Here is a 144,179-nt window from a genome sequence, read left to right on the forward strand (position 1 = left end):
GAAATCCTGGATAATACTGTACGGCCTACTATCATAGTGCATGCTTACTCTCAAGCATTTATTGATTGTATTATGGCGTGGGAAGGAGAATTTTACAGGCTGGGTTATGAGTGCACATTTGAATATATTGCCCTAACACTAGATCGGCAAACAGAGGAATGTATACTCAAGCCTCATGAAAACACAGCTAAAGGAAATGATACTAGCACCAGAGGAGAGTCTGGGAATAAACCTAACATTATGCATTACCCCGCTAACCAAAGGAGTAAGACACAAAGCAATCCACACACATTTCTGCCTGTAGCTAATATTCTGATCACTTCTAATAAAAAAGGAGTCAAAACGGTTCACTTTGTAGATGCACAATATAAAACAGAAATGCTGAGGAGAATAATTGGCAGTGGCATTCCTCTTTTTTACCCTCCAAAACGTGGTCGCGATCCTGACCAGAATGTAAGCATTATATCTTGCAACACACAGGGCTTTACTCATTTGCTTGAATACTCTGGCCTAATCCATAATTATGCTTCTATTGGTATTATCGATCTTCAAGTAACATGGCTTACTCATGACATTATTCTAGAAGGCAGAACAACGGTACAGAAAGTAGCAGCAAAAGGGCCCATGGGATGCCTTACGGGAGGCCTACTCATTAGCGCTAAACAATTGATTTAGGTATAGACTTGGAGTCGCTACTTGCATGTTCGTTAAATTGGCTGTCACTGAACGGCAAGAAATATGCCTTTTTAATTGTCAACATTTATGATTCCCTGGGAACTCTATCAACCATGCCCTAGTGAATTTAGTGGGAAAAATCATAGGCGCTTATCACAAGAGCCACATAATTTTTGTCCTTGGAGACTTTAATACAAAGATTCCACCGACACGGCACTCTAATTCGGGGGCATCGGATGCTGTACTATTAATAATCATTACAGACAAAAGAGGCACAGCTTGGGCAAATGTATTCAACTACTGTGGCTGTGTATGCTTAATGGCCGTTGTCCTAGTGATACTCTGTGCAATTATTCCAGGGTAACTTCCTCGTAATAATTTGCATAAATTAACTTTGGGTCTCACCCTAAGTTACCAGGGCGATCCAGACGTGGACCCCATGCTCACTGTTCTTAGAGAGGCACAGCTTCACCTCACTGATGATGGCCAACAAGGCTGAAACACGTGTATGGGGTTGCTGTTGGTACTCTTGTTCAGTGTAGAATTGCCTAGCATTTCGGTGCTGGACTGCCCCTGGGCAGGACAAAGACTGATATGCAAGACATTTCTTCTCTGTGAAAGGGACTGTGAGCTAAATACTTGGTAGAGTCTCTCCCAGGGGCTATTCAGCCAAGAACAGGTCATTGGGCTGTGTTTGTGCTGGTATAGAGATTCCCAGACCCCCCTTTGTTTTGCAAAAATTAACTTTGGGTCTCACCCTAAGTTCCAAGGGTGATCCAGACGTGGACCCCTTGCTCACTGTCCTTAGAGAGGCACAGCTTCACCTCACTGATGATGGCCAACAAGACTGGAGCACATGTATGGGGTTGTTGTTGGTATTCTTGTTCAGAGGAGAATTGCCTAGCATTTTGGTGCTGGACTGCCCCTGGGCAGGACAAAGACTGATATGCAGGACATTTCTTCTCTGTGAAAGGGACAGTGAGCTAAAGACTTGGTAGAGTCTCTCCCAGGGGCTATTCACCCAAGAACAGGTCATTGGGCTGTGTTTGTGCTGGTAGAGAGATTCCCAGACCCCCCCTTTGTTTTCATAAATTAACTTTGGGTCTCACCCTAAGTTCCAAGGGTGATCCAGGCGTGGACCCCTTGCTCACTGTCATTAGAGAGGCACAGCTTCACCTCAATGATGATGCCCACCAAGGCTAAAAAACGTGTATGGGGTTGCTGTTGGTACTCTTGTTCAGAGGAGAATTGCCTAACATTTCGGTGCTGGACTGCCCCTGGGCAGGACAAAGACTGATATGCAGGGAAATTTCTTCTCTGTGAAAGGGACAGTGAGCTAAAGACTTGGTAGAGTCTGTCCCAGGGGCCATTCACCCAAGAACAGGTCATTGGGCTGTGTTCGTGATGGAAGAGAGATTCCCAGACTCCCCCTTGTTTTGCATAAATTAACTTTGGTTCTCACCCTAAGTTACCAGGGCGATCCAGACGTGGACCCCTTGCTCACTGTTCTTAGAGAGGCACAGATTCACCTCACTGATGATGCCCAACAAGACTGGAGCACATGTATGGGGTTGCTGTTGGTACTCTTGTTCAGAGGAGAATTGCCTAGCATTTCGGTGCTGGAATGCCCCTGGGCAGGACAAAGAGATATGCGGGGAAATGTCTTCTCTGTGAAAGGGACAGTGAGCTAAAGACTTGGTAGAGTCTCTCCCAGGGGTTATCCGCCCAAGGATAGGTCATTGAGCTGTGTTTGTGCTGGTAGAGAGATTCCCAGACCCTCCTTTGTTTAACTTCCTCCGGTGCCTCTACAATTCATTATGCGTTTAGACAGGAAGCACTGTTTAATTTACCGATTGATTTGATCATCATGCCCCGGGAGGAGACTGATCACTTCTCCTTGCTCATTACTATTGGAATCCCTGATCCTGAAACATCACATGACAACACTGGGCGAGTAGAATTGAAAGCTGGGAAAGAACTACATTAGTTGGAGAGCTAGAAATTTGAGTAAGGCTAATGATAATGTAAGGAACCTTGACATTTTTGAGACAACTAGCTGGAGGGCCTTTGCCTATCAGGTGACTAGGACCCTAAACAACCTGATAACATCTACTGAAACTAATCGGATTCCAAATGGCCAATGTCCTCTGGATAGTCGAGGCTGGGAAATCATGGCGACTGCCAATGGGAAGCTGTAAATAGATGCAATTAACCTTATCATTAGAGAAATTGTTTTGCAAAGACTCATTCTCTTTGCCCAGGTTCATGTGAATAAAGGCATACACAAATATTCCTTTGACCAAAAAATTCAACAGAAGAAAATGAAAACGAGGAGAGATTTGAGACACCTAAGTGTTCTGTCAATGTCCAGAATTTCAGTCAAGCTATTACATTAGGAAAAAAGAATATACTAATTGGTTAAAAAGACCTCAGAAGGAATTTAGAATAGCATGGTGCAGGATCTAGTCATGACAATTAGATCTAATAATATGCAGTGCTTATGGCAACTGACTAGACCTATGCTCGTTCATCAATTGATGCTGGAGGGGCCCTTTAAAGACACTTGCCAATTATTTATCACTGCCAATATAGGCCGCTCTAGCATCCAAGTTTTTGACTTAACATATGCTAAGTGGGAGTTCAAACTACATGTGACGAGTTAACTGCTGTCATTAAGTTATGAAAAAAGTCCTGTTTCCCCGTGCCCCGATCCCGATGGGGTACATAACAAACGTATTAAATTCAACTCTAACTGGAGGGTCCACAAGCTTTCGGTCTTTTTTCATGCCATTGCCCTCACAAATATCATTCCTCCTTCTTGTTGTGAAAGCACAATTGTTGCAGTGCACAAAAAGGGCCCTAGGGATGACCCTTCTAATTTGAGGATCTTGGCCATGCTTGATGTGTTGGCCAAGATTTTTGCAAGCGTCTTTCTGCTCGAGCTGGAACAATGGGCCACAGAGAATAAAATCATCCCTTTACATCAGACAGTCTTCAGAAAGGACTCCGGATTCATGACTTATATCTTGGCCTTGGTTTCCACTATTGAAGCAGGATGGAGACTTTGTAAACAGATACATGTATTGACTGAAGTGCTGCTTCCGACACAATCCAGAGAGGGCTGCTCTGGCACAAATTACATCATCAAGGCATTCAATTGGGCTTGCTGAGAATGATAATTGCTCTATATTATGAGACTAGTGTGAGAGTTAAATTGACTAGTGACGGAAGAGGTTTCTACTCCCATGAGCACCATGCTTGGGCTAAAGCAGGGGTGCATTTTTGGGTTCCATGTCATTTCATTGCGGGATGTTTTTTCGCAGGTTTTTTTACTGCAATTTTTTTAACGAAAAAACCCATCTAATTTTTTATGTATTATTTTGGGGGGGATTTCTCCCCCAATTCACTTATATTTTTGATGTATTCCAAAACACCCACAGCCCATATTTATAATTTTCTACCACCCCTAAAAAATTGGCAGTAAAAAATTCAATGGTTTTTTTCATTAAAATATTAGTGGTAAAAAAACCACGAAAAAACATCCCACGACGAAAAGATGTTGTACCCATTTTTGCCCCGTATTGTTTAACATGTGTATGTCTGATCTACCTGAAACACTTAGCACAGCAGACACCTCCTCACCGAGGCTTGGAGAGCAGCGCACACAGTGGCTAGGGTATGCGGATGATCTGGCCATTATGGATAGTACCCCATAGGGGCCTTCAATATACACTGAATAAACGTAGCATGTATTCCGCACAAAATTGACTTAAGAACAACTCCAGTAAAACCAAACTAATTATATTCAGCCCAGTAACATCAAAAAGCTGAGGAATTATAGCTGGCAAATTGACCAGAAGCCTATAGACAAAGTGCAACAATTTGAATATTTGGGGGTCATGTTTAATCATAGACTGGCGTGTTTAACTCATTGGAATACGATTGAGGCCAAGGTACATCAACTAGAAACCTTGCAAGCTATTCCATCAATGCCAGCGTACAAGTTTACATTGCTAAAATACTCCCTCTGATGCTATATGTGCAGACATTCGGAGTGGCAAATGAGTTAACAACATGATGAAGCTTAAAATCTGGTGTCTAAAACCTCTTCTAAACTTACCATATCAGCTCCCAGTAGAATATTTGTACCAAGAATGTAAGCTATATAACATGCCTAGCTCACTAAGATTGAGGAAATTGTATTTGTACTGGAAATTGCATAAGTCTGCTCCTGACACTTAGTTGCGCATTATTTGTCAATCCTTCTGCAATAAAGTTTGCAGACTCAGTAGTACCAATTTATATAAATTGGTTTAAGAGTCCTCAAAACGTAGCGCTCACTTAACTTCAAACATCTTTGACACTACCCTGCTAAGGTTTAAAACCCTGACAAAACGAGCGGTACAAGAATTAGAACTAGAAAAATAAGCAAAACGTCCACCACTATACCTAAAGGAATATCCTCACAATTGGATAGCCCAAAAATATATGAAGATTACAGTTAATTTTGTGAGCTCCTTAGAGGTAATAGGCATCCAATGAGGATTACATAGAGAAGAACATACATGCATATTGTGTGGAGGAACGGATATCGAAAGAGTAAAATATCTACAATCTCTGCATGTGACAGCCTGAGCAAGATCTGCAGGCAACACATCCTCAGATATGGTAAATGGCTTAGTGAGGAGGATGTCTCTTCCGGTGAATTATGGAAGACCTTCCTTGGAGGTAATGACTTTAACTTGATTTACCATTGGACTCAATTTTGGTGTGCATTTGAATATTTTATGGATGAAATATAATTGTAAGCAAGATGGCTATGCCACTTAGGTAATGTTTTTATTGATTATTTTATGTTATAATTTATTTATGGAACAACTGATGCAATAATAAATTTAATTTCTGGATTTTTGTACACTCTATTTTGTGTTTTAGAGAATATAAAAAGCCTCATAGGCTATAATATATGAGATAAAAAAAATAAAATATCGTTGGGCCAAGCTCTAGCCCTAATTACGTTTGCTGAGTCAATATTCATCAAAGTTACTTCTGCCTCTGTCCTAACTCTCCATATCAAAATCACCTACAGAGGTTCAACATCTGTCTGCTGACACAGTCATGCACGGCCAGTGTGACGGCATGGTTGTGGTATACCAATCCCCTGCCCACAGGGAGTTGGTCTGAATAGGGCCCACAAGAGGAGCAGTCACTGTAGTCAGGACTACTAAGAACTCTCGCTCCCATCCCCTATTCCATAATGGCTGTGAATACTACATACCTCTGTCCGGTAGGATGGGCCATCTTTGCTTCCATCGATGGTTAGTTTGGCACTGCCACGTGGCACCGCACCACCCTCATTACTCTGTTGCAGTCGGTAAGTGTTTTGCTTGCACGCACAAGGGCTCTGCTGACACACATACATGTGGTGATCCTCCTTTTTATAGAGTTCAATAAACAACATACATCCAGTGGGGCTGGTTCAAACTAGTTCTCACATGGCTCTAGAAAGATATCTTGGCATTATCTTACCAGAGGGTCATTTCAAGCACTATAACATAGCCCTTTACTTTTTGACGAGAAACCAACATTAACTCCAGCAACAACTCTTTTACTCAGTTGCAAATCCTGTAGGCAAGAAAGCAAGTAAGAACTGCAATGCATAATGCATTCATTGTCCTGATAGAACTCTCATGATGAACGCTTTAATCGTTGATTCCTGTGAGGAAGCCAGAAAGCCACCTTCATCTTATGACCCTAGGGGGCCTCTGAGGCTCAGGCTAGCCAGCCTACCAGGGCTTCAGAGCCAGAGCACTTAGCTCCGTGGAGACAGTGCATGGGGATTCTGTAGAACACCCCTCTGTTAAAGAGTCTGCGCCCTCACTTGAGTGATTACTACCCACAGGAATCTGTCATCCCTTTATTATCCGCACTTGGTTTTGATTCCTACATGCAAGTTAAGGATTCTGACCTTCATGAACCTGTTTTTGAATCCCAAATGGTCAGAAAATAAATCCAAAGGGCACTGTTGCCCCAAGAAATGCCACTTCGTGGGAGCAGGGGAGACCTGAGAGAGGAGGTTGTGAGTGGAGACAAGCCTCAACATCTTCACAGGAATGTGCATAACATGTCATGGGACAGATGCCACACCACAATGGATGAGGGAGCTCTGAACAGAGAAAGCATTGTAGCGTGGGATACCAGCAGGGGGACCAGAGGGGACATTAGTCCACACAATCAGTAAGAAGCAATAAGGAAACAAGGCAGAAGCAACAGAGAGTGCAGATGTGGGATACTGAGAGCTGTCAGGGCCCTGATGCAAGAGCCACGTACTGTAATCGGTGACCTGTTACAATTGGAAGAGCGAGTGCTGTCCAGAATCAATGTGCCAAGTAGTGGGAAGGGCACTATATCCCTTATGTGATAGGATGAGTGTCTGACCACAAGTTAGATTGTCCTCTTGGAATGGCAATGGTGAATGTCCGGGGTGTCAGTAGGAGGCAGTTCAAGGCCTGGGTGTAAGCTGTTGTGGTGTGTGGCAAGGGTTGGTGAAATGGTGGTAACGTAATACCGGGAAGGCTATTGTTCAAGATCCAGACAACGAACTAGGACCTTTTGGGATGATGATGCTCAAGCTGGCAGCCTTTCAATATGTGGCAGCCCTCATGACCTCTGCCTGAGGCCACAGTCCCTATTTCAAACTGCTTCATGTGGATATGTGAGAGGTGGGACTGCAGCTGAGCCAGCCTCACACACCAGACCAGAGGATGTCGGGTGTCAGCAGTCGTGGGTGGCATTGCCGATGTCCAATGCCCAGGGGAGAAGGGCTAGGCTTTCTCTAACATTTCTTCTTCTGTGACACAGGGCGGGGACAGCTTTCCAAAGGTAAGTCAGTCGGTTTCCTGATCGTGGGAGAGGTGGTAGATGACAGCGTTATTAAAGGGCGGAAACTGCCTTGATGATGGATGCACCAGAGTTGACAATCACCCTGCCTTTCAGCCTCCTGAAGCAGACTATTCAAAAGGTAAGAGAGCTGCAGTCCTGTCATGCTTATGAAGCAAACGTGCACTAATTCAGAAGGCACATTGATTCTCCTTGTGGGGAAATACATTTTCTTGGGAGCACTTTGTTCTTGTTTACGATCTGAACCTGCGATTCTCAACCCACGTGGGAAGAGCTGGCCGGATGTGCTTTTCATTAAAACAGTGTGAACGAGCTCCTGCGTTTATTTACACGTTTATTGTGTTAATGTTTCTCTAGTGTGAACAGCCGCAACTTCGCATTTTACAAACCTCTGAACCTCATTAGGCTCTATGTACAGACACAAATCATGCGTACAGTGTGGTGAAGGGAACAGTACAGTGTAGTGGTGAATTAAGGGGCTAAGCATGTAACATGTGTGGAACAGTAAGGTCAACTATATATATATTTCTGAGGCTTGTGGAATCTGCTTAGATCACATGCTGTGCATAGGCCGTATTACGGTGAGTAATGTATCCCATATATATATATATATTTATATATACATATATATATATATATATATATTTATATATCCAAAATAAGGAGGAAAGGCGAGCCGCACTCCGGCAGGCACAGCAGCAATTGCAGAAGACTCCAAAACAGGGACAAAAAGCAAGGAAACACTGTGTTGAAAAACGGATATATTTTTTAATGTTTCCATAGAAATAAACGGATTGTACAAAAAAATAATGGTACAATCAGTAACCACACAAAGACACACAGAGGCAGGACGCATGGTACACGACCTGTACACAACGCGTTTCGCGCTCCACTAAGCGCTTCATCACGTATATATATATATATATATGAAAAATCTGAATGCACCCTTCAGAGAAGGGCACAGGAAATCAGGAATGAATGCTGGCTGTCTGAAGCATCACGCTGTGTCTTTGATTTGTAGCAACGCCGATTGAAGAGAATAAAAGATTGAAATCTGCCGGCCCTGCACCACAGGCAAGATGGACGATCAATGTCCCGTGGCTGCGCTGAGGCCTCTAATGGCCGCCGTCTCTCACGCTGGCGTGACCTTATTTCCGCCTCCCTCGGAAACTGAAGTCACGTCTGTGCGCGCGCTGGCCGCGGTGGCGCTGGCGTCCTCCTCGCCTCCGCAGGGGTTGCGGCCGCAGCACATCAGCGTCAGCAGGCAGTGGCGGAACTGTGCGGAAGAAAAGCAGCGCGTTACAGGCAGACACGCCGGGGTCGACGTTAGAATAATTGCGACAGGTCAAATGAGGAGAAAATAGGAATGCAACAGAAACGCATTTCTAAACTTTACACTGAACAGCATATTATCGTTTTTAAAATCGTATTATATGTGTGTGAATTGCTTCAGCGAGACCCACAGGCGTCCCTAACTGCAAGGGGCAAGGTGGGGCAATTGTCCGCCCTAATTGCTGCTTTGGCCCGCGCTCACTGCCGCTCTGCCGCATCTCCATGAACATTCTTTAAGTTGCTCTTTCGACCAGCTGGATAGACAATTAAGCCAGCTATCATCTTTTTACAGTCCATTTGTTCCAGGGGTCCTCGAACTGCCACCTTAGGGGGCGCAACGGGCTCTTCAAAAAGGGAGTACGGTGACAGCTTTCAATAGAAAATATAAGCAGATGGGGCATCTGGGGGCGCCCGGCAACACTTTTTATCCCAGGAGGGCTCGGGTACAATATTGATACTCAAGGGGGGAGCTCTGCATAAAAAAGTATGAATAGACTGTCCTTTCATCTGGCATGAAGCAGGCACCACAGAAATAAATGGGCCAAGAATACCCATGAATATCAGTGTGGTGGGGCCATTTATATTAAAAGCGGGCTTCCTGCATGCTGGGCACACCGTTTTCCAGATGTACTACTTAAAATGTAACATGAAACAACAAAGCGACACTTTTAAAGTGAAACAACTTGCTTAAACTGAAAGCCACTCATTCATTGTTTGTGTGAATTCGCCCACAAAAACCCTTCCACTTCTGTTCCCCTTTTTTGTAGTATTGTATTGTATGGAGTACTTCTAAAGCTGAAATTGGCTTGTCTAGCTGCGGATTCGAAAGTACATGTTTCTACTATTCTGACAGCAGTTGTTTGGCAACTGAACTATGGTGCTTTGGATAACTTTAGATTCTCATTATGGGGGAAGAACACTCACCCTGAACATGAGCAAGCAACCAGCCCAACCCTTCTCCTTCACAGTGCATTTTAAATAACATAAGGAATTGCAGAAGCGAGATAATTCACCTCTGCAACTGAGATACCTGGCCAGTTTTCTGCTTTAGGACGTGTGAAAATCGGATGTGGCGCGCTGGCTGGACTTTTTTGCAATTGTTGAACATAAGTTGCCTCTTCAGGGTGTATATTAACTTGAGGCAAACTTTTATTTTCTTAAACCTACGCAGAATGTGCATAATGTCACATTTTAAATTGGTACAAACAGCTTCTTAAAGTATATTTACTTAAACCAGTATGGCCCGTTGACCCATATGTATGTGTGCCCCCACTCCACCCTCCTTGTTTTATTTGTGCTCCCTGATTTGCTCCCCTCCCCTAATATTGATTCCTAGGGATTACACCGTAGGGGCCCTCTAGGAAACAACACTCCTTTCCCATTACCTGAGTGTGTGGCCACCACCCCAAACCTTACCTAACCTCATATAATCAGCTTTAGAGCTTGTCCTATTTTAGGTTGGCGTTTACCACCATTTTCAGGTGGTGGTAGTCCATTTAACCGCAGCGGTACCTGCTGAAGGGAATATATGCGAAGGGAGCACTTTTCCTTCCACTTATAGACAGGATTTAGTTGCCACTCATAACTAGCAACCACTCGCAACAGAATTCACAGAACCCATTCTCCAATTGAGTTGCGCATTTTCCTTTAAAAAAAATAAATTAAAAAAAGCAAAGTTACGCCAAAAATAACCTTAGCTAATTGAGCTTGAAAGCGTTGCTTTTTTAAGGCCCAGTACCTGTTTGTTCATGAAGACGTAAATAACGGGGTTGTAGACCGTGGCAGTTTTAGAGAAGTAGGAGGGCATTGATGCCAGCGCGGGCTCGATCACTATGTCTTTGTTTGTGGCTACCACTATGGCAAAAGTGGCGTAGGGTAACCAGCAGATCAGGAACGCCATTACCATGGCAACCACCATCCTTGTCACCTCCTTCTCTGCGCGCTGAGTCGTCTCGGATTCCTTTTGTTGTGCGGCAACCTGTGGAAAATAAGAAGACACTGAACTGTTGTCTGCTTTTCCATGACAAGAGGTAGAATAAACTCAGAGCCTGCACTGAAGGAGGCGTCAAAGCACTTTCTGAGTGGATAGTTCAGGAGTAAAGGGGTCGGCTCTAACACGGGACCGCCCGCACTTTGTGATTTCAAATTCTTGGCAGGGCCGACTCAGCTCTTCAGGAGTGTGCTTGAACCAGCGGTGCCTGCAGCTGTTGCCTGAGGACAATCATGGTGCAGCTTGCCACAATTAAATCAGTCTTCATCAATCCCAGGTGCATACATTGAGCACCATTAAATTCTATAATAATGACAGGTGCAGGTGCATGACCAGAAGGCCAACACGGTTGTGTATGTAGGTGCAGGAATCATCAGCCATTAAGCACTATTTAATAACCTAGTTCTGTTACTATTATTATTATTATTATTATTATTATTTCTGTAAAGCACAAATGAGGCATCCTTCAGACTCGTCTGGTTCTAATATGTGCACAGGCCACCTGTGCATGCATGAGGCGCTTTGTAGACACCTGTGACTATTATTATTTTCTCTAAATAGTGCAAATGATGCACCTTTGAGAGTTGGTGGATTTTACTAGACGCATAGAACTCATTCACAGACGTTGTTTGAACATTTAGGACGAAATTGCAGCAAAACTGCTGCACAGCCCAGCCCCTCTGAATAAATGTACTTGTGTATTCCTAGGTTCCCAGAATCCATCTGGTGTTCAAGTAGGGCCTGCTGATGTCTGCACACCCAGACCTCCCAGGCAGGTCCTACGACAAGGGCACCACTACCTGGCAATAAAATGGCAACAGCTGGATTACTGAGAGTACCTGGCCATAACATTTCTGTGCCTGACAAATGCCTATATAAAACCTGTACACAAGCCCAAACGGTTGTCTTTGCCAATGCATGTTTTTAGTAAGAGTGTATGCCAAGAAACAGAGTCAAAGACATGCTTATAAATCCAGTGGGTGAAAGCAGACTTGGTTAAAACATGTTTCTTAGCTCAGTAGCTCATTTGCAGCCACAGTTAGGCTATTAACCATCAGAAGACTGCTTAGAAATAACACTGGTGGCCCTATACAGTACAACGTTTGATTGTACTGCATTATGGAGCAGCACAAAGAGTTCCCATGGGTGTGTGTTTTTCGGGCGGAGAGGGCAGGTAGTGGGTGGGAATGGGCCATAGGATTTAGTGTGGGCATATGCAGTCAATGGTTGGGTAAATAACCAAACAACCCCCACAGGCTATGTGTCCCTCCTCACATTCATCTCCCTCCTAGTTGTACCCCGGTGCAAAGGTTTTGGCTTATAGGTGTCGTTTCAGTATGTTAACACCTGCACCTGAATGCAGTTGATTCTGCTCAGTCCTGCCTGTGCACTATAAATGCATAAACATAAACATAAGAAGAATGTGAGTGGGGGGATGGAGTCACAAGGGGTTGGGTGTCCGGCCCGCTGAGAACAAGATAGGTGCTGCACGGAATGGTGCACTGGCTCTTGATCCAGCATTGCCGCCATGCCAATACACCTGCCACAGGCCTACAGAGCCGTCCTCAGCCCGGCCCAGGCTTGTGACGCCCCCTGGTAGACACCCCACAGCCAGAGGTGGGTGCACCTCCAGATCAATGCTATGGGGAAACCAGGACTAGCAGCCAAGTAAGCCAGCCAGTTCGATGTTTTGGGGGCCCCAGTCGTTTTTATTTCCTATGTCAGTCTTCAGCTGTCCAGGCCATTTCTCATTGTTGACTGGTTCTGGAGTTTTTGGTATATCACGGAGTGAGTGGGGAGAGGCATACAGAAGTCTTCCTCAAACGGGAGCAAAACAAGGGCCCAGACTGTCATGTTATTCGATGAAATGTGGGGTCTGTACTCTTCCTAAACCCTGCTAATAACACTGTCACAATAAATGTAGACTCTTGAGCAGGGCTAAACATGCGCAATCAGCACGAGCAATCTGTTAGTGATCAATGACTCCGGGTGAGTAAAAAAATGGCGTGCTGTGCGTATGTGAAGAATTGAGGTGGCAAGTGATTTACTTATGGCTAGCTAGTAGCTTGCAACTTGAAATATTTAAGCCCTGTTGTGGAAGAATTTGAAAGGGGAGAGTATCTCTTTTACAACACTGGCTCTCTTGATCACTCACCTATAAAGAGTGGGCAGGCCTGCTTTTCACTTCTGCCTGTTGTGTTTTTACCACTTCACAGGATAAAGTTTTATAATAGGAGATACCCTCACAAGGGACAAATGCAGCCCCTGAATACGCTTGGGTTTGAGCAGTTGTGGGCGTGCGATTACCTCGCCAGGCCATCCCTTGACACACCTACAATTTCCCTTGTTTTTCCTCCTTTTGCATGTGACGCCCCTATTTTGGTTTCTGCGTAGGCCCAACCCACACTCTGCGTAGAGTCTGAAGTAAGGCACTCGACTGCACGCAGGGACACGCCGACCCAGCACGATGGTACTGCAGTGTACAGAAAAGTCCGGCAAAGCCGATTCCATGAATTGATGCAGGGGGGTTTTGCATGCAGAAGGGCCCTATTTACCATGCCAATTATTCTATGAATCAGCTCCAATGTATAGTAGCAACTATGACCGGTGTACCTGCAACTGTTTAGGAGCAACAATGCTCGATGCTCGTACCCAGCTCAATGAAGCCTGGAGGGGCAGCACACACACTTACATCATCAAACTCTTGCCCAATATTGGCTGTAGATTCAACTATTAATCCTGAAATCTCATCAATCACGGACAGCAATCCTGGTTGTCATAAATTGTCTCCAGTAGACCAAATAATCATTATAGAAACCGTATCGGATAACAACCATAACAACATAGTCACACCTACCAATACTAATACACTTTTAAATAATGCACCTTTATCACCTATTACACAGAGGATTAACAAACCGTCATCGGAAATTATAGTACATCATATTAGAGAGGAATTATCAAATGAAAACAGCTTAGTGACTCCACAGTCTCCATACTTATATCAACTCTATCTGAAGATGTAGAACCTGCGCACAACAACACTGACTAAAACGCAACTGGAAGGATTAGCTTACCTATTAACATCTCTTGTCAGCCTTTGCGAGGATCTCCACAAAACTACCTCCGATCACACTCTATTATTAAATACAATCATTGAACATCTTAGCCCACGATGCCCGACTATGAATGTGGTACAAATCACACCCGATTGAATCAATATTCTATCAGACTCTTCTGAGCCAGCCTTTTATCCATTGGACCTGGAACAAAATTCGAATTGTCCCGGGAGTAAGCCTGCAACCAATAGACTTGCAGCGTAAACTATCGATGGCAATAGAAGTAATGACCAATCCATTCAGTTGGATGATTACAACATTAGAGAAATGGCCAATGATATCGCGGGACATTCCATGCGAGTGAAACAAAAGGAAAAAAAGAGACAAAAGTACAGAAAGAAAACAAATTAGTCCAAACGGAATAAAACCAACTTTGCTACTTCAGCCTCTGTGACTTCTACGATAATCAATAGATGTCAGTCTGCCAATTACAATCTAATTTCTAATAGAACTGAAATGACTTGTTTGAAAACTTGCAAAAAAGACCACATATGTGTCCCTAGAGATAAAACTATCAATGGAAACAAAAATAACAAAGTGGATGGCAAAACTGATATTTGCTTATACTTATCTACCATTTGTAAGAGTGTCTCTGGTAAAGGACATTAAACAAATAAAACCAAAAAAAACCCGGCATCACCTAATAACAAATGTGATGACACCAATACTGTGTTGAACCGCAAGGAAGATGGATCTGCTCCATCCGTTGCCAAATAATGTGACCATCCTGGCAACCCGAACCATACCATTGACAATTCTATCTCACCCAGAGAGATGGCAAACCTCACAAAAACCTCAGAGCATAATTGTGGAGGGTAATCGTCCAACTAAGACAAGAAAACCAGTATGAACTCTGAATCCAGAGGAAAGAAAGTCCTCAGAATACAGAGCATATTTTCGAACAGTGGTGATTGCTTCCTGAATAGAACGGGTGGGTACCCTGTGTTTGTTTCACCAAATTCTGCTACTACTCATTTTTATTATTATTATGATATTCGTTGAGCGCAGACCTAGGTTCGGGAAGCAACAGAGCACTTTACAGGTTACACAACAATATACATACACAACAGGGGGGCGTGGCTAGGAAGGCCATGTAAAGAGACGTGCTCCGGAGGAGCTCCTTCGATCCTGTATTGATCTTGGGGAAAAAGTGCACGCACGGATGCCTGCCAGCGCAGGGAATTAACATCAGTGACTATGAAGATGGGGGACGTACTTGCTGAACTTTTGGTGCACATGGGATGCACGGACACAAAGTTATACCCATTTGTATAACTGCGGGCCCCGACTCGAAAAATGGAAACAAAATGGCTGCGGGAACAAAGGGATCATCGAGGGTCGTGGGTGCTCTGCAGCGAAGGATCAGACGGTACCAGTAATGGATTTCAGGATCCTGTTTTAAGCAATAGACCCAAAGGGGCCGTGGTGTGGAGAAGCGGAGGAAAGAAGGCGGACTGCCCGGACCGCGCTTATGCTTTGCGAGCCGAGAGACAAGATCGAGACAGCAAGACGCCCGAAGATGCGTGCGCCCGGAGCCCGAATGCGCATAGATGGTAACTGACGAGACCCGCCGCGAACTCGCGGCTGATGCTGGGCCCGCAGTGAAGCCAGACTGAACTTGGAAGGTGCCCATGGAGTAAGGCAGAGACCGGGGTCATGACGCCGAGAGTGTGCAAGTACGTGGGTGGACACAGCCCACTCTAAGGGTGAGGCGAGCGACCAAGACACACATGGGCATAGCCGCCACGGCCCTATACTGCCAAGAGTGGCCTGGTGCCACGCAGACCTTTGTGCACGGGGAGGTGCAGCTGGCTTACGCCCGGACAACACAGCAGGATGTCTAATAAAGTGGTCAGTCCCAGGACCAAACAGCCCATGATAGAGGCTTACACCAAGACGCCCCCAGGTGCAGAGGGAGGCAAAAGCAAGGAGACCCCCACGACAGAGGCGGAGGCACCGGGCACGATCCAGGGGGTGCTAGCAGCAATTGCAGACTTGAAAGTGGCCTGGGAGACTAAACTGGGCCAGGCAATGAGCGAACTGAAGGTGGGCCTGGACCTTAAGATTGGTGCGGTCCAAGAGGAAGTGGACCTGCTGATACTGGACATGCAGACGATTGCGGAGCGCACCGGGAACTTGGAGAAGGAGATGGCTCCGAATACTGCGGCGTGCGCCGCACATGGATCGGAGCTACATGCCCTTGTGCAGCGGGTGGGCAACCTGGAGGACAGAGTGGAGGAGGCGGAAGGGCGGGCCAGACGAAACAACATACGCATTGTCAGTTTGCCGGAAGGAATGGAGGGGCCAAACCCAACAGAATAGGTGGAAACCATGCTCCTGCAGGAGATAACTGGCGGGGTGCTGACCCAGGGGTTCGCGGTTGAAAGGGCGCGCAGGGCCTTGACAAGAAGACCACCCCCGGGAAGCCCCCCGCGACCGCTGATCGCAAAAATTCTGAACTATCGAGACCGGGAGAAGATACTCGAATTTTTTCGGAAGGGAGGAACGATCGAAAGGGGGTCGGAAAAAATCACGGCATATCCGGACTATACTCTGAACTTTGGGTCGGTGAAAAGAAGATTAAAAGAAGCAGGCCATTGTTATATGTTGCTTTACCCAGCCAAGTTGAAAGTGTTCTACAAGAACAAATCCCTGTTCTTTGAGACGCCGAAGGATGCGATGGAATGGCTGGATATGCAGGGCCGCCCTCACGAACCGGATACCCAGATGGGGGCTGCAGGAGATAAGTAGCACGCAGCTGTGTCCTCCTCGGGGACATGGCTCGGACACTGGGACTTGAATATAGAGCTCAATTTATCTTGTGGGGAGGGCGCGGCAAGATAAGCTGGCGGGCTCCACTGGGCGCAACAACCCTAAACAGATAAGTGGGAGCACCTAGGAGGCATCCCTTGAACCCATTAGTAGTATACCTAGTTAGGTCACTGTTAGATCGGTGACGCCCTGCGGGGTCCTAGTCCTCTGACGCTAGATAGGACCAGATGCGGGTGGGCCTGAGATCCAGGGATGGAGCTGGGCATTTGTTGGGGTAGGGTAGGGTGGAGGGAGGGGTTGGGTTGTGTGCAGTGGGGTGGAGTTGGGGTACAGGGGGGTAATTGTTGAGGCTGGGAAGGGTAAGAGTCGGTAAACGGGCCATCACGGGAAGCATCGGAGGGAGGAGTGGATTGGGAGCAGACCGATTAGATGGCATTGGGTAATCTTAGAGTGGTGACCTGGAATGTGCGGGGCCTAAACAGTTACTTAAAACGCAACAAAGTGATGCTGTATCTAAAAAGGATGCATATTGATATAGCCTTGCTACAAGAGACCCACCTCACTAAGGAAAAGCTGGAGGTGGTCAGGAGAAAATGGAGGGGTAGTGTCATGGGGGCCACGTAGTCGACATATGCAAGAGGGGTGGTCACATGGGTGGCACTGCACGTGCCGTTCCAGGTGCTCAGTTCGACAATAGACCCAGAGGGCAGAATGGTGGTGGTAACGGGACTCCTGGAGAACAGAGAGGTGCATATCATCAATTTATACGCCCCTAACCATGATACAGCGGCTTACTTTAGGTCCCTATACAGTAAGATTAGCCCCTTGGCGGTTGGCGCGATAGTGTGGGGAGGGGACTTTAATTGTACCCTGAATCCTAGAATAGACAGGTCAGATGACAAATCAGGGAAGCCAGCGCCAGCGGCTAAAGCGCTGGGGACAATGTTGGAAGACCTAGGCCTAGTGGATGTCTGGAGGAAGCTGCATCCATTGGATAGACAATACTCGCAATACGCAGCACCACATGACTTACACACGAGGCTAGACTATGTGTTTGCAGCGTCCGAGATATTGGGAGAAATGATGGGAGTGGAATATAAGGCTCGGGTATTATCCGATCACGCGCCTCCGGTCGTAGAGTGGCGATATCAACCCCCCCAGGGCACGCATCCCTACATGGAGACTCAGAACAGGTGTTACAAGACGCAGGGTTTCGAGAGGACCTGAGGGAGGCCATCGAGGAATATTTTGAAACTAACACAGGCAGTGTACGCTCTGTGGGTACAGTATGGGAGGTGTTTAAGGTGGTGGTGCGGGGGGTCGCTATATCGAAATCTAAAGGGCTCCAAGGGGGCATTGAACGGGAACTTCAGGAATCAGAAAGAGAGCTGGAGGGTCTCATGCAAAATTAGGAGACAACCCGGGAGAATAGTGCTAAGATAAAAGACTTACAGTTAACCTGCAGTGGACTCTGGGATAGATTATGCAAACTAAATTACAAAAAATACACGGAGAGACTACATGCAGGTGGGATAAGCCGGGTGGATTGCTGGCCTGGCTGTATAAGAGCGAGACCCCTGGCTCAGTGATTAGAGAGATCAGGGATGCAGTAGGCCGAACCCGTAACACCCAGGAGGGGGTAAATGAGGAGTTCCTCAGGTATTATAGACAACTATACGAGGACACAGGGGAGGATATGAACCAAGACATACTGGGAACAATAGAGGATGTAGGGCTGCCCACCCTGGATGACCTAGAATGTGCAGATCTGGATGCCCCTGTTACCTTGGACGAACTGGAAGTGGTGATCCAACATCTGCCCACATGTAAGGCGCCTGGGTCAGATGGGTTGCCTAGCGAGTTTTATAAGACATATAAGCAGGAGCTACTCCAGCCATTGCTTGATATGTTTAATGAAGCCTATGAGCGGGGGGAATTGCTACCGTCCCTCCGCGAGGCAGTGATCATCCCACTTCTGAAACCAGGCAAGCCAGCCATGGAGTGCGGGTCCTATAGACCCTTGTCCATGCTCAATCAGGACAGTAAAATACTCATGGCAATATTCGCAATAGGCTAAAGAGGGTGATTGGTAAGTTGATACACCCAGATCAGACGGGCTATGTCCCTGGTAGGAATATCACAGACAACCACAGGAGGCTGCACCATATCATTGATAACACCGGGGAGGACACGGGTGAGTTGGCTATTGTGTCGCTAGACGCAGTCAAAGTCTTTGACTCGATGCGGTGGCCATGGTTGAAAGCGAGCCTGAAAGGTTACGGAATGGGCCCTGGATACATCAGGTGGGTCCAGATGTTATATAGCACCCCGGTAGCGAGAGTTAAAACGGGATCCACAATTTCAGACAAATGGCAACTCAGCAGAGGGACCAGACAGGGATGCCCCTGGTCACCCATGCTATACATACTGGCACTAGAGCCGCTGGCAATATGCCTGCGACAACAATACGGGGAGGTGGGGATTCGTACGATAAGTGGAATGCACCTGATATCGCTGTATGCAGATGACATGCTCCTCTATTTGCGCTACCCGGAGGAAAACCTGCAATATGTACTGGAGGTGATGGAGTGTTATGCTACCCTCTCGGGCATATCGGTGAACCCCGGGAAGTCTATTTTGTTCCCCTTGGGTAGGTATAGGAGTGTCCCATTGGAGAGGCTGCCTATCCTGCAAATACCCTGGCAACCTGAGACATTTAGGTATCTGGGAGTAAACATTTATCACAGGACGGAAACAGAGAACGAACATAATACAGAGAAAGCGATCAAGGGAGTTAAGAATAGTATGGTGTTCTGGTCTAGATTACCCCTATCTATGATGGGGAGAGCAGGTTTGCTCAAAATGGTGGTTTTGCCCAGATTCTTACATTTATTTGTAAATGTCCCGTATTTGATTCCCAGAAGTTTTTTCAAGAGACTTCATGGTATGTGCAGGAGCTTCATATGGGGCAACTCCAGGAACAGAGTGGCCCTGTGGAAACTACAGAACTTGTGTGACTATTATGAAAAACACTGAGGGTGATAGGAGGGTACCATTAGCAAATAGTTTAGGGGAAGAATGTGACAGAGAGGATGACAGTTGGCACTGACGGCCTTCCTTTATTTGTGCAGAAGATGTGAAGTTATCCTAACATTCCTATCAACTTCATATCTTCGAACACTCGTGGTTACTACCATCTTTTTGGAGAAGGAGGCCTAATTACAGTGACCAATACATTTAACACCATTTTTTTGCAGGAACCTTGTATAGTGTATAACGTAGATATAGATGGGAGAACCACTATACAGAAGCCAGCTGAAAAGCTAATAAAGGATTTCCCATGGGAGGATTATTAATAAGTGTGAAGAACTCACTCCCTAGATTTAAAGGTTCCTTGTAAATATTGATTGGTCGGTAGATTAAGCTGGGGTGATAGCCTTGACAGAGGATCAGTTAATAGCCCGATCTGAATCAGAAATATGTATGATCCCCGGGATGTTCTATTAACTACACCTTGACTACTCAATAAAGGACTTGTTAGAGGAATACACACACACACACACACACTCATTTGCTAATTATAAATGGAGATTTTACTGCTAAATTCCCATCCTCACTTGCCCTACAAAATGGCCACTTTGGCAAACCGCATATGACGCACAGGGAGTTGATTGGGCCACTTTATTGAGTTCTTATGGCATTTGCATGTTAAATGATCACTATCAAAGCGATCTAGTGGGCAATTGTACTAGAGCAGTTGCTTGTAGTGCTACTACTATGGATTGTATCTGTGTCTCCTTCCTATTTTAATTTGACATTGATATGAAAATATTAGTACGCAATGGAAGTGATCATTTTTCAATACTGGCATATATTTGGTTAGGAATGCATATAATTACCTTAGACCATGCTGGCCTTAATGAAACATAAACAAATAGGGTCAGATGGACGCCACATAACATGCATAAGGTGAATACAGCATTAAACACTACTGAAAAAAGGCACCTTGATGTACTCAAGAGCAAATCGCTATATGCAATAGGTGAAGAATATGACTTCTTCACAAAAAGAGCATTAGCTACATCATCTGAAGCTCATTTGCAGGAATATATTGAAATAATTGCCATAATTGTTAATATTATGGATAACAAGAACAGGAATGGGAAAGACAAGACATACTTCAAGTGCAAATTTCAACAAACATTGTTTGAATTGTGAAATAAGAGACACAAACAGATAATTGAGAAGAGACTTAAGACAACTTGTCCAAACTGAATTTACTCCTTTAGAATATACTTGAGGAATAAGAGCAACAAATGCATACTATCACAAATGGCTACGAGGACAACACAAAAAGAGTATAATAACACAATGGCAATCACTTGTGCAGGCTATCAGAAACAAAAATGTCCAGACGTTTTGGCAATTGGTCAAGCCACCTGAGGTTTCTACCATTCCAATTGTAGGTACTTCCAAAGAGGGCTGGGTCCAGCACATCTGTGAGACTATAGGTAGAGTTACCAGCATCACAATTGATGTTAAATTACTGGATTCAAGTTGGCATTATAATTTACAATTTTGGGAGAAAATTACTATTCTCACACAGGGACGGGCGCTCAGCCAATCAGATGGATGGAAGAGCGGGCAAGAATTTACTGTGTACCGCCCAATCTTTCCAGCCACCCGAGGCCCTTCCTCGGGTGGTTCCATCTTGATTGTGGGGAGGCAATAGGGAACCTCTCCCTGTTGCCTCCTCACATCCCTCCCCCAACGACACCTGAACCCTGTACTGTAAGTGATTTCAATCTGGCACTCCAACTAAGTCAATGCCTAGTATGGGATGCCCAATGGGAACCCTTATTTATATATTTTTATGTCAAAGTTCGTTTAATTCTGGATGATGTACCCTTATATAACGCCCCTCTCTTTGAATTCCCCTGATCTCACTGAACCAAGAAATAGGTTTGTTTTGCAAATTAAAAGATTTATTTGAAGAATTGAACAATATATAGATTATACTTTTATGAATATGAATAATATCTGAAGATCACACTTATAAATATGAACAATGATCAGTAATGGGTAATATTACAATATCAACAATCTCTTTAATCAATTATGAGTAGAAATAAGAAGAAGAATGTAACAGAGAATAATTTTGTGTGGTTCAAGGAAATGCAATGATATGAAAGAATGCAACAGAGAAATAAAACTTGGTATGAATTCAACCAAAGACAATGTAATCACTATTTCCCCCTGTTGTTACTCACTCCCCCCACTATGCAATATGAAGATATGGAATGAAGGCACACAGGTATCACTAATACAATCAACAATGCAGTTCAATCCCACTTCCCCCCAGCAAGCAGAGAGAAAAAGGGCTGATTTTAAACAGGTCAAAATGCTTTTAAATGTGGTTTGAATTGAATGGGAAAAACGCTAAAAATGATTTTAATTCTCTAAAGGAGATTCAGCACTAGTGAGAGTGGCTTTGGATTGGTTCAGGTCAACATGGGCAATGATTGTAGAATGATTAGCAGATTGAAAATGGAAATTACGGAAATACGTTTCTAGGACGTGCGGTTCAAAAGTTACAGAGGTTTTTGTGAAGGTAGATTTTTCAGAAACAGAGTCAAGATTTCAAACATGAAAGATGCGCTTTAAAGATTTCAGAACCAAGATGGACGGAAAGTACAAGATACCCAACGGGGCAACCACCAGACCAGGGCGCCTTCCACTCTGATCGTTGTGCGCCAAGACACTTGACTTTCTTCAAAATATCAGCGCATAGATGATTATCGTTACAGTTCTTTTTTTTTAAAGATTTTATTGAATTTTACAAACAATCAAACAATATAAACCAAACAAACAGTGCATGTTCCAACAGTTTCATTACACTTTTCTTAATTTCAAACCACTACTCCCTCTAACCCACCCCCCTTGCGAGTCTATTGCATTGAATCTTCAGTTTCCGCATCCTGTGGTTCGGTCTCCTCCTCTACAGGCTCAGCCGGGTCAGCTAATGACCCAAACAGTTCGGCTATCAGTGATTTCCAGGCCATCAGAGACTCATTCTCCTCCTCCCCCCCAGTGCTACACCCTTCTTGTCATGCCATGGTTTCGGCTTCTGCCCATTTTTGCAAGTCTTTCCACCACACCTCTATCTTTGGCACATGGCATTACTTCCATCCCATGGCAATCCTTCTTTTTGCGAGCACATAAGCAAGGTCCCTCAGCTTACTTACATGCCTGAGCTTCTGTGGTCTGGGGAACCCCCCCAGCAGACAGGCCCACACCGTATCCACTACTATCTTGACCCCTCTTTCTTCCAGTTTCTCTTTCACTCCCCTCCAGAATCTCTCTATGATCGGGCATGACAAGAACATATGCACCATGCCCGCCTTCTCCTCATCACACTTGGGGCATGCTTGCCGTCCTGCATTTTCAAACCTCGATATCCTCCAGGGCATCATATAGGCCCTGTGTGTTATGTACAGCTGTATCTGTTTCAGCCTTGCGTTTCTAGACACCTTCTTATGATACCCTTGCACCCATTCCCACATCCCATCTCCCATTGGGGCCCCAACCTCCTTTTCCCAGTCTAGTCTCAACTGCGTGACCTCCTTCCCTACTTTAGACATCAACATCTCATACAGTCTGGAAATCTCGTGGCCCCCCTCAGCTATGTCATATATCACGTCTATGGTGGCGTCTAATTCTTCCTCCAACACAGTTTCAGGCCATATTCTCTTAATCCTCTGTACCACTCTATGATACGTGATGTACTGGCCTTCGTGCAACCCAGTTTCTTCCCGCAGCCCCTCAAAAGTAATACTTGAGCCCTCCTGCCAAATATCACCCATAGTTGCCACCCCAGCCCGGTTCCTAGTGGGTCCGGAGTATCATTCGCAGCTGAGCATCTGCCCCCGTCAATACAACCGATGGTATCTGCGGTGAGCATGGGGACGGATCCTCCATCATTTGGCATGCCCTGCGCCACTCCCTCCACCCCAGTAGCATAATTTTAGGGCGCCCCACCATTTCTGCCCTGGGTACCCACATCATCTCTTTCAAATAAAAAGGTGCACAATCACGCCATAACAGCCTAAGTTCAGAGGTCTCTTCATCAGAGAGCCATTTGGAAACATACTGCAACTGGCTTGCCACATAGTACGCCTCATAGTTGGGCAACTTTATTCCTCCTTTGTCATGGAAGTTCTGAAGCTTCCATAACGCCACTCTGTTTCGCGTGCCATGCCACAAAAAGTCCCTACACATGCTATTCAGTTTGGTGAAGAACTTCTTAGGAATCAGGTACGATATGTTCCCGAAGTAGTGTAGGAGCCTCGGCAGGACCACCATCTTTAGCATTGCTCCCCGCCCCATCATCGCCAAAGGCAGCTTTGCCCAAAACTGCATGCACTTCTCAATTTTCTTGATGACTACTTCTGTATTACACCTATGCTCTTCCTCCACGGTGTGATATATGTCTATCCCCAGGTACCGAAATGTACTAACCACCCACGGTACCTGCAATACTGGTAACCTCTCCGCTGGAATCCCTATGTACCCCCCCAATGGGAACAAGCTAGACTTCTGGGGGTTCACCGCTATGCCGGACAGCACAGCGTATCTCCCGAGCACTTCCAGAATGTACTGGAGGTTTTCTTCTGGGAATCGCACGTACAGCAGCATGTCATCTGCATATAGGGAGATCAAATGCCGCTCCCCTTTCACCTCAATGTCTATGGTGTCATTTTGCTGCCTCAGATATATTGCCGAGGTTCCAGGGCCAGTATGTAGAGCATAGGAGACCACGGGCATCCCTGTCTAGTACCCCTGCTGAGCTGCCACCTCTCTGATATCACAGATCCTGTCTTAACTCTAGCCAGCGGTTCGCTATATAACATTTTTGCCCACCTTACATATCCAGACCCTAACCCGTAGTGCTTCAGGGCCACAAGCAGCCATGGCCACTTGACGGAGTCGAAGGCCTTGATCGCATCCAAGGACACGATTGCCATTTCCTCATCACTTTCTCTGCCAAACTCAATGATTCTCTGGAGTCGCCTATGATTATTGGTGATGTTTCTATGGGGGACATAGCCCGTTTGATCCGGATGTATTAATTTGCTAATGACCCTCTTCAGTCTATTCGCTAGGACAGCAGTTAATATCTTGCCGTCTTGATTCAGCATTGACACGGGTCTAAAGGAACCACAGCTGCGCCCAGGTTTATTAGGTTCTTCCATCATAGCACGGCTACTTTCCCCATTTCTCTGTATAATACTTTATATTAATCAACAAACGCTTGATTAACTCCCTCCTGGGTGTCCTCTACGCTACCGTCTTCTCTCTCTATAGCTCTGATTGTGTTTCTGGGGGTCTCACTCTTATATAACCACGCCAAATGTCTCCCCGGTTTATCACCTCCTGCATGCTGTCTCTCTATGTATTTTTTATAATTAAGGTTATACAATCTCTCCCAATATTCCGCACATTTTTGCTGTGGCCTAAGTATCAATTCTAGCTTCTCCGCTGTATCGTCTCCAGCCTTTAAGGCCTCTTCTAATTTTACTTCCGTCTCCAGCAGTTCAGCCGAAACCCCACCTTGTAGGCCCTTGGATTTCGCTATGGCCGCACCCCTCATGACAACTTTGAAGGCCTCCCATTGTGTTCCCGCAGAGTCCGCGCTCCCAGTATTCGTTTCAAAATAATTTACGATCTCCTCCCTCAAATCCTCTCTAAAGAAGGGGTCCCGCAACGCCTCCACTCGTAGGTGCCATGTTGGGATCCTCGCTCTCGGGGGGCAGTATTGCCACGCAAGAACCACGGGCGAGTGGTCCGAGAGGACCCTGGCCCTATACTCTATGTGTGCAATCTCCACTATCATTTCAGGTGATGCGAAGACATAATCCAGCCTCGTTGATAACTGCTGTGGGGCAGAATAATGTGAATATTGCCTTTCCTGTGGGTGCCACACTCTCCATGCATCTTCCAACCCAAAGTCATCCAGCAATGTCTGTAGCGCCCTGGCTGCAGGGACCGGTCTATCCAATTTCCCATCCGATCTGTCCACCCTCGGGTTCAATACGCAGTTGAAGTCCTCTCACCAGATCACTGCGCTTCCCACACATGTGCTCAGGTTCGCACTCAATGTCCTAATGTACGCCGATGTGTTCTGGTTCGGGGCATACGTGTTAACAATACTTATCTCCCTGTTCTCCACCAGTCCCCTCAGCATAACCATCCTCCCGTCTGTCTCAGCCACCACTTGCAATCGCTGAAACGGGACATGTGGTGCCACCCATATAAGTACTCCTCTTGCGTAGGCAGAGTATGATGAGCCAACCAACAGCCCCTTCCACTTTCCCGTGATCATGTCCATCCTCTCTCATGTAAGGTGGGTTTCCTGCAGCAATGCAATATCTATTTTCTGCCTGCGCAGGTACAACATAAACTTGTTCCTTTTTAAGTAGCTATTAAGCCCACGCACATTCCATGTAAGTATTTTAGGTCCTCCATGGCCTGTTGTAGTCCCATTCCCTCTCCCCCAGGTGCAGTTTGACTTTGAATTCCAATCCAATCTGTATAGGCTCGCATCCCATTCTAAATTCCCTTTAACCAAAAACACACCAAACTTACTGCTCCCCCTCCCTCCCACCTCCCGTCCCTTCCCCAACATCACACCCCCCAACTGTTGCCCAGCAACATCCCTGGATCTCAGGCTCCCCCGCATCTAGCTCTTTCTAGCTCTCGCCTGTACTTGAAGCTCCGCAGGGTGAGGCCGCCCTAGTGGCCAGCCTACTATAACTACAACTATAATTCGGGGGGTAGGGTGCTTTCGCCCTGCCGCTCCCATAGCACATCGGATAACTACACATTGCTATACAATTTAAATATATGTACCCGCCACTATATTCCAGTCCATCAAGTCCATTACAATCAGCGGTATTTTATCGAATATCAGCCTCCTACAGCCGCGCCCATTGTTCTTAGCCTTCGCCTAGGCGCCCCTGGGATGTTCACACGCCGCCTTAACAGTATGCATACCGTATACCAGTCACTTATCGTGTCCATCTTGGGTCTCTTCCGTGTCTTGTTCCGGGCAGCCCTGCAGATCCAGCCATGTCGTTGCTTCCTCCGGAGTGTCAAACAAATACATTTTGCTCTTTTGCACCACCTTCAATTTAGCAGGGTACAGAAGCATATATTTTATCCCAGCCGCCCGCAGCCTCTTTTTGATGGTTACATAGCTGTACCGTTGCCTCTGGACCAACATAGTATAATCCGGGTACGCCGTGATGGTGCTCGAGGCCTTTTCGATTGTCCCGCCTTTTCGGAAGTACTCCAGTATTTTCTCGCAGTCTTTGTAGTTCAATATTTTGGTGATTATCGCTCGTGGAAGGGCCCCTGGTCTCAGCTTCCTCACAAGGGCTCTGTGTGCGCGCTCCACTGCAAATCACTGCGAGAGTGGGCCAGTCCCAATTCCTTGTAGGAGTAAGTACTCGATGTAGTTAGTCGGGTCCTGGCCCTCTTCACCCTCCGGCAAACCCACCACGCGGATATTGTTTCTCCTCGCTCTCCCTTCCGCTTCTTCTGCACGAGACTCCAAGTTAGCCCCTTTGCTTAAGGACATGGATCTCCTTTGCATTGTTGGTGCTGGTGTCCGTGTTAGTTTTCATCGCACCTTCCAGGCTGCTTGTACGTTCCGCCAGCCCCCTGACATCTTGTCTCAGCAGGGAGACTTCAATGCCCACTGCTTCAATGTTAGCCTCCAGGGAAGTGCGCAGGTCCAACATCGCAACCCCCCAAGAGTCTTTCAGCTCCGTAATGGCCTCTAAAATCTGATGATTATCAGCCGCTGTGGTGCCCTCAGCTGGTGCCATCGGGCCTTTGGCTGCGATGGCCGCAGGAGACTGTTGTGTTTTGTCAAAAATATCCATTGTGGGTTGTTTGTTCTTATTCTTGCCCACGGCCCCTCGCGCCGACATTTTCTGGCCTTTGTTGGGCCTCTCTATCGCGATTCAGCATCTGTGTGTCTCCCCGACCATCTTTTCCTCTCTTATCGGCTGTTGTGGTGATCTTCAAGCAGTCGTGCCATCCGCCACCTCTTGCCGCAGCTTGTTGCTCATCAATGCCGAGCGAGCGCTTCTCGTGCCTGTCGTGGTTCGGCCTATCTTTTCACACCTCCACTGCCCTCGGGCTCCTGCCGTCCGGGTCAGCACCCAAGCCTTCGCGACCCAAGGCTCACCGCCACAGGGGTTTCGCTCCGTCTCCACTTCGCCATCGTCATTCTTTCCCCGTGGCCGCCGCCTCTATTCATCCTCTTCGGGTGCTCTAGTTTCGTTTCCTTTGTTGTCGGCCATCTTGTGTGACAATGGACCGAACAGCCGCCGTCGTTCGCCGAGCAATTCCTCCAGAATCCCACTTACGATTCTCTCAGTCTTTATACAGGGAGCAGAACACACGTTCCCATGCATGTGTGATCAATTCTGGAACCAGCGGCGCGTTTTTAAAGGTAGTTTTCACGGATCATCTGTCGGATCCTCCGGAGCTGCACGGAAAGCGCATCCTACTCCATGGCTGCCCAAGCCACGCCCCCCATCACAGTTATCATACACAATATAATGAGAAGAATTCAGGATGGACACAAGATTCTATAATGCAGTTCTGGATAGGTTGAAATGGATTCAATAGGATTACTTTAAACTAAGAGATGACTATAGACAGTTCTAGACTAAATACTCACTCTTATGGCTTTAGAATGGAGTGGGCCCGTCAAAGATCTGGTCAAGGGTTTGGCTAGGATTCTCTCGCCACCGGACAGAATTCAGGGCACCTGGACTCTGCTCTCAGCAAGGCACTCTGGTCGGCGCAGCCTCTTGGACTGGATCTGACAGGTTCTGGGTTACAGCTCTGCTCTGCGGGTCTAGATCTTGGTTCTAGCATGGGGTTCTTAGCTAGAACAGAAAAACAGCTCAGCCAGGCTGTTGGATTTAGTTAGGCCCTGTGGAAGTTTAGGGGTTAGAATCAGGTTGAAAAAGATTCTGAGGCCTGCTGAAAAAGGGTTCAGCCTCTTGGGTTAGGCTTCTCTGCTTCAAAGTTCTAGAGTTTGGTTCTAGAGTCTGGTCTCTGGATCTATGTCTGGAGCCTGGATCTTCCTGCAGGGTGCTCCGCCAAGAAATCAGTTGAGGAGTGGAAAAAGTGTGCCCCTGCCTGTCCTCAGCAGTCCCTATTTATGTATTTCCAAAGTGGGTGAGGAGGCTGATTCTACTATGCCCAACCCTCTAAGGATCTGATAGGTCAGAGAATTTCCCCTCTCCTGATTTGAGACAGGAGCAGTGTGTCATATGTGTCAGAGTGACACAGTGTTTATGGCCCAAAGGAAATCCCTCCCCTTTGCTTTTTCTTAGGAAATCTATTTTCCCCCAAAAATATTTTTCCAAGATACACAAGTTGTTCATAATACATAATTACATGACAGATTGCCTAAGGTACATTTCTGTTCAACTCCCATCTTCCTGCGAGCTATGGTTCATAAATGACAACTTTTTCACGCTTTTGGTGGGTTCCTCAATGTTAGTTCTGCACCAATTTTTATACATGCATGCACATCCCCTTTGGGCACATTCCTGTAATAAACACCATGGCTACAATATGAATAATTTCCAGGGTTCAGTCTCAGAACATAGTACAGATTCCAGCTTAGTCTTAAACTGTGAGTGAATTTTCCATTTTAACAATCTCTAAGTTTCATATTTTTGTCAGTTCAGTACACTTTGCTATAAGCATTTTTCTAAACATACATTTAATCCAATGTCAAATCAACAATTTCATTCTGGCCTGCCTCCAGAGCTGGGCTGAGTCAGAGGGTCACATGGCCTGCCTTCCTGCCAGAGCAGTTTGTTGTCAGTCACACCCGAATTAGCATTCCTCTTCAGCCCAAGGAACCCATTGTTTCTTTCTCCTGGCAGCAGAGGAAATCTCCTCCTCTCCTGATTAACACGCCAATGCGATATCCTCCTTTTGGTGGGAATGAACAAGGTGTGAGTTTCCCAGGGGAAGAAGGCCTCCTGGAAGTTTTAACTGAATCAGGTTAACTTCTGGTCAATTGTAACATAGTTCCTTGTGAAAGAAAATACATTTATAAATTTAAAATAAGCAAACCCATCTTTACTTCCAGTCCGTTTTCAACATGAAAATCAATGTGTGGTACTCTTATATGGCATTTTGATTGAACTCTCTTCTTTGGCATAGTTTGAGTTCAATGTCCACTTTGCACATAATAGGTTTTAAATCGCCGGCTTCTGATAGAGGTGAGTAACGGTACTACACCCATTTTTGACAGATTTCTTTCAGCAAGCAATCTTTAACAGAGAATTTTGTTCTGATAACATATGATTTTTGCTGATTTTGTATTTATGTGGATTCTTGCAGTAGAATAATGTGGAACACCCAACAAGGAGGTTGGATCTTTTAGGTGATTTGTGAGCCATGATTTTGCACATTTTTGACAATCAAGATAAGGATTTCCAAACAGCTCTGTGTTTCTTTTTGGCAATCAGCATTGCTTTTTCAAGTGATTTCAGGCTACTTTGTGGGTTGCCCAATGGTGGGTTTTGGCAATGGTCTCCTGTGTTACCACTGACATAGGCAAAAGTGGATGGCGGCCTATTTTTCAGATTTTTACTGTGCAATTTTGGGTGATTTTTAGCGAGCAGCATGCTTTCCAGTGGCCATTTCTGAGGTTTCTGCTGCCAGCAATGCACAGTAATGTTGCAGGGCCTGGACCAGTGGGTTGAGACATCATGAGAATATTCATGGAACATTATACAACAGGCCATCTATTTAGCTTATGTAGACTACAGTTAAGCATTTGATACAATTCAGCGAACAACACTTTCACAGAAGTTATCCTCATGGGGAATCCTATTCAAGATGATAATTGCTCTTTACTCCGACACCAGAATTAGAATTAGATTACGGCAAAAGGGGGAACTGACTGAGTCCCAGAACACATATATAGAGCTCATGTAATGAGCTAGACACCAACAAGACCTTTCCTCCCAGATTAGGCATGACCTGTGTCCATTGGCTCTGATGCGCTGATGATTTGGTATTGCTTGACTGCACCCCAAATGGCTCACAAAACCCAATAAACACCCTGCAATCATACCCTACTAAAATGGTTTGTCCATCAACACAAACAAAACCAAGATCATAGTATTTCAACATGGCCAGAAGAAGAACTACAAACATAGCTGTAAGTTGGGAACCCAGACTCTGGAGTTTGTAACTCAATATGTCTATCGCTGTATTACTATCGATAATAAGCTCAATTTGAAGCCACAGATGGAGAAAACTAAAATTAAAATATGGCAACATCTGGGTGGAATAATGCCTTTTGCCAGGAAACATAGTGACTACTTTTTAAAGACTATTATTGATGTCTATAAAGTTAACATTCTATCGGTCATTTGGTATGTGGCAGAAATATCGGGGATAAAGTATAGCAGAGAAATATGGAGGCTGGACGAGTATTGTCTTAGAACTCTTGTTGGGGGTCTAAGTAGGATAGCGATTGAACATCTACAGATGGAATTTGAATTTATTGACATAAACACACTGCTTGAAATGTGTCAGCTTCTCTTATGCTGGAGGTTAAATAACACTAGACTCAGTTCTCTGAAGAAGCATATTGCCGTCTCTTATAATCATGCTTTGAGAAGCTTGCGATTTACATTGCTTGGGATGTTCATGGATGAAGGATGCAGAGAGTGAGAAAGCGTTGACATCAACCCCACCAACCTTGTCTTCACACTTTTTAAAGCAATTACAAAAAGGTTGTTGTATGCTAGGGACGCTGGGCAAGCACAAACTAATTTGGCTGGAAAATGCATAGCTAAATAAAATGTCGGTATCCGAGTCCCCTACATATCTTAAGGAATTTCCATCTAATTGGATTGTAAAAACATGTTTTTCAATTAAATGTAACGCTGTTAAGATGGAAGTGGTGGGAGCTGCAGAGGGGATAAGTCGAGATGCACAATATTGCAGACTTTGTGGGGATAATCAATTAAGATTGTAACATCCTCATTGTAATATGAAAGAAAGCTATGTCTGCTTGTGGGTGCTCATTCTTCAAGTTTAATGATATCTGAGAGACTACCTGGGGACGACTTTTTAGTGGCAATGTGACTTGGTTGATTTGCCATTTCACCAGAGTATGGATTACTATCAAATCTTTACTTGACATAATGTGAGTAATTGAATATTTGAGTAATTTATGTTTGCTATTAATGTTCTAATTTATATTAATGTAGAAAATATAATTGGCTAAATTATACTCAATACATGATTAAGATACACAATTCTCTTTCAAGACTTACATCATGGATCTTTTGGTCTTTTCCAAACACAGGTACACCATCTTGAAAGACTGTCACTTCTTTCTCTATGTGCACAACGGGTACATTATCCTCTGAAAAACAGAACCAGTTAGACTAGCTTAAAGGGCACGTGGATGCCCTGGAACAAGACTTTCAGTCTTAAAAGGACGTCAGTTGCATGGAATAAGGGTGCAGTCAAATTTGATGAAACCTCGACCTGAGATCTAGAGTGGAAAATGGTCTTGCATCTCCTATTGTGGCCAACAACTCACTTGTGTTGGGTCCAGCACAGCATTCTTGTTGTGTGATTTCAAGTCTATACAAGACTTTATGTGCCTTTGTGTTTGAATATGACCACCAAAGGCGATACCAATTCCGCTTCTTCAATTCTTTCTATCACACATTTCTGTTCCCTCCCTTGCAATTCTATCTTGATTTCTTTGAAGAATTGTGATTTGGATGTCTTGTACTCTGTAGCCCTAGAGGCATCAGGGGCTCTCTCTGAATACTCCATTCACATATTAGTCATGTAACAAAATGATTACTTCCACCAAACTGGAATCTAATTTAATGTTCAGTTTCTGTTGGTGCGCGGACACTTAGGAGCGGTGTTCTTCCTTTGCACATGAGGTACACTTTTGCATCTGCAGAGTGGCCTTTCAAGCCTAGTTCTGCATTGAACCAACTCACAGGTTCTATCGGCTTATTTCAGTAGACAACAGGATTAATGTCAGCACAGATTGATCAGTGCAACCTCACTATTTGTCTTATCACAGATCGCCTTGGCAAGAAGTGTGTACTTGGCCCCTGAATTTATCATGATTTTTACCATTGTTCATTACACATGAATCCAGACCTTGGGACCTTTAGCCCCCTTCTTCCCTGTCTTCAATGGAGAATTAAGGTCTTCATACAATTCTTCCACTGTGTTGGTGTTGCTGGATGTATAGAATGTGGCTATGTAGTCCTTTGTTTTGCATCAATGACAAGCCATTCGTATTGCTGGATATTGCTCTCCGCTGGCTATGCCATGTGGATAAACACACCTGGAGCACTTCCTTCTTTCCGTATGATCTATTCTCAGCAGTTTGTCTTGGCTCAGACATCTCTGGTTTATTGTTTTGCCTCTATTTGGTGGACTTCTGTGTTATTTGTGTGCGCTGGTGGCTGGTGTTGTTGCTTATTCTGTTTTTTTCCATGAACCTTTGCAAGCTTATTGATGTGTTTGCTCTCGTTTGCTACCCAAAGTACTGTATTTTGGCTCAGCTCACTCTTTGAACATTATTCTTCTCATACCTTGCTATCTCTGCACTCTAGCATGAACTGGTCCCAGAACCTTTTCTTTTATCTGTCTGTGCTCTGACATTGCATGTGACGCCAAGACCTTTAAGGTAGTTACATAGTCCTCTACTGCTTTGCCTTCTTCTTGTGTTCTTTTGCCAAACAGATTCCTCTATAGGATAATTCTAAGTGTGGTTTGTGAATGGTTGTGTATCGTTTTAAGGCATTTCTCACATTCACTTAGTACTTGCCTCTCTGCTGTCATGCGTGGGGGTAGCTTCTCAAACATATCTTGTGCTGCTCTCCCAAGATAATGTATTAATAAACATGTATTCCTCTCCACTCAATACTTCTTTCCACATGCAGCCTGCACGTAATGCTCAAATCCTTTCTTTCATCGTTTCCATTCTGCTGGTGGCATTCCTGGTGATGCCAGGAATATCTTTGGTGGTGGAACACTCTGCATGGTTTTGTCTTCCTCAAAGCAGTGCCTTTGGCCACTAGCGGTAAACTGCATTATTATTCTTATTTATTTATTTGTATATGTGGCACCGTAAGCCCACAGGCATCTGGGCGCCAGGCAAGATCAACACAACAATATATAAAAAGACGGGACAGCGATCAGGAGAGTTAAATCAGGTCACAGATAGCATTACTTAAAAAGAAAGGTTTTGAGCTCTCGTCAGAATGGTGGTGTGTTTTGTTCTTGTCTCATGGCCTGGGGTAGAGAGTTCCAAAGTTTGTCTGAAAGGACTGGGAAAGATTTTCCCAGTTTGTTAGCCCGCTCGAAGGTTGGGTTGGCAATCAATGCTAGAGTAGATGAGCGAAGAGTTCATCTAGGCTCGTAAGGACTGACCATGTTTTTCAGGTAGACTGGCAGCGTCCCGTGTAGACGTCTATGGATGACCACAGAGTGACTTGAAGTGCACCCTTGCAGGTACCGGGAGCCAGTGTGGGTCTTGTTGACTTCTGGGGATTTGTACCCATTGTGATTTCGTTTTGATAACAGGAACAGCATTATTCTGTGATTTGCATTTTTTGTAGACATTTCTTGTTAGCTCATATCAGTGAAGCATCACAGTAATCGATCCTCTGTAGTATTATGACATGCGCTACTAATGGACAGCTGAGCTCAGAAAGGAAGGGACGGATATTTTTCAACAGTCGGAGGTAATAGGTGCAGTTCTTAACCACCTGATGGACGTGGGTTTCAGAACTAAGTGAAGAATCGAGGTGAACGCCTAATGATTTTACCTTCTCAAATACCAAGATGTCCCAGTCTTGGATTGAAAAAGACAGGTATCTGGGTTTGAGTTTAAGCCTAGCCTAAGGTGACCCAAAAATCAACAGTTCGGTCTTATTTCTGTTTAGAAACATCCAGTTCAAGTTCATCCAGGTTTCAATCTGGAAATAGGTATTTTCCAAGTTTGTATGATCGAGCTCATAACTCCCAGAGAGTTGCAGGTCTAGCTGGGTGTCATCCGTGTAATTGGTAAAAAAGACACCATTCTCCTCCAGGAGGTTACACAGAGGTCTGGTGCACAAGTTGAACAGCAAGAGGGAGAAACAGGCTAACTGTGGGTCACCACAGGTGACAGGGGCCGGAGGGGAGGAGGGTCGCCCCAGCAAATCCTAGAATTCTGGTGCAGGAGAAAGGACTGTATCCAGTCGATAGCTTCCTGGCTGCACAGTCCTATATTCCTCAGAATATGGAGGAGGAGCTCATGTCTAGCAGATCAAAAGCTGCTGACATGTCTAATAGCACCAATAGACAAGCTTTACCACTGTCGAAAACGTAGAGTGGAACACAGAAATTATGTCTGGGCGCACAAAAAAGCACGGTGTGAGTGCGCAAATGAGAGCCAGAACACACTAATTAGCAAAAGTAACAGCAAATAGCGTGCTCATGTGCACCTACGCAGCATTAGTAGGGTTATGTGGTCATTGGGCTCCATAGAGTGGTGCTGTCACTGATTTGTGGTTGCCCTGTGGCGAAGTGGATGTTTGGCTAAAAGCCTGGTTGTGCTGTAGGGTCACTGTCCCGGTAACAGGTTGTGTTAAGTTTGTGGTGACACTTTATGCAGATTTATTGCACTCTTCTTTGCACCTCACTCTCCTTCCAATTCTGGGTGGAGTGTCATATCATTCTATTGTCGTGCTATATATATTTTTTTCCTTTCCCTTAATGTTCGTGTGCACACATTTTTATGCATGTCCCTTCTTTTTTTCTGTGCAGGTGCTGGCCTTTTGAGGGTGCAGTCCCTCAATGCTTGTATCTTATTTCCTTATGAGTGTATTGAGAGCCGTGTTTGTTGTCAGTTGTGCCTTTGGTTGGCATTGCATCTCGAGTTTCCTAGAAACTTTGCTGGACATGTGCATGAGAGCACGTAGGCTGGCATTGAGCTACAGGAGCACAACGCTTGTGCTGGATTGCCACTTGTGCCTTTACTGAACCCGAGAGCTTCTACCCCTCTGCGCCTCTTGATGCTGGCTCACCTTTGTTTTCCGATCACAATACAGTGGACACAATGCATGCGCTGAGCGTGTCGCTCCCCTGCGCCTTGCAGTAAGTGTAGTTCTGTTTGCTCCCTATTTGAACCCTGCACAGGTCCTCCTGGCGATGGGTTCGAACTCTGTACCTCACCAATAGGAAAGTAGCAAAAAACATCCAAGGAGGCTGAGCGGTTACAAAACATTTTATTGTATGTTCACTGAAGCCCCCACTACGCCACCCCCCTCTTTCTGGCAGACCTCCTCATCTGCCTTACGTGGATTCTTTGATCCGAAGATTCCAAGTAATGCAACTGGAATGCCACAGACGCTTTCACTCAGGGTGACTCCCTAGTGGTCCTTAGTAGCCCATCTGCTGCCTCTACCTAATTGGCAGCGCCATAATTTCCTGGCATCTAACCGCGCGGTCTGCTTCCCACTAGGCATCTGTCTTCCCCTCGTTTAGTATCACCTTAGACAAGCTCTAATCCACGTAGACAAGCTCTAACCCAGTAGACAAGCTCTAATCCAGTAGACAAGCTCTAATCCACGTAGACAAGCTCTAATCCACCTAGACAAGCTCTAATCCACCTAGACAAACTGTAATCCATGTAGACAAGCTCTAATCCACCTCGACAAGCTCTAATCCAGTAGACAAGCTCTAACCCAGTAGACAAACTCTAATCCACGTAGACAAGCTCTAATCCACGTAGACAAGCTCTAACCTAGTAGACAAGCTCTAATCCACGTAGACAAGCTCTAACCCAATAGACAAGCTCTAATCCAGTAGACAAGCTCTAACCCAGTAGACAAGCTCTAATCCACCTAGACAAACTCTAATCCACCTAGACAAGCTCTAACCCACGTAGAAAAGCTCTAATCCACGTAGACAAGCTCTAATCCACGTAGACAAACTCTAATCCACGTAGACAAATTGTAATCCATGTAGACAAGCTCTAATCCACCTCGACAAGCTCTAATCCAGTAGACAAGCTCTTACCCAGTAGACAAGCTCTAATCCACGTAGACAAGCTCTAACCCAGTAGACAAGCTCTAATCCACGTAGACAAGCTCTAACCCAGTAGACAAGCTCTAATCCACGTAGACAAGCTCTAATCCACATTTGGATGTGCATCATGGGAGCTTCAGCACAAGACTGGAAATGCTTCCTCCTACTAGGTGGGCGATATGCTTGAAGTGCTTCCTGCCAGCAAAGCCTGAAGATTGGTTGCGCTTCACTTGAGGTGGAGCGAAAGCCTGGAGATATTTTATTTTTAAAAAAGAGCAGCTTTTCTAATGTCTCCTATAATACAAGTCAGAAGGTTAAGTACGCTGGGTGAGCTAGACAAAAAGGTTGGTATTTCCTCTGCAGCCACTCCAAAAGGATTAGCGCTTCATGTAAGTAACGAGGCACTACTATGAGTGTCTCCTAGCCTGAGCTGATGGCTAGCATGTCATATTGGTTCCAGTAGAAAATGGGGGTATTAACAGTTAGGATGGAAAGTCATGAGTGCTTCCTCTTAGCTAGAGCTTTGGGCGAGGGGTGTCTCAAAAACTAAAACAGAAGGCCACTGGGGTTTTCTGTGACCAGCGGTAACTATGCTGGATTGCATCGGTTCTACTTGTGCAATATGTTTGGTGCTCATGATAGCTCTGGTGCGTTTAGGCTGCAGAAATTAAGTCTATACTGGCCTAAAAAAAAAAGGGTGTGCGCGACAAATGCATTCTCAAATGGCAAAAACATTGCATATAAAACGTGGGCTCAACAAAGCATTCTGTAGTGGCTGCAGGTCAACATGTATATTAAACACCAACATATGCTAATCAATAAAGAAAAGCTGAAATCCATGGTCTTTTACTTACTGCTCGTAGCGCCATTAGCAGGCTTGCATAGGAGAAGACGATGGTACTAAGTGGCATAATGAAGCAGGTGATGAACAAGACCATGATATAGCTATTATTGTTGCTGCCCCCCGTGTACCAGTTCGGGCCGCAGGAAGTTCTCAGACCTGTGGTGAAAAGACAGTGTTAATGGTTGGCACATGTGGCCAGGGCGACATTGAATCCACATTTGCCTTACATCTTTTAACATCAGACTCTCCCTAGTGTTGGTTGCCATAGCTGAGCTGCCTTTGCGGCAGCCAAAACAGGACAAAAGGGTTGCAAATATCTAGGTTCATCAGTGCTCAAATACAAAGTTATATAACTCAGTGTAAATACAATGGGCCTCATTCCGAGTAGGGCGGTAAGGGATACCGGGCACCGGTAAGGAGACCGGTGCCGGTAATCCCTTACCGCCCTACTACGAGGTCCCTTAGCGGGTCCCTCCTTTAACGCCCGGTCTGACCAAGCGTTATGGACGGGACCCGTTAAGGGACTTCAGAGCTAATAACGGTACCGCAATGTGCGGTACCGTTATTAGCGCCTTCCCCATTCCCATTGAGCCCTATGGGGGCTCAAATGGGAATGGGGAATGGCTTTTTCAATGGGGATTTACCGGTCCTGCAAAGATCGGACTACACCGGTAAGTCCCCATTGATCCATACCAGTGCCGGTACCGTTATTGGAGGCAGTCATGGCGCAAATAGCGCCATGACTACTTTCAATCTCAGAATGAGGCCCAATGACTCCCAACATAGGTAGTTAAAGAAGATAGAATCCAGGAAGCAAAGGGCCGCTCCCCTATTAGCACAAGGATCCTCCATGTGAGTACTCCCCCACCCCATTTAGTAGGCAATATTATATGCGATCAAAGTGCGGCAGTGGGGCACTATCGTGGTTGTGAATCGAAACAAGTTCTACCGTATGTCGTTGCAAATGTGAGCGTGCTCAGACATTATCCCAAGAAAGTTCTGAAGCCCGGTTGACTACACTTCCAAGACACATTTCAGTATTGAAGAAGAATACGTAGAGTGGCATAAAGGGAGGTAAAATGGGGAAAAAAAGCCAAAAAAAAAGCACAATCTCAAAAGCACCGAAGGCAATTGACACTGTGACGTACAGCGATCTGAGGAGGGGGTGTAAACTAATCAGAACTTTGATGGAAGTGGGAACTGTTCAACTCAAACAACATGTCGTGAAATAGCTGCAATGAAGAGCCAGTGAGATGTGGCCGATAAAAGAGCAGGTGACATTGCCACTCCAAGAATCTACTGGCTGCTCAAACCAATCTAGTTACGCAGCATTGGCATAACCATGTGTAGCAACAAAAGTGAATTATTTCACTTTCTTAATTTATGAATCTCTAGCTCAGAGTGCCCACCTGTAAGTACTTCAATGATCAGTGCATTATTTTCCCTCCTTGTCCAGCTTTCTGTCCATATGTTATGGCCATTCTTGGTTTTGTTGCTGCCATGGATAGCAATTTGGTTGTGCGGTTATGGGCTCTGTTCGCACAACCGACACATTAAGAGGTATAATGGAGGAGATACCTTCGGGCACGTAGCTGCTCCAGCCGAAGAGCGGTGGTGCCGTCCAGAGGAGAGACCACAGCCACGTGAATGCACAGCCCATCACAGCATGCTTCTGCTGGAAGCGAAAGTCCCCCATCGGCTTGCAGATCACAATGTACCTTTCGAAGGCCAAGATGGCCAGGGACCAAAGACCTACGATGCCTGTGGAGAGAGAATATTTGTACAACCATTAAGGTACATGTACAGAACGAGAGGCGGATGGAGAGGAATAAAAGCCAGCGGTTGTACCAGTGAAAATATTGGCTGGCTAGCAACGGTACATTGCCAAGTAGATCATTTTCAACAAATTTAACATTACAGCAGAAACTGCACAATAAAACCTATGAGTAATATTCCACCTAGAACTCCGAAATCGAAAAATTCCAGCTGCATAATGACATTTTTCTAGTTTTTACCATTCTGCAACTGACTATCTCAAAGCCGTTTATTGTGAACTGCCCGGTTAGATCGACAGAAGGCCGCTGAAGCATCTACCAATTGACCTTATAGCCTCCCACCGCAACCTACGCCACATACCGCCACACAACCACAACACTAAAACACTCCATGCTAAACACTCTGGCCACAATCTCAAAGCACATGAAATGCATACATAAACCCAACTGGGCCACCACACAAACTCACACTTCATAGCAAACATACCTTCCAGCCAGGTCTCACCAGAAGCTTAACCCGCCCACAGAGCACGGGTGCTTCTGAGCTGCATGCATCAACACCACAGCACCATGTTCTCATCCCCCTACCTCTACTATCTTCAAATCATAACCAATCCCAAGCCATTTTTTGTAGCTCCATAAGCACCAAGAGTCCTTGAAAATCGTAAACATCATTGGTTGTAATAACCCAGAAACATAATTTAACACAGCACAATATAGAAGAGCATAGCATGACATAAAATGGCATGATAAACCGGGCAATAAACCGGGCAATAATAGAGGCTGAGGACAACCTATGAGACGCCAAAGCAATGGAGGGAGGAGAGGTAACCAAGGCTGTTTTTTATACCAGGCCCAGAATCGAAACTACTGGGACGAAGGGGCAAAGCAGTCTCGGAGCGGGAATCGCTTCTGATTAACCTATTCAACTATACTCTGAAAGATGCAGAACAAAAAAATCTTAATAAAGGACTGGGATATGTAATTACCAAAAAACACGACCCATTTGAATTTCGTATTGAGTTTAATTAACTAATGTGTAAAATTCACTTGAGGGAATTCTTTGCACTTGAGACAGAGTCACCGGGCTTTGGATCCACCAATTGTACTGGCCTACGGAATCCTTCCACCTTTTGTCCACCCACACACAGTTAATCCCCCGAATCCCTTATTTTTGAGAAAAAAGTCAGTGCTGACATTGCAGCTAGTGAGGCCAATCAACGTCGACCTTTTCAAAACCTTACCAAAGAGGAACAAGCACTGAATTCACTTTCTACAAACCCCACAATCATCATTAAGAAAGCTGATAAAGGTGGAGGGATTGTTATCATGAACCGTACCGATTACATCAATGAGTGTGAGAAACAACTCAGTAATACCCATTACTACCGCCAACTCCAAGAGGACCCGACTAAAGAACTACAACAGCTAATTTCAGAGAAAATCTCCAAAGCCAAAGATAGAAAGTGGATTTCGAAACAAGAAGCAGATTTTCTGAATAATAGAAACCCCAGCATTCCTACTTTCTACACTTTGCCCAAAGTACATAAGACCCTTATTAACCCACCCGGACGACCAATAGTAGCTGGTATTAACTCTATACTTGAACCATTATCAATGTTTGCTGATCACTACCTGCAAATTTATGTACAGAAAATGCAATCGTACCTCGAAGATTCCAGGGACGTTATCAACATCTTTGAGAACCTGGAATTCGATCCTGCCAACTCGTTACTTTTAGTATTCAACATCATCTCCCTCTATACTAATATACTGCAACAGGCCTCGCTAGACACGATTGAAGAGATACTACTTACACGTGTAGATCAAGATCCCGTCCCGACTTCCTTCATTATTTGGTGTATGGAGGTGGCCCTCAAACAGAACTATTTTGAATTCAATGGGAACTTTTTCCAACAGATCGAGGGGACCGCCATGGGCGCCATGATGGCCCCTAGTGTGGCCAATTTATACGTAGAAACTTTTGAAAAAACACATATATATAGCATCAACAACCCTTTCACTAGGAACATCAAAAAGTGGAACCGCTTTATAGATGACATTCTAGTGGTCTGGGAGGGCACCCGGACCTCAGCCGACAATTTATTTACATGGCTGAATAGTCTAAACCCCCATCTTCAATTTACTATGACAGCCAGCGAACTATTGACTAATTTTCTGGATATTACAATCTACTTTCATAATGGTTTATTAAAAGTCAAACCCTACCATAAACCCACTGACAAGAACTCATTACTTGACTATTCCAGCAATCATGTGAAGCATTTGCATGAAAACTTGCCCTTTGGCCAATTTCTACGCTTAAAACGCAACAGCTCTGATAAAGATGCATATGAAAAAGAGGCTGGTGATCTAAGTAAAAACTTAAGACAAAGAGGCTATCCAAAACAGCTAGTTAAGAAAGCCGCCAAACGGGCTTTTAATAATAACAGAGATGCACTTTTGGAACCCAAACTGGCAAAGGAAAAAGAAGAACGTATAGTCTGTGTAAGCACATTCACGGACCAGAGCCTTAAGATTACGAACATTATTAAAAAGCATTGGAAAATATTCAGCACATCTTCTCCCCCTCTCCCGCTACCTATTTTCACTTATAAAAAAAGCACTACAGTAGGGAATAGAGTGAGTAACAGCAAATTGAAATGCATCATTGCTCCTGACCCCAAACTAACCACCTTGTGAGGCCTGCCTGAAGCCACGGGTCACTACACTACCCGTGTGGCTCTTGTGGAGTCCGCAAACTTACCACTAGGAGTAAAGAAATTGATATAGGGGGCTCCAAACCCTGCATCCAGAAAAGTCTAACTAATTGTAACACCGAGTTTGTGGTTTATTTGATTACTTGCAAATGTGGTTTACTTTATGTGGGAAAGACCATCCGGTAAGTTAAAACGCGTATAATGGAACACCGTAGTTGCTTAAAAAACAAAACTGAGAATGCACCATTGGTGAAACACTTTTGTGCTGTTAAACATAGTTACGAGGTTTTTACGTGGACTGTCCTTGTGGCTCTGAAAGGGGGCAATTCCTCTTCACTTGAAAAAGAACTGTTTAAATGTGAACAAAGATTGATTTATATGCTGGGTAGTGATGTCACAGGCTTGAACGAGTCCGTTGAATGGCATAAAATCCAGCCATAATCCATTTGGGGTAATTACTTCCCCTCCCAGAGTTTTGGTTCCTGTCCCGCTAGGCTGATCCTAGTATTGTGGGCTCTTCTAACTTTTTTTCCTCTCCTATACTAGGTCCCACTTTGGTACTTTTTTCCACCTCTTGTCTGTAACGAGTTTGGACACTGACACGTCTGCTACCTTTCTTTCCTGGCGTTTGGAGGTAACTTGGATAATTCTGTTTACCCGGTCCGGACTAGTTACTTATTTCTGTGGTTCTGTGGTTCCCGTGGGGACTAGCTTTGGCATAGATTGGCCTGTTTAAATGAAAATTTAGGTAGCTGGAGTGTTATAGCATGTTACTAGTGCATGCCCATTCGTGCCGCTCAAGCGCACTTTTTGTCCTATATGTATTAGTAGCTCTCTGCCCCTTATTCATCCGTGCTCTGGATTTTACTAGCACTGGGTGGAATTGTTTCCTTCTATCTCGGCAAATCTTCCTTGCCGCCACACTGCTTTAGTTAGGGTTCCTTCACTGTCTCCCCGACTTCACTACCAGGGTGCCTCCCTTATCTACCCGAGTGCGCCTGGTTGTTCCAATATGGCCGCCACCTGTCGCCTCACATCCAGCTCTACAGGCGAGGAGCCGACGGACAACTAGACATAGCAAATGGACTTAGCCGTTTCCATGCCAACGCATCCGTTGCTCCTTCTATTGTGACTCTCTTCCCACAGACGCCGCTTACCTTCGCATGACACTGCACTTTTCCCGGACTGGTCCGCCTGACCCAGGTTTGCTGTCACTTGTTACTGCAAATAAACCCACTGACAAGAACTCATTACTTGACTATTCCAGCAATCATGTGAAGCATGTGCATGAAAACTTGCCCTTTGGCCAATTTCTACGCTTAAAACGCAACAGCTCTGATAAAGATACATAGTTTTCCAGCCACTTAGGCACGAACGTTATTGATATTACTGACCTACTCCTTCCCATATTTCTCTGTAGCTGCCGAATCTAGTTTTTGCATTTTTTGCTTAACGGGAACGCACAGAGGGTACCGCATTGTGGACATCTCACCGTAGTCCGTGTGGTGGTTTAGCCCTTTCTGTGCCATGGAAGTGTTCCATTAGAGGTATGTTCTTGGTGCATTTTCTTAGATATATATATTATTTAATCTGCCACTTTGGCATAATCCGTCTGCCTCATACTGGTTTACCTTAGCTACCATGATTGGTTGTATTACACTTTGGTAACATGGGTATTTCTGCAACATTGGTATATTCCGTCTGCTTCATATTGGTTTACCTAAACTATTATGATTGGTTGTAATTACACTTTGGCAACACGGGTGTTCTAATGCACGCTGTATTGGTCGTTTTTTGCTGCTTATGTTCAGATTTTCAGATTTGTTCTACTATCTCTAGCTGCACGTTTCACCAGAGCTTTCCATTTCTTGAAGTGTCCGGAAACCCACTGATATATTCGGGCCAGCGACCGCACACTACCTCTCAACTCAGTGTTTTATGGCTCTCACTTTCTAGGCTTCTATTCTTCACCTGTTCACTAATTAGGTGTGGTTCCGTCTGTGGTATTTTGCCACTGACCCCTACTCACCATTTGTTTTTAGGAATCCATTCGATTTGCTGTAAGGCTGACTCCTCACTTGTTTAGCGCCGCACCCCTGGAGGACTCTGGATACCTGATTCGGATCCTAGTCCAACATGACCTATCTCCTAATTTCTCCGGCAGGTCTGTGTTCTCTATTGACATACTTAAGTGTTAAACTTTAACCAGGTTTTTTTGCGTTCAGTTCCTGTGTTGTGAGCTATGAGATTGCTTTTTTAGTATTAGCTGACTGAGTGGCTTTTCCTATATTTAATATTTTGTAGGACTGATTCTCCTTCCTACGTCCAACTGATCTTTTTTGAAGTTGTGAGCCCCCACGAGCATACCAAAAGGTAATTTACCTGTTTTTTGGTTCTCTAGTTCATTTTCAAACTCTACAATTCAAACTAGCTATTCATCAGCTTAACTTTGTTTTTATGTATTTTTAAACCTACAGGTGCTATGAAATTGACTCATATCAAGTCTGTGACTCTATAAGGACTAGGTTTTTCGTCAAAATCGTTTTCTGCTGATGAATGTTCGTGACTTGTGTTTGTGAACAGAAACATGTCGAGACATCCCTCTGGATTAAAAACAGAGTTGTGATAAAATGGCATAATAATCCAAATGGATTCTGATACACAATAGGTAGTCTGAAGTGTATAGTGTTTTCTTTTGTATTTGTTTTAGCTAGCAACTGTCTGCTTATTACTTATTCCTATGTTCCTTTTGTAAAGTATCGTTATTTTTGTGGACCTCTGAATTTAATCATGTTTTAACTTGTTATTTGATTATTATTAAAATGTGTTTGGTAATTTTTTATATGCGTTAGGTCCTATCTTTAGGTCTTATTCTTTCGTGACCAGCACCTGTACATTTAGTTCTGTCTCCCATTTATATAATGATATACCATATAACATAGGCTGATCACATAAGGTGGTATGGCAGAACATATTGAAAAACAATGTTGCCCTACTACTTTGTGCCCAAAATGCAGCATATGGTCTCTTTGTTTAAATCCAGATACAATACACCTCGGAGCACTTTGAGGAAGCGGGTGTGGCATCCATTGAGTAGGGAAAACAGACAATCAGTTGCAAAGTGCATCTCGCACACATTTTACAAAAACACATGCAGTGTATTTAACTCTTACAAACATATTATTTCGCAAGTATCAGGTAAGAATATTTCCAAAATAGTCACAGCAGTGTTTTATCTTAGCCAGCACGTGTTTCAAGCGGTGCTCTTCATCAGGGATATAACACTGCTATCTGATAAGTGGTGTTCTAATTATGCTAACATACCACGCTTCTTATGCGATGCGCTACGCATGCTGTAGCATATCCCCCACTGCAGGGACTGAAGCTTTTTGGCTATATCACAAGGCAATCAATTTGTCACATGCAGTTGAGCAGTGGTCCATTACCAGTGTTTCACCCTCAATAAGTGTGCCAGGTCTCATTAGAGATCACAATTCCTCCCGTGGTTGCCTGTAGATCCCTTGCTGCCAAATTTCCCACCCTCCCCTGTTGTTAGCTCCTCACTCCCTTGTTTCTCCGCTTCCCTCACCGTGTTCTTCCCCCATGATTGTAAAACACTCCATTGCTTACTGAAGCTCGGCCTGCTCTCAATAAATACAATTATAATAATAAACAATGAAAAGGTCATTTGGATCTGCTAACCGAGGAGTAGTAGATTTTACATTGGTAGATGTACATCACTTCCCCAATCAATTTCATTTTTTGTAGGAGAATCATTTTTGGAATAACAGGTCTACCCATCAATGGCACTGGTAATTGTTTTCAATGTTTTCATTGTCACTGTGATGACCCCTAGTCATTTATTAGTGTTTAGTTCATAGAATAAAACTTTGTCATGAATACCCAGGTGTCCGATCCCATGTGGTGACCATATACTGTACGCCCTCTCTAGACACCTGCACCGTTGGTACACTCTCGGATTTGAAGCCGTTTACTTCCAGTTCTGCTGGGGCCTCACTGACTGTATGGAATCAAGTACTCTTAAGATAGCTAGCCTGGCATCAGTGGCTACCGTTAGCAGGGCACGATCGGCATTTCATACAAACGAGCTGGTCACTGTAGCAGATCTTATTCTGTATTGCACATGCCACTGGCCCGTGAAGGTCTTGATCTTCACTGTAAGAGTAGTTTAAAGGGCACCGTCTTCAGCCAGCCCCATTCCTGATCTTACCTTATTAACTGTATTCCTGATTAAGGCAACGGTCCGGGAGGCCGGGGGTTGGGGGTGCTGTGTAGTAGTTCTGTTGGGTTCACTATCCCCTTTCGAATCCCATCCTCACCAGTACCTCCTTCAGCCATATCCAGCTCAGGAAATGCAGTGGGCCTAATTCACAGAGGTGTTTTATAACAGCAAAACTCCATTGGAAAACACTCTGTGAATTAGGCCCATTGAGTTTACAGCTTCTGATGTCACCTTTGCTTTTCCGAGGTCCTTTTGGATTGCCCAGATCTACATGCAATCAGTGTAGCTTGTGCATTGCATTCAGGGCAAGGGTAAATCACGATTGGCCAGGCATCAATTTATCTATCCTGTCTGCTTGGACTTTTACAAGTATTTTTCTGACATTGTAAAATAAGAATATGGCCCTCTGAAATGAGCATTACTGTAAACCCTTTAAAGGCCCAGACCATTAAAAGCAAGGATATTGTCATTAACCATTGCATCTTGGCGGTGGTTTGCTAGGCCCAAGACCCTGAGGAACTAAATTATGGTTACATTTCTGTGGTGAGGCATGGATCCAGGGAGATTTACATCAGTCCATGTTCGGGATGGCACATTGGATGTATTTCTATAAAAGTCTAGGTTGGCAGGGTCTACCACTGATTGCTCAGTGAGATTGCCCTTCTACCACTCTGTAAGTGCTCCGAGTAGATCCACATTGCCTGTCTGTATACTACTCACCTCCTTTACATCACACATTTGTGCCTGAGTAGTTGAGCTTGGAGCTGCCAGTGCCCACCTGAGTGTTTCTACATAGGAACCTTATGTACAATGCCTGGCACACCGTCCATGGCCTACTTGCTAGCCTGAAACCGTGGAAGAATTTTACCCTCTTCTGCATTAGAACAGAATAGACGTTACAAAGCAAATGGCATACAAGCCCTTGCATGCTTTTCATTCACACTATCTTGACATCTCACCTACGTACACGCACGCACGCACCCACACACACACACACACACACACACTTCTATTTCAGTGTGTTTGAAGCTTCCCAATCTTACTGGAAAATGAAGCCTGGCACAAAATTCCATATACTTTCACACTCCTGTGTGGAGTAAAAGGTCTGTCTTGTGGGTGGAGACTTTTGGGAGTTAAAAGGCCTTCAGCATACATGTAAGGAGGACAGAGAGACGTGTTCTTATTTCACCAACTGTAATCATACTACCTGTTCCCTGTCACCAACTCCTCCTCTTCCTCTCAGGTGTGATGTTCCCTCACAACACCTCCGCCACATTTCCCCCTACTTCCGTCTCACATTTCTTCAATGAGCCTGTTGAGTCTTTTGATGTTCCTCTTTGGCCGATCACATCCTCCAGATTGTGCCTCCTGGGCTCTCCTTGTGTTGCGTCTTCTTTTCCTTCGTCTGTCGCTTCCTGTATGTCTTGCGCCCCATAGTGCTTTTTGTGCGTGTCACTTTCTCTGACAGACATAAGATGCTTGAAGAATGACGAGTTTCTTTTTATTTCCTTCTTGCCATACGTCGCAGTGACCATTGTCTCTTTTACGTCCGTCACCCACAGTGGTGTGCTCTCATATCTCGAATCTGTCTTTCTCTGTGTCTGTTGCTTCACTAAAACGTCATCCCCTTCATTGAAGACCTTCATCTTCGCGTTTCTTGCCCAGGCGGTTCACTCCTTGGATAATTCCTTGTCTCAGGCATCTTTCTCTCGCATCATAAATCCGACGATCCACTCCTATCAGGGCCTGGTTCACTCCTTCCGCTTGATGTAATCTCGTCTTTGCGTGGTAAGCCCTCATCAGATCCTCAGGCGGTACTCGTGTTGCGGTGTGCAGCGTGTTTCTATAGTGCTGCAACTTTCAGAATAGCACTTGCTGCATCAACATCCCTTATATTTTTGCTTTCTGTAGCTTCCTGTTTATGGATGACATAAATCGTTCTGCCATGCCATTCGTTTAAGGCCATAGCAGCATATTTTTCTGGTGTGTGGACCCTAGATGCCTCGCAAAGTTGTGGAACTCTTGGCAGTCCATTGTCTGTTTTTATAGTGTAGGGGGATGCCCCATTTGCTGAAGACTTCATCGATTACTCCCACTACCTGAGCGAAAGCTGTGGAGGCAGCCTTCTTCACAAAGGGAAATCTTGAAAACTCATCCATGATCACTAGTAGATGGTCTCCTGTCTCCAGTGGCCCGTAAAAGTCCATTGCGACCTTCTAATACACCCTTTCGCGGATCACTGTTGCTTGAAGCGGGAGTGACGGGTCGCTCTTGGCCGTACATTGGCATGTGAAACACTTCATGACCTCCTCCTCCACCGTAACGTTTGTCTGAGCATCTTCTTGGTTGCCTCTACCCCCTGGTGTTCCTCAAGAGATAGCAGCACTAGGCCCCTTTGCAGGGCGGATGGTATGATTGAGCGACATCCACTCAGGAGCACACCCTGCTCAGAAACGGCAAGCTCAGTCCACATTTTTGCCATTCTTTCTATTATTTGCCTGTTGGCACTGCTGTGAGGTGGGAATTGGCGCTTGAAGTCCCTCCACTTGTTGGTGTTGGGGAGCTCCTTGACCATGCTGATGGATGGGTCGTTACAGGATGCCTTCACCAGCTCATCCATCATCAGGGTTGGTGGCATGGCCTGTGTGGTATTGCACTTTTCATAGTTCAATGTGAGTCCAGCCTTACTCAGGATGTCACATAAACCTAGGAAGGCTCAGTCGTGTTCTTACTGTGATTTTCCCATATACTAGGATGTAGTCAGAATAATTCCACTCTAACGCTTCCCTCTGGTGCCCCGCAGGAGTGCCTGGTCCGGTCTGTTCAGAAGCGTTGCCCCCACTGGATGGACTGGTTATGATGGACACCCAAACCATTCCTTCCCCACTGTCCCACTGAAGAGCTGTAGCCCAGTGACCATTGTGGTTGAGAATGGCCCGGTAGGATTCTGAGCCTTTGGTAAGGTGCGTGAGGGGGGTCTGGATGGAGACCTAAGGACAAGTAAGTGCAGGTATTCAGTATGTGTCTCTCGACTCTCCCCCACCTCTCACTTATGTATCCCTTAGTCATGCTGGTTGGTGCTGAAGAAAGGCTGAAGGTGCCAGGTAAGCATCCGACTCCAGTTGCTTCGCTGGGAGTAGTGGCCCAGGCCAGCTGCGGCACACAAGATGCTGAGGGTGCTGAGGTAAGTCTTTGTATAGCACTGCGTTAGAACTCTGGCAGCTTGCGGTATGAAGCGCAGCTTGTTTTGTATGGTTCGTTCTTGTCTGGCGGCGCGGTGCGCTTTAACAAGTCTCTTTTTCCTTTCATTTCTGCAGGTGTGGATCACGCGAAATGCTGTTCCTGATCTGCACGAACAATGATTAAAGCAGCAACCAAGCACGATTCTAGCCAGCTGACCGCTTTTTCTGGTAAGTGTGTTCTCAATGGGGAGGTGGCCCTGGATGATGGCGACTTTGAAAGAATATGGAATGGGACCAGGATACCTGCGGTGGGTGAAGATGGTGTATAGCTCCCCGATAGCCAGGGTAAAAACGGGAGCGATAATTTCAGACAAATGGCAACTAAGCAGAGGCACGAGACAGGGCTGCCCCTGTTCCCCGATGCTATACATCCTTGCACTAGAACCATTAGCAATCTGCCTAAGACAACAGTATGAAGAAATAGGGGTTTACAATAAGGGGGGACCGCATTTGATATCATTGTTTGCGGATGATAGGCTGCTATACCTGTGGGACCCAGAGGAAAATCTACAATATATCTTAGAGGTGATGGAGCGCTACACAACTCTTTCAGGAATAGCAGTGAACTCCAAAAAATCGAGCATGTTCCCCTTGGGGAGGTACAGAGGTGTCCCACAGGAGAACTTACCTATACTGCAGATAGCCTGACATACCAGAACGTTCAGATACCTGGGGATTAACATATACCATACAGTTGCAGATGAGCACAAAAATAACACGGAGAGGGCAGTGGAAGGTATTAAGAACAGCATGGGGTTCTGGGCAAAGCTCCCCCTAGCCATGGTGAGGCGGGCGGCCTTGCTCAAGATGGTGGTCCTGCCTAGGCTCCTACATTTCTTTGCAAATATCCCCTATATGTTGCCCAAACGCTTCTTTACTAAACTCCAAAGCTTATGCAGAGGCTTTCTGTGGCACAAATCCAGAAACAGAGTGGCCCTATGGAAGCTACAGAATACGAATGACAGAGGGGGTATAAACCTGCCAAACTTTGAAATGTACCATTTGGCAGGGCAGCTACAATATGTCGCTAGGTGGCTATCGGAAGATGAGACAGCAGAATTTAGATTGCTGAGGGGCGAATGTGACCCATACTTCTTAAAGGAGCTAATATGGCTACTCAATACAGAGTTGCAGGGGCGATCAAGATTGCTGGAATTGGGCTGGAAGACATGACACAAAGTGTGTCGAGCCATGGGAAACCCGGCCCCATGCTCCCCGCAGGCACCACTGGCAATGCTCTGTTGGGCGGATGAGCAGCTGAGGAAAGGGATCCGTAAACACTGGGAGCCGGTAGGCCTAGCAACCCTGGGAGATATATGGTAAGAGGGGGAGGCACTGGACTTCCAAACGATAACGGAAGATACGGGGGTAGATACGGGGCAGTATATCACATATACTAGAATAGTCAAAAAGGTGAAGGAAACATGCTCTGAAATAGCATTGGCAGAACAACCGGACACTGCCATAGAAACGATGTATGACATCTCGGAGGGAGGGCATGAAATATCCCGGATTTATGAATTGGTGATGTCCAGAGTGGGTAAGGAGCTGCTCCAATTGTGGCGGGACTGGGAGGAGGAAGCGGGTGAAACCATGCAAGACGGGCAGTGGGAAAGAGCTCAGAAATATCATAAAAAGGTGTCCAGAAATGCCAGGCTGGAGCAGATCCATCTGTACGCCACCCATAGGGCATACATGACCCCCGACAGATTGCCAGATTTGGAGGCACAGCAACACAAAAATGCCCAAAATGTGGGGAGGTGGAGGCCTGGAGGATCCATATGTTCTGGGCGTGCCCAGAGGTGGGAAAATTCTGGGGAGAAATTAGGCTACGACTATCTGAAAAGGGAATAAAGCTAGAGGTGGAATCCCTGTGGGCATGTATGATGGGGGGATTTACAAGGCCACGCAACCTGAAACACGTGTGCAAACTCAAGGACCTGGCCTACATTCTAGCCAAAAGGAGAATAGCCATGAGCTGGAAAGCAGCCCATAGACCCAGATTAGAGGTATGGTGGAACGATTTACTGAAGTGGGCAGACGCTGAGGCAGCGGCATGGTACGAGGCAGCCAGCAGAGGGGAGTATAATGAAGTGGGACCTCTGATAGCATGGAGACAATTGATAGCCACATTGTCGGGATCCTCCCAGGCCAATCCCAATGAAGAGGATACATCCGAAAACGGCAAAAGCGACTAACCCCAAGTGAAAGGAAATCCATAAACCTGAGGTGGCAGCTCGAGTTAAAGGGGTGGGGGCAGGGAAGACAGTAATAAAAGATATGCAAATGTATGCCAACAAGCGCAAACTGGAACTGTCGGGTGTGATGGTTATGTTATGTTTTGAGTGTAAAAAAAAAAAAACTATAAAAATTGTTTTACTAAAAATGTGTGTTCTCAATGGGGATTCGGGTGGGTATTGTCTTTAAACTTTAGACTCTTGTTGTAGTTTATCTGTTTCAGTAACTGCAGTTGCAGCAGGCCCGATCGATAAAGATTTCAAGTAAGTATCAAGAAATGAGGCTGCTAAGGAGCGCAGTCGATGAAGTCTTCAGGTAAGTATGGATATAAAGACAGATACCAAATGCAGATGAGTTTGGGCATGCACTGGTAAGTAGAAGTCTCTGCATGTGGAAACAGGAGCGGTAAGCATTACACTGCTCTTTCAGGTAGCAGACGAAACGGTAAGCACAGGGTGTAGCCCGGTGCGTGGTTTTATAGCCTCGGGCTCCACCCTGTAACACTAGACTACCAGGGATCTCAGGCTCATGGGCCAGCTGGGGACCATCTTGAGTTCCACAGCATGTCCTAACTTGGCGGCCATGTTGGTGTGGGTCGTAGTAGCTTCCTAATAAATGCCTGCGCCAGCCAGCCATCCTTAATGTCCAGTCCCTTCCTACATTACCATGTGAGGCTGTGCCTTGTGTTCTCACTGGGTTTATGACATAAATGCTGACTTCAATCGGGTCAGTAATTGCCTGAAAGCCTCCTGAAAGATCTCTGCAGCTGACGAGATCCCAAAGTTGATGAGTCTGTGGCAGAATAACCCTTCACATGTGCAAATGACTTAATGATTCTTGAATCGGGGTCTAGCTCCAACTAGTGGTACCCCTGGTTGAGGTCCAGTTTTGAGAATTTTGAGGCACAGTTCAATTGAACAATCATGTCTTTCATTTTTGATCTTGGATGTCTCTCCCTCTCTATAGTTGTGTTGGGGACTCTCAAGTCAGTGCAGAGTCTAATTTTGTTCCCCTCTTTAGGCACCACTACTAGCAGCAAAATCCATGGTGTGGGACCGGTTGCCCTTTCAAATATGCCATTGTCCATCAGCTGTTGCAATTCTCGGGACACTTCCTTCTGTAAGTGAAAACCTACTTTCCTTGGGAATTGTGGAACAGGCCTGACAGTTTTGCTGATATGTAGTCGGACAAATGTGTCCTTCAATTTTCCCAGCCCTTGAATTGGCTCCAGGAACACTTTTTTAATTGCTTCCTTTCCCATTGGTGTCCCGGTCATGTGGGTGATGGTCTGGCTTCCTGGTGCACCGGACCAGTTTTTTGTCTTGGTAAAGATACTAAGTTAGCCCCAGAACCTTCGTTGTGCGATAGTGGAGCAGACATTTCCCATCAACGGGGCTTCTGAGTGCATGAATGGTGGTCTCAGTTGTCTTCCTGTTGTGCGTGAGTGTCCTGTGGAGCTGTCCTAGAGATGGCAGCGGTGTATTGGCTCCCCACTGTAAGATGCATACGTTGGATTGGGTCAGCTCCCTTCCGTCCACCATTTGCAGGAATTCCTTCTCTCCCATTATGTTGACTGTGGCGCCAGTGTCTATCAGGAAGCAGTGTGCTGCTCCTCCCATGTTGACCATGACTTTCGGGGCATCAGCACCTTCTTGTTCACCATGCAGCAGGATTACAAATTCATCTGTGTAATCATGATATGGCTCCTGTGAGTATTTGTCATAGTCGTACTAGGGGTCTCCTGATCCCTCATATTGTTCTGGGTAATAGCCTGTCTGTGGCAGTAGATCCTTGCTCAGGAGCTGTCCGTTGTCCTGGCCCTGGTCCATTGCTCTGATCATCCGTCTCGGCATCTGTGGGTTGAATGACATCTGTCGCCACTGCTGTTGATGGTTGGGTCTGGTCGAAGGGCGCCAGCCCGTAGGAGTCCCCTGAGTTTGTTGTTCAGGTGGGAATGGTCTTCCTTCCTTCTGACAGATGGTGTGGAAGTGACCTTCTCTGTCACACCTCCAACATCATTGCCTGACAGCTGGGCATAGTCCAGAATGTGGGAATGACTGGCCACACCAATAGCATAGTCTTAGAGGGCAGGGGCCTATCTGCCCCTGCATGTACCCATCCCTCTGCTACCCTCTCACGTTGGGTTCATTCAAATCTGAACCTCTATGTATTCCCAGGGGTAAAGAACGCAGCTTTTGTCTTCTCCTTGTCATTCCTCTTCTTGGGTCATTCCATGGCGGCCCCCTGCACCTCAACTCTTTCATGTATCCATGCCATTTCTATGACCTCATTGATGGTCAGAGTTTTCTTAAGAAGTTGTTTTCATAGAGTGGATGCCACACACCTTCAATGACGTGGAGGCGGATAGCTTCATCATCAGAGAACTGCGAGAATTGGAAATGGACTAGCTCCTGGCGTAGTCGGGTGATGAATTCCTCCACGGTCTCGTGCATGGACTGTTGACACTAGTTGAATACGTATCTTTCGTAGTCCCTGTTGGGCTGTATGACTATTTTTTTCTTCAAAGCCACCACAAGCTCATCATAGGTGGATCGTTTACCTGCTGTAATCGTCTCGATGATCCCCTTTATTTCCTTAACTGCAAGGTTAATGAAAATATCCTTCAAGACTGGTGGGTTCTCTTCTGCTGCAGCTCCGAAGAAGTCATCAAACACCTCGACCCATTCGATCCATCATGGTCCCTTGTACTGTTGTGGTTGCAGGTTGAATGGTCATGGTTTCTGCAGAAATGCCACATTGTCTGTGGTAGTCCCTGATCTTCTGCCTGGTCCACCATGTTGGTTTAGCACTGATAGGGTTTCAAGACCAAAATTCAGCAGTTGTATTTTGTGTTGTGTGTAATCAGAATCTGTGACATGGCTTCCCTTATTTATTATTTGTTTTTTGTTTTTCTTATGCCACGTGTCTAACCAGCATTTCTTTGACTTGGGGCCTGAAAGAGTAAGGATTGACTGTTGTGTGCCCACCCTCCAGATGGCCAGCTAACCCTCCAGACGGCGAGCCATCAGCAGCAGCACCGGGAGCTAGGATCCGGCCCACAGGCATTTTAGCATGCACACTGCAGGGCCGGCATCTCCGGCAGCAGGGTCGTGAGATGAGGCAGGAGCGGGCCGCACCACCCGCCGCATTGTCAGCTGTTGCGCACGCGCCGAGGTGCGGAATGCACACGTTGCAGCCTTCGCAGACTGTTGCGTATGCGCTGAGGCATGGCATGCACATGTTGCAGCCATTCCTGACTGTTTGAGGACATGCTGAGGCACGGGACATCGGGTGAGACCATCGAGGCGCGTCGGAAGAGGCGAGGAAGGATGGCTCTCCACCGAGCCACAGAGGAACCTGCAGCGGAACCTCATCTGCAGTGTTGGGAGTTGAAAAGCCTTCAGCATGCATGTAAGGAGGACACAGAGATGAGTTCTTATTTCACCAACTTTAATCATACTGCCTGTTCCCTGTCACCAACTACTCTTCTTCCTCTTGGGTGTAATGTACCGTTAAAGGGCACGCTCCCTTGTATGCTGTTCCCTCACAACAGAGCCCTCTCTATTAACACCCACAGTTCTGATCCTCAAAATCTTCTCCAGACGTGTGAACTGCTGGAGCCTCAATTATCAATAATGGGCAAGGCTAACAATTGTTCTTGAGGGTATAAATGACAGATGTATGTGCAGGAGCCGACCGTGGCAACTCAGGAATTGAGGCTTCCGCCAACAACCCTTAACATTATGGAGCTCATTTTGGAAGCCCGTAGCATAAATGGAGGCGCAGTTACGCCTGTTTTCAATGCCTCCATTCATGCTATGGGGAAATAAGAAACTAGAGAATAAACCACTTGTTCGGGAGATTTGAAAGAAAGGGAATAGGATGATAGTTAGAAGGAAGAGACGGGTTGAGAGAAGGTTCTTTGAGAAATTGAATGGTTGTAGCATGTTTAAAAGCAGAAGGGAAAGTAGCGGTGGAAAGACAAGAGTTTAGAAGCACAGTCTGATAAGGAATACAAGCAGGAAAGATTTCAAGGATGAGAGAGGAGGGAAGAGGGTCATCGGGAGAGTAGGTAGGGTGAGCCTGATTAAGGAAGACAGAGTATCAGAATCTGAAAGAGAAAGAAACAAGGATAAGAATGAAGTGAAGATGTTACGAGAGACGGGTAAGTAGATAGAGGAGAGAAGAGTGCAGTTGGAGGACTTTACTGCTGAGGAGCGGGCAAGATCAGCAGAGGAGAGAGAAGAAGAAAGGGCTGGGTCAGGGGTGGAAGGAGAATGTAAGTAGCCCACAAGTTGAGACATCCAATGAGAATATGGTGAGCAAGATCGGATATGTTGTGAGAAGTTGAGTCTTTTTGTGGTTTGTGGGCCGCATCGGAGGAAGAGTGACTAAATGAGATCAGAAAGTGATCAGAGAGAGAACTTGGGGTTTCCTCCAGCGTGGTTAACCATGGCCGAGAGAAGAACGCAGAGCGCGAATCTGTCTTTATAGCCCAGGATGTATTGATGGTTTGTGGGGTGGGGGAATGGTAGAAGAGGATGAAATTAATCATGAGTGCATATAAGTGAAGGGTTGAAAGAAGTAAGAACATCATTAGGGGGTAGAAGGGAGAAAGAATGAAGAGAAGGTAAGACAGTAGACAGAGAGGAGAGGAAAGAAGGAGCCTTGAAATGTTTGAGGATGCAGCGAGTATGACTGAGAGATGGGGAGGAATCGGAAAGGCATGCAGAGGGGATGGAGGAGAAAATTAAAAATTAAGGAGAAATGGCCAGAGGAATAGAAGAGAGTGCCGAGATGGGTAGGAAGATGAAGTGATTATTTGATCAACAGAGGAGCCAAAGATGCGTGCGAGGGAGAAGGAAATCGAATAATAATAAATTTATATTTATATAGCGCTTTGATCCAAAGTGCTTTACAGAGCACATATTTGCATACAAGATCATAGGATTCAAGAAGAGGAAGATAAGAACAAGATACATGCATAGTTGAGATATGAAGGATGAAGTCACGAAGGAGAAAGAATAGAGACGAAAGGGGGTGAATGGCAGAACAAAGGATATCAAGATCAACACAGAAGGAGGACAAGGACCCGGGAGGTTAGTAAATAATAATGAATGCGACATAGTAAGTCATAGATAATGGTACTTGAAGGAGAGAAATGTAGGGAGTTGAGGTAGGGAGAGAAGGAGGGTAAAGGAAGAATGGAAAAGAATGCCAGATCCACCGGCAGTTCTAAGTGGGCGGGGGAGTGAGAGAAACTGGTAAGGGGGCTAGAAAAAAGAAGCAAGGGTCACTGTGTCAGAAGGAGGAATCCAGGTTTCAGTGATGCACAGAAAAGGAAGATTTAGGTGGAAACAAGTGTCATGAAGGGAATTATTTTTTATTGCAAACAGATTGAGCATTGAGAGTGTCAGAGGGGAGCCCATAGGGGAGACAATGATAACATGTGGCTTTAATAATTGTGTGTACTATCAGTCACCATACCAAAACCCATATGTGGCTTAATCTTAGAGATCACCTTGCCACCAGGCGGAGAGTCCCACAATTACTGTGTTTTTGAGTCAGAGGTGCAGATTGAAATGCAACCTCTATCTGCAGCGACTTTGCTGTCACAGTAGCTGTCAAGCAGGACACATGCAACCCTTGAACCTGCTCTGTGCAGCTGAAGAGCAGGGGCTGACGATCAGGAGACATATGCAGCAGGGTACACGTGTCCAGTGCTTTTGACATGGAGCTTTCTTAAAGGGAGGTCTGATTAGCAGACCACCCTTTTGGAGAGAGAATTACCCAAATATTTTCATTATTTAATACAAATTAAAAGAGGAAAGATGGCAACTCTTCACAGAGTCATTTGCCCTGGATCACACATTTGGAGGTCCCATGATTAGCATGTATGATTCCGTAGCCATTTCACAACATATGACCCATCAATCTAACATCCGGACATGCAATATCTGCCTGACAGAGGGTGTGTTTTCCAATGGAAGAGTACTGCTAGATGCAGACAATTTGCCTGGAGAGAGGATTGGGGGTAATGACCCCAACTCAAAATCAACAAAACAGCTGCTGACATCCAGAAATCCTGTGAGCAGGTCGGTAGTAGCACTAAGTAAACAGTGGTAAAGCTGGAGACCGAGTATGGTCAGTATGTCACAAGCAGAGCACACTCTGCCCATCCCCCTTCCCCCCTCCCCCCCCACACACACACACACACTGCCCAATTTCTATAACTATGACACTTGATCTAACATTCCTTTCAAGGGAACCTCTGCTTTAATGACTTTCTGTTGAAGGTCAGAGAGGAGGTGGCCTTTGTGGTTGGGCGACCCTTCCCCAGAATACTGCATTCAGGGTTCCTGTATGGGACGGTCCCACCAGTAAAGAGATGCAGCGTTCCCTGTACAGAGGCAGATTGTGTGGCAAGCACGGCTGCTAGCTCTTAGAGTTGGGGAGATAACTCAGTGCACTAAGTGCCTGCTGCAACACCCAGCATAACCTGCAGGTTTGAATTTTGCGTGATCGACTCAGGCTTTCACTCTCCAAATGTCAAGAAATAAGCAGGTTCAAATAGTATCAGTACTCATTGTATCAAGCCAATGCACGCTGCACACTTGTGACAGAAAGTGATGCAGATCGACTAACTTTTAAAAAGGGGCGCATGTGGTAAAGAAAAGTAACGTCATCGTGTGATTACCAGAAACGCGGGCTACCAAATAAAGGCGTATTATTGTGCATCGTGGTCTTTGAAGTCCTCATACGTGGCACCTTGGAGAATAACAATAGCCTGTGGGCAAATATGTAAACTAGACCCCAAAATGAGCCGCCACTCGTGTGGTGTGCCGCAATGAGCTCTCAACTCGCCCCCTGCGTGAGCCACGGGCACATATTTTAGAATGAATCTTTGCTACCCCACGGCAACTCTTCCAGTGGGTGATGAGAAAAATAGTTTTTTCATACACCGCTATGGCCCCCCTGCCCCAAGACATGCAAACACAAAAACACACACGGGCAAGCATCGCACTAGTGAATACACTCACACTGCGCTGGGAACAAAAATGCATTTCTATGGGATGACAACGTGCGGGTGGGGTTTGTGGGGTTGGGGGGTGGAGGGCAGAGCATTGGTGTGGACTAGGTGTAGAGTCATGGCGTGTAAGAAATATGAACACAACAAAATCTGAACTGGATTTTCAACCGAATTATCAAAACTGAAAGAAACGCATAGGATAATGTCCTTTGGTCATTATTTCGCAAACAATGCAGATGTGTGCATCCCTCCGCTTTCTAATCACCCACCAATCATATCTCTTAGGGCAATCGCCACAGCTGCTCCCTGCTGTATCTGCAGTCATCTGAGGTTCAATGGTCCATTAAAGTGCTTAAATAAAAAAATAAACCCAAGCAGGTCTCTCCTGACCCGAGCTTGGAAGTTCATCTACATGGGGACACGTGATATTGTGGCGCATCTTTCCCTCGGGGGTGACTTCCATCGCGTCCCCCAGCATTTCACCTCCGCCCCTCTGGAGGTCCGAGAACTCGAGGTGACTCGCCCTTCCCACAATGCACTCTCTGCCTCATGCAGTCCTCCAGGCGGTATTTCAAGGCCCACACTTGTCTGTGCCTCAATACGGCCAGAAAACCGTGCTCTAAATGCCCGATAGTGCACACGGAATATCGTGTCTTACGCATCGCACGCACCCAACCGCTTTCACGGTGCATTTAAACCTTCTTGGCCTTAAGGGGGGGCGAGCCGGGCGACCGCCCGGGGCGCCACGCCCCCCAGGGCGCCTTTTGCCCCTGCCACGCCAGCTCGGGGGAGTCTTTCAAGGGCTCCCCCGAGCTGGCGTGGAGGCAGGTGTGGCAGGCGCCTCATTGTCATTGAATGAACCCGCAATGGAGGGCTCATTCAATGGCAATGGGGTGCTAAAGGCACCTATTTAACCTCCTCGCCTGAGCGAGGAGGTTAAAAAAAAAAAAGTTGCCCATCCTGGCCCCGCCCCCTTCCGCCCCGCCCCCTGTTAACCAGGGGGGGGGGGCGCCAGTTCGCCCAGGGCACTGCTGCCCTTAAGGCCGGCCCTGCAGAAGAGGAATGCGACAGAAAACAGGAAAGTAACACAAAAATGCCATTGAGTGAAGGTGAAATTTGTAGTACTAGCTGTACCTGGCGATCAAATGTTGAACTAACAGATCGCCCTCAAAACCTCGCACGTTTTACTGCGAGCCCTAGAAATATATGCGGGCAGCGACCCCCGCATACCACCTATATCCCCCACCTTCCATCTGTAATTTCGGTTAAATTCGATGTTAAAAATACCATGTTCGTTGTTTTGCTGCATACCGATATAACATGCTCGCTCGCTCTCTCTCTCTCTGACTCACGCTCTCTCTGTCTCACACTCTGCCCACTCTAGCTCTCGTCAGTCTGTCTCTCCCCCTCAGTGTTCGCTATCTTTTATCTTTCCCCCTCTCTCTCTCCCTTCCTCCCTGTCTCCCGCCCTCACAGTCTCTGTCAGATTCTCTCTCTCCCTATCTTACACTCTGCACTTGCTATCTCTTGTCTCTCTCCGCGTTCGCTCTGTGTTTGCTCTCTTGTTTTTTCCCTCTCTCTCTAGCCACCCCTCTCTGTCCCATTCCGTCTCTCTCTATCACACACACTGTGCGCTTGGTCGTTATCTCTCGTCCCTCACACTATCTCTCCCCTCTATCTCACTGTGTTCGCTATCCCTTGTCTTCCTCTCTCGCTCTTTCGCTCTCCCTGTCTGTTGCTGCCTGTCTCACTGTGAATGAGGGTTGCATCGTCAGGTCCGCATTTCCCAAAGCTCACCCAGCGCTTGCTTACAGCAGCCTGTCCAAAGAAAAAACGCACATACCTTCGCGGGGAGGAGTGCTCTGTGTTATGTTATGTCATTGGGCATTTGTATAGTGCTTTTAACATTGGTATGATTCCAAAGCGCTGTGGGTTGAATGCCCTTGGGGACTGTAGTCCAGGCCAGTGGAGAGTAGTGTAGTAAAGTGCTTGGGTGCACTCGGTATGCGTGCAGACAGGGCGGATTAGGTGGTGTGTGTAGCTGCATTCTAGTGCTAGGCGTGGCGCAGTGGTTGTGTGAGATCAGTAGAATGTGTGCGGTAAGGGCAGTTGGACTTGGGAAGCTGCATTCTGATGGCAGCAGAGTATGTGTGTAGGTAGGCCGATTTTTTGTGGGTATAGCTGCTCTCTAAAGATTGTTGAGGAGATCATGGTGGTGTATATGTATGTGTGCAGGTAGGCCAAAATAATTGAGGGGTATAGCTACATTCTATTGGTTGGTGCAGAGGGAAGAGTTAGCGTATTGTTGAGTTTGAGTGTTTGTGTGGATTTTAGGAGAGTGCTTATCGAGGGGATGGAAGCTCCCTTGGGGTTCGCCTATTAGGCTTGGTCCTCCCTGTGTCTTGTTGGGTCTGCAATTGCTTATTGGAGTTGTCTGTTGGACATTGACAGCCAGATCAGGCCCAAATCATATTGTTTCAATGTAGGTGATAGTGAGGCCCTCGGGCGGTAGCTCTGCTAGATATATTCCCAGATAGGTAGGATTAGCAAAGATATAAGTGCTAGTAGGCCCTCGGTATGCAGTTTTGCTAAAAGATTTCCAGATGAGTAAGATTAGCAAGGACTGTCATCTCCTGGACTGATACCTGTGCCTTTGGCTGTTCCGGTAGCCTTGTGGGACTCTTTTCCATCCTTCTCTGTTACAAGCATTCTTTCGGTCGTGGAAATAATGAAATCCGTCTCACCTATTGATGGTATTCCTCTCAATATTGTAAAAGAAATTCTGCTGTCAATTGCCACCAATGTTGTGTCTGCAATCAATCACTCCCGCTCCGGTGGCAATAGCCCCTCAGACCTGAAATATGCCTTAGTTATTCCGCTGCTTAAAAAGCCTTCTCTCGATCCTCTGATTCCTGCAAATGTTCACCTTATATCGCTCTTCCTTTTTTTATGAAGTTGTTGGTCACTGGTTGCACCCTTGCTTGGGAGGTTCTGTGAAGACATAGGTCTTTTTGTTGCCTTTCAGTCAGAGGTCAGGTCGGGGCACTGACCCCCCTAATGCTCAAGCTCAGTGATCACATTGGTACATGAGTGCTTGGGTTACGAGTCTAGCAATGTCGATCCAGATAATTGGAAGTACATTTCTCTTGGCCTACTAGCGTAGTGTGTACCTGGTGGAGGAAGGCAATGTATCAACTTTGTCATCATGGCGTAGCTACATGAGCACTGCTACGATTTCCAGATAAGTAAGATTAGCAAGGATGGACACCACTGATAGCGTAATGCATATCTGGAGGGGGTGATGATCCAGGTCAGTCATGGTGTTGGTGCATAAGTGCTATTAGTGCTTGGGTTGTGAGCCTAGCACAGTCGGTCCAGATAATTGGAAAAAAATATCTCTTGAACTAATAACGCAGTCTATACCTGGTGGAGGAAGGCAATGGATCAGCTCCATCATGGCGAAGGTACGTAACTGCTGCTATGATTTCCAGATGAGTAAGATTAGCGACAGTGGGCATTATTGATAGCTTAGTGCATATCTGGAGGGGGCTATGATCAAGCTCGGTGATGGCGTAGGTACATAGGTGCTATTAGTGCTTGGGTCACGAGTCTGGCACAGTTAATCCAGATAATTAGAGATAGCTATCTCTTGGCCTTAGAGCGTGGTGCATACCTGGCAGAGGGAGGCAGTGATTTAACTCCATCATGGTGTAGGTACATAAGTGCTACTATGATTTGGGTTCCGAGTCTAGGGCAATGGCTTCAGATAGTTGGAGGTAGATATCTCCGGCCTGAGAGGCTATTGAAGGGCCTGTATTGAAGGGGTTACCAAACCATTTCTTGGACATGGTGGTAAATCGGGTGGTCAGGGCGGTCCCTTGTGAGTTTAGGGGAAAAGCCAGGTTTTGAGTGCCTTCCGGAAATCCTTCTAAACTTGGCTGTGTCTAATGCATGGAGGCAGTGAGTTCCACAAAATTGGTGCCATGGTTGAGTGGGCAGACCCTCCGATCCTGGCCGAATTGGGGCTAGGGACCATTAGGAGGAGGGCTGTGCTTGAACTTAGGGTGCGAGTTGGGTGGCAAGGTATAATAATTTCCTGTAAGTATTTGGGCCCGTTTTGTGCACACTCAGTGAGTAATACACACAATTTTGAAGGTGTACCTATGTCCAATTGGGAGCCAGTGTAGGGTACGGAGAGCAGGTGAGATGTGGTCCCTTCACCCCAGTGCGAGAAGAGTCTGGCAGCTGAGTTTTGGACTCTTTGGATTTTGTTTAGTCGGTAGGCTGGTGCACCCAGGTAGAGGGAGTTTGCATATTCAAATCTCAACATGACAATGGACATAATAGCAGCGAGTCATTTGGGGTAGGTGAGGTAAGGGAAGACGCGCCTCAAAAGCCTACGTTGGAAATTACAGGATTTGGATGCATTGTAGATGTGTTTTTACATAGTTGGGTCCGAGTCCATTGTGCAGCTGAGGTTTTTGACAGTGGTGGTGTTTGGGGTGGTGAGGGCAGTCGATTGGGGGAATAGAGCAGTTTTGCCACATACCATGATCTCCGTTTTCCGTGGGTTCAGAAGGAGATGGTTAATCGTCATCCAGCAGTCAATGTCAGTGAGATATGCTGCTTGGTCAGGGCGAGGGTCAGAGGTCGATTTAGGAATTCTCAAGATGATTTGAGTGTCATCCGTGTAGTTATAGCAGGTGAGCTGGTGTGAGCGGATGATCCTGGCAGAGGGGTCATGTAGAGGTTGAAGTTAATGGGTGAGAGGCAGGCGCCATGCGGTACCCCAGTGTTCACTGCGGGTGCTGTGGAGAGCAAAGGGGGTAGGAGGGTGATTTGCTGTCTATTAGTGAGGAGTGAGGCAATCCAGGTGAGCGCTGAATATCGCATTCCTAGGGAGTGCAGTCTGTAAAGGAGGATCATGTGGTTAATGGTGTCAAACGCTGCAGAGAGATCAAGAAGAACACGCGCTGTGCATCCTTCTGAGTCTGCTGTGACTTTGAGGTCATCCCAAATAGAGATCAGTGTGGTTTCAGTACCGTAGCGCAGACGGAAACCTGATTGCGTGGGGTTTAGGAGATTGTTTGATTCCACTAAACCATTGAGCTGTGAGTACGCAGTACATTCGATGAGCTTTGCCAAGAATCGGGTGTTGGAAATGGGGCTGAAGTTGATTGGCAGAAGAGGGTCGAGGGCTGCCTTTTGAGAAGAGGGTTTGCATGTGCGATTTTGAAGGGTTCTGGGAAGTTGCCGAAGGTAAGGGAGTCATTAATAATGGACCTTACCAGTTCTCCTGCACAGGTGAAGGTGAAGATTTCTATGAGGAGAGGGGCGGGATAAAGGTTGCGGGGGAGCCGTAGGGTTGGCTGTCAGATAGTAGTTTGACAAACTCCTCGCTCGAGATAGGGTTGAAAGAGCAGAACAAAGGGTTCTCGGGGGTGGCAGGTTCATTCTAGTAGAGTGGGTTTTGGGCGGGCGGACATGTTGGAGAGATTTGCATTGGGGGTGGTCGTCCTGTCGAGGCTGTTTTGTGTTAATGTTCATAGAGGTAGTTGCACAGCATTTGTGAGGAGGCAGTCTGGGCTGCGGTGCAGGAATGGTTCAGGAACTCTCTGATGATCCCGTGGAGCTCTTTTTCAGCTGCTACGGCATTTCAGGATAGTGTGGAAATCAAGAACACCCCACGCTAGTCACAATACCCCATTCAGGGATCATATCTCCCCAGTTCTTCGTGATCTTCATAGGCTCCCGGTGGCCCAGCAAGGGCATTTTAAGTCCCTGTGTCTTGCACACGGCTTTTTATGCTGTGGGGCCTAAATACTTGCAGCATAAGTTTTGCCGTATGTTCCCTGCCGTTCTCTGTGCTCTGGGGTCAGATTTCCGATTTCTGTGCCTAGATTTCAGTTTGTTCAAGTTGGTGGTCGGCCCTTTTCTGTGATGGCTGCCAAACTGTAGATTTGCCCTGCCTATTACACTGTGGTCCATTGTGGCTCATCTGCAGTTTAAACGTTCATTTAAAACCTTACTTTTCTGATAGTCTGTGCTGGGTCAATGTAGGTGTTCTGAAAGTCTTGTAGCGCCAGGTTGCCTTTTGGTGTTAGTTGCGCTGTACCTCTGGGTACGAAATGGATAACGTAACATAACACGCAGTGTAGTGCATATCTAGAGGGGGCAATGCTCAAGCTCAGTGATCACATTGGTACATAAGTGCTTGGGTTACGAGTCTACCAATGTCGATCCAGATAATTGGAGGTACATTTCTCTTGGCCTACTACCGTAGTGTGTACCTGGTGGAGGAAGGCAATGTATCAACTTTGTCATCATGGCGTAGCTACATGAGCACTGCTACGATTTCCAGATAAGTAAGATTAGCAAGGATGGACACCACTGATAGCGTAATGCATATCTGGAGTGGGTGATGATCCAGGTCAGTCATGGTGTTGGTGCATAAGTGCTATTAGTGCTTGGGTTGTGAGCCTAGCACAGTCGGTCCAGATAATTGGAAAAAAATATCTCTTGAACTAATAACGCAGTCTATACCTGGTGGAGGAAGGCAATGGATCAGCTCCGTCATGGCGAAGGTACATAACTGCTGCTATGATTTCCAGATGAGTAAGATTAGCGACAGTGGGTATTATTGATAGCTTAGTGCATATCTGGAGGGGGCTATGATCAAGCTCGGTGATGGCGTAGGTACATAGGTGCTATTAGTGCATGGGTCACGAGTCTGGCACAGTTAATCCATATAATTAGAGATAGCTATCTCTTGGCCTTAGAGCGTGGTGCATACCTGGCAGAGGGAGGCACTGATTTAACTCCATCATGGTGTAGGTACATAAGTGCTACTATGATTTGGGTTCCGAGTCTAGGGCAATGGCTTCAGATAGTTGGAGGTAGATATCTCCGGCCTGAGAGGCTATTGAAGGGCCTGTATTGAAGGGGTTACCAAACCATTTCTTGGACATGGTGGTAAATCGGGTGGTCAGGGCGGTCCCTTGTGAGTTTAGGGGAAAAGCCAGGTTTTGAGTGCCTTCCGGAAATCCTTCTAAACTTGGCTGTGTCTAATGCATGGAGGCAGTGAGTTCCACAAAATTGGTGCCATGGTTGAGTGGGCAGACCCTCCGATCCTGGCCGAATTGGGGCCAGGGACCATTAGGAGGAGGGCTGTGCTTGAACTTAGGGTGCGAGTTGGGTGGCAAGGTGTAATAATTTCCTGTAAGTATTTGGGCCCGTTTTGTGCGCACTCAGTGAGTAATACACACAATTTTGAAGGTGTACCTATGTCCAATTGGGAGCCAGTGTAGGGTACGGAGAGCAGGTGAGATGTGGTCCCTTCACCCCAGTGCGAGAAGAGTCTGGCAGCTGAGTTTTGGACTCTTTGGATTTTGTTTAGTCGGTAGGCTGGTGCACCCAGGTAGAGGGAGTTTGCATATTCAAATCTCAACATGACAATGGACATAATTGCAGCGAGTCATTTGGGGTAGGTGAGGTAAGGGAAGACGCGCCTCAGAAGCCTACGTTGGAAATTACAGGATTTGGATGCATTGTAGATGTGTTTTTACATAGTTGGGTCCGAGTCCATTGTGCAGCTGAGGTTTTTGACAGTGGTGGTGTTTGGGGAGGTGAGGGCAGTCGATTGGGGGAATAGAGCAGTTTTGCCACATACCATGATCTCCGTTTTCCGTGGGTTCAGAAGGAGATGGTTAATCGTCATCCAGCAGTCAATGTCAGTGAGACATGCTGCTTGGTCAGGGCGAGGGTCAGAGGTCGATTTAGGAATTCTCAAGATGATTTGAGTGTCATCCGTGTAGTTATAGCAGGTGAGCTGGTGTGAGCGGATGATCCTGGCAGAGGGGTCATGTAGAGGTTGAAGTTAATGGGTGAGAGGCAGGCGCCATGCGGTACCCCAGTGTTCACTGGGGGTGCTGTGGAGAGCAAAGGGGGTAGGAGGGTGATTTGCTGTCTATTAGTGAGGAGTGAGGCAATCCAGGTGAGCGCTGAATATCGCATTCCTAGGGAGTGCAGTCTGTAAAGGAGGATCATGTGGTTAATGGTGTCAAACGCTGCAGAGAGATCAAGAAGAACACGCGCTGTGCATCCTTCTGAGTCTGCTGTGACTTTGAGGTCATCCCAAATAGAGATCAGTGTGGTTTCAGTACCGTAGCGCAGACGGAAACCTGATTGCGTGGGGTTTAGGAGATTGTTTGATTCCACTAAACCATTGAGCTGTGAGTACGCAGTACATTCGATGAGCTTTGCCAAGAATCGGGTGTTGGAAATGGGGCTGAAGTTGATTGGCAGAAGAGGGTCGAGGGCTGCCTTTTGAGAAGAGGGTTTGCATGTGCGATTTTGAAGGGTTCTGGGAAGTTGCCGAAGGTAAGGGAGTCATTAATAATGGACCTTACCAGTTCTCCTGCACAGGTGAAGGTGAAGATTTCTATGAGGAGAGGGGCGGGATAAAGGTTGCGGGGGAGCCGTAGGGTTGGCTGTCAGATAGTAGTTTGACAAACTCCTCGCTCGAGATAGGGTTGAAAGAGCAGAACAAAGGGTTCTCGGGGGTGGCAGGTTCATTCTAGTAGAGTGGGTTTTGGGCGGGCGGACATGTTGGAGAGATTTGCATTGGGGGTGGTCGTCCTGTCGAGGCTGTTTTGTGTTAATGTTCATAGAGGTAGTTGCACAGCATTTGTGAGGAGGCAGTCTGGGCTGCGGTGCAGGAATGGTTCAGGAACTCTCTGATGATCCCGTGGAGCTCTTTTTCAGCTGCTACGGCATTTCAGGATAGTGTGGAAATCAAGAACACCCCACGCTAGTCACAATACCCCATTCAGGGATCATATCTCCCCAGTTCTTCGTGATCTTCATAGGCTCCCGGTGGCCAAGCAAGGGCATTTTAAGTCCCTGTGTCTTGCACACGGCTTTTTATGCTGTGGGGCCTAAATACTTGCAGCATAAGTTTTGCCGTATGTTCCCTGCCGTTCTCTGTGCTCTGGGGTCAGATTTCCGATTTCTGTGCCTAGATTTCAGTTTGTTCAAGTTGGTGGTCGGCCCTTTTCTGTGATGGCTGCCAAACTGTAGATTTGCCCTGCCTATTACACTGTGGTCCATTGTGGCTCATCTGCAGTTTAAACGTTCATTTAAAACCTTACTTTTCTGATAGTCTGTGCTGGGTCAATGTAGGTGTTCTGAAAGTCTTGTAGCGCCAGGTTGCCTTTTGGTGTTAGTTGCGCTGTACCTCTGGGTACGAAATGGATAACGTAACATAACACGCAGTGTAGTGCATATCTAGAGGGGGCAATGCTCAAGCTCAGTGATCACATTGGTACATAAGTGCTTGGGTTACGAGTCTACCAATGTCGATCCAGATAATTGGAGGTACATTTCTCTTGGCCTACTACCGTAGTGTGTACCTGGTGGAGGAAGGCAATGTATCAACTTTGTCATCATGGCGTAGCTACATGAGCACTGCTACGATTTCCAGATAAGTAAGATTAGCAAGGATGGACACCACTGATAGCGTAATGCATATCTGGAGTGGGTGATGATCCAGGTCAGTCATGGTGTTGGTGCATAAGTGCTATTAGTGCTTGGGTTGTGAGCCTAGCACAGTCGGTCCAGATAATTGGAAAAAAATATCTCTTGAACTAATAACGCAGTCTATACCTGGTGGAGGAAGGCAATGGATCAGCTCCGTCATGGCGAAGGTACATAACTGCTGCTATGATTTCCAGATGAGTAAGATTAGCGACAGTGGGTATTATTGATAGCTTAGTGCATATCTGGAGGGGGCTATGATCAAGCTCGGTGATGGCGTAGGTACATAGGTGCTATTAGTGCATGGGTCACGAGTCTGGCACAGTTAATCCATATAATTAGAGATAGCTATCTCTTGGCCTTAGAGCGTGGTGCATACCTGGCAGAGGGAGGCACTGATTTAACTCCATCATGGTGTAGGTACATAAGTGCTACTATGATTTGGGTTCCGAGTCTAGGGCAATGGCTTCAGATAGTTGGAGGTAGATATCTCCGGCCTGAGAGGCTATTGAAGGGCCTGTATTGAAGGGGTTACCAAACCATTTCTTGGACATGGTGGTAAATCGGGTGGTCAGGGCGGTCCCTTGTGAGTTTAGGGGAAAAGCCAGGTTTTGAGTGCCTTCCGGAAATCCTTCTAAACTTGGCTGTGTCTAATGCATGGAGGCAGTGAGTTCCACAAAATTGGTGCCATGGTTGAGTGGGCAGACCCTCCGATCCTGGCCGAATTGGGGCCAGGGACCATTAGGAGGAGGGCTGTGCTTGAACTTAGGGTGCGAGTTGGGTGGCAAGGTGTAATAATTTCCTGTAAGTATTTGGGCCCGTTTTGTGCGCACTCAGTGAGTAATACACACAATTTTGAAGGTGTACCTATGTCCAATTGGGAGCCAGTGTAGGGTACGGAGAGCAGGTGAGATGTGGTCCCTTCACCCCAGTGCGAGAAGAGTCTGGCAGCTGAGTTTTGGACTCTTTGGATTTTGTTTAGTCGGTAGGCTGGTGCACCCAGGTAGAGGGAGTTTGCATATTCAAATCTCAACATGACAATGGACATAATTGCAGCGAGTCATTTGGGGTAGGTGAGGTAAGGGAAGACGCGCCTCAGAAGCCTACGTTGGAAATTACAGGATTTGGATGCATTGTAGATGTGTTTTTACATAGTTGGGTCCGAGTCCATTGTGCAGCTGAGGTTTTTGACAGTGGTGGTGTTTGGGGAGGTGAGGGCAGTCGATTGGGGGAATAGAGCAGTTTTGCCACATACCATGATCTCCGTTTTCCGTGGGTTCAGAAGGAGATGGTTAATCGTCATCCAGCAGTCAATGTCAGTGAGACATGCTGCTTGGTCAGGGCGAGGGTCAGAGGTCGATTTAGGAATTCTCAAGATGATTTGAGTGTCATCCGTGTAGTTATAGCAGGTGAGCTGGTGTGAGCGGATGATCCTGGCAGAGGGGTCATGTAGAGGTTGAAGTTAATGGGTGAGAGGCAGGCGCCATGCGGTACCCCAGTGTTCACTGGGGGTGCTGTGGAGAGCAAAGGGGGTAGGAGGGTGATTTGCTGTCTATTAGTGAGGAGTGAGGCAATCCAGGTGAGCGCTGAATATCGCATTCCTAGGGAGTGCAGTCTGTAAAGGAGGATCATGTGGTTAATGGTGTCAAACGCTGCAGAGAGATCAAGAAGAACACGCGCTGTGCATCCTTCTGAGTCTGCTGTGACTTTGAGGTCATCCCAAATAGAGATCAGTGTGGTTTCAGTACCGTAGCGCAGACGGAAACCTGATTGCGTGGGGTTTAGGAGATTGTTTGATTCCACTAAACCATTGAGCTGTGAGTACGCAGTACATTCGATGAGCTTTGCCAAGAATCGGGTGTTGGAAATGGGGCTGAAGTTGATTGGCAGAAGAGGGTCGAGGGCTGCCTTTTGAGAAGAGGGTTTGCATGTGCGATTTTGAAGGGTTCTGGGAAGTTGCCGAAGGTGAGGGAGTCATTAATAATGGACCTTACCAGTTCTCCTGCACAGGTGAAGGTGAAGATTTCTATGAGGAGAGGGGCGGGATAAAGGTTGCGGGGGAGCCGTAGGGTTGGCTGTCAGATAGTAGTTTGACAAACTCCTCGCTCGAGATAGGGTTGAAAGAGAAGACCAAAGGGTTCTCGGGGGTGGCAGGTTCATTCTAGTAGAGTGGGTTTTGGGCGGGCGGACATGTTGGAGAGATTTGCATTGGGGGTGGTCGTCCTGTCGAGGCTGTTTTGTGTTAATGTTCATAGAGGTAGTTGCACAGCATTTGTGAGGAGGCAGTCTGGGCTGCGGTGCAGGAATGGTTCAGGAACTCTCTGATGATCCCGTGGAGCTCTTTTTCAGCTGCTACGGCATTTCAGGATAGTGTGGAAATCAAGAATACCCCACGTTCATCTTCCAAATTATCTGGCTCTTCTTTGGGCACATCCTTTACTTTTCAAAACGTCTGTCATCGGAAAACTGACCCTCCCGTGATCGGATTGTTTCTGGATTGTCAAACATTGGCAAACTGGTTTCGGTGTCCACATTTTGGAACCCTTGGCTCCTCTGGAAAGGCAGTGGCCATTGTGGAGTAATATTCTGGCACAGTAACAGGACGTGTTTTGCGTGAGGGATGCAGCTCCGCTTCTCTGTGCTTTGCCATTGCCATGTCCTTGTTTCTTCTATGGCTACTTTCTCAGCACGCCTACATGTCAGCCATCTTCATGTACATGAATACTGCCTCCATTTGTTTACCACGCAATTTCCATCAGTTTGTGTAAGTGAAGCAACTGTAGTATGCATTTGAGGGGAAGTCATTAGTTCAGCCATTCATCCGTCTCATCTTTTAGGATGCATCTCAAGGCAAGGAGGCGCAAAGGGTCTGGAAGGCATCGGTGGGCTTGTGCTGCTTCATGTACTTTTCGGAGCTAGGAGCTCCCGCAATCCACATTGGCCTTTGGTTTGAAGTAGTCTGCCAATTATGGTTAAATGTGGAAGGAAAGCAGCAGTGACAGAGGCATTTCCCAATGTTGGGAACCTTCCTTGTATTTGGCGACACATGTTGTCCTTGTGTGTTTCCTGAAGGAATGTCACCCTGAGACTGAAGGCACTTTTTACATATGGCAGGGAGGAGAGGTGGATGGGCTCTGCGGCGGGGGGGTGGGGAGAGGGGTTTGGGGGGTAGCTGCCAGGGTAGTGACAGACCTTGTAAGAAACCAGAGGCCCAAGCTGCAGGATCCACAAGTGTGTTTGGTATTTTGAATTCTTGTTTACTTATTAGTGTTTAGGCGTACTGTAACAAATGTGTGAGTTTAAGAGCACTGCCAACCAATCAATGGCCAGCACGAAAAATGATACATTGCCATTGTGCTCACAGACGGAACAGCTCATTGGATAATCTGATCATCCCTTTTCCAGGAAGGAAGGACATTTTGACAAACACAAATTGTGTGTTCTCAACAAAGACGCTATTAAAAAACGAAATTATTTAACTGAACTCACTTTGTGAACAATCCCTTTCCAAAACTCTACAATGCTAATTTCTAATTATCATGTCTAGTGCATATGGCAGTCATTAAAATACTCTTTTAAAATGTTTAATTTTTTACATATTTTTTACATTTTAATTTGGATAATGCGCCAAATGCCCGTAGGCCTCAGACCGATATTACAAAAAAACCACAAAGACAGAAACATGGCAGCAGAAAATACACAAGTAAGTATCAGAAGGTAACTGGAGCAATTACAGATAATCCTAATAACATAAAATGAGAACATTTCTAGGCAAAAGGTTATACCTCAATAAGGCCAAGTAGTCATCTCAAGTTTGAGGAACCCTTTGGCAGATATTGGCACAAAAAGTGGCAATTTACTGGTCCCACACGCCACAATGACACATTCCCAGTTTTTCTGGGCACATCAGCCATCCAGCTCGAACCTATGTATGATTTTCAAATCAGAAGTCCTAACAACTCGCGGCCCGTTCTGTGGCAAAGCCATGCCAATACTTTATTACACAGAGCCTCTCTGGATTCTTTACATCCTGGCTTCTCTATGTTCGTAATAATACACTTCCTTGGATCCATGACAACGTCTCTTATAGTTGTATCCATTATTAACAGCATTTTGGTTATTTCCTCCGTAAACTTCGATAGTTGGCAGGATTCATTTTAGAGTTCACCAATTGGGATGAACGGGAAGGTGCAGGTGTAAGTTTACATACAATAGTAGAAAGTATGGCGGTAGAGTCCTGTAGTAACTCACTAGTTGCCAATGGTAAAGGGAATGGCACTGCATGTTCGATTGACATAGCATCAAATCCCAGGCAGTCAATTGCCTTCTGCATGGTCTGCGAGGACTGGCCCGCCCTCTCAGGTTGTAGGTCAATTTGGCAAAACATGTTTGTTTTATCTAAGTGGCATTGTGACACTAATAGAGATGGCGTACCTGGTTGATAGGAGTTATCAATTTTAAATACATGCTTTTTCCCAGCACTGTTGTCCAGCAGATCTACCCATGTACAGAAGTCAATATTAAAACCTAAAATAACTGTATACATAATTTGCTGACATAAGGTTATAATTCCAAGGACAGTCCAGTGCACTCCTTAAAAGAAATACCCCATGAGAAAGAGGAGGGCACCCATAGCATAAATGAGAATTACTGGCTGTTTTGCATAAACTCAAAGAACATTTTGGAAAGATAGGAATGACCACATATCTTTACATTCGACACATATGCCTGTGATTAAAGGGATGACTGCTTGAATCAGTAAGGATAAAGTGCACTCTGTGCTTGGTGTTCATTTATTTTCACTGCACTCACCCTAACATTAATGCTTTAAAAAAACTGTAAACCTATATACTCATTCAAACAGTCTCAGAATGTGTATGTGAGGATAACGTGTCTGTGATATCTATCATTAGAGTATTGCCAAAGGGCTTTCAGGGATACATTTTCTTCTTCCTAAAACTGTGAGCCTTGTAGAGTTTGCTGAGAGGCAGGGCACCTGCACTTTCCCTAATGCACAATACACAGACATACTTCCAGAGTTATACATATAGCATCAAGTGCCCAGGTAGGACAGTCAGAAATCTGCTTTGGACCTGGTGAGCATGCACCTTAAAGAGTATGCACGTCATAGGATATTGGCCCCAGATTAAGCAAGTTGAGGGCTGCTGAAGCCTGCACAGTCACGGTTAACACTGGTTTGGGGCCATTTTGTGTTATGGGCTGCCAGAAATGCCTAAGTGTTGCAGCACCAGAGCAAATACAAATAAGCACAGATATAAAATTAACATATTTACTTATGAAGATCAAGTCTCGGGAGGATAGCTCAGGGGCAACGTGCTCCCCTTGAAAGCAAGACCACACGGAGCAACAGAGGTTCGATTCCCTGGGTCCGGCTTAGAAACTTCTGGGTATTAAGCTGTTATAAATAACCTATCATATCATCTCATATCATAAATAATAATACACACCAACTCAAATTAACACATGAAGTATTATCAAGTAGGGGAAGCAAGTGAAATGTAGGCATCAAATAAGAAGCCACTCATGCATGAAATATACAACAATAGGACACAAAAGAAAACAATGAAACTACAGGGACAGCTGCACATGTGACCTGCGACTATTAACATTACAAGGAATGGAACATTTCACAGCTGGGGCAGCTTCCACACTCAGCCCTCAGCCCTCACCCCAAAGGTACAGGAAAACTGAAAGGAGCCATCAGGAATGAACAGGTCCAAATGACATCTGCCCCGGGGAAGGACAGGCATGTTAGGGAAGTGCACAGCCATCCGGCAGAGAAGAGTAGACCTTCATTCTGAGGTAGCAAGTTTCTCTTCCCTGTGATTAGCGCTGCCCATGATATATGAAAGAGAGATGGTATGAGAAGATTACGTCACTACCTCCTACTCCCACAGATCAGACGCCTCGGAGCAAACCCATGCCGCAAGTTGTTTACTTATCAAAGGCGGGGATCCACGTTTTCCCCGAGACACCCAGCCTGCTTCCCATGCTCAGCCTTCCCGCAGGGTTCAGCCCAGACCTAACTGGATCCTCAGGCCAGCAACCAGGGGATGGTGGGAGGCCTTATGAAGCGCTCCTTCAATCATCCTTCAAAGGAGCATTGCCACCCTTCCCCAACCATGGGTAGCAGCAGCCCCTTCATGTATCTTGAGGGGTTTGGCATTCACCCAAAGGCATCATAGCACCCCTGAGGCAGAGATTAAGGATCCTGGGTACAGGATCTTTAAGCACTTTGCCAGACTTCTATGTGTTTTGATTTCCTTCTAAACAATCGGTGATTGTACTGATTCCTACATGGGCGGAAAGATGGTTTAATTTCCTGGAATTCCTACCAACTCTTGCTTTACTTGAATATATTTAGGCATGGCAAGAGCAAGTTAAGCTATCACCTAAGAGCTGTGACCTAAGTTGTGTGGTGAGGGTGTATCATTTCAGTCTTGGTGTGAAAGCCATGTTGTCAGAGCACAACGCTCTCTGAACAAGGCAAACATATTCACAGGTGACCCTGCCCGCGATAGGCAGCCGGTGAATGGATCCCCCTCCAGGGAGCACTTCTTTGCACTTGAGAAGCTTCAGCAGGAGTCTGGCTGCTGTGTTTGCACCCTCTGCAGATGGTACATAGGCTAAGCAGACAGCCCCAGTTAAACACTACTCCCAAAATCCAGATGGGAGGACACAAGATATATGAATCGACATGACCTTTTGCGGAAAGTTGAGCAAAGGTAAAAGGCACCACAGACACCTCAAATGGCAACAAGCAGAATTGCATCATTAATGAAACTTGTGAGTTAATCGTCCATCAGAATGCCCAGCTTCTGAACAACGGGACCCGGGGATGCATAAGGTCCATAGGAGTCTGGCTTGAATGTATCGTTCCATGCAATGTATGTAGCATTGAAAGTGACTTCTTCTGTTTCACTCATGCTAATCTTCAGATACATTTCCAACACCCAGCATTTTATTGATCTAACAGTGTCTCTAAAATTACTAAACATATGGCCTTTCTTCCCAGACAGCTTCTCATATATTTGAGTATCATCTGCATAATTCATGAAGATGAATCCATTTTGTCAGATGAAGCTCTTTATAAGATGAATACATACATTAAAACGAAGGGGAAACGACTGAGATCCCAGAGGTTCTCTGCAGGTCACCGTCATGAAAGAGATGAACAGAGCAATTTCCACTGCATGATGACTGTTCAGGAGGGATGACCTCATCCAACCAAGCACTGAGACACAGTCCAGTTGACTCAGTCAGGACAGTGTTGAAAGCTGGCAAAACGTTAAATAGGATCAAAGATGGTAGCGGCAACTAGCTTCCGTGCTACAGCCATATCTAGAAGGCACTGATCCTCCACGAATTTCAGTACCTGGTGAACGAATACACATTCTAGTTGTTTTTCAAAAAATACGGTTTCTGCAATAGGCTTAACATTTTTCTTATGGGCTAGTAGCAAAACTGCTTATGAGATATTCCGTCCCAACAAGCAAGACCTGGAGCTCTTTTTGAAGGAACAAAAACGTGTTGTACTTGTTTTATTTTTATTGAAAGCCTGGCACCACCTCCCCAGACACTGGCCTGCCTTCGCCTTCGCTGTTTTTCTCCACCATGACAGGACTGGATGCTTTTTTACAGTTTCAGTGCTTTGTTCTTGCCTTTTTTTATTTCCCCCCACATGGCCTTCGGCTGAGTGTCAGGTTCCTTCAACTTTTTAGGTCAAACGAGTTTTCTTTTTGCTTGGTATGTAACCACCATTTCATGGCTACCTACCCTCACTTCTTGTTCATCGTAATGTTTTTGGCCGGACCATCATTGGAACGTGTGTCTTTACTGTGAAGCTCTCGCCATCTAAACTCTCATTTGACGACTTAACAGGAGGGAAGAGGTGTTCGGCTGTGTCCCTCTGGCCCTCTTTCAGGAGTTTGCTGATGAGAAAAAAACATTGTATGGTTATTGACTTGCTTTTCAGAACGCCCTGGGCAGTGACCTCATTCAGGGGGAGTCAGTCCTGGTACGGTTCATTTTGGCCTTTGGACTTCCAAGTGCAGTATTAGGGACAACCCTGAGGCTCCCTGTTCTGGAGCTAAATATTTGACCGAGGTCATCCCGGGGTTCCTTGGCCAGGGGTTAAACTTTCTCCCAGAGGGAAACAAGATGCTCAGGATCCTTGGTCAGGGGATAATACCGGGGGATACCCTGAGGTTCCGCCGACTAGGCTAATACTCCTCTCCAAGGTTTATCCACGGGAGCATAACTGTGGCTGGTCAATCATAGAGCCACAGCTGCAAAGCATATCTGTCCCAGCCCCCATATTTGTTTTCTGCATTTACGAGAACGATGCCTAAGCGTGGTAAGCAGCAAGGTAATTCCTCACAGTCTGGTTTGGACCCTTGCACTCTCTCATATGGTGTGATGCATGAAAAATATCTATGCTGCAAAATGGGCGATGATGCACGAGTCCCCGGGGCATTCATTTTGGGGTCCTTGGTCATTGCACCTGGGTCATTAGAAATGACGTGGATAATTGACGAGACCCTTTTACCCCCAACTTTGAGTGGTTTGCTCTTACCAGGATCTCGCTTCCTCCAAAGCTTTCCTTGCCGCCAACACCCTCACCTTTGCAGTTTGTAAAGCCTGGGCTGGTCTGGCCTTCATGGCAACCAGTATGGGTGTTCTGTAAACCCAGCTGGCACTTCCTTTTGTCCAGCACCCCTGAAAAGCCGTTCTCAAGTATTTGATTAAGAAGCCCTCCTAGCCACACACAACATCCACATCAACCAATACGCAGATGACACACCTCAAGATCGACTCCATCAAGTACATCCATAGGCTCAAAACCTGCCTCCCAGTGATCCAGTCTTGGACGTCTTGTGTATACTTGAAGCTGAACCCCTCCAAGACCGAATTCCTAGTCCTCACCAACAACACCGAACACTCAGACATACAGACCTGACTATCAGCCATGAACTCTGAGGGTTTCACACCTGAGCTAGCCTCATACGCCAGGCCCCTCGGGTTCCACATCGACAAACACCTCTCCTTCAAGACACACACAGCTAGGAAAATTCAGACAGCTTGGTATCGGCTCTCCCGTCTGCAGAAAGTCAAGCCCTTCCTGCCTCCAGACAGCTTTTGATCCACCGTTCAAGCACTGGTTCTACACCACCTGGATGGAGGCAATGCACTCCTTGAAGGCCTTCCATCTTTCTCCCTTGTGCCGCTGAGAAGTGTTGTACACGTGGCCACACGCCTCATCAAGTGTCTACGCAGATATGACCACATCACCCCAGCCCTCATCGACCTTGATTGGCTCACATTGCACGCACAAATCACTTTCAAGTCTTGCTGCATCATCTATAAGGCAGTCGCCCTCACGTCACCTAGCTATCTTGCTGAGAAACTCAGCATGTCCGGTGGACAGCGCACCACCAGAAACCAGGACATGTACAGACTTGAAATCCACTGCTGCTAAAAGGAAAGGACCAGAAAACCAGCCTTCTCTGCCTTCGACCCAAGACTATGGAACCGCCTTACGATCAGCATTAGACTCGCCCTCACGCTCCTCGATGGGAAAAGGTCCCAACAGCATAGCACCTGTGCATGTTAGAGTGAGGTTCGAGGCATATCTCAGCTTGAAATCACATACTGGGGAAGCTGAACTTTGTGACTACAGTCCTCTTATTTGAAGCCGCTCTTCCACTGAACCTTAAGTTCTTAAATTCTTTCATTCCATAGGCCTTAGTAGGTTATGGTAATGTCTGACTTTCGACACCACCACTTTCTCTCATCTGCCATCTCACAGATGATTGTTCTGCTCCTCATGGGGTACAATGTATCCATTTGAGAGGGAGGCAGAGGTGGCACTGGGAGCTGTAGAAATGGAACCCGTCTGCAAATGGCCTGGGGGAGGATTGCAAGGGTGCAGGTCGGTTTGCCTCGTAAGGCCTGCTTCTGTCTTCCGTTGACTTACTGATTCTTCTCTAAGATCTCCTACCACCTTACACTGCACACACAAACCCTCCACAGATGGCCACCACAAGCCTAGCTGTGATCACATCACTACTAACCGACCCACGACTAAGCTCTCCTCTTTAACCCTGTCACACTCTCCCACATCAGCAGTTAACTAGACCCAAAAGGCTGTGGTCTGTGAGATCTTGGGCTCTTCCCTATGGATAAGATACTCCAAAGTTTCTTTTGCCAATCCCATAGAAATCAAAGTGGCACTCAGCAACTGGGTACTTGTCACCTGCACGCATCAACATCACAGGTGTTGCATCTCCCTCTCCCACTGTCCCGTAAATGAATCCCACCTCCTTTTTTCTTACAGATTCAAGCACAGCGAGGCTATCAACAGTGGCAGAGAGGTGCTTATACAAGACAACTTATGTTGCATTATATTCATATGCAGACTCTGTAAAAAAACATTTTGAAACATATTTTTATTATTTTCTTGTACATAACATCAACTCATTAATTCCACAAACCCCCCCCCCCCGCCCTCACGACCCCCCTCCGGAAGAGTAGGGTCCCATTCGGTTTTACTTTCCAGAAACGTTTAGGTGCCATATATGTCAGATATTTTAATATTGTGCGGGCACCATTGTTCCATGTAGTCCGACTTCAAATATTCCAGCACTGCCCCCCATTCCTTCATGAAGGGGTTCTTCTGAACCTGAAGGTGGTGCGTTATCTTTTCCATGGTCATTTGTGACCAAACTTTTTGTAGCTAGGTGAATACTGATGGCGGGTCTTGTTTTTTCTAGTTTTGGGCTATCGTAGCACATGCTGCAATAGCTAAGCCCATGAAACTTATCCATTGTGCCTTGTGGAGTCTTTTCGCCTGTGGGTCTGTGAATCTGCACAGCCACACCCGCTCCCCCATTTGGGCTGCATCTGGGAATATTTTTGTCATTTCCGTTTGCTTTTCCCTCTAGAAGCCCTTTACACCCTGACAGTCCCACCAGATATGCCTCCATGTGCCAGTTTCCGGGCACCCCCTCCAGCATTGATCCGACATTTCCGGGTACATCGATTTGATTCTCTCTGGAGTGTAGTGCCATTGAGTGGTAATTTTAAGCCACATTTCTCTGGTTTGGACTGCTCGAGTGAGTTTTAGGATACCAACCCATAATTCCTCCCATTGCTGCCTGGTTATTCCTTCCCCCAGCGTGCGTTCCCATCTCTTCATGTATGTCCATTTGATTTCTTCATCTGGCGTATTTATGAAGTGATATAGTGTTGACACCAATTTTTTGTCGCCTGGGTTAGTTATTATATATTTTTCAAATGGTGTTAGGTCCCTTGTAGCTGCCTGAAATATCTCAGGAGTGGTGAGCCAGTGCTTAATTTGCTCATATTTATACCTATCAGCATCTGTCAGGTTCCACATTTTTTGCATTCCGCAAATGTCCTTATTTCTTTGTCCTGGATCATTTTACCAATTTTCCTGCACCCAGCAGCTTCCCATTTTTCAAATCCCCCGGATTCGCATCCCGGTGGGAACTGTGGATTTCGGCGTATGGGTGTAAAGGGGGCCAATGGGGTGGTCATGATTCCCTTCCTGGTTTGATCGTCCCATGCGTTAATGGTGGTTTTCATGACCTCGCTGATGCGAAGATTCGGGTGTCTGTGATGTTTGTGTTTCCACAGTAGGTCCTCCAAGGGGGTCCTAGCGACTGCCCTGTCTTGTGTTACCCAAATGGTACTTTGGTCTTCCCCCAGCCATTCCCTCAGGGCCCAGAGTTGTGCTGCTTGATAATATTTCTTGAAATGAGGGAGTGATAGGCCCCCTGCCCTGGTTGGTGTTGTGAGGATGGCTCTGGCAACCCTAGGGGGGTCCTGTTCCAAACAAATAGCGAAATGGCCTTGGACAGTGCTTTAAAAAGGAGTTTGGAACTGTTACTGGGAGGGCATGGAAATTATAGAGCACTCACGAAAGAATATTCATTTTTACTGATTGGATTCTGCCCCACCATGAGACCCTAAGCAGGGACCATCTGTCTAGATCCTTCTTCACTCTATCCAGCAGGTGTGGGTAATTGCTCTTATAGATCAGGTCTACCTTACGTGTGAGTGTCACCCCTAGGTACTTAATACCCTCTTCTGCTATTTTTAGATCTAGCGAGTCCGCCACTTCATCCAGATCCCCTTTGTCTCCCGCTAGAAACATGATTTCTGACTTTTTCCTGTTTATATTTAGGCCTGATATCCCCCAAAATTCCTCCAATTCTTTTAGGCTTTGTGTAAGGGAATTCCCTGGGTCCTCCAAGGCCAACAGCATATCGTCTGCTTATGCAATAACTTTATGTTGTCTGCCCGCCATCTCAATCCCCCTTACCCCTACCGATTCCCTGATTTTAATTAGGAGAGGCTCTAGGAAAATGGCATATAGAAGAGGGGAAAGGGGCATCCCTGTTTTGTACCTCTTGATATCTCGACCCTGTCCGTTACTTCCCCGTTTATCGCTCTTCTTATCGATGGAGATTTATAGTTGGCTTTGACCATGTTAAAATATTGGTATCCAAATCCCATGTGTTTCAACGTTTTGAATAGGATGGACCATTCTACCCGATCAAAGGCCTTTTCGGCGTCTAATGAGAGCAATACTGCTGGTGTGTGAGTGATGCCTGTTTTTTCTACCAGGTGGATTATTCTTCTTAAGTTATCATGTGTTTGCCTGCCGGGGATGAAGCCTGATTGGTCTATGTTGATTAGGGTCGGGAGGAGGGGTGATAGCCTGGCGGCGAGTACTTTGGTATATATTTTTGCGTCCAAATGAATCAGGGCTATGGGGCGATATGAGCCTGGGAGAGTGGGATCTTTGCCTGTTTTATGGAACACTAGGACGTTCGCCTCATTCATGGATGGGGTTATGTTTCCACTGTCCTTGAATGAGTTGAGTAGCCTTGTCAGTACCGGGACGAGAGTGTCCGCATATTTTTTGTAGAAGGGGGCGGTAAAGCCATCTGGACCTGGTGCCTTAGCGTTCGGGATGTCCGCTTTTGCCCTGTGGACTTCTTCGTCTGTAATCCTGGAGTCCGGTATCATTTTGTCCTCCTCTGTTATTGTTGGAATGGGGAGAGATTGTAGGAACCTGTCTTGTTCTTCTTTGACCGGGTTATCTGTCACATAGAGGTCTTGGTAGAAGGCCTTAAAGGCCTCCCCTATGTCCCTATTGCGTGTTTGGATCTCTCCGTGTGCATCCTTAACCTTCAAGATTGCCTGTGAGTTTTGTTTTCCTCTGAGCTGTCTTGCTAGGTAGTTGTCTGCCTTGTTGGCCTTGATATAGTATCGTTGCTTTAGGGAGAGTAGGGATTTCTCTGCTTTTTGTTGCGGAGCATATCAAGTTGTCCCTGGACGTGTTTCAATGCCTTCTTGAAGCTTCATGTGGGACGAACTACCATCTCCCCTTGGATGTCCGCTATTTTCTTTTCCAGTCTTCTCTCCCATTCATAGCTCTGCTTGTCTTTGGTGGCTTTTAGTGCTATTATGTGACCACGGATTACTGCTTTGAAGGCTTCCCAAACTGACCCTAGAGGTACTTCTCCATTGTCTTTTAAGTCGAAATATTCTTTAATTTTGTCTCCGACAGTCTCTGCCAGCACCTGGTCTGCAAGAATGTCTGATGGTAATCTCCATTTCCAGAGGCCCCTTCCTCTACCTGGAATCTGTATGTCAAGCCATAGCGGAGCGTGATCTGATAGATCTATAGCGCCCATTTCTATACTCTGGATCTTCCCCAGCAGTCCCACCGACACCCAGAAGTAGACAATCCTTGACATCGTGTTATGCATGTACGAGTAGTATTTGAATCCACTGGCTTGTCCCTTCTTTTCCCTCCAGGCATCTTGTAACACCATTTCTTCCATCTTTTGCTTGAGTTGTTTGGACGGGGCCCCCTGACCATGATTTCCCCCCACGCTCCTATCCAGCTTGGGTTGCCAGCCCATGTTTAGATCTCCTCCCAGTATTATCTCACCCTTCGCAAATCCCTCTAGTTTCCCTAGGGTGTCTCGGAGAAATCCGTCCTGCCCTGAGTTCGGCGAATATATTTCCGCTAAGGTGAGCCGGGATCCCTCTATTGTGAAGTTTGCAAATGCGAACCTCCCTTCCCTGTCCACCTGTGTATCTATGAGGGTTGCCCCCATTCTCCCCTTACTGCGATCATCACTCTTGCTCTTTTTTCCCCTGCATTCGCTTTCGCCCAGATCGTGTACCCTCTCAGGTGTGCCTTCTTTCTATCCTGGGCCTTTATATGAGTCTGCTGGAGGAGCAGAATGTCCGCTTTCTCCCTTCTTACCAGTGCCTCCAATTTTTTCCTCTTCACCGGCAAATTCAGCCCCCTTACATTTAGTGAGAAGATTCTGAATTTCCCCATCTCGTCTAATCTGTTGCCTTTTTTCCCGCTATCTGTACTCCCTTCCCTCTTCCGGAGTCTCTCCCACCCCGTTACCCCCCTGAACTGTTCAAATTACCCCCAACTATTAACTGAAACTCAACTTTGATCCCGAGGAGGGCCTAGGCACCTAAGGTTGCTAGGGCGTTGCGCCTATCGCTCCTTGCCCTCTCATGACTCAGGATTAACTTTGCAGGGGATCCTTAATCCCGCATCTCCCTCAGACCTGGATAGTGTCCATTCTGGGTCCCCTGTCGGGCCGCTGATTATCTGGTATTCCGAGATTCCTCTGGACTATTCTTCTCCCGCCTTCTCCATTTAGGAGACTGACCTGTCTGTTTTAAATCAGAGTTTTTCTACTTCTCTCCTGCTGGTTGCCCTGCTTTCCCCCAGCCATTTTGTCTCTTTTTGTGCCGCACTACTTCCCATCCTCTCGGCCTCTTGTGTGGATCCGCCCTTATCCTGTCGCCTCTTGTGTCGACCTCCTCCGCTTGCAGGTCCATTATGTGAAGTCCTTCCTCACAGGTGGTCACTCTTCTCTGTTTGCCATCCCACTCAAATAGTAGACAAAATGGAAACGTCCACTTGTATCTAATTTCTTTCGCCACCAACTCTTTAACCAGTGGGGCCATCTCCCTTCTTTTTAAGAGTGTTGCTGAGGCCAGATCTTGGTATAATTGGATTTCCACCCCATTCATCCTTATGTGGTCAAGCTGCCTCGCATTCCTTAGAATCTGCTCCTTTTGTGGATATGATGAGAGGGCAGCTAGCACGTCCCTTGGTCTTTCCCCTGGGGCGCCTGTCCTTTTCAGACTCACCCTATGGACTCTTTCAATCCCAATGCTCTCAGCTTCTTGCTCCTCTATTATGTCCCTAAAAACTTCTTGCACCGCACTCTTTAGGTCTTTGTCTGTCACTGATTCAGGCATATAATTAATGCGAATATTGGATCTGCGGGAGCGGTTTTCGAGATCTTTGCATTGAATTTCCAGGTTATGGGTTAACCGGACCAGGTGTTCCTGTGTTTCGCTGCTCTGTTTCGCTTCCTCTTCCACGTTTTGCACAATCCTCTCAAGGGTGTCTGACCTTTCCTCCAACTTGGCCACATCTATTTTTAGCTCTTGGACTGCCTGCTTCATGTCATTCCTCATTGAGGTAAATTGTTCCTGCACTGTGGACATGAACTTGTCCTGAAGCTCCACAAACCAGGCCCGCATTTCGTCCTTTGTCGGTGGAAGGTGCTCTGGCTAGGGGGGGTGGTGTCCAATGTGGGTTCTTCACCTGTCCGGTCCTTTGAGATCGCTGGTGCATCTGAGGACCACATTTGTAGCAGATTTGAATCCTGTCTGGGAGGTTGCGATGTGGATTGGGATGCACCCCCTTTCCCTTTCGCCCTTGACATCCTCCCTTATTTGTGGGGTGGTCCTGCAAAGTCTCTGGGTGTCTCCCCGGTGCTTGAGGTGGGGCAGCTATGAAGGCTCCACGCGGTATCGGGTAAGATTTCCCCCTGCTTACAGCGTGCCTGTGAGCGGGGCCCCTAGGGCGTTATCTTTATGGCTGCCTCGGTGTGGGGTAGTATTACGGCATCTCCTGTGTCTTCCCAGGAAATGTTGGATGGCCATTGTTAAAGTGGGGTCGTGTTCCCCCTCCCTGGAAGCCGCGCCCCCCCCTGCAATATGCCGCAGTGTTGTTGAAGGAGGCGGTGGGGGGGTGCGCAGCGCTTCTGTTGCTGGAGTGGTGTCTTACTGCTTGTTCGCGTCCTTCCGGGCCCTCATGGGTTGGGGAGAGGAGGAGTGCTTATGCCGGCACCCTCACCTCTATCTCCGGGTCTCTGCGTCTCCGCAGCCGATGCTCCCTCGTATCGGTCCTGTGGCTGGCGCCTCCCCCTCATGCCATGGCTGTTGGTACCGCTGTGAAAACCGGGGGGCTTCCAGCATATGGTGGAGTCCCCCCTGTTGTGTGTCCCCGTGGGGGTCTGGTTGGGGCCTCGTGGTCCCCTGCTCATCTCCGTCATTCTGCGCGAAGGCTTCTGTTCTCCCTGTCGGAGGGGGAGGCGCCATACTCCCCCACCGTGCCTGCTCCCTGGGATGCGCCTTCCAGGTGGTGTGCGAGGGCTCCCGGTCGTTGGAGCGATTGTATTTTCACCCGAGGGTGTGTGCTGGATGTTTATGGTCACCCCCAGGCCTCCGTGTGTTCTTCTCCTCCAAGTCTGTCACCGCCCGATCTCTTCCGTTTGCGTGGCAGGGTTTCTCTCAGTGGGGGAGTGGCAGTCGCTTCTCTCGGGTGATTCTCTCCCCCGATGAGGGTCTCGCTTGCATTAGGTCGCCTCTGCGCCTGCCATTATGTGGGAGGTGCGGCAGTGAATGCGGTGCAAAACCGCTTGGATATCTTTATTAGACGTGCTTTTTTGTTGGCGGCCCGGCGGGAGCGTGACTCAAACGCGACCTCTCCTGCCGGCAGCCATCTTGGAAAATCAGACTCTGTAAATTTAAGCTTGTTTGAAATCAGAAATACACAGTATTTTTCAATGGCATTGTTGATAAGAAAAGCATGGTTTCTGTCGCCAAGATCTTATTTCATGCTGACTGATTCTTCAATGCACTCATCCATCTATTACTGAACAGTACTGTGCCTTGTAGATTTAAACCTTTCCTCCCCATATCACTGAAATTGAAAATAGATGTTCAAGTGCCAGGGTCATCTTCTAATCTAAGCCTTGCAAGCCATTGGCATTGGAAATGGTGCCTACAGGTTTGGGTGAAATATCAAGTGTGATGCCTGTGATTCTTGAGAAACTGATAAGATCCTGCTTGTATTTGTTAAATCTGAACACATTTTGGAACAAAATGGAAGCTAAGCATGGGCACGCTTAAGGGCACATTTTCTTTGCTATTAGAGAAGTAGAATGAGTGCCCATAAGGATGTTCCTGTTTCAACCCGTATCGAACAAGTACAAATCGGTGCTAACCATATCCGCAACCTGCTGCATAGTGAACTTCACGATTAGAGCTCAATATTTCCTTCGGAAAAAACTAAAGACATTCCTCTTTTAGTGTATCTTTCCTGATGCCTCTTTCATCGGCCATCTTGGTTTGGTGCACATCTAAGATCTTCTAGCACTTAGATACACGTTGGGAGGTTAGCACAGATATAAATAAGTGAAATAGAAATAGAAATACAGTGCTGGAAGATGCCTGCAAGGGAGGGGGTTGCCGAGCACCTTCAGGTGATGTTGGATGTGACGCAGTATCTTTTAACAAGGAAAAGAAGAGGACTTGGCGTGATCAGGTAGGTTAGCAAGTTGTTAACCAGCAATATCTTACTTATGCAATGGAAGGGGCTCTTCAGTCTGGGCTTTCTCTGGCCAGGGCAGCTATCAGCTGTGTGCTGTCTCTGGAAGATAACATAATACCCCTTGCTGACTTCACCATCTGCTGTTAAGAATTGTATGATAAACCTTCACGTGTTAATCACACAATGCGTGTGGCCTTTGAACGTGAGGCTAAAGCCACCAAAGAGGCAGTTTGCTGGCAGATTGTGCATTGCACTGCACTTTCTAACATACCTGCAAAAAAAGGCTCAAACACAAGTGACTGTCTTTAGCGCATATTTATTTATTTTGGAGCTCAGCAAGGCAACCACTTGGGTTTCTGTGTGCACGTTAAGCCCTATTTTGGGAGTTTCAACACCCAGAACAGAAGGCACCTTCAGCAGAACAGTCCTGCAGATATCCATTTGCGCCTTATTTTTCACATTCTGTTGCTTGCCCTGGCAACTTATTTATTTATTTATTTATATTTATATAGCGCGCAAGCAGCCCAGGGGCATTGAGGCGCTGTTACTTGCAATAATTTAGTTACAGGGTACAGGCATGATAGCGGTTGTTGACACATTATGAATACTACAAAACTTCATACTGTTGTTACAGATATTGCATTTGGTCATGTATTACAACTTGGTGTCCAGTCAACTCGTCGAAAAAAATTGGTCGACCAGACAAATGGTCGAACCAATTTGGTCGAAAACCAAATGGTCGAATTTTTTTTTTTTATTTATATATTTATTTTTCGGGTTTTCTGTTTAGTTAAAAAAGGGGTTTTTAGAGAAAAAAAGGGGGTTGGGGGGGACCCCCCCAAAAAAAAAAAAAAAAAAGGGTTAAAATAAAAAAAAAAAAATTTCGACCATTTGGTTTTCGACCAAATTGGTTCGACCATTTGTCTGGTCGACCAATTTTTTTCGACGAAATGTCTGGCAACCTTACAACTTATCTGATAAGTATTCGTGCTGGTGTGTCGGGCCTTATGTGAAGAGGGTAGTTTTCAGAGTTTTGCGGAAGGTGGTGAGGGAGGCCATATTTGGTGCTGATATGGCAACTAATTAAGTTGGCAGCACTGTGTGACTCTGCACAGACAAAACTGGTGACGAGAGATTGTTCCCGGAATTGGCTCACAATGCCCCCTCAATCCTCAAGTTTTTCAAATCCCCTAATATGTGGCTTTTTCATCAACACCTGACCAAGAATGGACGGGAGTAGACGCACAGATAGACGCACAGAACGCAACTCACAGAACTGCGCTACAGTTGTAGGATGCCAGACCAGCCGCTGACACCCACATCCTATCCAGCACTGCTTTCCAGTTGTGTGCCTTCAAACAATAAAATAAAATGAAATAAAGCTTGGGGAAATAGAATGATGGAGCATGGGTGGGTTGCCAAGTGAGTGAAGCACTCACCTCAGAAATCGTGTCCACCTGCACCTCTCAAGTTCGAACCTCAGCATTACCAACTCAGCCTTTCATCCTTCCAAGGTTGCACTCTATTAAATTTGGTCATCATGACACTAATTGGTGCAGTGTGCTGGAGCTAATAGTATGTAGCTCAGGGGCAACGCGCTCGCCTTAGAAGCAAGACAATGCACAGCGACACTGGTTCGATCCGCATTTAGAAAACTCTGGGTATTAAGTATTGTCTTATAAATAACCAATTTTCATTTTAATTATGTAACGTGAAATTATTATCAATGAAGGAGACAGTCCAATAACACCGGAAACCCTCCACCCTGAACCATACTGAAGTTAAAATGTGGCCGTCTTGAAAGTCCATCACTTCTTTCACCTTGCTGCAAAAACAGAACAATCTACTGTAAATACTGAACATCAAATCCTACGGGAAAAATAGCGATGGTGATATACTGGCCGTGATGTCACTGCATTTCACTCAGTATAGAAAGAGACACCAGGGTGGATGGCCGCCTTTTAAATGTAGCCTGAGGTGAGTGTAGAGGATTGTTAGGAAGGACTCTTTGACCCTCAAAGAGGCGTTGGTGAGGCAGTCAGATCTAAGAGGAACGTCTGCCTAGGCTCCGGTCTACTTTAATATTGTCACTGTTGTCTTAAGAACACCACAGTCACCGGAGGTATATTCGGCCAATGGCTTCCACTGGACTCCAGCCTGAGACACCGGAGTGACCACCGCCCGACTGGAACTTCCCAGTCTCATGGCTCCATGACTAGAGCAATCATTCTGTGAATCTACCATAGAGGTTGAGTAAAAGGGGGCAGCAGGGGCACCTGTCCCCCCTTCTCCTTAAACAACGGGGGTGGGGGGGGTAGGAGTGTCATTTTGCAACCAAGAAAGGAAAATCTGGATTCAGTGGCACGTACTTCTAAATCAGAGAGCACACCCGACTTCTGGTTCAGATCCTGCGGTCTCAGGCTACATGGTGAAGTGTTAGGATGCATCTGGCAAAATTAGAAAGTGCTGCTCACTTCAAAGTGCGAACACTGTCTCATTGTGACCCCAGCCTTCTTTGGGTGGAGGTGGAGGGCAGGCCAATGCTGTTGAGAAGCATGGGGAGTAGGGAATCCTAAAGCAGAATGCTGCAAAGACAGCTCAGCAGGTTACGCGACTGCTGCTGATATACTATCCGCCTTACTCATGCAATAGTGCGCAGAGATCCCACAAAAGCCTGTGTGCCGAGGACGACTCTGCAGGAACCTGCATGCAGAAGTTTTTCTGCGCCTTCTGCGTATTCATGGAATTGTTTGCGCAAAGAAACCGTATAAGCAAGTCATGGCCAGAAAGCCCCTGACACGCCCCCACGCAAAGCAAAACAGACAGAAACAGCTACCTTTGCGTACTCCCCCGGGCGTGAACACATGCACCCTTTAAATAGCGCATGGGGTCCCCTGCAAGCAGGCCTGCATCTCGGAGACCCTGCCTGGGGTTCCCCATAACTGTTACTGGCACCCTGACAACATGAGTATGATTTATCGTATCTCAGGTAAAATTCAGAAAATCAGCGTGCAAATCCCGTAAACCATTCCTGCACTCCGCTACACTGCGTACGCACACCCCTAAATTAGATCAGAACCCAGGCTGCATACACAAACTCCTAAATCTGACACGCGATCTTACCTCTGCATAGTAAACCCTATGTGCAAGTGTCTGTACGCCCGCCTTCAGGTGGAGGATAGTATGAGGGCTTTGCATGGCCATTTCCCCGCCGAGAGGTTGCGTGGTCGGATCCATGAATACGCATCATTCCGCACAATAGTGGGCGTGCAATGAGCTGCCTGAGGGCCGTCCCTCATAACTCCCACATTTTCAGAGTTTCAACCCCTTTCCTGCCCTCTGCGCGAGCCACACCCACGCTCTGTGCTGTGTCTCGTGCAAGGCACTTGGCCGCTCGCAGAGACGTGCTGAGCCTGCGTGAAGTCCCTGAAAAGTATGAAAAAGTACCACCCAGTCGATTCCATGAATCGACAAACAGGATTTTGCATGCAGTTTGGCGCGCAAAGTCCCGATTTTCCACGCAGATCATTCCAGGAATCGGCCCCTACATCTCAGAAGCTCTGTTAACGGACCTGCCTTGTGGAAATGTATCGTGCATACTAACAGCGGCTCTCTGGGCCCCCTGTTTAGACAATTACCATTAGCATGTCTACCCACATTTGCGCCAGGAAGCACACACATCTCGTGCAAGACCGCAGAGCCTGGGCTAAAGCCCACAGAACAAGCGGAAGCAGAGACTTATCTAAACATCTTCCACTCATAAGAGCAGCAGAGGCTGGAAGGGCCTTGTGTGGCCAAGGGCTTCACCAATAGCCGTCACCGGGCCTCTCAATGGATCATAGTCGAGCCATTAGAGCAGCCAGCTGCAGCCCACCGAGGCCCAGGAGAGCTCGAATGGCTGCATGTATTCTTCTCAGGGGCACCGGCAAAAGCACCTCTGGGATGCAAGGTTGGAAGATACTGGGTTTTGGAACACTAGAAAAGCTCTGTAACGTAACGTAATATATACACCGGAATAAATGTAAATGTCCAAATACCATATAGTGTTAGCCTACTTTGAAGCACTTCCTATTTTGGCAGATTAAGGTATAGATCTGTAATAGATCAAGTCATGCGCCCAGAATCACACAATATCGTCAAGCTGGAAGAGCCAGGATTCGAACTTACGTCTCTTGGTACAACAGACAACAACAAACCACATACTCCGATGCTAGCACTTTTTGCAGGCGTTTTTATTTGCATGCAGCACACGCTCACCATGCATGCCGGATGCAGGATTTAGGAGCATCTGACCGCAGCTGCTTGTTAATGTGAATGATGGCCCAGCCATTATAAATCATCAGGTTTGTTGCTTGCAAAACTTAAGAGGCTGTGATTGGCTCAGGAAATCTCCCTCCACTCCCCGTGACCAGGGCTGTGGCGTCATCTTACTTCCATCTCTTTAGAATCTGAGTGTGCATGCAGAAGCTCAGGGGTTGCTGCCCACTGGCCCCTCTGGTCAGGGACGGCTTTAGGCCCGGGCGACCTGGGCGGTCACCAAGGGTGCCACATTACCCCCCACCGACGCGCCAGCTCGTGAGAGTCTTTCAAGGGCTCCTCCGAGCTGGTGTGGTGGGTGAAGGTGTCCTATTGAAAAGGAATGCGCTCTACTCTCGTGCTGGCGCCGGTTGCTCTAGCACGGGAGCGGGGCGATGTTCATTACAATAGGGCGCAGATGCTAAACCAGCATGGGGCAGTCTATGAAAGGTTGTCGCATGCTGGTCTAGCGTCAGTGACCTATTGAAGTGATTAATCCCCGCTCCAGCACGGGAGCGGGGCGATTTTCATTACAATAGGGTGCAGATGCTAAACCAGCATGGGGCAGTCTATGAAAGGTTGTCGCATGCTGGTCTAGCGTCAGTGACCTATTGAAGTGATTAATCCCCGCTCCAGCACGGGAGCGGGGCGATTTTCATTACAATAGTGCTCTGATGCTAAACCAGCATGGGGCAGTCTATGAAAGGTTGTCGCATGCTGGTCTAGCGTCAGTGACCTATTGAAGTGATTAATCCCCGCTCCAGCACAGGAGCGGGGCGATTTTCATTACAATAGGGCGCAGATGCTAAACCAGCATGGGGCAGTCTATGAAAGGTTGTCGCATGCTGGTCTAGCGTCAGTGACCTATTGAAGTGATTAATCCCCGCTCCAGCACGGGAGCGGGGCGATTTTCATTACAATAGTGCTCTGATGCTAAACCAGCATGGGGCAGACTTTGAAAGGTTGCCCCACGCTGGTTTAGCATTGATGCCTTATTGAAGTGATGAACTCCCCGCTCCAGCATGGCGTGCAGGGAGTTAATCACTTAAACAGAGTGCCACTGCTTTGCGCGCCTCCCCAGGCTTCACCCGGGGGAGGGGGGATATTATTCCCTCGCCCCGGGTGCTAGCAGAGCTCAGACCGGCCCTGCCTCTGGTCCATCCAATATTCTCAATGCCTCCACTAGACGATGCTCCTGAGGACTTTCCCTCAATTTTTGAAGATCTCAGTGAAAATCAGGCTAGTACACCAAATATAGAAAAAGGACAACATCAGCCAATCTGGTTACCTTTTTTGCCTCTAGCATGGCATTTTTTTACTGAGCAGACATGATTCGTGGAATTATGTGGCTAGACTGGCTTGCATTGCTGAAGCCAGTCTGGTTACGTTTTCTGACACTTGCATGAGATTTTGTACTAGGCATCAAGGTTAAAGCAAACATGATAAGCAAAAATGGTTTGCTTTAAATTGGATGCCCAGAAAATAATGCCATGCCAGAAGCATAACACGTAAATAGACTCAGGGGTGTTGCTAGGTCTGGAAAAGACCAGGGGCTACGCTCATGTCGGAACTGTTGGGACTGGGGGCTAGCTAGCCTTTTGGTTGTAGCTCCTGAGATTCTATCCGGGGCTATAACCAAAAGATCAGGGGCTCTAGCCACCTTAGCCCCCCCCTAGCAACGCCTCTGAATAGACTGACAGCAGCAAAGCAGTCTAGTCTAGCCAAGTATCATGTTTGCTTTAAGATTGATGCCCAGTAAAAAATACACCCCTTCCCACGCACCCCCAAATAGGAGGCCTGCTGAGCGGGGCCTTGCTGATGAACGGGCCTCACATTTGAGAGTTCGGGTGAAAGGGGTGATTTTTTCCCGCAACCAACCACACATATTCCTTCAGCATTCATACACATTACTCTGGCACCCATTCACATTACCTCACACACCCATGCACTTTCACAGCACTACTAACCCTTTCACCCGTGCACCACTAGCATACAATCTCTCATTCACACGCGCACCCACAAAACATACACCCTTTAATTCACACGCGCACCCAAACATGCACACATTCCCACACTCACATATTCACATACCTATTTTTTTCGGTATACACGCATTTCGTCGAATGATTTTACATCGTGGGACTTTTCATCGCCAACCCTTTCATCGCCAAAAACTTTTTTTTTTTACTTTTTTATGGGGGGGGGTGTTTGGTGCGGTTTGGGGTATGATTATTTAAGTAAGGGGGGTATGGGGGCAAAGCCCCCATAAATAAATAAAAAAGGAGTTTTTGGCGATGAAAGGGCGGCGATGAAAAGTCCCACGATGTAAAATCATTCAGCGAAATAACGTAGAACCTTTTTTTCTTACCTGCAACACTGGTTCAGAATCCACACTGCGGCAATCAGGAAAGGTTCCCGCGATGGCTCTCCTGCTATCTGGCTCCCGTGCAACATGAACAGGAACTAGGCAGCAGAGAGAGCTTCCTGGGTCCTGCACATGCATGCAGGAGGCACAGCCCCCGGGAGTGCGCTGAGCAGCTCTGAATGCGCAAGAAGATGCAGGAGCGCACCACATGAGCATGCACAGCTGCAGTACCTCATTGTGCATCCCTAAGGAGCCAAGCAAGGCTGGTGAATCAAAACACCACTGCCTTGCATGGCCCTTTGGACTTGGACCATGGATTACTAGGAAACCACATTTCCCTTTGACAGTTTCAGTCAGCCCAGGTGCGCTCCCTCAGCTGCTTTTTGCAGCTGATGGAGTGCTCAATGTTTTCACTGGGCTGGCTCGGCGGCACTTCAAAAGGATTTGGGTCGACTCCCCGTTGCCCAGCGTGGACGAGCCGTCCCTGCTGTTGATGTAATCTCTCGAGGGAAAAGGTACTCAAGTTCAGACACCATTTTCAGCAGGTTGGCCAGAACTCCAGTGTACATTTTTGTGCAACGACCTTCTCTATTGCCCCACAAGTTGGACTGCCCAAACACCTCACATGGGCACGCGAAATAGATACCTGTTTCCTTCGTCTCAAACATTGAGCACCTCATGCAACAATACAGATCACTGCTGTGTAGAATACATTCACACTGTCCTGTCCTGCTTTTCCTCATCCCATCCACCAACCACCTTCCTGTCCTCAAGGCAGGAACTTTCACTGTAACCACCCAGCCATTAACAACAACAACAACCCCATTCCTGTGTTACTTCGTAGAGGTAAAGCCAGCCTTACAGCAAGTGATGTACCCAGGGGTGCACTGGGAACCAAAACGAGGCCCTGGACATTTTTTTAAAAGTGGCCCCATATTGCACATTTTGAGCAAGCCCAACCCTTTTCCTATGGGAAAATGTGAAAATAAACAACACAAGAGGCTCAAGGTGCAGAGGCCTACCGGGAAATCTCCAGAGTCCCCTATCGGCCAGTCCAGCCCTGGATGTACCAGAGGTTTTTACTCCCTAAAACAGGCAAATGCTCGCAACCATAGAAATAGCAGTCCCCTGCTTTCTCCTCTCGCACCCCCACACATACATGTTAGGATAAGTGGCACCAGCAGGCCAGTGACACGAGAAGGAGCTCTAATATCATTCATATCATTAGTACCTAATCAGGAGAGGGGCTGCATGTTATGAATGCATCTTTTAATTTTCACAAATCACTCGGTTGCAGCGAAGCATGGATTACAAAAAAGATAGCAGTTTTCACGGTTAAAATATACTTTCTTCTGCCTAAAACATATCTCCATTGGGAACGGGCATTTATTTTTACTGCTGAAAAAATCATTTTACTTCTAACGTCATAAAATAAGGGGTTACATATTCCTGCTTCATAATCTTATCTGGAGCCCTGGGTAAGACCCTCAGATGTCCTTGCCCTATGTTAAAGGAGAGCTTGGATAATGTTGCAGAACTACATAAGCTTTACAGGATGCTGCAGATCATAGGGCAAGACCCAAGCTGATATGCATTCTTGGTTGTGTGGTCTTTGGTGGTCTACAGACCCAAAGTAAAGACCCAAGCTCCTTCCGGAGCGTAGTCGACACTACTATACCTGTTAGGGAGACCATGAAGCCCTCAAACTCGCACACGGTCTTGCCGAGCACAAAGAAGCCGCGGATGTTGTTGGAGAAGCTGATGCTGCTGCCGAAGAAGGTGACCATCAGGTCCGCCACCGCCAGGTTCACCAGGATGTAATTGAGCGGCGACCTCAGCTTCTTGTAGCGGATCGACACTACGATAACTAGCCCATTCACGAAGGAGGCCGAGATCACCACCAAGCCCATCAGCACAGCGATGGTCGTGAACACACTGCGGGGGGCCATGTGGGGCCACTGAGGGCCGTCGAAGGGCCCTGGGGTGCCATTGTCTGTCCAGTCTGTGGTAGTGTTCGGAGAGGGCATTTTGTTTTCGGGAGGGATCTGAGCAGGGAAACTTGGCTGGTTTTGCGGCGTCAGGGCCAAAAAACAGACCTCCCCCGGTGCACCAGGAAGTGTGATAAACCCTTATATAAAGCCTGGGCGACTTACCTCCCCAAAGAGGATCTTTTTCTTAAAATCCCTTAAGCTTGCTTAGCAGGGTCTGCATCTAATCAGCTCTCTTATTTACTGGAGAGGGGATCAATGTAAAGCATCCATCTGCAATCTAACCTGCCTGAACGCGGCGTCACCCAAGCAGCCCCCGCGGCATCACCCAAGCAGCCTCTGAAGCCTCACCGAGCAGGCCCATGCCTGGGATTTCAGAGAGCGTCAATTTTCTCAGCAACGCCACATGGATCCTCAGGGCGTATCTGTGCACCACGTATTTCTGCTTTCGAAAGAATACCTAGATGGCTCCTCCTCTGAAACAAGAAAAATGATTGCAAACGAAAAGGACATTTTGTACCCATGTCTCATTAATGTGCAAACCACCGTTGTTGTACGCTATAGCATGTGTTATGTTGTCACGCAGTGGCGTGATCTGTCACGTCATGGTGTGGTATATGCCGTGGTATGTCATGTTAAGGCACAGTACAGCTGGTACATGTTATGTGTTTCTGATTTGTTATGCCATTTCATTGAATTACAGGTTATATGTGACGTGTGCTTGGCGTTTGTGCCATGAAGTGTTGATATATGTTATGTTATTTCATGGTATGGTATTTTATATGTACCGCTTTGAAACAGTATTTGCTTCCTGTATAAGTGCCTAACAAGCAAAAAATAAATACATGTGCATATGTCATGTGGTGCATTTGTGCTTTTAATTCATTCATTCATTTATTTATTTGGGTTTTGTATCACGCTACCATGCAAACCCTTTGTGAGAAAGGCCTTCTTTATGGCGGCGCCTAAGTCACGGATGCCATCCGTCCGTATTCCCTGGGCTCAAGGCGTATGTCATTCCTGGAAGTCAGGTTTCGTTTTGGTCTATAGATGGAGATTGTTTCCTGCAGGAATTCTGCTCCTTGGCCATGGATTGCTCTGTTCTGTTGTTCATTTCTCATAGGGCGCCACAGATATAAAACGCGCTAATGAGTGACAACCGCTGCGCTGTCACAAACTGGTGATTTCACTTGGATGCATTTTATTTTATTATTTGTTTATAGCACTGACTAAGATCATACACCACCCTTGCATAATCTGTGAACAGTCCAAAGGAGAGAGAAAGTTGATGATGTTGGATCCCCAGCCGCTGGCTGCCCTCAACTAACTCAAGAGTATTTCACAGCCCGGAAGATTAGGGTAGATACATGGCTCCATGTTAAGAATACCATATTGAGCATACTAGAACCATGTGATGGGCACACTGTCCTTCCACCTGGTATACACTTACAGCACTGGGCTGCTCACATCTGTGCACTTTTGCATGCAGGGGCATGTGGTTTTATATGCAAATAACACGTTTTCATCATTTTGGATTGATGCTAATTTGCAACATGTTGTGCTTAATATAATGAGTTCGTTTTCACAATACGTTGCTATTGGCCGCTTGACTCGGTTTCTCATGTCTAGCCGAGAAGTAGGTGTCCTTTCGCATGCATGGCCCCTCCCAGGAAGCACCGACTTTGTAACGCTGAATTTACCGAGTAACAGAGCCCCCCACCCCCTCGTTTTTCGATGATAGGATGCCATGTCTTAACATGATATGCATCCTGAAAGTTACAGGTTTATGGAATGCTGTGACATGGAATTTGTTGTGACATGCCATGGTGCGTACGCAAGGCCAAATTGTAAATGTCTATGGCATGTTAAGGGGTAGCATGGTATATGTCAGGAGGACAGATGTCAAGTTGAAAACTGCTAGCGAGTCATTCGCCATCACAATTCTACACATGCGCACAACACACCATTTCTTACCAAAAGTCAACAATCACTAGCCAATGGCTAATGGTGAGTGCACATTTTGCACCATGGATATATTATGGTATGTCATGATATGGTATCTCATGTTATGGTCCATCATATGCCAGAGTATGGCACATTATGTTGGTTATATGTTATTTTACCGAAGTCAAATTCAGTGGTAAGTTTCACCAAGGTACAAAATGTTTTCTTACCCTTTCAACCCCATCACCGCCCATTTTAACCCCTTACCCCATAACCATGTATATATTTACTTAATACTTTCTGTATTTTTTACTTTGGTAAAACTTACCACTCTGAATTTGTTTCGGTAAAATGACTGGATACCATTATGTTCAGTAGGCACCACTGCCCGCCCGACAAGTCAGAGCCGCTGTCAACACTGCATGCGCCCCTAGCCATCGGGATCAGCACAGTCTTCCTGGCAATAGTTTGCTATATGCGCCTGTGACCGGCCCATGGTAGCAATCAGGGCACTCTATAACTGCGCCAGTGGCCTCTGGCCTGGAGAGAAATGTGGTCCCAACTCTAGCCTGCACTGCATAGATGCTGTGCCATTCAAGGCACAGGCAGACATTCTGACACACAACCTCCAAAACATAATAGGGACATGAATAGCGTGGACAACCCCCAGCATCAAGCATTCCCCACTTCTGCAGGCAGGAGGTTAATTTATTATCCTATGCTCAGTCCGGGTATGATTGGACAAGTGCCAGGCGGTGCCCCCCATTCATTCTAGCAATGCGTTAATGCACTAGTCTAACCCCCTTTATGAGCACACTCTTAGCATCTTGGAACCTCGGCTCCACCATTGCCAAATAATGGGAGCAGACTGTCCAGTCTCAGGAGCACCCGTATTGCTGCCAGGAGACTTTTCAACCTTTATGAAGGTTAGGTTTTCTTGAATACCATATTTAGATGCAGTTGAAAATTAACATTTTAATAGGTGTATTTTTTTTTACTGTTCTTAGAACAAATCATGATTCTTTTGCATTTTCAGTAACATTTGTAAAAGTCTCATCTTTTCACTTTTAAACTAATAATTTCCTGGGTACAGTTGGCGATAACCAGTCCACCCCATATAAGGGGTTGATGCTTTAAAGCCGCCTACATAGTCTACTTGCACCACTCACTCACTCACTCACTCACTCACTCACTCACTCACTCACTCACTCACTCGTGAAGTCTATGCTCTGTAAGTGCTGTCACCTCATCAGAAGTGTTTGATGGCTGTAGCAGCATGTAGACACGCATTGAGGAAATGCGGCCCAGCTACCAATTCAAACCCTAGCTAGAAACATACATAATATCGTTTGTATTGACTTATAGAATAACTTTTATATGAAACACTTCCTGCCACAGTTTGGTGGTTTATTGGTGAAGTAAGTCACTAGTCAGATACATGTGGAGGACGAAGGTAAAGCCTTCCATTTTTTTTACTGTGCAATTTTGGTTAAAATAAACTTTATACACATTTAATAAACACATCTAAAATACATACACCAATAAATAGAGTAAATGCCTAGGTATAATACATACATAATTGATTAATACATTGATACCATAAGCAATGTGATAAAATCACGGATGTACTATTAAACCTATTAAAACACATTCACAGGAGAAATCCTAACCATATGAAAAATGAATTTAAAAATAATTTGTGCTTCTTCCTGAGCTTTTATACAGGTATTAACAATTGTACATATATAATACACTGCAGCCATAATTACCACGGATTCTGCACCTATAATGGTGCTCCAAAAATGTTCTCCCTCCCTCTGAAGAGGATTAACTGTAAACTGTGCATAACCCTTTACATGGTACTTAAGCATTTTTTGACACTGTGTTAAAACATGGCCGGCGGTCTCCATTTCCAGACCACCCCCTGGACACAGGCACTTGTCATGGGGAATCTGTTTCTACCTCCCTGTGGGCTCCAATGTGGGTAACACATTCAACCGCAGGTATGTTATGAATTTGCAGATTACTTTAGGGCAGTGTTTAACCAGATAACTGCCAGTGGGGAGACCCCTTAGTGCCTGATTACAATATTCAGAGTACATAGGTTTGGCTGCTAGTAACTCCAAATTGTTACACACCTCTAAACGTTTAGTTCTCATTACCCGGTTTGAGAAGGCCATCAGAACTTCAAGTTGCACATTAACTATAGCCAAATGCCGTAATGCTGAGTAACTCAGTCCTTTTAAAAATTAATTTCTACAGTATATACTGTCCAGTCGCGCTATGTGGTAAAAAAAGGTATCCGGTGTACCCGCTGATTGTTTTATCATAATATACAGTTGGCACCATTGTATAATCCAATTCACTTTAAGCGATTGTAAACCCAACTCACATCTAAGTGCTTGTACCGGGACTGAGTGATGGACTTCTAATATCAATCTAAGTATTTTCCCCTCTAATTTGTTCAGCCGTGATATACTTTCTTCCACTAGAGCTGACAATGCATATAATGTCGCGCACACTATGCCCTACTGTATAAGGCCACTTGGCCTATTGTTCCCTCCTTTCAGCTGCATGATCTTTTTTGTACACAAGCCATGTTTTTATGATCTTATAACTCACAATATTACAATAAAATTCCTGTGATGGAGAATTACATATTTGAAAACCTAAATAGGTATAATTATCGGATCTATGTGATTTTACCGAACCAAAAAGTTTGACTCCCAAAAGTCCCTTTTTTTCCAATTGCAGGCAAATATATATGTAGGGGGAGATCTCCACACCCCACCCCCCCACCTTACCCCTATACATTTTCTATTCACTTTACCCGCCCACATCTATAAATGCAGAAAACTGGGGTTCGAACTTTTGGGGTTCGAACTTTTGGGGTTCGTACTTTTGGGAGTAGGTCCTTTTGTACAATACCTATTTATCTCCAACTTCGAGAAAACTGTGGTTCAAGTACCATTTATAATTATTTAGCTTATGCTTGTGTCCCTTAGTCATGATTTTAGTTTTTCCAATATTAATCTTTAGATTATGTAGCCGGAAGTAGTTTGCAAGACAGAGTATGGAACATTGGAGGCCGATTGCTGTTCTATCTAGGAGGATTGTGTCGTCAGCATAGCTGAGCCATGGCACCTTGATTGCACCCGACTTAGGCAGGACATTTCTTACAGATGATATCGCCACTCCCACAGCACTCAATATAGGTTGTGCAATAAAGATGCCAATACACATCCTAGTCTAAGATCAACATTAGTTGGGATGTCCGTAGTCACCACTCCCTCAGTGCTCTGGGGAATGTCACCACTATTCTCAGAGTAGCAGTAGGGTAATAAAATATAAGAAGGACCTATCCATGCCCATCTATGGAGCTTCGCCCAGAGCTTCATGCGAGATACCATATCAAATGCCCTCCTGTAATCTAAGCACATATAAAGTTTATCGTTATGGGCTCTTTTGCAGTCTGATATAATGTATTGCAGGACACTAATATCATGAAAAGTATTAAAACCTTTTCTGAATCCAGATTGGAGAGGGGATAGTCTCCCAACTTTTATAGACCATTTTGCTGCTTTCTTCAGAAGTATGTTTGTGAAAATATTCAGACTTGTGTCAATCATCGCCAAAAGTCAGTAATTATCCAGGTCTGCTCTTTCTCCCTTTTTAAATATCGGGATCAAAATCACCCTCCTCCATGTACAGGGAATTTTACCTTCATGTAAGATTTTCCAAAACAGCTGTTCCAGTATATGTGCCCAAAAAACAGATCAGATTTAAATACTGCATTAGATAGTAAGTCAGGTCCTGATGATTATGAGGATATCCTCCTACCCAAACCCCTCACTGAATTCAGGGGAGGGTACGTATTCATGCTGTGTCTCATACTGAGGGGATATGCTATAAAACATTTTCCTAATTGCTTAATGCCACACCGACTCATTAATTGGATTTAATTCAAATCAAAGAAGACTTATTTAGAAACATTCGTGCTATCCTCCCAAATTTGTTGTCATCCCTTTTCTAATAAGAGTATAGAGGGCAAGCCAGTTTGCAGATTTAAGGGACGACTTATGGTTTCTGAGAGTCGGAGCTCTTTAACTGCTTTTTTTGTCAATTTGGTATGGTATATGTTCTTGTCAATAGCTCTAGGAGTTTACGCAAAGTACTTGGACCACTTGTATCTCAGGATCAAACACATTTTCGTGTTGCTTCAAAGGCTTGCAAGATTTGGGGAAAAATCTGAATTCTCATGCTCAGCCAGCACAAATCCCATTTGTCGTTCCTGAGCCACTACACCATTATTGCTGTATTACTGTCTATTTAAGTACTGATTTTCTGAATGCTCTTATCATTCATCTAATACGATTCCCGAAGGGATTTACGTGCACCTGGCCATTAAGTTTCTTAATCTTATGTACATTCGGCAACATATAAATCCATGTCTTGGCATGCGTGATCACTCAAAGCTGTAGGACAAATCCTAAACTTTTTACATTCCTCTTGAGTTTTTCGGTCAACAAAGACGTAATCAAGACATGACTTTGTAGTGCCGTTAGTCCATGTTTGTTGTGCTATGCCCACTCCCTGTGTATCCTATTGAGACAAGTGAGGTTGTTCTCATAAAACAGCCTGGCCCACATGCCCGCACTGCCGGTCCAATTGACTGGGGTTCCCCTGCAAGTTCCTCATTGACAGATTCACGTTCATCTATCAAATGGGGGCATTTAGGTCCACAGCTACTATTATCCTCCCTGTGGGATGCTCTCATACCAGTTATTTAATACACTTTGCAGTACAATAATGTCCTCTTTGCATCCTCCGAGCCAGAAGCCAAATCAATGTTAGCAATCAGTATCAGTAAGTTTGATGACCTCAGTCCAACAGTTGCGGCTGCTACTGAGTGGGAGGTTATCTCTGGCATTAAAGGTGCCAGGTTCATGTAAGTGCATGTGCCAATACTCACCCCCCCCCAGATGCGTGCCCTTGCTTCCCCACAACTGCATGTGTCGATACAATAGAATAACCATGAATGAATAGAGCACCAACCATACCAGGTCTGTTTTAATAAAAAAATGTCACTGGAGCCAATAATAACAATTCCCTGGACTTGCGACAAGAAAGACCTGTACCCTCTGGTGTCCCAACAGGCCATAGTAATCACCTCAATACTGCAGAAGTATCAGTTATTTTCTGGGTTGTCACCATAGCCCCCTTGAGAACCTTGCGGATCATTGATTTTGGACACGGGTGTGTTGTGTCGAGGCACACTTGTTCTTGCCCCAGCCTTCGTTCCAGAACTCATACAGACTGTCAATTTCAGGTCCATATCAGCCAGAGCGTTAGAGCACACGTATAGTAATTCAGAGATGGCCAGAGTTTTAAATTTGATAATGGCCCAATTATCCAGAATATCCCATTTTGGAAGTTCAACACAGCAGATGTCACTCGTTGTAATAGAAGCCAGGCCCGGTACTTTTCCCCAAATGTCCAGCAATCTTGTCCAATTCAGAAATTGGCTATCCGTCCTCGGATAAAGTTCTTCCATATTAACCAGAGGCCCCAGACCCACCAAATGCATGCCTGGCTGCCTTGCTGGCTGTAACCCTCTGTGTGGAGCTCCCTCTGAATTCCGAGTACTTACATTTTGCCCCTACTGCTAAGCGTGATTGTTCCAGCCGGTACCTACTTTGAACTTGATTCACAGCCCAATGTTAAATGTTTTTGATGTATGGGCTCTCATGGGTGCTGGACCCATTTATCCAGGGGACCCCTCAATTCAACCTTTCCAGGAGTGCAATCCCTCAAGGCACTTGAAAAGGTGACTGTTTGAGGCCCCTTAACTTTGCTTAGGCGGTTAGTCAGGCCAGATTTCCTATTTACATCCAGGTAACATATGGCTTCCTCCTGATGTAGAGGAATGAAGGATCACTTTGCCGGGCTCAGCTTTCTACTTTTTTTCTGGTTCTTCAGAGAACTATACAGTAAGGACATGTAATTGCAGAGCGCCTCAAGTGCGTCTTCCTCATTTTCTGCAGTAATCGGCCATGAATCATTATTCATGGCGTGAATTGATACGGCTTCTTGAGTAGGAGAATGGGCATGTTCGGTTTCCACCACAAGTGAGCCATCATATATGACAGTCTTAATAGTAGACAACTTTTCCCCAGTATGCACACCCAATATCACAGTCTCAGCACTGATCTCAGAAGCGTTCCTTGTGGCATTTAATACTCTGTTATTGTCCAGCCTGGCCTGGTGTCTAGACTGAAGGCAGTCAGGAACTGGTTATCTATCCATGAAGAACAGAAACCGTGAGACACTGAATCATTCCATGCTAAGGTGCAAAGAAAGAACACTATGAGAGTCAAGTTTATTAATTCAAGACAAATGCTGCAAAAGGGGCCGAAATATGCTCTCCTGTCACATGAGCCAAGGCTGGAAATAGGGGTTGGATATGCACAACAGAACTATGATAAGCGTGTGACTATACTCTGTTTCATTCCCAAGAGAAGAGAATCTACTGCAAGGCCAAGTTCAAAGACGGTTTGCATGGCAGAAGGCATGGGCGATGAGAGATGTGGGGCTAATTGGGTGGGAAGCAAAGTCATGTCCACTTCACGGCACCTGGGTATGATCCTACGTGCTGCTAAGGAGCCGAATGATCCAGACATGGGACGAGCCTGCCAACCAGTTATAGAGGGCTGTATAACGAAGGGCTTTATAGTTTAAGAGCCAATAGTATTCAGTGTACGTAATAAGTGGATGTGTAAGTGTACTTAATAAGAGGATGACTTGCACTAGAGGCAGGCTTAAGTTGTCCACCTGACCGCAGAGACCCAACCACAACCCGATCCCGTATAGAAAGCATACCTAGATGTTCCCCTTGAACCAACCACAATCCCTCTTAGGTTTTTCTAATTTGCCACATACTATGATGTCACTTTTGACGAGTCTTTGCTGTATAAACGTATTATTATGTGATTTGCATTGAAAGCTTGAGCGAACGTCCGTCGATGTCCGCTGTAACTCCCTCTTTTGTACAATTGATATTAAAACAGTCAAATGAGACTTTGCCAGCTTCCTGAGTCATTCTGATTATTTGGTGGAAGAGTTACTTTGCATTCCATCCTTTGCATGACATGTTACTGATTAAGGTCCTTATGTTCACTACTAGCGCATTTACAGCTCCATTTAAGTTACTAACTCTCAGAAGACTGTTTTAAAGAAAACACTGGCAAGCACTTCAAGTGAAAAGTTTGATAGTAAGGCTTGATTAAAGTGAGCTCAAAGAGTTCCCATGGGAAGGTGTTTTGGGTGCTGAGGGGCAAGAACGGGGTGGGAATGGTCATAGGGATTCATTAGCATGGCCATGGGCAGTCATGGGCAGTCAATGGGTGGGCAAATAACCAAACAACACCTACAAGTTGTGTGTCCCTGCTCATATGCTATTTCTCCCTATTTGTACTCTAATACAATCGTTTTGGCTTATACGTGGTGCAGTAGCCCTAACGAACTAGCATTAGAAATGCCAACAGTTTGGGCTTTTGTGTGGTCATGGGAAAGGTACACCCGTAGTGGTATTTACTTCCGATTGTTGGTAGCAGATGCAACATGGTGTGAGTACCTGGGCATTTAATAGCAATGCCTGGCAAAATCTTAAAATGTATGCACAAGCCAAAAGGTTTGGCTTTGCCAATGCGTCTTTAAAACAGGACTTCAGTGACTTTGCAACTGCTTGTTTTTAACAGAACCTCAGTGAAGGACATAGAGAGTGATTAGAAATCGACTGGCTGAAGGCAGGTCTGGTAAAACATTTTTATTGCTCCGGTAGCATGTTTACAACTCCAATTAAGTCATTAACTCTCAGAAGACTGCTTTTAACAAAAACTGGTAGGCCCTTTGAATGCAAAGCCTGATGCTAAGGCCTGATTAAAGTGAGCTCAAAGATTTCCCGCGCGGAGGTGTTTTGGGTGTGCAGAGGCAGGAAAGGGTGTGGATGGCTATAGGGATTAGCATGACATGGAGCAGAGTAAGGCTGAGTGGAGCAGTTCCGGCAGTGTGTGGTGCAGTCAGTCTGTCAGTCTGTCTTTTCTGGCAACTGTATCAAGGTGGAGCAAAGCAAGGCTTCAGGAGCCCTGAAGACCGCGGAGTGGAGCTGAGTGGAGCAGTCCCTGCAGTGTGTGGTGCAGTAAGTCTTTTGTGGCAACTTTATTGAGGAGGAGCAAGTCAAGGATTCAAGGAGACCTGAGGTCCGCAGAGCAGACCGAAGTGGGGCTGAGTGGAGCAGTCCCTGTAGTCCGAGCAGGCGACATGACAGTGAAGTCTTCAAAATATGCCCGATGTCGGATGTGATGTGTAACGTGTAGGACCTGTCTTAGTGCAAGAAATGCCCTGACAAGCATGCAAAGGTAAGTGTGCAGCTCCACTTATCACTTCCTGTGACTTTGTTGAGGCGTAGTCTTGATTCTCACTTTCCAGCTACTGTCGAGCCACTGAGTGCCAAGCGCCTCACGAGACTTATCGCATAAAAGCCGAAAAGCCAAAAAGCCGTCTTTTTCCCAAAAGGAAACATCGTTGCTGTTGAGCCCAGATGGGCCGCTGGAATAAGGAAAGACACGCCGAGGTTGTGCGCACATCTTTCTTTATTGCTCGCACAACAGTAACTAACTTGAAACGTTCACTCCCCCTTGCATTCCCCGTCACGTGACGCTACCCACGTGACGCTGCGTCAGTCTCTTAAGGAGACACGAACACTGTAACATCACCCCGGGACAAAATGTCCTTACAACGTTCTCAACATTCTTCAACCGGGCGTGCTGGTTTCTTCACGGCTCGTTGGGGCCGGCTGCTGGTGACTTCTCCTGGATCTTCTTCTGGCCTCTCTAATCTCTTTGTTCTTGGATGAGGTGAGAATCTTGGAGGCGTCCATAGTGTGTCTCGCGGATCTATTGAAATGGGTTCAGGATCTGGGGGCTGAAGTCTCTCATTTCCCTTGGTTGCCGTGAGCTTGAACTGTGAACTGTTTCGGGTTATTTCTCGTTCTTCATTTTCAGCAGTCACCATGGTCCCTTTTATTGCTGTGATTTGTAGTGGCTGTGGGGCGAATCTTGAATCGGTCTTCTTGACTGTTGGCTGCTGTACCAACACTTCATCTCCCACTTGGAAGTCTTTTGGGCACGCTCCTCTTCTTTCGTCTGTCTGGATGCAGGCTCGTTCTTTCCTCTCGGTGTCTCTCTCTAGGATTTCCAGATCTGTTTCTGGTTTCTGGTTTGTTCGTCGTATGTCGTATGATTCGTGTGCGAACTTGGTACTTTACCATGAGTTCAGCCGGAGTCTTGTTCGTGGCCTCATGTGGTGTGTTTCGATAATCTCGAAACATCCTGCATAGGGTCTGGATTGGGTCGACATTTTCCAGTCTGGCTCTTTGCAATGTCTTTTTGATCGATGACATGAATCCCTCGGCCATCCCGTTGGCTTGCGGCCATAGAGGTCTTACTTTCTGCTGCTTGAACCCCAAGTGCTGGCGAATGTTGTAAAATCGTTGCCGCAGAAGGGCGGGCCATTGTATGACTTGATGACGTCAGGTATGCCCCATTCGCTCACGACTTCGTCAAAGACGGCTGCGACTTGGTCAAAGGCTGTGGATGAGGATCTCTTTACGATTGGGAACCTTGAATGTTCATCAATGAATAAGAGTAGGTATTCTCCTGATTCTAGGGAACCATAAAAGTCCACCGCCACTTTTTTCTATGGGTGTTCTTGTATTTGTGTCAGCTGTAGGAGTATCAGTGCTTCGGCTCTGGCCGTGCATTGACATGTCATGCAGTTCCTTACCCATCGGTCAACTAAAGCGTCAAGAAAAGGGAACCACACGTGGCAGCGCAGTTGACGTTTGGTGTTGTCTGCTCCTCGGTGTCTCTCGTGGGATGTCTTGATTATGTCTGACCGTAGGGTCGCTGGGCTTACTATTCTGTACCCTCTGAGGAGTATGGCTTTGGTCATTGACGGCCAGCTCTGTATGAACTTTTGCTAGCCTCTCTAGTTCATCTCGGTTTGCACCTGGATGTGTTGTCAGTGACCTCCTGTTGTCCTTCCATTTGTTGTGTTCAGTGAGTTCGATGGCCAGGCCCATGGATGGATCAGCTGCTGACGCGAGTGCGACGGCTTCTAGCGATATCGCTGGAGGTAGCGCATTTGTGGTGACGTAGCTTATGTATTCCATGTCACCCTGTCTTGGTGTTGGTTTTCCTGTGGGATGTCTAGATAAATAGTTGGCTGGGTTGTGTTCACCCCCCAGACAATGGTAATTGTATTCTTGTAGGCGAATGCCCCACTGTTCAATTCTAGGGGGCATCTTTGTTTGTGGGTTTACAAACAGTGAAAGTAGGGCTTGATGGTCCGTGATGAGGGTGAATCTCTTCCCTATTATGAAATTGTGAAAATGTTCACACGCCCAGACTGCCGCCAGACTCTCTTTTTCTGCTTGGGAGTATGCAGACTCGGGGGACGCCAGTGCCCTGCTGGCATATGCCACTACGTGTCTCAGATGGGTGTCAACTCTGTTGGTCTGGGCTAGTATGGCTCCCAGTCCCACTGGGCTTGCATCAACTACTATTTCGGTGTACCAGTCCGGGTCGAAATAGGCCATTTTCCTAGCTTCTGCTAAGGATTGCATGATGGTGTCGAGCGCATCTTGGCATTCTGCTGTCCAGGCGAAAAGCATGTCCTTCTGGAGAAGTTTTCGGAGTGGTTCGGTAATTGTGGCGTAGTGCGGTATGAACCTTGCGCACTATCCTGCCATGCCCAGAAACAAACGTACGTCCGCTATTTGTCTCAGTTCTTGTAAGTTGAAGATTGTTGCCACCTTGTCGGGATCTGGGGTCATTCCGTCTGCAGAGAATATGTGACTGAAAAATTTTAATTTGGTTTTGCTGAACCGGCACTTGTCAACATTCAAGGTGAGGCCTGCATCTTGGATGGCCTTGCATGTGGCACGAAGGGCGACATCATGTTCTTCTTTCGACCGCCCGTACACGAGAATGTCGTCACTGTAGTTCAGTGCCCCTTTGATTGGCCGAATGATTTGTCTGATGGCTTTGTGGAAAATTTCTGCGGCTGATGATATGCCGAAATGTAGACGCTTGAAGCGGAATAATCCGTCGAGCATGGCAAAGGTGGTGATTCCTCTCGACTCTCGATGGAGTACCATCTGGTGGTACCCTTAGTTCAGGCCTAGTTTGGAGAAGAGGGTAGAGTTATTCAGTTGGACAATCATGTCCTCGATTCTGGGGCCTGGGTGTCGTTCATGCTGGATAGCAGTATTGGCTATTCGCATGTCCACACAGTCTGAGTCGTCCTCTGTCCTTTGGCACTATTACTCACAGGGTCGGGCCCGTAGCTTGTTCGATTATTCCGTCTTCCAGGAGTTGGCTGAGTTCAGCTGACACTGCGGCTTGGAGGTGGAAGCCAACCCTGTTGTGGAACGGGTCGGACAGTGGGATCTATATGGAGTTTCACTGGGGGTCCTTTTAGTTTCCCTAGGCCCTTGCAGATGAGGGGGAATTTTTTCATGATGGTGTCTTTTGACATCGTGTCTATATACGTGGGCTCTGGTCGGACATTGAACACGCTCTCTCTTTTCTCACGTGTTGGTTCTGTCGAGTGGATTTTGTCACCCTCTTGCACATGTATGTCTATGAGTCCTAGGCAGGAGGCAGTTCTATGGCTGAGGAGGCATCTTCCTTTGGTCAGACTGCGGATGACGTGAATGCTTGTCATGTTGGAGTGGTTGATGTGGATGAGGTGACGACCGAAGGAGCCAATTGTTTGTAGAGGGGTTGCAGCCCCCCATTGATATATCTTGGAATCGGATGGCGTCAGGGCCGGTTTGTTGGTAATTGGGTGGAACTCCTTCTCACCCATTATGTTGACGGTGGCTCCTGAGTCAACTAGGAAGCAGAATTGTCTCCCTCCTATGTCTACCGGTATCTTGGGTGCTTCACATGCTTCTCCTTCATCCATGACAAGATTGACATATTCATCATGCGGATATTGGTCATACTGATTGACTTCATATTCGACACTTTGTTGGTCCGTTTCATAGTGGGTGTGATGTGTTGGGGGTCCAATATATTCGTCTCTGATGTGGGATACTTGCTCGTATCCTTCACTTCCCTGGGTGTCATCCATCGGGTAGCCATCTTCGACCACTCTGACGTACCTTCTTGGGTTTTGGTGATATGGCCGTGTTTGGTAGGCTTGAGCTTGTGGGTTTCTGTTGGGTATTTTGAAATGAGGGGCAACAGGTGGTCTTTGCGTCGGAAATGGTCTGCCTTCCCTGCAAACTGACTGAAAGTGTCCCTCTCTGCCGCAGTTGCCACATCTCTGGGACAGTGCGGGGCAAGTCCCTGCGTGATGGAAAGCCATCCCACAGCGGTAACATTGGCGTTGGGTTCTCGGTGTCATGGAATAGTTGGGATTGGTGTCTCTTTCCATTGGTCTGATGGTGTTGGACTGCAATGCCGCTATCATTTCATTCTTGTCCTGTTTTGTCGAAGTGGTGCATGCTATCTGTGTCACTTGTTTTTCGACCCTTTCTAAAATCCTAGCCATCTGACTTACTTCTTCTATGGTGATCGGCTTTTTGAGGAGTTGCTTCTTTAGGGTCTGGGATATACACCCTTCGATTACTCTCAAACGTATGGCCTCATCAAGCGAGAAGGCATGGAATTGATAATTTGCTCCTTTTATTTGTAGGCGGGTGATGAATTTGTCAACGGTCTCGTCGATCCTTTGCGTGCACTGATTAAATATGTACCTTTCATAGTCTCTATTGGGCTCAATTACCAGTCTTCTGTTCAGTGCTACGATCAGTGCTGGGAAGTCAGCTTGTTCAGCCATTGGGATGGTTTTTAACAGGACTTTGATGTAATTTCCTGCTAGGTTTAGAAACATGCTGCGTAGTCTTGGTGGCTTTTCTTCCCCTGCGGCATCTATGAAGGTATTAAAGTCTTCTAACCACTCAATCCACCTTGGGCCCTTGTCCGCTTGAGGCATCATGGAGAAAGGGGGGGGGGGCATGCACCATGCCGTGGTCGCTGTGTTCCCTGTAGGAGCTGGGGGGTTGGAGCTTGCTGATCTTGGGGCGAGCTCATGGTGAGATGGTGGTGGTGAGCGGGTGTGTGTCACGGTTGGTCGTCTCGAGTCGGGCCTCTTGCGATTGCAGCATGTGGATGGGCTTGGGCCTTTTGTCTTATGTGGTTGCTGTTGGTACGGGGTGTCACCCACCTTTCTCAGGAGTCTGCTGGAGTCTGCTACGCCTTGGTTGCAACCGCTGGCGGATTGCCGTGCAGTCGATGCGTGGGGACACTTCACGTGCACCCTGGACGAGTAGTCTTAACCTGCGTGGAGTTGTCACTGGAGTATGAGCCACATGGAGTGTAGGGGTGCCCTGGATTGAGGAGGGCTTGGGCCTGGGATCAGGCCTGCTGCTATGAATGTGGCTTGCATGTGTTCATGGAGGAGAAGGAGGAGGGCGGCCTCAGGTTTGGCTGTCCGCCGGTGGCGCACGTGTTCTTGTTCGCGTGGCCGTGTGTGCACAGAGGAGGGAGGGCAGGCCTGGGATCAAGTCGCAGTGTGGAGGAGGAGGAGGGGGGCGGGTGTGGGATCACACGCGCTGGCAAAGCAAACTGGGCCGGGATCGTTCCGTTGGAGGAGGCGGGCCTGGGATCAGGCGCGGGCGCCAGCGGGCTGGAAGTGCCTGCGGCGTGCTGATGAGCGGGATCGCTGCCAGAAGGTGGAGGAGGAGGAGGCGGTTCTGTAGAGCACCTCGTCGCCAGTTTTTGAGCCCGGATGGGCAGCTGGAATAAGGACAGACACGCCAAAGTTGTGCGCAAGTCTTTCTTTATTGCTCGCACAACTGTAACTAACTTGAAACGTTCCCTCCCCCTTGCGTTCCCCGTCATGTGACGCTACCCACGTGACGCGGCGTCGGTCTCTTAAGGAGACACAAACACTGTAACAGTTGCTGAAACTCCCACGGCTGACAGTGATCGACTCTTGTTCATACATCAACAGGTGACTGACCCTCTGTACTATAGCTAATGCTGCGGCATAGTCACAGTTCAGCATATTTTCCTTCTACCCAGCTGATTTTACCAACAAACCTTTGCGATTGATTCTCCACTTCACATCCTGAAAAGTAAATAAACATCCACCATTAGTGCCAGTTCAGGCACGGCGACTGTGGGCAAGAAGCCTTTGAGCCATATAGAAACCTGAAGACATGCATAACACTAGTCGGGTTAGTCTCTAACTAACCGCTGAACCAAGGAGAACTCTCACTGAAGCAACTAATTCACTGCATGGTGACTTTGGCTTGAGTATTTCAATGTGTACAAAAAGGGAATTTCTTTGTTCTTGGTTTTCTTTATGAGTAGATCTTCTCGAGAAGTTTGACTAGATATATCTCTTGCTGCTTTTATCACTTTTTCGGGGAATCCCCTTTCTGTATATTTGGACGCCATTTTGTCCATTTCAATTGTAAGTATAAAATTTTGGGAGATTATGCGTTTCGCTCTGAGAAATTGCCTGTAGGGGAGATTTACTATTTATGACACGCTGAATGCTTCATTGGGAATACTTTCAATTGCTCAGATTTCGGTGACAGAACGTGATGGGCCACCAGTCAGCAACCTACACATAGTTTCCAGCTGTTGACTATTCAATAGAACATTACAGAAGAACCATGCAAAGAAGGCCAGCCATCAGGTAGGCAGTGGATTTTCCGTAGCGCACCCCTTCCCACATTTCTCCATATCCATACGGGGATATATTCACTCAATAAGTATTTAATCTCCTTTCCTCAGGCCACCCAGCTTCAAGGGGAAGGATCTGTCTTGAACTTCTTTATAACCACCCCAGCATACCCCTATAGCGGTCTCCAGAGGGCACCCATAAGAGGTAGGGAACTACCACATAACTTGTGTTAATTACAAATGACGCTTTGACCAGTAAGATGACCATAGCTAACGCACACCTCTTCTCTTACCTTGTCACACAGATTCTGATGAATGAACTACAAGAAGAAATAAGAATTATAAACATTAGATGAGTTAGTGCTCCTGACGAAGGGAACAAGAGTCCCGAAATGCGTAGAGCTCATTACCAGATTTGGGAATAATGAAATAGATTGACATGTATGCTGTATACAACATGAATTGAATATTGTGGAATATTTGTCATAATTTGATTATTTTGTTTATGAAAACTGATGAATATTATTTTGTTGATGAAAACTGATGAATACAATTTTGTTCATGTAAATTAATGAATACAATTTTTAATGAAAATGTATGAGAGATTCTATGAGAATTATTTGAGCATAAATGTTACAAGTGCGTACCCCGCTTTCAAAAAATGTGCATGGAAAGTCCAGACTTGACTCCAGAATAAGCAATTACTATCTATTGTTTGCCTTTTGACAAAAACCCAGAGTGTGCAGGGGACACGAGTGTTCCACAGATGGTGGACACCGTTTCTTCTTGTTTTGTGACTAATGCAACCTAGTGTCAGGGTTGTTATACACTCCTCTGCATCTCACTATCAACCCCAAACCTAATATTCACACATACAAACTACTAGGTGTGCACCTGTATAAAAAAAAATGTTTCACAAGGAGAAAACAATAGCAGACAATCAACAAACTGCTGGAAACAAGACAAGTGATCAAATTAGCTTCTCGGAATTATTGGGTCATATAATCGAAGATAAACCGAACAATGAGTCTCATTTACAGCCACCAACTCACAACCAGGTTGGCTATGAAGCTCACTATGGAAATCATGTAGTGCACACAGCAAATGATATTCCCATTGCAATTCCACGAATTTGGAAGGAAGGGAAAGCAGATGACAGAGCCAACCAATCCTTAAACAGGAGCACTCTCCTGGCAATATTTTTAAAAAAATACCAACCTTGTATTTCTTCTCCTCTCAAGACCTGCAATACGTGAGATTTCCTTACATAAAACATGCGCACGTAGTAGGACTTGGCTTAAAATGGGTGCAAGCGCATTGATGGATGCCAATCATGAATTGAACAAATTAAACCTTAGGGTGACTGATGTTCCTCCTGTGAGAGAATTTGATGATGCAGATGATTTGAACTGGAGTGAATTCAAAGACCGTCAGTGGAATAAAGCACAGTCGCAAAATAATGAGAGACCTAGACAGGCAAAAAAAGAAACAACGTCAGGAGAACAGCTTGACTCTAAGCAAGATCACTATCCAATGTTACCGGAAATCATAGCTCAGGTATTAACGAAATTGGCACTCGCACCTGTCTCTCTCTAGCCAAAAAGGAGCTAAAAATTGCATGTTGGAACACACCACGCTCCAGCTCATTTAAAACAGCAACTACGTGGAAATATATTTTGGTGGCTTCGACATTCCAGGAAATGTGGCTCATGAGAGAGGTAAGAATAGATGCTTTTTCAACATTCAATCAACTAGCGAGCAGGAGAAGAGTGGCCGCCCAGCAAGTGGTCTATTAATTGCAATGTGTAATTCAATTATACCTACATCCTTCCTGATTACTAATGGCTTTCCTGGCATCCTTGCCGTTGGTTTAATGCTTCATGAAAACCTGATCGAAATGAAGATGGCAGTCATATGTATATACTGGAATCCTGCAATTATTTCTCAGACGCGTTTCCTTCAATCCTTGAAGACTACCATCTCTATCATCCAAAACAAATATGAAGATTTCTCTCTGATGATTGCCGATGACCTAAACTCTCAGTGTATTTGCAATGAAATTCCAATTGCGACATTCAAGTCAAATCAAATAAATAAATAACTAAGGTAAAAAATGGGCCCTGTTCATGGAGGAATCGGGGCTCATAATGGCAAATGGAAAATAGAGGGCGAAAAGCATCGAAGCAAGGCAAGAAAGGCTCTATCATTGACTATATGTATCTATCAGATAAATTGTTGTGTAAATGTAAAGAATTCAAAATTTTGGAACAGACAGCAAGCGACCACAATCTGTTGAAAGACAAACTTACAATCAAGTGCAACATAACAACACATCTTTTATACGTCAGAGCTTGAAGTAAATGGGGGTCACAATCAGATTAGAAATTCTGACGAAATGGCATCATTTTGAATAATAAAATCTAACATTATTGGGCAACAGCCTCCACGAGAGAAATAGATAAATTATGCTCACTTACCGGCAGTCTTTCGGACCTAGATCCACCAAAACCAGGGAAAAAAATGTCAAATGTCAAATACATCGATGCATATGACAGTGAAACTGCAGAAGGGAAAATAAACCTACGAAAGGCTATTTGATCTTTAAAGAGCACCAATATTAGCTGGATAGATTTGAGAACGAAACTAAAAGCATAAAAAAAATCCTACCGAAATTGGTCAAGAAACCACAGGCAACTTAGGCTCCAGTCTAAGGGTGAGTCTGAGGCTCCAGTCTGAGGGTGAGCGCATGCTCCAGTCTTTGCAACTAAATAATTCCAGAAACATCTGGGCTTTAATTGCAAATCTGCACAGCCCTCAGGGTCTGATCCAGGGCAATGTTGTTCCGGAACCAACTTGGTGTGACTACTTTGGGAAACTATATGAAAAAAACCCACTAACGATTGTTTCCACATAGATGAATCCATTCCTTGGCAATTGACCTTTACTAACACTGACATCATACAGCTTATCAAGAAATCCTCCTCTTCACGAGCTGCTGGGCCGAATGGTCTCTCAATTCAGACAATGAAACTTGAAATGGAGTTACGGACTACTGTACTGGACAAATTGTTCAGAGCAATACTCAGATAAAAAAATCTTCCAGAATCATGGTCACATGCGGTAGTCATACCAATATACAAAAAGGGCGACAGTGGAAACCCGAAGAATTATCGGCAGATTACATTACTGGACGTCGACAGCAAGATCTTTCCAGGTCCCATCCTTAAGGAACTTGAAGAATGGGCTAACAACAATGGAATCTTATCTAAGCTCCAGTTGGGTTTTCACAAGGGAACGGATACATTAATTAATGGCTTACTCATGAACATGGCATGTGAGAAATCTTGGAAAAAAGGGGGTCCCATCTTGTACAGTGCTTGGGTTTACTTCTCACAAGCATTTGACACAATAAACAGAGAGCGCTTGTGGCACAAATTAAAGGCGTGGGGAATTCCAGTGTCACTGCTGACCCTCATAGTCTCACTACACAATAACTCGAAGCTCCAAGTCAGATTAAACTTGGAAGGGCACTTAACACAAACGATAAACACCAAAAGAGGTGTTTGTCAAGGGTGCATAATGGCTTCACTTTTGTTCAACTTATACCTGGCTGATGTAGGCTACGCTCTTAGTCCAGCGTCTTTCACTGCCTTGAGAGTTGGGGCAGAAAAACTCAACTGGATCGCATCCGCAGACGATCGCATCCGCAGACGATCTTGTGTTATTGGACTACATTCCGATAGGATTGCAAAGAATGCTCAATTCACTAGAACAATATTCAGTGAAAAATTATCTAAGTATAAACCCAGCGAAATCTCAAATTGTCAAGTACAAAAGATCTTACACGCATGCACCGTGTTTCAGTTGGAAACTAGATAAACAACTGATCCCGGTTGTCAATGAGATCACCTTCCTGGGATTTAGAATAAAGGACTTCCCTACTGTGCCGGCATTTGAGCAACTCTTAAATACCAAGGCAGACCATTTGATTTCCCAAATGAAAAAAATCCTGTCAACCTTCTGCTGCTTCTCCATCTTGCATGGGTCTAATTTTACAAGCAAAGGCCATTCCTAACCTGTTATATAGGGTTGAAAATAACATAATGCCAAATGGAATCAACCGGGCAAAATTAGAGGGAAAAAAATTGGAAAACAACTTTGGGACTTCCATCGAGCATCCATTCATGCTGTCTAAGATATGAGTTGGGTCTACCATCACTACAAACCCATGTATACTGGAAAACTCTATCATTGTTCAGAACAGTGCGTCTGGCCCCTGACAGATCCATTTTAAAGGACATCAACTACACCTTAATTATTGAGTCCAGTAACTGTCTAAACAATTTGAGGAAGACGGCCTGTGAAATCCTACACAGCAGTGAACGTTCAGACGAGACCTTGAAATCCAATCCAGTGAGAATCAAAACGACAATGCTGACGAATCATTGGATAAAAACTATACCGTTGGCCCAAAAATCTAAGGTGTGGAAACCATTATCTATATTTGACAAACCTAGTGGCTACCTTGTCAAAAATCAAATATATGAGACAATCTCCAATCTCAGTTTGTACAGCAAACTTTCTAAGATTTCTCCGGAATCTGCTACCCACTGGAGAGGTAAAATCGATCAGAAAGTACTAGACTCTGACACTGTTGAATGTGATCTGTGTAAAATGCCTGTGGTACAAATGCTAAAACACTAATGTTTGAGAGTAAAGCTACTGAGGACCTAGGATTAAAAATGTTCCAACGTTTCTTCCATAGGACACAAGACATACACACAGATGATTTCTGGGAAAGAATAATCTCAGGACATGAAACTTTGACTAATGAAGTGATAGAAATACTTCATAAATTAGACCTAGTGACTTTTAAAAAGAAAATGACATGATGTGTATCATTTGGTCTTTTTAGGATTTTGATTTTATTTTTATGAATGATTTGATGTATAGATTGTAAAATGGAAAGAAAACGTAAGTCTTAAATTTAATGTAACATGTTATGAAAAGTCGTTTTGCATTGGCTAAATCATAATAATAATAATTTAAAAAAAAGAATTTAGCATGGCACACATAACCAAACTACAGACTCTGTGTCCCTCATAAGCGACACCTACAAGGCCAAACTAACAACCTTTGGCAATGCCAACAGTTTGGACATTTGTATAGGCATGGGAAAGGCAATTGCCAGACACTGCTGTAGTGATAAATTAACTGGCAATTGATGATAGCAGGGGCCAATTGGTGCGAGTTCCTGGGTATCTTATAGCAGTGCCTGACAAGTGCCTAATACCTATACACAAGCCAAAACTATTGGCTTTGCCAATGCTTGTTTTTAACAGGACTTAAGTGAAGGTTATGCATAGTGATAGTGCTCATAAATCGAGTGGCTGAAGGTAAACCTGGTCAAGACATTTTTATTACACCATAGTGGGTTTGCATCTCCAATTAATTATTTAACTCTGAGAAGACTGCTTTGAAAAAAACACTGGCTGGCACTTATAGTGCAACGTTTCATTGTAAGGCTTGATTAAAGCGAGCTCAAAGAGTTCCCATGAGGAGGTGTTTGGGGGGCAGGAACTGGGTGGGAATGGCCACGGGCAGTCAATGGGTGGACACATAACCAAACAACACCTATACGCTCTGTGTTCCTCCTCATATGTCATTTCTCCCTATCTGTACTTGAATGCAATAGTTTAGGCTTATAGGTGGTGGAAGCGTCACCTAGTAGCCAAACCTAATAAAGGAAGAAACATGATTGATGTATCACCAGAATCAATGATCAAATGTCGACATCTCAATACAAGTGTGGGATTGATGGGGAGTTTATGGCTTGCATATGGCCTAGCCAGCCAGTAGTTTAGCAACACCCCATTCGATTGTCAAAACCTGGGTAAGAGAAGCAAGTGGGAGGACATAAGAATAGGGGGGTTCTGTCAAGGAACTACCTCCGATGTTTTCTCTGTTGATTGACCTCCTAATTTGATACATGTTTTCAACAAGGCCTCCATTTCCCTGTGCTGTTACAGGAACAGGCTGAACGACCAGAGACAATGTGATGTTAGAAATGTTGTAGAATGGGGGTGCGAGGGTGATCAGTGCTGTGCTAAAAAATGCAGTACACATTATGGCTGTGGGTGCATTGTCAGCAGTGATAACGTGGCCAATGTTGCATGAGTGCAATATTAGAAGTGGAGGGTGAGTACACTGTGTTGCATGATGTGCTTGGGATTGAAGTATTAGAAGGGCAGTGTGCACCCAGTGCTACATATATAGTGTGAGTGTTCTATTAGCACCCAGTGAATGATCAGTGTGTGTTGGTTGTGCTGTGTTAGCTCAGTGAGAGAGGGGAATTGTGAGTGTAGCCTGGCCACTCAATGTGAAACATTCCATGAGAGAGCGATAGGAGCAGAACAGGGCATCTTGGGTATTGCGTGTGGGCACTGCAGTTAAAGTTCATTGTGTGCCGCCAATATGAGAATAGTATGAAGAGTCAATGTCAGTGCGGTCTGAGCTGAGCAGTGTGAAAGGTGCAGTCTGAGCACAGTGCAAGGACGACAACGTGAGTGCAGTATAGCAATTAATTGTGAGTACTGTGTGTAGCATGAGAATTAACCATGAGGTTTATTGTCAACCTTAAAATTTGAACACAAAACAGCATGTGCAGACTCATTCTTCAGAAGCCAAAGTCTCTGTCAGGAAGAGCTTGTTCACACCCGCATCCATCTCTCTCTCTCTCTCTCTCTCTCTCTCTCTCTCCTGGCCCTTTCACCGTTGCATGCTGGGGATCCGTAAACATCCGGGCCACGTCCCCATGCGGCCGTCTGTGTCTATTGGTATGTAAACTGGAGGGGCAGCCCATTAAGGCGGAACCTAAGGCTGAGGTAAACAGTGTGTCACACGAGGGGCAGCCGCCTGACAAAGTTGAAACATACTATACATTTGGCATGTAATTGATTGTATTTAAATTGGTGGTGCTAACAATCAGTGCAATCTCCTACACCAACTACGCCGACGATACACAGATCCTCCTAACCCTCACTGGCAACTATGACACCGACTCCCTGACCCTCAACAACCTCTACAACGCCATCCAAGCTTGGATGGCAGACAATGGACTATGCCTCAACTCCGACAAGACTGACCTCCTCCTGGTAGGTTCCCCGACATGTTCAAAAACCTAGACTCACAATTCAGCCACTTCACCATTGACACCATCAAAATTCCTGTCTCAGGTTCTGTCAACACTCTCAGAGTCTACCCGGATTCCAGCCTATCCATGGACAGAACAGTCAATGCAATAGCCTCCGCAGCTGGAGATCATGCCAAACTTAGCAACGCAGTCAGACCCTTTCTCTCCAAAGAGAACTACACCAACATAGCCAGAGCCCTCACCGGCTCTAGGCTAGACTACTGTAACATACTCTTTCTAGGAACCTCCAATAAAAACCTAGAGAGACTACAAGTCATACAAAACAATGCTCTCCGGGCAGCCCAAGGCATTGCCAAAAGAGAACACATTTCTGAGGCCAGGAAAATAGCCCACTGGCTCCCAATAAAGGAAAGGATCGTCTTTAAAGCTCTGACCTGACCCACAAATACATTCACCTCACTGCGCCTGCCTACCTCTCAAAAATAATCCACCTCGTCTCCACTACCAGGCCAACTAGATCACCGTATGCCAACATGCTCTCTGTGCCACTTATAAAAAAAGCCAGAGCGGGCGGATGCAGTTTCCCCTATCTTGCACCCATTCACTGGAATGCCCTACCCCCCACGATCCAAGGTGAGGCCTCCCTCACCACCTTCCGCAAAGCTATGCAAACCATCCGCTTCACATAAGGCCTCGCACATTAGCATGAACACTCACGACATGACCCAATGCATAAGTTGTAACGCAAGGACCAATTGCAATGGCTGTAACAACAGTATGATGTTCTGTAGTATTCACATTGTATCAACGACCGCCACTATGCTTGTACCTGTGTAACTAAGTTTTTTGCAAGTAACAACGCCTCAATGCCCTTGGGCTGCTTGCGCGCTATATAAATATAAATAAATAAATAAACAAAGATTCACCAGTGGTTCATACTAGTGATGTAATCTAGAAACCCCTAGAGGGTGAACAAGACAAATAGATTATATTGTATAGGTATGCTCTTTATTATTAAGAGAAACGATTTTTATTAATGGGGCAATTTAATTACACACAGCTTCACTTATCAAAACAGCAAAACACAAAATGCGGTGTCCTGATACAATGGAAGAGCAAGGAGAAAAGCTGCAGACAGTAGTAGAGCTTAAGTCTCAAGTCTGTTCTGCAGTCAAAGGAACAAAGAAACCAAAATACAAAAAAATGATTGAATTATGGTGATAGACTTTTAACAAGTATCTACATAACATCATCTCTTGAATGGAACATTCTTTACAGAAATCAACAGAGGCATCAGTGGTTGGAAATACATTTTCATTAATGTCAAATGTCTATTGATAATTTCAGACTGCGTCTGGTTTTCATTGGAAAGTGGGCAATGTGGGCGGGCTTCAAGACTCTCTGTGGGGATCAGAACAGTGATCCCATTGGATAGTCTTTCGGATCCCCGAACAATCTGCAAGACTCCCAGAGGAAGCACCTGTTCACAGTGCACTGATCCCACGCGATGCAGGAATCTACCATGAATTGCATGGATGCATTGAAGACTGTGGAAAGACTTTTTTAATAGCTCCCATCTGGGTCCACCCCAGAGAGAGCGACATTCAATCCAACAACAAACCTTAATAAACCAAAGCATAACACACAGTGACGACACAACAATAATAGATACCTCATAAACACACTTAGGCGGTGGCAAAAATGATAAAACTTACAGATGCACTTCAAAGGGAACATGTGTGGACAGTGACATAAGATACAAGTATGGGCAATGGCAACAGTTTGGGCTTTTGTGTAGGCATGGCACTTGCCAGGTACAAGGGTAGTGGTATTTTATTTATTTATTTATTTATTGATCATTTGCATGGTGCCTATACACCAAAAAGTGGTCCCAGGTTCCAAAAGGCAAAAAAGGTGGGGGCTAAGGAGGAAGAGAGGAGGAAACAACAATAACAGCCCTACTAGGCCTTGTGACATTCGGATCGTGCAAGTGCAGTGGCAAGAAGTGCAGGGGGAGGGGGAAGGTCAGGGCAGAAGGGATAGGATAAGGGAAAGGGGGGGAGGGAAAGTGCAAGAGAGGTGGGGCCCAAGTGGGCTGGGCAAGTGCTAAGGGGGGCCCCTGAGGGCAAGTGCCTGGGAACAAGGGGTAAGGTTCAATAATGCGAGGACGGGGGTGGCCCAGATTCAGTGGCTAGTCAGGGAAAGGGTGCCAGAGGGCAAGTGCTGGTTAAAGGGGTGCTGGGGAAGATTGGTCGAGGAGGGCCTGGCCCTTTCAAGACTCATAAGGGACCAGGCACCCAGTCGCAGCGGCAGGGTGACATTAGCAAGGAGGGGGAGATGGGGGAGATGGAAGGAGGAGGAGAAAAGGAAATTCTTGAGAAGCTTCCGGAACTTAAGGAGATCCGGCTGAAGTCTGATAGGGGCAGGGAGTCAGTTCCTCAGGGAGGCTCCTGCCGAAGAAAGAGATCTACCCCTCACTCTCTGCTTGGAAAATTGTCGGATCTGCAGAGAGTTGGAGCTAGGGGACCAAAGGACTCTAGCATGGAGGGATTTAGGGAGAGAAAGTTGGATGTAGATAGGTCCCAGGGCCCAGAAAGCCTTGTGGATAATGCAGAGGGTCTTGAATTTGAACTCTGCAGCCACTGGGAGCCACTGGAGAGTTTTTAGGGCTGGAGAGATCCAGTCCTTGTGCTTGAGGCCAAGGAAAAGCATTGGAGTCCTATTCTGGAGGGCGGAGGGAGGAAAGAGGCAGATAGAGGAAGAGGCTGTTGCAGTAGTCCAACCTGGAGAGGACCAGAACTCTAGAGACATTGGGCCTCATTACGAGTAGGGCGGTAAGGGATCCCGGGAACCGGTAAGGAGACCGGTGCCGGTAATCCCTTACCGCCGTACTACGAGTTCCCTTAGCGGGTCCCACCTTTAACACCTAATCTGACCAGGCGTTATGGACGGGACCCGTTAAGGGAAATCAGAGCCAATAACGGTACCGCATTTTGCGGTACCGTTATTAGCGCCTTCCCCATTCCCATTAAGCCCTATGGGGGCTCAAATGGGAATGGGGAATGGCTTTTTCAATGGGGACTTACCGGTCCCGCAAAGGTCGGACTACATCGGTAAGTCCCCATTGAACGAGACCAGTGCCAGACACGTTATTGGCCGCAGTCATGGCGCAAATAGCGTCATGACTACCACCAATCTCGTAATGAGGCCCATTGAGTTTCTGGGGGAACTGGAGGAAAGGCAGAATGCCTCTGAGGAGGTGAAGCTGAAAGTGAGCCTTCTTGGCAAGGTCAACGATATGCAATATTGACTACCCATTGCTGGTAATAGGTGCAAAATGGTGCCTGGGCATCTAATAGCAGTGCCTGGCAAAAGCTTAAAACGTATGCACAAGCCAAAAATGTTGGCTTTGCCAATTCTTGTTTTTAACAGCACTTCAGTGAAGGACACATGGGGCCTCATTACAACTATTGCGGAATGCGTTTAACGGCGCCGGTAATGGTGCCAGCGCCGTTAAACGCATTCTGCAATATTACGAGGTTCCAGAGTGCGTCCCGCAAGGGGACCAGGGAGCTAACAACGGGCCAGTCATAATCGGCCCGTTGTTAGCTCCCGCACCCATTCCCATTGAGCCCTATGGGGGCTCAAATGGGAATGGGGAAGGTCCAGGCCCGGGTTCCCTGAAGGAGGAATTACTGGGTCCTCCAAACTCGGAATGGCCCGGTAATTCCCCATTCAGGGAACCCGGACCCAGACAAGGTTTTGGAGGCTACCTCCAAAGTCGTAATGAGGCCCACAGAGTGCTCATAAATCGAGCCACTTATGGCAGCCTGGGAAGACATTTTTATTACACCAGTAGCAGTGTTTACAACTCCAATTATGTAATGAACTCTCAGAAGACTGCTTTGAACAAACACTGGCAAGCTCTTTAAATACAAAGCCTGATGGTAAGGCTTGATTAAAGGGGGCACAAAGAGTTCCCATGTGGATGAGATTGGGGCTGGCAGAGGAAATGGGTGGGAATGGCCATAGGGATTAGCATGGTCATGGGCAGGCAATGGGTGACAAATAACCAAACAACTTTTGACTGTGTGTGCCTTCTCATATGGCATTCCTCCCGATCTGTACTCCAATGCAATCGTTTAAGCTTATAGGTGTGGCAACACCTAAGAGCCGAAACTAAAAATGGGTAGAATTTGAAGGATATTTCGAGAGAGCCGTGCCTTTTTCCGCAGAGCACTGCTTTATGGAAGTCCTCTCGGCCCTACTGCACAGATAAAGCACTATGACGCGTTGACGTGCTCATGTCATCCCTGCTTCTTTAGTTTTGAGGCCCTGTGCAGAGCATTGAAGGGAAGCCGCGGGGCCTCGTGCAAGCCTGCTGCCGGCCGCCTCTGAGATTCATTGGGCATGCCAGAGGCGTCTGCTGCCTAAAGGCCACCGTTCATCCGCCGGCTCTAATGCGCAGTAACAATAGCAGCCAATTAGGCCGATTCAGCTTGTTGTTTCAATCACAGCGATGGGCGCGCTGAGCTGGGCTGATTAAGTGCGGATTTTCTGCTTAAGAGTGTTTCTGAAAGAATACTGCCCCCTCCTTAAACCCCCCTTAACCCCCACGCCCCCACCGCCCTCCACCCGCGAAGTACGAGGTCGGCGCCGCGTGCAGCTCAGGCACGCCGAGGGTTTTTGGTGTTATTTATATATGTATAGTTCTTATGTTACTTGAATTCGTCCTCCATGCCCATGCGTCCTCTCTAATCATCGCCCTGTCGTGAAGAGGTCACGTTTATAGATGAGGGGGCGAAGTACGGAAGGACCCAGGGGTCAGCACGTGACAGGCCCATAATGTACCTTTTAGCTGTGAGCATCAGCCGCCTGCTTTATTCTTATATTTCTTTAGTTTTGGGGCCAATGGGAGTGGGTGTGTGTGTAGGGCCATCTTAAGCACTATTGTGGCCCTGGGCACAGACATCTTTGGGGCCCCCTCCACCAAACCAAAGCAATTAAGTGATCAAGAATATCTGGTCACGACCTTGAAGATCATACCTTGGGAAGGAAAACACTCTGAAGGGCTGACAATTTTGAAAGATTCAGGGACTGGCAATTTTGAGAGGTTAGGCAATACAAGATTAAATGAGATGCCCAGTATCACACATTGTTTAAGGAGCGAAGCTGGGATTTGTGCAAACTCTGCAATTTCTGCATTTTAACACTTTTCCAGTTCTTACCATGAACTAAAATAATGTAATTTTATAAAACTGCCTTGGAAAGTGCACAAATCACATGACCAAACATGACCATTTCTAAAAGCGATATATTGTAGAAGGGTGTTTTGCAAAATGGGAATGATTGCAACTTTGATTCTCTCTATCATCGAGGGAAGTGTATAAATACCAGCATACCAATTAATGTTACTTAACATATTTAATCTGTGTTTTTCTTTTGTATTTTAAAGCTTTAAATATTTCCAAAACAATGGCTTGTGAAATTGTCATTTATAAACGTGCCTAAAAATCTTTGACTTTTACCAAAAAAAGCAAACTGTTTTTGTGCCCAGAATATGCTTGTCCGAGGCCTGCAACGTCTGATTTGTTCTATTCTATCCACCACCCCTTCCACTCAAATGGCCTACATCAAGATCAAAGATCAAGTAATCGGCTAAACAAGGCCACCATCATGTGAGAAGGCAAACCTCACAGGAGACAGCACAGTAATGTAAGAGATTTTACAATATTTGACCAGGATCACTGTATCGTCTGCTGGCAAAGCAAGGAAACAAGCATGATTGCTTTGGTTCCGCAGTCTTGAATATGGATACTAATTCACCTCTTGGACTAACAGTTTATGCTCATCATTGGAGGTGATTGCCTAGGTTTTACAACACCCCATATGAACAAACCAATTTATAGACCTACACCATACGGATAACATGTTAGTTTTTATAGCAACCCCCATCTGGTGCAGGTACATTTCTGAAAATAGCATATGTTGTGCTGCAAAACCAAGTACATATGCAGGCAGATTTATAAACTTCAGACATATTAAAGGCTCAAACAGCCTTGCCGGAATCTCCTATTCTAATGTTGCATATGAACACATATCTCTGCAATGAGTGTTTAACACACTGCGCCAAATTCTGAACCATTGTTGCACTCAATTTATCAATGTGCATTTCTGCTTTGGCTATTGCACATGATCATCATAATTCCCCCAGGAAGAAAATAATGCTACAGGAGTTGTGCAGTAGTGAACACACAGACTGTACACCACAGTAAACACAGAAAGCATTACATGATGAATTAATCAAGGCAGAATGTACTTGTCAAAACAGACAGGCAATAGGTTTAGAGCCTCAGCAGCATGCCACAAAATATCCTGTCATGTGCTATTTAAGTCTGGTGAATAATGGAATCTTACTCCTATAAATCAGGCAGCCTTGTGGGCCCCCTTCCAAGGTCGGGGCCCGGGGTAGTGCCCGTTTTGCCCTCCCATAAAGACGTCCCGCTTGTGGGCACGTTTGTCATCAATCATGGCCCGAGTTGAGTCTGTGTATGAATCCATCTACACTACTCCGAAGACAGCCCCCTCTGATCCCCCACCGAGCCTTGTGGCTCAGGTATATATAGTGTGTATGCCGCGTATGCGGGTAGGCCACACATTTCCAAACCTCAGTGTGGGGACTGATCAAAATCCACCTTATCATAGAAAAGGGGAGCCAGAAGTTACACTATTGCAAGGAAATGCTTTTTTGCCAGCCCCTTATAGCAAATGGAGCCCTGTCTGCACCATTCGTGTTAGCTGTTGTTATGCATTGTATTCTGATGTGTGGTCGTGTGTGTCAAATGTGTCGCCATATGTTATGTTACTTGGTATAGTACTGACCACTGCCACCATTGCCATGGACTGAAGGCGCTCTGGTTGATCGGGAACTGAGGGGGTGAAGGTTATGCTTGTTGGAAGAGTGGGAACATGCAAGATAGCTTTGCTTTGCCATTGGTGCATCCTAACCGGAAGTACCATGAGCTCTAAGTGCAGGTCCTTTTCTCAGTGTTATTTGTCCCAATGTTCCAGTCATCTTGTCTTCAGGGGGCAGCCACTTATGTCCGCGGTGCTGGGATGCATTGGCCATTGGTATTGTGTGTATGTTTTTCGTGCAGTTGTGTTTGTATTTTGTTGCTTTTTATTTATATTTATAAAGCGCTATACGCCAAAGCACTGAACAAATATTATTTAAGAAAACGGTACAATAAGTCTAGAATGAACATGACACAACGGAACCAAATTAGGACAGACGCTGATCACACAAGTGAGAGCAGAACACAGGCTTGGAAGAAAGAGAACGAAGAGCGAGTGGCCGAGCGTTCCCGCGTAGTGGGGCAAAACGGGAGAAAGAGTGAAAGCGAGACTAGGCACAAGGGGGACATGGTTCTACGAGGAGGAGTAAAGATTGGGAGCGGAGAGAACGAGCAGGGGAGTGAATGAGACAAGAGAAGAAAGATAGGGAGGGGAGAGATTGTGAAGAGACTTGAATACGAGGCAGAGGGAATTCATTTTAAGGCGAGAATGAAAAGACAGCCCGCCAACGAATAGAAGGGAGTGCAAGGGTGAGAAAGGAGAAAGAGAGAAAAGAAGACATTTAGAGGAGCTATAGATGGATTTAAGAGGTGCAAGATGGGAACAGGAAGGCCAAAGAGTAGAGCAGTAGAAAAGGTGTTAAAAAGAAGAGCGGAAAAAAGAAGTTTAGAAGTCTGGAAAGGAAATGTCTAGCCTTACAAATGTTGAACAAATGAGCATGGCAAGAGCATGAAAGAGAGGAAATATTTTAAGGAAAAGAAAGAGGGGAGTCGAGGTAGACTCCTAACATGCGAGCAGTAGGTGAAATGGGTAGTGAGGAGTGAGGGAATAAGATAGAAGTAGTAGGGAGAGGAGGAGGGATAGAAGAGGCTGGAAAGAAGAGAACCTCAGTCGGTATCACCACATAATATCCCCATAGATATGGCTGTTTGGTTCGCCATAGGCAATATTTTTGTTGGGGATATTATGTGTAAGCCAGGGTTGCCGGGGTGTCCCCCGCACATTAAAAAATGATGCGGGGGTTGCAGGGGTGTCCCCCGCAGGGTCCATGTGTGAATTTCGCCACAAAAATATGGCGTTATTTTTGCATCGCAATATTTTTGCGCCGGAATGAACACATGGAAAGCCTCCGTCTTAGAGGAGTTGAGAAGAAGACAGGGATTGGATGGCCGCAAGACATGAGGATAAGGCAGCATGGATCGCAGCGGAGAACGGTTAGAAAGATAGAAAACGGTGGACGTCGTCAGGATAAAGATGGCGAGACACCCCAAAGGAGGAGCTGATAGAAGCAAGAGGGCAAGTGTAAAGAGAGGACAGGAGACCACCCAGTACCGAGCCTTGGGGAACACCGTAATGTAGTGGGAAGGGGAGAGAGGTGGTACCTGCCCAAGAGACAGAGTAGGTACGACCGGATAGGCAAGATTTAAACCAGCCGAGCACAGAGCTGGAAAACTCAAGAGTGGGGAGAGACGTAAGTAAGAGAGAGTGATCAAAAGCCTCAAAGGCTGCCAACAAATGAAATAGGATTAGAAGAGAAGAGTGCTTGGAGTAATGTGCAGAGAGGAGAAAGTCACAGACAGAAAGAAAAGCATTCCCAGGGGAACGGTGAGGACAAAAACTGGATTGATAACGAGGGAGTGGAGAATTCAACGTGATAAAAGAAGATATTGGAGGATCAGCTACACCTTCCAGAAACGTTGAGATTTAGGGAAGAAGGGGTATAGGATGGTGGTTCGAGGGAATAGCCGGGTCCAAGCAGGGTTTCTTGATAACAGGAAGGATTGAGGCGTGTTTGAGGGAAGAGGGAAAAGCCGAGATTGAAGTGAGATGTTGTACATAGTGGTGAGAAAGGGAAAAAGGGAATGTGGTGTTGTTTGAAGTCTGATGGGTGGGATCATTTTAGATTGTTTTTTGTGGATGGTATCTTTGGTCTGCCTTTAGTGTGTCTAAGTGTTGAGTATGCTTATGGAGGAGCTATGAGGAAAGCGGAGTAGGTGCATTAGAGGGTCCGTGTTAAAGTGGAAGTGCCATTCCGGAGTGAACTTTTTGGGGTGGCATCCTGTGGTATCCTTGCATGGACACTAGCTCTGTAAGTGGGTGGTGCATAGCTGCAGATTCACGGGGGCGAGAGTGGGAACTCTGACAAAATCAGTTGCCTTGCTTTGGGAACTTCTAGTGTGGTGACCAATAAGGCCATGGAACATCCCAACGGAGGTATATAGGGGATGCCATTCCGTCACCTTTTTTAGTGCAAATAGTGCAGTCTAAACGGAATGAGACACACTATACACAACCCAGGCAAGTTACATTGCTTTACTTTCTGATTTGTGTTCTGCACTCCCCTCCACAATTACATTTCTCATATAGAAACCCCTAGTTTTCACCTATCCTCAGGCTGTTAAGCCCACAGAACAGATCATTTGAATATCATTTGTAAGGCATCCGTTGGTTGGTGCACCTGCTAAAATGATATTAGTCGCGGGAGGATAGCCCAGGGGCAACATGCTTGCCTTGGAAGCAAGACGACATGGAGCAACACAGGTTCGATTCCTGGGTCCGTGCTTAGAAACCTCTGGGTATTAAGTGCATTATAAATAACCTATCATATCATACATGCTATGGGTCACAGGTTTGAATCCTCGCTTTGCTGGCAAATGATATGCTCTTTCTTAAGCTGAAACAGCCAGGGCACTGCAGAGGCTTGTGCTCTCCTATCTGGCAGGGGACCGGCAAACAGTAGAAGACAGCCACTAGATGGATTAGGCCCTGGGGGAGCTTTCCCACACCCCCCAGCAGGGGGCACTCACATACCCTGGCTGGTGGGAGAGATCGGTGTGGAAGGAAGCAAGCCTCAGTATTATATAAGCTTACCCTACGCCTAAAATGAATTACTTTCCCTCCTCTACCCAACTCACAAACTGTTTTTGCCGATGGAGGCACCATGGGCACTGCCTAGGCTGGTGGGGGCTGCTAAGAGTAAAATCGAGCTTGCAGACTCGAAACCTATCCAGCCGCCGCGCAAGCCTCCTCACCCGCTAACACTGAAGAACTTAATTTATTTATTTATGACTTTTTGTCAGGAGCGCACCATGACTGGCAACAAGTGATCAAGCTAAGGGATAATTCATCTTGTGATGTGTACTATTTGAATGATAAATATTATTATTATACGTGCCGCAAACCCCATAGCATAGTAAGCCATGGATGAGTGCGTGTATTTTGTCAAGTTTACACTTCACAGAATTAACTACTGGGTGATCCCAATATTGGCGACCAAAGAAAATCAGATCCATTGAGATTTGGCCAGGCTGTGAGCCCAGGTTGTTCTGGTTGCGCACTGCACATTTGTGTACTTCGCGCTGCACATTTTCCTGTTTGACCTTTAGTTGGCCTTTATTTGGTTCGTTATTTTGCCAGTATGAAGCACAAGACTACACATACCAGGATGAAAGTGGATTGCAGCCCTAAAGCCAGGTCTCACGTAGTATTTTACGTCGCCCAACATGAGATGTCGTTCATATGCATGTGCGACACAATCACCTGCTGTTGGTCAGAGTTTCAAAGAGCAATACATCTTATTGATGTTGTAGAGGATGTTTCATCAAGTGGTGGTTTCCAATTTCAGAAAATGGATTTACTTTGTAATGTAATTTTGAACGAGGTTATTTAGCAATTACCTTTTGAATTTGCTCCACTTGAGGTAAGTGTGTGACAGCAGAAGGGAATGTCACACGGACCGGTTAATGGCCCCATTACACAGCTGATCACCCCTCCCCCTTGTCTGCTGTAAGCAAAGCAGAAAATAATAAAAACTAAGGTCTGAGGCCAGAACAAAAAAAAGATAAGTTAAAGGAGCATTCTCTGCTGCCACTCAGCCCCTAGAATTAATGGTCTGTAGATTGCCACCTGAGGGTCAACATTCCAGAGGCAGGGAGTGGGGTGGTGAAAACCATTAGCCCCCACCTAGTCGACACCATTGGGGAATATCCCAAAATAAAGGAGTTGACCGGATGTCTATATTGGCCTAATGACTAGTTCGGAGGAGAGAATTACAGTAAGTACCAGCTGTAAATGTGGAATTTTGGTTGGTCCAATTATGAAGTTCCTTTGGACCTCTTAGGGGGATGGAGGAATTACCACCAGAGGTAATTCCATCTGTGGTAATTCCTCTGTTGTTTTGGAGGTATTACCCTTATGTACATGCTAGATGTATTACCTTGATAATGGTTTGCAACTCATAATCAGAAGGACTGAAAAAACTGGAGGTAATTCCCCTACCACCAAGTTACCTCCAAACTCATAATGAGGCCCTCACGGGCTAGATTAGTAAGCCTTGCTCTAGCTCTAATGCGCGGCGCCCACTGCCATATTTGGATACCCGCTGAAGTTGACGCACGGAATGCGCAACCATTGCAGGTGTCTTTCGCTAGCATGTGGCACATGCAGCCACTGTGGGTTTTCAAGGGATCTGCTGAGACAGGTTGGCAGCCCATTGAAGGCTCTTGTGTAAAACCATATAACATGAGAGTGATTGTAGCACTCATCTGTGATACATATTAGCTCCTACCAGATGAAACTGAAATAATACATGTCGTGGGGTGAAATAGCCCCTGGACCCCATAAATAAAAGGCCAGAGTCAGTGGGGGAGATGCCCCTAAGTAAAAGGCCTGCACTGAAATAATGTGGGACATGATGCTTATGGAAGCAAGGTAAAAAGGAGTGAAATTGGACATCAAAACATCAAGATATTTACAAATGCCAACTGCTTTGCATAAGGGAAAGACACATGACAATGTTTGACAAATTCTCGCAGAGCTGAAATAACATTCTCAGAAACAACAGTCCACAGAACCCTCAATAGGATGTCAGCATTGTGTGCAGCAATTGCACTAAAGCAGATTGCTTTCTGTCATGAACATTACATAAAATGAGAAATTCAGTTTTTCCCTTTAAACTAAATAAATATGCTCATCAAAATGTGTGCAAGACTTTCAAATATGAACTTGGTTTCTGTCCACCATGAGCCCATCACAGAGGAATCAACAGTGTACAGAATCTATAGGGGGATGCTGAACTGGGTTTAAAATGGAGGCCTTTCATGGAGGAAAGCAACAGAATGACATTTCGATTTTGCCTTTAAAAGACAATCTGCAAAGCCAGGGGTGCACCAAAGCCTCAAAAAGTGTAATTATGATGCCCTCATTTAACCACTGTATGCAGGTAACAACTTTGCAGTGACACTTTTACATGTTAAACTTGTCTGCCTTCCAAGAGTTCAATTTAAAGTGAAATATGAAGTTAAAAGGCAATGGCCTCATTACAAGTATGGAGGTAGCCATGTCGCTTTTAGCGGCATGGCTACCCCCATACCGGGTACCGGGTCTGGATTCCTTGAATGGGGAAATACCGGGCCATTCCGACCTTGGAGGGCTCGGTATTTCCCCATTCAAGGAACCCTTACCCGGTACATCCCCATTCCAATTTGAGCCCCCATAGGGGTCAATGGGAATGGGGAGGATGCTAACAACGGGCCCGTTAATGACAGGCCCGTTGTTAGCATCCTGGTTTGCTTGCGGCAACCGCGAGAAGACCTTGTAATGAGGCGGTAGGGGGTTAACGGCGCCGGTAGCTCTACCGGCGCCGTTAACCCCTACCGCCTGGGTCGTAATGAGGCCCAATGTATGACTGAGTTTTGAAAGGCCTTGTGTTGCCTGCCATTGTTTTTTTTCTCCCTGCTTGTGATTTCTTCAAATGTGAAACTGCATTCTTTCTTGGTTGTCCTGGAAACCTAGAGAGGCCTGTAACTTCGAAAAGGAGGGGTTTCCTTTACATTTACAAAGAATAGGAGACTCTGAGATCAAGTTTGCGGGCTGGACAAGATAAAGGAGGTCTGTTCCCCAGCCTTTATGACCCCAGGTCCCACACGCCGCAATAAGACATGCATTAGCTGGTCATTAGCCTTTGGAGTGTGCAGGCTAATCTAAACACAGACCTCTGCTGATGTCATGTGCTCCAGGAAGGTGGGGGCCAGGGTCAATATATGGGTTTGACTGGCCATTGTGTAAAATGTGAGAAATGGTTTTCATTGTGTAAAATTGGTAATATTTGTCACACAACAGTAATGGTAGGATTTCTGAAAAGGTGAATGTTAACGGCTTCTCACCACCAAAAGACGATTTTTGTGAGACCTACATATCAAAAGTTATGCATGAAAATGTAATGTGGCCCTCCTTGTGAATTTGAGAGCTATATAATGTTGATTAAATCAGGCCCAGTATGATTCATATCAGTGGTTGAAGTGCATGAAAAGAAGTAGTGGAGCTATGTTCCTTGCTGGACTGCCCCGCTCCCAACAAACCCCATTGCCATGCTCCCTCCCATGCACAATACAACCCCCAAACAAACATACCTGTTGTTAAAGGGAACAGTCAGTGCATTGCACTGAAGTGCACATTTCAACTGCTTGCTATGCTTTTATTTTAAAACGAAACCATTCCTGAACGGTTACTTTGTAGAATAAAAGTATAGGAACAGTACAACTTAGTAAAATCAAGTATAGGAGCACCGCTCCCAGCCGCTCCCGCTCACTTTGACCACTGATTCATATTCCTCCCACCAAGGGACATATTTTTCACTGACATCATTCTGGAGTAAATGAAGAAAAACAGTATCTTTGCACAGGAATGACACACAGACACCGGACGAGGATTAGGTGATTCACTGAAAAAACAGTGTTAAAAAATACCTTCATATTTGTCAAAATATGGTGATTAAGGGCACTTGTCATACAGTGAGATTTCTATGTCCCTGAACCAGACCAAGCCCCCCTGTCAAAGTAAGATGATGGAGGGGTCTCCTCCCCTGATGTCCCAAAGCACTCCCACATTTTCTGGACTTATCAGCACACAGATGGGAGTGGGCTAGTGACACTCCACCAATCCCTTCTGCAGGAACTGTGACCCATTTGTGATGTAATTTGCCCTATAACTAAGTCACCCCGCCTCAGATGAGGTCTCTTTCCACTAACCCCTGAGGTGATCTACTGCCGTAATCTGGAGGAACATCCCACCAGTAGTAGTGAAAGGCCTAGCTTGCAGAGGAGCAAGGAGAGTAGAAGCTGACTTTGGACCCTTTGTTGGACTCAACAGAGATCTTGACTGGCCCCCTTATGCTGTCCCAGCAGTGTCCTAGCACCCTCTCATGTCCAGCACAGACCTCTTCTGTAAGTAGAACTGCCCCAAGCCATAGATTGCATAAGCCCCATATTCTTTCAATATTGCCTTAGAGATTTCCCATTTAAAATTCCCTCCCCTGTTTTCTTGTGTATGTTAGCAATTCCGTATTGAAAAACCCCTTACTTGCCTGTGCAGATCCTTAGTATATTTCTCTAAGTAAATCAATTTATTTCCCCATTAATTTCACAGGATTTGTATTGTTGGAATTCGAAACCAACCATTTTTTCCCAGTGTATTGTGAATAGTCCAAAAGATTTGGCAAAATAATTAACTTCAAAAATCCCTGTTTCCATGTGTGTCCCATTGTAAGGTGCAAACGAAATTGTTCCTATTTTCCCATTGTAAGGTAAAAACGAATTCCAATCTGCATTTTCTTTCCCATTGAAATTGTGCTCAACATTCCCAAAATCGATTTTCCCCTTCTGTTCTTCTTTCCCCATTGTGAGGTAAAACAAATTTGCAAATGGACTTTCTTTCACATTGCCCATTTGTTGAACATCCCACATCAAAACCGATTTTCCCCTTGTGTGCTCCTCTACTACTCAGCAAAACATGGTGACCGAAAGTACACACTTCTTTAACCCAGCCTGATTAAGCCACTGGAGCTGGGCTGTCGTATTCTCCTCCAATACAGCCACCACTTTCACATTAGATAACTGCTAAAAGAACATTTCACAATATGTTGCAAAGGAAGTTGTGTGTGCCAGTTTCCATTGATAAGGCAATGTGCCTGGTACGATTGCTCTCAAATCACATCGCAGACACAGCAGATTTGCATACATTGTTGCGGTTTATTACACGGCACACGCAAGCCAGGGATCTCCTTCCCATAAAATGAATGCGTTAAGCCCTGCCTGTCTTTCTACGTATAAGCAAATAAGTTCCCTCCTTTGTACTCTTTCCCATAGCAGTTGTGATAAATAATTAAGAGCTGCATTCTTCAATTGTGTTGTGCCAAACAAATTTCCCCTTTCCTTTCTGTCTCCCATATTATTTCTGTGGGCACCACACCAAAACCGATTTCCCCCTTGTATTCCTTCTGCCTGCCACTGCCTTCCATTCAAAGGAATCAAGTCCAATTGATGAGGGTTGCAGGGGGAGTGCTTAACCATTGTGTTATCATGTGTGTTGAATTGTTTTTCTTCTGTTTTGTAAGGAAGGATTTTTGACAGTATATCTTAACCTGGTCGCTTTACAGAAGTCATTGCCTTTTTGTGTTGCCACCACATTGGTGGCTGTTGTAATTTGTCTATTCTAATTTGACATTAAATAATACATTAATAAATATCTTGTTAATACACACTGCCCTGGTTAATAGTCCATTGTGACATGGGGTGTTTCTGGGGGTTGGGTGCGAGATGGGTTGGAGGCCTTCTCAAAAAGAATCCTAAGTATAAAAATCAAAGTCTTTTTTTTGCGCCACATTCATTTTTGGGGAAGGAGATCCCTGGCTTGTGACGTGTAATAAACCCTGACAATGTATGCAAATCTGCTGTGTCTGCGATGTGATTTAAGGGTAATCGTACCAAGCACATTGCCTGATCAATGGAAACTGGCACACACAACTTCCTTTGAAACATATTGTGAAATATTCTTTTAGCAAATATCTAATGTGAAAGTGGTGGCTGTATTGGAGGAGAGTAAGACAGCCCAGCTCTAGTGGCTTAATCAAGCTGGGTTAAATAAGTGTGTACTTTCGGTTACCATGTTTTGCTGTTCGGTAGAGGAGCAGTCCATAAAGTGCAGAGACGTGGGCTGTAACACTGCATCAAAGCGTTTATAGTAATCCGCCCTGGGCCAATTAGATTCTGCCAAATAAGCAGATGAGTATCCCCGACGTCTGCAGTGTGATATAAAGGCGATGGTACCATGGGATTACTGTGAAATTATCAAATAAAAATTACCTACTGAGAAAAGACTGATATTTTGAGCTTAGAACCCTTTGGGTAGCATGCATACAATGGATGGATGCAGAATAACTCTGACACCAAATAATCAAACCAATTCAGGGAGATAGCAAATTTTGCTGTTTTGATATACATTTTCTAAAACAGAGAGTTACAATGGAAATCAACAGACATTCACTGGAGTTTCTCAAACATTTCACATAAAAACACATTTATATACTAAAATTGTGTCATATGTGATGTCATACTACGTGGCAAATAAGAAAAACCTACGAAGAGTGGTGAGAGGCTCAAGAGGAACATCTAAGTATACTTTCTATACAGGATGGGATTATGATTGGGTATCTACTGTCAGGTGGGCAACTTATGCCTGCCTCTAAAACATGTCATCTCAACACTATTAGGTACACAGTATATCATTGGCTCTCAAACTATAAGGCCCTTCACTGTATGGCCCTCTACAGTTTGTTGACACGCTTGTGCCATGTCTGGAACATTCGGTTCACTTAGCAGCAGGTAAGCTCATACTAAGGTGCAAGGAGGTGGACTTGACTTTACCTCCCCACCCAATTAGCCCAACCTCTCTCATCACCCATGCCTTCTGTCACGAAGAGTGTCTTTTTACTTAGTCTTGAAGAATATTCTCATCTCTGGAAATATAAGGGAGTGTGAGCATGCACTATAGTTGTTCTAGAACTCCAAGCTCAACTCTATTTTCATCCTTAGCTCACGTTTGTTTGTTTGTTTATTTTATTTATATAGCGCGCCTGGCCCAGGGGTATCTGGGTGCTTAGGGGTAATGGTTACAGGATACAGTTTATACAGTTTATGCAGTTTATACAGTATATACAGGTATAGTACAAATAATACATTAAAAAAAGCAGTGGCAGGATAGAAAAGTATACTGTTAGAGGGGTAGGGTACAAGATGATGTCAAGTGTGAGGTAGGTAGTGTTATTTTTTCTTCAATAACCATGTGATGACGTGACTTCTGAATGATTGAAAGGTTGGGATAGATTTGATGTCACGTGGAAGTGTATTCCATAATTGGGAGGCTAGAACCGGGAAACTGGATCCGCCAGCTCTTTTTAGGGTGTACCTGGGCACCACCAGGCAAGATGTGTTGGTGGATCTGGTGATTCTGGCTGACAATTTCAGGGTGAATTTGTTCGTGAGATAAGGTGGGGCTTGGTGGTTCAGAGCTTTGTAGGTGAGGCAGATGGTTTTTAAATACATTTTTTCTTGAATGGATAGCCATTTGCACAATTTTCTGGTTGCAGATATGTGCTCTCTCCTAGGTATGTTTAATGCAGCTCGGAGTGCATTATTTTGCAGAACCTGCAATTTGTTGATTTTGGATTTGTTGGTGCCTAAGTATAGGCCATTGCAGTAGTCCAGTTTGGACTGTATAAGTGCCCTAGCCAATTTGAGGCAGCTATTGGAGGACAGTAGGGGTCTGCAGGCCCTGATCAGCTTGCCATTGTAGGCAGTGGCTGAGGCAGTCATATTTATTTGTTTGGTGAACTTGGTGTTGGCATCAATATAGAAAACAAGGGTTGTTACGCTTTTGGCAATAGGTATATTGTTTCCACCCATGAGTATGCTGCTGTAATTGGGACTGAGTTTCAGCAGGTTGTAGGATGAGCCGACTAGGAGTAGCTCAGTCTTATCCTCATTCAGGCAGATGCCATGTGCGGCCATCCATGCCTGAATGATGGTGAAGACATCGTTAATCCGGCAGACATCAGAGTCGTAGGTTCCTGATAATGTTAGGAGTATCTGGGTGCCATCTGCATAATTGGTGTAGGTGACACCCAGTCGGTCCAGTTTGTCAAATAGGGGCTTTGTAAAGATATTATACAAAGTAGGCGAAACACAGGAGCCTTGTGGGACACCGTAGGTGAAGGGGATAGGGTCGGCCGCAGCTGTGGATCAGAAAACATGTATAGTTCTGTTTGCGAGGAAGGATTGGATCCACGTGGAGTTGGAAAAGTGTGCTGCCGATGACAAGTGGTCGCATAGGATTTTATGGTCAACCGGGTCAAAGGCTGCCGAAAGGTCTAAAAGAAGTAGGATGGCAACTCTGCCTTTGGGCCTCATTCCAAGAATGGCGGTAGGGGGTTAACGGCACCGGTAAGGATGCCGGTGCCGTTAACCCCCTACCGCCACATTCCGAGGTCCCTTAGCGTGTCCCACCAGGAACGGCTGGTCTGACCAGCCGTTCTTAGCGGGACCCATTAAGGGACCATGGAGCTAATAACGGCCCGTTATTAGCTCCTTCCCCATTCCCATTGAGCCCTATGGGGGCTCAAATGGGAATGGGGAATGGTTTTCTGAATGGGGACTTACCGGGTCCTCCAAGGTTGGAATGACCCGGTAAGTCCCGGACCCGGGTTTGGAGGCAGCCATGGTGCTAATAGCACCATGGCTGCCTCCAAACTCGGAATGACCCCCTTTTATGTTTTAGCTCATCGATCTTACTTTTAAGGTCAACAAGGGCAGTTTCCGTTCCATGTTGGGGTCTAAAGCCAGTTGGTTTGTCTCTAGGTAGCCTTGAATTTGCAAGTAAGCAACTCTATCTAAGATTTCCAGTAAGAACGGGACAGTGGTGATCGTTCTGTAATTGGTAGGTATAGACAGATCTAGGGCCTCATTACACGGATGGCGGTGAACCATGGCGCTATTAGCGCCATGGTTCATGCCGGTAAAATACCGGCACCGCCTTGGTGGAAAGGGGAATTACCGCCCTATTCCAAGGTTGGCGGGGCGGTAATTCCCCTTTCCACCATTGCCCTTCCCCATTCCCATTTTTGCCCCATAGGGCTCTATGGGAATGGGGAAGGCGCTAATTACGGTACCGCAAATTGCGGTACTGTAATTAGCTCCCTGGTCCCTTTGCGGGTTGGTTTTTACTGCATGCAAAAAGCAGGCGTTAAATTCCCCAACCCGCAAAGGGACCTCGTAGTAAGGCGATAAGGATTTACCGGTACCGGTAAAATACCGGTACCGGTAAACCCTTACCGCCATCTGTGTATTGTGGCCCCTAGTGTTTGTTTCTTGAGTAGTAGTAGAACCCACAATTGTTTCAAGTTGCTTGGGACTGAGTTGCTGGTGAATGAAGAGTTTATTAGTTTAGTAATTAAGGGGATAGATCTCTGGCTGCGTCTTTTATAATCTGAGCTGGCCAACTGTCCCCTTTACAGTTAGATGGTTTCAGGGATGCTATAATATTTTGTACCTCAGGTATGGTTACATTATTGAATGTGAAACCTGAGTTAATGTATGTGGATGGTGGCATGATTGGACTGGTAGATTTGCCAGAGGTGAGTTGGTGCCGTTTGTCTGCTATTTTAGTTTGGAGCCCTGTAATTTTATTGGCGAGAACATTCTGAATGCTGGTGCACCAAGGTTTGTCCTTAGCGCAGGTATCTGCAGGTGGATTAGGGTTTTCTAGTTCTTTTAGGATGTTGAATAATTCTCTGGTGCTGGATCCTGCCTGGTTTATTCTGGCGTTGAAAGTTTCTTTTTAAGTGCTTCTTATCTCACTTTTATATAGAGCAGTGATATTAGTTAGATTGACTTTATTATCTGTAGAGGATGTAATTTTTCAGAGTGTCTCAAGTTTTCTTTTTTCTGTCCGTAGTAGTTTAAGTTCAGGGGTGTACCTGGAGCTCAGATGTTCTCTGGGTTTACCTTTGTGCAATTCTAACAGGGAAATGGTGTCAATGGCTTTAGACATAGAATTGTCTAAATTCTAAATAGAATTGTAGGTGTTGACCAACAGATTCAGGTCAGCTGTGGCTGGTAGTGCATTAAGAATTGGGACTCCCAAAGGTATTATAGCTTCAGCTGTAATGTTGCGTTTATTCCTGGTCGGACATCGTGGTGCAGTGGGGGACTTTTTAGGCTCTAAATTATTAATATTAATATCTACGGAGAGGAGATGATGATCTGTCCACACAAGTGGTGAGGAGTCCTTAAGGGTAAATTTGCAATTGAGGTCTGCTACCCAGTCGAGTATCCTTCCTTACATATGTGTGGGTTGGGTACTTATTTGTAAGAAGCCATGCTCTGCTAGTGCATTGGCAACAGAGGTGGCTGGTAGGTCATTGCGGCCTTTGTAGCCGAGGTTGAAATCGCCAAGGATGATGTTTTGCGCCGTAGGTTTAGAGTTCTCAGCTACTAGTGATGTAATGTCGTCTTCAAAATATCCAGGAGGACCTGGAGACCTATATATAAGGTGAATTGTGATTGTATTTTTGGGAGACGTTTGAAGCTTGTCTGTGAGGAGTTCACAGGATGCCAGCGGAGAAGAGGTGGCTAGTCTAATGTCTAGGGAAGATTTAAAGATGATGGCTACACCTCCTCGAGTGTTGGGTCTATCAGCTCTGAGGATGGAGTAGTTGTCGGGGATAGCTAAGGTTAGAGACCGGCCAGCTGCATCATGCAGCCAGGTCTCTGTCATGGTGAGCAAGTCGAAGTTGTTAGCCAGAATGACATCAGCGATTTTGGTTGTGTGGGTGACTAGGGACCTGACATTTAGTAGTGCTCCTTTTAAAGGGTGTTTTTGGGTACCCTTCTGGATGTGGCTAGAGCTATTGTCGACTGAGTTCTTTGTGTCGTTGGAATAGGAGTTTTTGTAAATGAGTTTGGTATTGTGGAAACTGTGCTCAGTCTATTGTATTGTTCTTGGTGTTGGGTTTGGCTAGTGGGTTAATGTTCAAGTGAAGTCTGGTACCTATTCTGTTGTTATGCTCTGTTAGGTCAGGGTTGGCGGTGAGTATGCCTACTTTCTGCTTATTTGCAGAGAGTGTGAATATGGGTGTGCCATGTTTGCAGTTAGGTGTGGTATCATGAGCCTGGCATAGTGAGTTGGATCTTAGGCGGTGACACCTGGACTTGCCAGTGATGGGCTGGGAAAGGTTGTTTCCAGTGTTGACGTAGATGCGAGCTTGTAGTCTTATGTGTGTGTTGGTGCTGGTTTTGGTGTCATCTGTAAGGTCATTAATGCTAGTGCTGTGGGAGTAGTTGGTGCCTAGTGGAAAAGGTGGCATAGAGGGCAGAAATGGTGTAGGGCATGTGACAGGGTGATGCCGAGGGCAGGTAGGTTTAGACAGACCATTTTTATGGGCTACATAGTGGTTACCACTGCATGGTACACTATCTTGAATGATACAATATGGGTACATGATTAAGGCAAAAACGATTAGCACAGTGAGTGGATGTTGCACTACAGGTGAAGTACCTTGCCTACTGCTCGCAGTCACAGTGGTGATACTGAGGCCTTGGGTCGGGGTAGAATGAAAAGGCTTAGAGGAGGTGGTGGTTAGCAACGAGCAGGAGCTAAACATGTACTGGGCAAGTGGTGGCACTGATGGGCATAGTGCTTACATCTAAGATTTGATAGCAGATATAAGTAGTGGAACATACATGGGCTTCTCAAAAATGCAGTGTCAAGCGGTGACATAGGTGGGGCTACATGATGCAAAGATCAAGAGTCACACAGGTGGGCCTCTCAGACTGCAATGTAGAGCGCTGTCACAATTGAGTCTTAGAAATGCGGTTAACAGACATTAACAATAACCATAACACAAGTGGTTATCCAGGGACTACATATCAAACACAACAGGGGTTAAGTTAGCGGTCAGTAAATACAAATTCAAATTAAGTATTCGGTGGTACAAATATCGTACAAGGCAGCAATTAAGGAGTTACTATGAGTACTAGGGCTAACAGATGGCTGCGCAATTTATAGAGAAACAGTAGTGTAAGCAGAGGGCAGCATTGCTACAGGATGTGGGCGGTATGCAGAGGCTTGCATACCATTATAAGTTGCATATTAGAATTACACATTGAGTGTAAGGAACAGGTCAGAGTAAGTGGTAAAGACAGCTCGTAATAAACAGGTAATGGAACAAAATACATTAGTGATCTCCAAAGTAGCCATGGGCAGTAATGTACGACGGCTTATACTATGGCATTACCGCGAGACAAAAATGGAAAGTGGGTCAGAGTCACGTTAATGAGGGGACTGATTTTAGCAGGTAACGTCAGCATTACAAGGCTGAGTTATGATGGTGAGGCAACAGGGAGCTTACCATGTGGTATGAGTCCAGGCAGCCTAGGTGCGGGAAATTCATTAGTAGCAAGGTGAACCGACAGAGATCCTGGCTCTGGCCTCTGTCGGCTCTGGACAGTCTCGGGACAGGAGCCTGCCTTGTGCTGTGTGCCTTTGGCTGTGGGCCGGACCTCGTGACAGGAGACCATGATTTTGACTATTTTGCAGCATTTAAATGTCTTAATTGAATAAAACTTGCCCTGCTTGGTGTTCTTTCTTTGCACCTTAACAAGGGATGATTCAGCTTCTCACGTTCACTGCCTTCGAGAATAGATAACCAACCTTGGCTGCTTTGACTTTAATACCAGGCCAGCCAGCCTTGCCATTCATATCCACGATCTCAGCTAGTTCTTGCTGCAACACAGTTCTTGGCTTTCCTTCTTTATGAGTCTGGGCTTACTAAATTCATGACACTGATGTCCAGCATCTATAGAATGGAAGTTATGTCTGCAGTCTATTCTCTATGTATAGCCAGCTTCTAAGATTACTTTATCTACTTGCGTTGCTGCATCTGTACAGTTATTGAAGGACTTGCATTTTCTGCAGGGCGTCACACACTTCGCATATGAAAGTTTACTCGATTCTTTACTTTGTCGTAAGTTTTTATATAGTCCTTACATTATTTTCAGCCAGTATTCTCAGTGCGTCACGTTAGTCTCTTGTGATGTCACCAGCTCCTTTTTTTAAAACTCATTTTCATATTTCTTCAGGGAGTTCCTCCCTCAGATGGTCGTCTTTGGGAATAAATTTGATACGGTTTTCTCAGAGGATACCTTCTTTCGAATATTTGCTGTGGTATGGTCACAACTGCTGGTGTCAAGCATGGCACAATCTCAGGTTCTCAACATACAGGAGGTAGGGAGGCAGGACTTCCTGCAGAGGAATGCAGCTGCTCCTCTACCCTTTCTTTTTTTCACATGTTGTTTTAGTAATGCAGGGGTGGGGGAGCCCCCCCACTTCCTCCTTCCTTAACCTACCCCCTTACCCCACCCCACATAATAGAAATGAACAAAAATACCTAATAAATTCGACCAAATAAATTCAGTATTTTCTCATTAGGTATTTTTGTATTGAATCATTTCTGCAGATACTCAGCAGCAAAGGCACCAAGCTGGAAGGGTCCTCTGAGTCTGGCAGTTTGTCCCCCAATGCTTCAAATACATCGGGAAAATCACAATACTGACCCAACAAGATGTTGAGGATTCCCAGAAACAAAAATAATCTACCACAAAACTTGGAGTGATCACAGCACAAGAGGCAGACCAAGAGAAGGGACCTCTTTATGGTGGCAATTGTAATGGGGATCTGGCATCGTTAGACATTTGGGGTTACCACATAGCTGCCCAGGTTTTAAACTTTAAAAAAGGGTGTCATTGTAGGCGATAATACTGCATTGAAAACATTCCAAGAATCAATTTCATTCCCACTTATTTATTCCTTCCCTCTAAAATAGTCCCTGATAAGATGTAAAAGCTCTTCACTGTCAAGTGCTGTTATAAGTTACTTTAGAAAAATATGATAAGTCCCACGACTCCATCTTCCATGCTTAAACTAATTGTAGGTGACACTCTTAGTCCCAAATTACTTTAGAGACTGGTTTGTGGACCTCCAGTAGAGACACTCCTCTTCTGCAATATCTTCATGGGCAGGGGGCTCCTGTGTTATTTGAGTGTCAGGGAAAGAAGCTAGGACTCTGGCACCGGAGGTACCATTGACATGCAATGTCTTAACTATGGAAATTACGCAAATCAAAAGTCATACATTGACAACATAGATGTTGGGCAGATATTGGGCAGCATTGTGAGTTTGGTGGAATTACCCTTGGCAAATCCGCCAAACTCAAATATTGAGTCTGCCCTCAGAAACAGAAGTAAATTATCCATGTTGCAAGTGGTGGTTAACAGCGGTTATTGCCCATGAGGGAGTCTTATAGGACTTCATTTATTTTTAGAGGAATTAATGTCCGAGGTATCTCCACTAGTGATAGCACCTCGATTTGTCTGCGGATAATACCTGTAGCGAAGTGATGGATGTATTTCCTACAATTTACTTTCAAAGTTGTACTATGACTGAACAGTTAAAATGGTGGTAATTCCATTATTTCAATTTTGACTGTTGCTTCCAAACAAGTTATGAGGCCCAATGAAATTCCAGACAATCTTTTCAAAAATCAATAGCTAGCTTTAACCTGGTTGCTGGATTTACAGACACTGGGTGACAAAGAGAACACATTGGCCCTCATTACGACCCAGGCGGTAAGGGTTTTACGCCGGCGTAAACTTCGCCGACCCTTACCGCCTGAGTACGAGTTCCCGTAGCGCCATGGTGATTTTTACGCCTGCTTTTTGCAGGCGGAAAAATCCATGGCGCTACGGGACCTTGTTGTTAATTACGCCACCGTAATTTACGGTGGCGTAATTAACGCCTTCCCCACTCCCATTATGCCCTATGGGGCAAAAATGGGAATGGGGAAGGGTAAATGGGGATTGGGGACTTACCGCCCCGCCAAGGTCGGAATGGGGCGGTAAGTCCGCCAACCACCATGGCGGAGTTGGCAACTTAGCGCCATGGACCATGGTGCTAATAGCACCATGGTTCTCCGCCAAGGTCGTAATGAGGGCCATTGGGACATGAATGGAAATGTATTCTACATTTACAAAAATAGAAAAGTGCAATGCAAGTAATCCTATATACAATTCTCTAGATATGTCTGTGCATTGAGGAATGGACATTTGCACTGCCTCATACACTATTTTTACATTTCTGTGGGGCTTCCTGTTTTGGGCAGAGGAAATTTGATCTCCCACGGCTCAGATCCAAATTCTGAGACTTTCCGAATGGGTATAGATGGTTACAAATGCTTTTAATGTTGTGGTCAGTGTTGTGAAAAATTAAATAATAACCAAACCAAAGTATGGCAGGATTGAGGATTTTTTCTCATTAGAGGCACAGCAGGAGTTAAACCTGTATGAAGTTTTGTCGATCAAGGTCAGCTCTCATTGGAAGATGCAGCCCATCTCTGTAATAG

At 45.9% G+C, this 144,179-nt stretch overlaps 1 protein-coding gene across 1 annotated transcript; it reads right to left on the minus strand.

The window, feature by feature from the left end:
• Positions 1-8,525: 8,525 nt before the first annotated feature.
• On the minus strand, positions 8,526-95,059 carry LOC138489671 (pinopsin-like). Its single transcript, XM_069617328.1, has 5 exons — positions 94,645-95,059; positions 39,383-39,565; positions 37,815-37,960; positions 10,646-10,885; positions 8,526-8,851 (listed from the first exon to the last, which is right to left on the minus strand). Exons 1-5 carry the CDS (start codon positions 94,991-94,993, stop codon positions 8,708-8,710), a joined length of 1,062 nt encoding a protein of 353 aa, XP_069473429.1. The 5' UTR covers positions 94,994-95,059; the 3' UTR covers positions 8,526-8,707.
• Between the last annotated feature and the right edge of the window lie 49,120 nt (positions 95,060-144,179).

The sequence above is a fragment of the Ambystoma mexicanum genome, chromosome 9 (genome assembly GCF_040938575.1).
Source record: "Ambystoma mexicanum isolate Mex_15411 chromosome 9, UKY_AmexF1_1, whole genome shotgun sequence".
In the NCBI taxonomy this organism is placed as follows: Eukaryota; Metazoa; Chordata; class Amphibia; order Caudata; family Ambystomatidae; genus Ambystoma; species Ambystoma mexicanum.

What these genes read in the sequence shown, in the direction of transcription:
- LOC138489671 (XM_069617328.1), bottom strand. Translation starts at nt 94,993, where the DNA reads ATGCCCTCTCCGAACACTACCACAGACTGGACAGACAATGGCACCCCA. An exon ending in CTTCATGGTCTCCCTAACAG is followed by an intron (nt 39,566 to 94,644) that starts GTATAGTAGTGT and finishes CTCTCTCCACAG; the next exon opens with GCATCGTAGGTCTTTGGTCC. An exon ending in GAGCAGCTACGTGCCCGAAG is followed by an intron (nt 37,961 to 39,382) that starts GTATCTCCTCCA and finishes TTTTCACCACAG; the next exon opens with GTCTGAGAACTTCCTGCGGC.